Source organism: Falco rusticolus, chromosome 6, assembly GCF_015220075.1.
Source record: "Falco rusticolus isolate bFalRus1 chromosome 6, bFalRus1.pri, whole genome shotgun sequence".
Taxonomy (NCBI): domain Eukaryota; kingdom Metazoa; phylum Chordata; class Aves; order Falconiformes; family Falconidae; genus Falco; species Falco rusticolus.
The window spans coordinates 24,940,319-25,084,497 of record NC_051192.1 but is presented as its reverse complement, the minus strand read 5'-3'; the positions used below and the strand labels follow the sequence as shown (position 1 = coordinate 25,084,497).

Below are 144,179 nucleotides of genomic sequence, written 5' to 3'. Positions count from 1 at the left end.
TTGCCTTTCAAGTATAGAATGATTTTCTCCAAGGTGGAAGTGTCCACTGCTCTCAAGTGTGGCATTCCACTCTGATAAGCTTCAGTTTATCAGTAAACTGCTAATCATAATTTTAGTACATATAAACACATCTTAAAAAAAACAATTGGAAAAGCTCCCTACTTCTACATTTAAAACAAATTTAAAGTGGATGCTCAACCTTAAGTGCACTTTGCCTTTAAAAGATTTCTGCAATCTTTCCAACTATGTTTATACAAAGAAAATATTCATACATACCTCAGATGCAACAGTGAAATGAATATAACACATTCCACATGTTCTAAGAAATAGAAAAACTTGCATTTCTGAAGAAAGAGTATGTGACTTTTCCAGTGTGAGACTTCTGAGGCCTGTGCACTCACTTGAATGGATCTCCCAGTAAGGAACATCCTTTATACACAGGATTCACATCCAATTCACTGTCAAGCATCAAAACATTCACTGATGCTTATAGATTTTGTAAAAAAAGTCACTTTTTCCCCCCCAGATAAGATATCTCAATCAGGTTGAAGCAATTTTGTTCTCTGAAATAAAAGTTTGAGACTTAATGAATATTACTAAATGAAGATTTTTTAACCACATAATGCATTTTAGATAAAGGTTATATATAACACAAAATAAATGAACTCTTCTTGTAATTCGTAACTCTAATAATGCATGATTTCATATCCTTTAGCACATAAAAGATTAGAATAGCTTTAAAATTAGAGCAGTCAAACTTTTAGCACAGCATGACATGAAGATAAGGAGTATTCAGTCACTGAAAACATCTTTCCTTCATCACCGTCTTTCTCATCCTTAAGGAATTTTTAAATTGCAATTGAGCAATTCTTAACTACTGGACAAAAATAACTTCTATTAGCTGGAAAACATTTTAAGATCTTTCAACTTTAGCGTATAGAGATAGACTGTCATGTGAGGGCATGCCTTATCATTCCCATGAATTGAAGTCTGACAAAGGTTAGTAATTCTGACATTTGGAGAGATGATTAAACCCCCTAAATGATTGAAAGCTATGCATAACCCTCAAGATTAAATGAAGATTAAATGTTCATCTATTATGGATGTATGCAATATATATGATTTCAACAGTTAGCTGGCAGCAATCATTCATTCTCATTTTTCATTAAACCTTTAGAAAGTAGCATCTCCCAAAGTTAATACTGGCATCTCCAAATAAGGATTGTATTGAAATTCATATAATTTGGTTGTAATCGAGGGTGTGTGTTTGTTTGTTTTTTTCCAAAATTCCTAACATTGCATCGTTATACTGAAAACACTCAGAAAAACAACTGATTAGTCCCCTTTCAGATAATGAAAAACCTTTGAAAGTGTTTTAATATGATTTGAGTCTCTAGTGAACAGCAGGAAAAATACGCTCTTTTCAGCAAAGTTTTTAAAACTGGTTTTTCAATTTGCAAAGAGCTTCACTGTGTACGTGTCAATACAGAAGACCTTTTCTGCCAAAACGTATCATTTTATCTAAAGGCAAGTCTTGGAATATGCTACTTAGCAAGTTTTTTAATCAGATGATATATAATGAATGATTGCAGCTAATGATATTTTATGCTTTTGTTGGTTCTGCAGCAGCCGGTATTACTGTTTTTTGTAATTTCACATTTCTTAGCAACAAAAAAGTTTAACTTCTGTTGTTGGAAGCTACGCTAGAATTATTTCACAGTCTGCTCAATTTGTCTGCTTTTACATCTGACAATCCACCATAAGCAATTGAGAAACATTTTCTGCACAAGCTACATTAAGCCTCATGGCAATTATTGTTATCTTGGCTGATCCATTCAAAACCGTTTCTCCACTTAATCCAAAACCCTAAAGCTCTTTCTTTTCAGGGTGCATACCTTGCCTTGTGAAAGATGTGTTACTGCTATAGTCATGGTCAGAATCCAGGTACAGATGGAACAGGATCGATTAAAGTTACATGGACTCAATGTTAGCTTCTAATCACTCAGATTATTCCCACTCTCTGCTGGGTCAGTACACCCCTGGATACTGTCCTAGACCTACAGGCAGTACTGAGCCTATTATAAAAGTGTGTGATCACCATTTTTAGATACTAAAATTTTGCGTATCAGATGATCCTAACTGCAGTTCTTCTGGAGTCACCACCTCTAGTCTGGGCACATATTTAAAATGTATCTTTTTACATTTTGGTGATAGTTCAGTTTGCAAAGAAATTCATGATTTGTTGGGTTTAAAGGTACCATATGGATGTAATGCCTGAAATCAGAAGCGGGTTTGGGAAATAAGAGAGATTTCAGCAGAGGCGGCTGAGGTTCAGCATCTGAGAAATCCTTCTGGAAGAATGAATACGTACCACTTTTCACAGCACTTGTGAGACCTTTGTTTTGCTCTGGACAGATTCAGTAATTTTCAGGCTATAGTGTCAGTTTAGTGTCCGAACCAGTGCCTCAGACCTGAAGCCCTGCCTGTTATTTCTGTTTCAGGCAGGGTAGCACAAATACCCAGCACCTGGGAGACTCATTTGCTACATCCACCCTGCACCGGCTGTGGCTGCAGACACGTGTTCGGTCTTCTCGCTGCCCTTCCAGTCACATGGAGGGCAGAGGAGCCTTCCCAACCTGGGTGGAAGCAGGCACAGCACGGCAAACCCAGCCCCGTGCACGGGTGCCCTATGCACATGCTGTGCCTGCCTGCGGCAGTTAAATAAATGGATGCTCTTTATTTCCTGGCCTTGGCTGAATGGAAGACACATCCTGCAGTTAGCTGTTATTTGTATTTCCTTGCAGCACTAGTAGTCGGCATTATGCACGTCAGCCACTGTGATGTATAAGTATTATAAAAGCTGGACATTGCGAGAAACAGGACATTTGAGCTCTTGGACAGGTGAAATATTTGATGCTGCGGATGAGGTGCAAACCCCTGTAATACAAATTAAGTGGCTGTTTTTACTGGGGCAATGAAGTGCAACCATTTGTTATTTATTTCATAATTCATCTTGTATTTTATATTCCAAAGTTAGCAGATTACTTCAAATAACCACAATGATTTTGCCAGAAGGAAATCTACTCTCTGAGCTGGCTGGCTCTCCAGACAAATGCTGTACAACTGAATTCTCCATTCATGAACTGAAGGTTTTCTTCTGCAGCTGTAAGCACTAGAAATGGTGATTGGGATCTGTGGGAGAGCCTGCATGACCCCAGCAAGGTCTGTAGCTCAGTGGCCGAGGAGTTGGGAAGCTCATGACTGAGCTGGCTTTACATGGGAGATAGCTCCCTGCATGCTGCACACCCGCCACTCAACACCATGGGCTGGTGGACAGCAAGCTGTCCATGAGCCAGCAGTGTGTCCTGGTGGCCAAGAAGGCCAATGGGATCATCCTGGGGTGCATGGGAGAAGCATGGCCAGCACGTCGAGGGAGCACCCTCTGCTCTGTCCTGGTGAGGCCACACCTGGAGCGCTGTGTCCAGTTCGGGGCTCCCCAGTTCAAGAGAGGCAGGGAACTGCTGGAGAGGGTCCAGCAAAGGGCTACGAAGTTGGTGAGGGGACTGGAACATCTCCCTTATGAGGAAAGGCTGGAAGAGCTGGGGCTGTTTAGCCTGGAGAAGAGAAGACTCAGAGGGGATCTCATCAGTGTCTACAAATATCTGAAGGGTAAGTGCCAAGAGGACAGGGCCAGGCTCTTTTCAGTGGTGCCCAGGGACAGGACAAGGGGCAATGGGCACAAGCTGCAACTCAGGAAGATCCATCTCAGTGTGAGTAAAAACGTCTTTACCCTGAGGGCGACAGAGCCCTGGGACAGGCTGCCCAGAGAGGCTGTGGAGTCTCCTCTGGAGACATTCAAAACCCACCTGGACGTGATGCTGTGCAACCTGCTTTGGGAGAACCTGCTTTAGCAGGGAGTTCACGAGATGATCTCCAAAAGTCCCTTCCAACCCCAGCCATTCATTCTGTGATTCTGTGACAAGCACTGCATCTCTTGGTTTTTTATCACCCTGACACACACTCACAGCCCTAGGCCAAACATTTCTTAGAGGGGTTTTGAAAGATGTGACCAGACAGACCTCAGTTCTCAGACAGTTTGGGAGTGTGATTGTGAGGCTGAACGGAAACCTGGCACCCTGCTTTTAGTCTGGCAGAAGCTGAGCAGCATCACTAACCTTCTGCTCAAGTCTTCAGGTGAACACTTCCACTCTCTCCAGGCAAAACATTTTAAGTAGATGGCGGGTGAATTTCAAGTTTTACTCACACCTGAGAAGCTAATAATAAAACAGTGGGGTTTAGTTTTCATTTCTGTTTTAAGTGAAACTTTAAGGACCAGATAATTTTTAAGCTGTGACAAACAAAGAGCTAGAAGGCAGAATAAAATTCTGGTACAAATTTTGGCAGCTGATAGTTTTCAGAAATATGGCAGCCATCTGCAATATTTCCATCTAGTATGGGCCTAAGGGAGTTAATACACCTAACTTCTTTCACCATGACTGGGATATCCAGACATCCAAAAGATGATCAAATGTCATCATGCTGATCACTTTTTTTTTTTCCTATAGCAAATTGTTCTTCCTAATGAAGAGCATGACTTGTTGATTAAATTGCTATTTATTTCAATGTATTCCTGGGAAATCAAGCCTCTAGTCTGTAACAGTGACAGGTCACTGAAGGTGGCTTTTATGTACTTAAGCACTTCACACCTTCTAGGTCAGGTGGTCTTGACATGTGTCCTTGTGGAAAAGCTTCTGTAGGACATTTTACTTCACTCCTTAGACAGTGGCATTAAATTTGATGGCAAAACTGCTTCCACCCTCTTTATATCAGTAACTACATAAAGGTTAGAACACATGGTTTGAATTTGGCCTTTAGTGGTTTTATTTGGTGGGGGGGGAAAAAACTGTTGAGCGCTAACCTTGAATTAGAAGCCGACCTTCAAATTAGTCATCCTCTTTCTTGTAAATGCATTTTGTAGAGTATAAACATGAACCATCTATTTATGTAATGTTAGTGACAGCCAAATGATTTCTTAGGAGCATTATGGCTGGAAATCCCAAACACTCCTTCCTTGCTGGTTTATAACTCCTGAGAATAATCATTCCACCAAGTAACTGCAAACAGAAGAGACTGACCATTTTCCAACCAAATTTATCATTTCTCTAGTATTTCACTAAGAAACCCTCCTACAATTGCTGTATAATAATTATAAGCTACTGTTAAATGAAATGCAGGTCACCTCCCAGGGTGCACGCAGAAAGCTCTGACTGCTGCTGGTGGTGCAGCCTGCTCCTGTACCTCAGTGGCTTTATCCACAGTGCTACAGGAGATGCCATGGAAAGGCAAAGAGCAGCCTGAGTTCAGCTTGGCACCGGGGAGCTGGGGTGTCGACAGACTGCCGGTAATGGCCCTGAGGGATGTCAGTCAACAGCAACCCCATGGTACACCTAGGTTTCTCCACCTCTCCAGTTCCTGGTCTGCCAGGAGGCTGAGGGCAGTGAAGACCAAAGGATTTCACTCCTGAAACTGAGATCCTCCTTCAACCAAGGCAGCCTCCAGCAGGTCTGCAGCCCACCTCTGCTTTCCCGGCTGGAGCAGCACAGGAAGGCAGCAGAGCAGGCTGGTGCGCCCTGCATGCGTGCTGCTGCCTCTGGTGCACCTAAGCAAACGCCAAGTCCTAGCCGAGCTCATTGCAATGCCTTAAAGGTTTTTTGCTTTTTTTTCTCACATCCAGGGAAAATGAAAGCCATGGAGTGCCACCAGGCTTCTGAAGTGCCTGTGTTTCTTTGGCTGTGAGCTTTGTTATTTTTAAGAATAAAATGCAATAAAACGGACATGTTAAGTATGATGAAAAACAAATCTGAAAAAGATACAAAGCATTTGTGTGCAATATTCTGCAGGCTACAGGGGCATTTAACAGGTTTTCGGAGGCATAAAAGTAATTTGGTGCCTTTTAGTTTATTTTTGCCCATTTTAAAGGGAAAGTATTTTGTGGATGACAGCTTTTTTGTTTTTATTGTTGAATAAACAGCAGAACATCCTTTCATTTTTTTGAAACTGTATTTTCAGAAGGTAATTTTTTTTATTACTGCAATAGGAGTACATACCATAGCATAGCACTTCTACCTTGCTCCACATTTATTGGCATGCCTGCTGTAATATGCCATAATAAGTCTCTAAATTAAGATGGTATTTTTCATGCTTTCGGCAACAGCAGCAAAGTACTCTGCTCTTTGCTGTGTGTTGTTATTATTAGCTCCCCCATGATCGAATTCCAGCCTCGGGCACTGGTTGTGTGATGGGACCAAGCTCTGATGGCAGGTTTCAGCCCTTGTTTTGTCTGGTTGCATTTGCCCTACCTAATTCACGATAGGAAACACAAAGACTGGGCTGAACCGAAGGGAAGTGCACAGCCATTTTAGTTATTTTTAAATTATGGCTTATGACTTGTCCCCAAACTAGAGTAAAGTGGGTTCTTTTTAACACAAAGCAGGGGGGAAAGTTTTACTCCTGGCAGAGGTTTATCAGCCCCAGCACCATCTTCAGTAGGTGGGAATAAGAAACAAAGCATCTGAAGGCTTCTTAGATAACCAGCAACAGCCCACTTCCCACTGCCCAGTGATGTTTTGCTCACCGGCATCCTCCATGGGGTACCACTGAGCCATTTGTGCTGGAAGGCATGTGGGGGGCAGTCTGCAGTGGGCACAGACCATGTTTCTTGGCTCTTCAGTGTGCCACACACTCAGTTCAGAGCGACCCTGCTGCCACCTTGGGCAGTGTGGAGCTTTCCCAAAGGTTTGTCACAAATCCTGTCACTCACCCGCTAATAAAATGAAGCAATCATCCTCACCTCCCACTAGGGGAGGGTCTTGGTGGGTCCCAGATGAGGATGTGATCCATTCCTCCTGACAAATGGCCAGAGACCTCCAGCAATGTCCATGTAATGACTCATAGGGAGAGGGCAGGGGCATAAACTCCTGTGGGTGTATCTCCTGCCTCATCAGCAAGGCTGGAGCTGACAAAGCTTGTCCTTTCTCAGGTCTCCTTCCTCTGGTGGTCTCCACTGTGCAGCAGAAAGACTGTCCTATAAATAAACCAGCTCCTTCCAGGACCAGAAGCCAGACCAAGGAGCCACATGCATTCACTATGCTCATTCATATTAATTTTGCTCATTTTACTTGTGGTCTGATATGAAAGTAGTGTTGTTTCACAGGTGGAAAAGGCAATTCCTCCATCTCATTTTAGGATGACTTTCTGGGAATGCAGTACTGTGAGGCTGAGGCACGTGTCCTTCTGAGGTAGGAGAAGATTTCTGAACTTCACCGAAGCCAGCAGAAGTTCCCTGGTCACCTTCTGAAATCCCTGGCCTTGGGCTTGGACACAGTTGGGAAATAAAGTATTGCTGCCTATTTTTCTTCAGCATGCTGTTCTTGGGCTGTGCAAGGAGGCTTGCTGGTTGCGTTTCCCTCTTCTGCTAAAAGAGCTCCTTCTCCAAAGGAAAAGAGTTGAATGGAAATTTTAGTGTGATTAAAACACAGTCCTTTTGGAAAAAAACTTTTGACTGGCCTATCAGGATGTCGTGGTTTCACCCTGACTGGTGACTAAGCCCCACGCAGCCACTCACTCACTCCCCCCACAGTGGGGTGGGAGAGCAGATTGGAAGAGTGAAAGTGAGAAAACTCATGGGTTGAGATAGACAGTTTAATAGGGAAAGCAAAATCTATGTGTAAGCAAAGCAAACCAAGGAATCCATTTACCACTTCCCATGGGCAGGCAGGCGTGCAGCCATCTCCGGGAAAGCCGGGCTCCATTGCACATAACAGTTACTTGGGAAGACAAACGCCATCACTCCAAACATCCCCCCCTTCCTTCTTCTTCCCCCAGCTTTATATACTAAGAACAATGTTCTATGGTGTGGAATATCCCTTAGGCTAGCTCGGGTCCGCTGTCCTGGCTGTGTCCCCTCCCAGTTCCCCGTGTCCCTCCAGCCCTCTCGCTGGCAGGGCCTGCGAAACCAAAAAGCCCTTGGCTTGGTATAAACATCACCCAGCAACAGCCAAACCCATCGGTGTGCTGTCACCATTGTTCTCATGCCAAATCCAAAGCACAGCACTGCCCCAGCTAGTAAGAAGAAAATCAACTCTGTCCCAGCTGAAACCAGGACACAAGAACATTTCTGTTTCAAGATAAATTACAGGTCCCAGAGAAAGAACTTTGCTAGGTAGTTAATGACATAAACAACAGGAAAAGTTCTTGTCCTTTGTCTGGCTTGCTTTGTGTCCAAAATTTGTGTCCAAAAAGTGATCTGCTGGCTCTGCAGGTCTTTCCAGTGGTAAGATCTCTTGCACCAGCTATGTTTTTATGTAGGAGCGAAAAAAGGAGCCTTGGCAAGAACGCCTCAATGTCTCTTACCAGCACCATCATTCATAGAACATTTTGATAGTGGATCAGGTTTTTTAAGCTAAGAAAGTGAGACATCTTCTTTGTGGCCCACATGATGAGCAGGAGCATGGCACATAGGGGATCAGGTGAGCTGGAGCATCTGCTGCCATGTTTCTCTCTCCAGCTTTGGAGGGCAATGGTTCCTCCCAGAGATCTCCACAGCCAGCACACAGCTGCCACCGGGCTGCCTTTTGCTTGTCTTTTGCTCTTTTAGGTTACAGAGCTTCAAATTATCTTCCAGCTTTGTGGTGGGCAACACCGATGGCAACTTATGCTCCTGTTGTTTCTAGAAACCTCCAATTGGGTTCATCCTGGTGCAGTTTAACATGCCTACTGCCTGCCAAATATTTTTTTTTCATCCTAAAAGCCTTTTTGTTGCTAGGTGGAAATTTTTCTGCCTTTCAGGTATAAAGTGACTAATGGGATACATTTCATAATACATCAGCAAGCATAGCACTTGTTATTGTCATACTTCAGTGCCCTTAAAATATTACCAACCTGCACTGGAAGGATGGAGTAGTATGTAAATTGTACATAATGAAGAAAGTAGGGGGGATTCTTTGTTCTTTGATAACCATATTCTATACGGTTAAGAAGGTTTATTGGATTAGGGAGGTGAGGTTAAAAAATGTTGGGCTCTTTTTTTAACCATTGTTTTTCAGGAGATGAACAAATGTCCAAAAGCAGACATCAGGTGTCAGGACTGAGGTGGAATTTAGTTGCTGTAAACCTCATCCTGCTTCAATGCAGATCTCTCACACTTCCGTGTTCACAGGTTGGGAATACATTGTCTCCCATCCTGGCTGGATAGCTGCTAGGATTTCACCTCCTGCTGCTGCCTCCTCTGGTTCTGTATTAATAGACAAGACAAAACATCAACCCATAGGAAAGCAAACGAATGGAGAAGAAGTCATGTAGACAAAAAGGGGGAGTGGACACTGACATCAGACAACATCTTGGGATAGCATCAAGTGTACATCAAGGCAAATGGTGATGATGCCATTTAAATCAATAAAGCTAATTGCAGTTTTTATCCTTTAAGGTTATGATAACAAGTCTCGGTGCTACTGACAGCCACTCTTGGTCACTAGAGTCACCAACTCACAGGTGGGACAGTTCTAGTTCTTGAAAACCCACAGCAGTCGTGCTGAGAGAAACAGGCTTGGAAGATTCACCTGTGGGTTAACAAACTATTTCCACCTGTGCAGGTTCATGGATTCTAGAATAAATAGAACTTACACCCTTCTTGGCTACTTTGGGGACTGTATGTGAGCTGTGGCCCTAAGGTACTGCAAAAACTCTGTACTGGAGGGCCCATCATGGCTCGTACTGCCATGCTTCACCCAAATTCTGTATTTTAAATGCTCCATTGATTGATAATTTCAAGCCACGTACGTGAGAAACTTGTATTATAGAGATCTGTCTGTAAAAGTACATTTAAAACACCAGTGTATTTAAGTTGGACACAGTGTGATGGGTTTTGGTAATAAAGACACAAGGTTTTTGTTAGTATGTTGAAGCTGTTACAGAATATAGCTGGGTTATAACATGATCAGAGATACCTTGCTGGTTCTGTTATGCCTTTTTACACAGTATTTGTAAGTGAATTAGCAAAATGGTTTGTGAAGATTCCTCTTGAGCATTTTTTTCATTCTTTTAAAGATATCAACAGGACTTTTTGTAGTTGTTAATCATTCCCTAGCCTTCCAGTTGAAGGTATCAGATTTATTTATTGTAATTGATAGTAATGAAGAGATAAATGAACTCTGCCCCAGTTTTTATTTTAAAAAATTAATTAAAAAGGTTTCAAATACTGAAGAACTCTAGATTCAAGTAAGACTAGAAAGGATATACTAAGAATCGTGAAGTAAGAAAATTTGATTTTAGCATCATGGAATAATTTGGGCTGGAAGGGACCTGCTCGGATCTGGACCAGCTGCTACACTAGTTCATGCTCCTCAGTGCCTTGTTCAAACGAAGTTTTAATTTCTGCAAAAATTGAAGATTTTGGTTTAATGCATTCTCTTACTCAAATAACTTGCAGAGAAATAATTCACTCCTGATACTTAAAACTGGGGTTGCCTGACAGTGTAGGAATGTTTTTTTAATGGCAAATTTTTGCTTTCTTTTGAAATTCCTCAACACATCTGAATAGCAAAAAGAAATAAAAATTCACCATTTATACTCCTGTGGAAATAAAAGCATAGAAAAAGTCAAATATCGACATTATTTTTAACAGACAAAAATGAAGTTATGATTACACTCTTAGCTGTGGAAAATACATTTCTAGGTATGAATTTGGATATATGAAAAAAAGCTTCTATGCCAGTCATTGCAAAAACTCAGACAAAAGCCCTTAAAATGTATTAAATGTACTGAGTACTTTCACAGCTTTTTAATTTTTAACCTTACACGTCCTTGTTAAAATGGAATGCTTATGAATGGACTCATTATGACTCAAACCTGCAGCAGGAAGAGGAGAACTACACAAAAGAAAAGTTTCTTTTCTATATATATTTTTAAAATATGCAAACCTATTTTAAAAAAAATTGGAAATTATTATTGAAATTTTGAGGGTTTTTATAAGACACCAACCATCTCAGACCACTCTTAAATGCTATTTCAAACAAAAGTACCTAGATTCGATTTTACCAGCCCTCTTGTTTGTTTTTATTCAAGTTCTACAACTGTTAATATATTTTTTTTTCTTTTTTAACAAGAACATTTGCATTTTAGCTGAGTGTCCAGCTTCATCTGCAACACTCCAACACACCATATCAATGAAGTGATATTTAACAGCCAGCTTGCACATTCTGGTCAAGGTCGCAGTGGTCTGCAGGCATAGAAGTCTTATCCAATATTGTGGTCTTAAAACTCTCACTCTCACATTCTTCCTTCCACTTTCCTTCCCACCCTTGGCCATTATAACTCTCACCTTTTATGCCACAGAAAATGTAAAGTAATGTAAGGGAGAGATTGCATTTTTGTCTGTACCAGGTTGTCTTGCCCACACACATTTGGAAGGGTGAATAAGTAGAAAATGTTTCAACTGCCCAGGCTTCCCATCACATTTACATTTATAGTATTGCTAAAAAGGCAGCTAATTTGTCTTTAATCTCGGAAAAACAAAAGTATGCAGCTTGAACCACCTTTCCCAACAACTTTTCTAAACAATTCACCTCTTACAAACCCATCCTGCCCAAGAAATACAGAGGAATAAGTGGGTCTTGAACTGGAGACCAGTTCAAAACATTTTGAAGGCTGGAAAGAGAGAATACAAGGCACGGGACCAGGGCCATCCCACGTGAGAGCTGAAGCTCAGTGCTGGGCCAAATCCACAGCTGCTACGAGTTGTCCCGGTTCCACTGACTGTTTAAGCATGGCAGTCTCTACAGACTGAGAGTGCCAGTCATCAGCAGTCTAGTTTGGGGGCTGCTAACCAAAATGCAGGCTCTGGACCAGATCTTTCCAACGAATTCAGATGCACAGCTCGCCGTATGGTCGGAAAGGTCTGCATGCCCACCTCTGGTGGCAGAAGCAACAAAATAGGTTGTGTGTGTCTGTGTCTGTGTCTGTGTGCATTGCATAATTCAAAATCCAAATTTAATCCAAAACATTTGGATGGTGGCTTGCCCCACACTTGCTTGGTGGAGCTGGAGAGGCATGCCAAGAACAGCACCAACAGCTGGGGAGCCCGGGACAGTCCGACTCCCAGGCTGGAGGCCCTGCACCTGCACAGAAGCACAATCCAGAGACTGTGCAAGTAAAAAGGATCCTGTTTTTTAAATCAGCTCTGGAGGCAGCTGAGGTTTGCCTCAGTGAAGGCAAAGAAGGAGGTAGTTTTCAGTCCATGTTCCAGGCCACCCCTCCTACCAGCGCTCTGCAGGTCATTCATTTCTTGCAGCATTTTATTCCAGTGGCCACTGGGAAGCATTTGGCAAGTCATTGCTGTTTTACCGGTGGGAGCTCAGCTTAACCACACCTGACAGCAGTGAGGCAGGGACTCGGAGTGTTTTAATGTACAACTGTTACTGTTCATTCGCCTTTCAGCACTGCTTGCGACCCAAGATTTCATTTTAGCTGGTATAACACACTTGCATCGTTAACAACAATTACCAGTCACTGTTCCATTTGTATTTCTCTTGCTAATTAGATCCACTCTGACAATCTGTATGGCCCATAAACCTAACCCCAAAAGGAGTATCTTCCCACAGTGAACAGAATGCAATATGAATAATCAGTTTAATAATTGTATTTGACTTAGCTTCTCAACACCAACATGTTTATCAAAGGCTGCCAGGGTTCCCTGGTGGGAAAGTCCCACTCTCCTCCTGGCTGCTCTCGCGAGAGGGGCCGGAGCCCTCTTGGCTGCTTTGCCAAACCTGCAAATGCCGTGTGGGTCTTACACAAGCTTTAAGAGCTTCCACTTTTAATTCTTGCGGTTTCGCACGGGCATCCAGCTCTTCTCTTTCTTATTTACTCTCCTCTCACGCTATGCCTTTCCCTCTCACCCCTCTCTTTAGACAGGCATCAGTGATGGAGACAATACTAGCTCCTAGAGAAGCTAAAGAAATTCAGAAAAGCAACCACACAGTGCCCATAAATAAAGTGTCTCCGTAAAGGGCACGTCCCTGCAGCCCAGTTTGACAGCCCCGAGCACCTCTGCTTCCCTTGCTGGCCTGAGTATTTGGGCAACAAACCTGGGCTGGAGGCCATTCTTAGCAACTTTCTGGGCCTTATCTGCCCCCAGCAACACCCTCTCTCCAACAGTGTCTCCAACGAAGGTGGGGTGGCAGTGTGGCTCCCAGACCCAGGCTGCTCCATGTCTGACCAGCTTGAGGCACAGCCAGAGGGTCAGGCGCTGTTCATACCTGTTTGTTCAGGCTTTGTCTGGGCCCCCTCTACAAATTCCCTTCTCCACAACAAATGCAAAAAAACTTCTGGTAATTGGTAGGCAGGGCAATATGTAATTAATTGCTCTGGCTGTGAAACACATAGACAGGCAGTTGCTTTTATTATTTTTCAGTTGCTTTTCCCAGATTTGAGGAAAAATATTAAATTGCACATGACTGCAACTGCTCCTCACGGCATGCCATCGTTGCAGTTGGATCTCTGACGCTATGGCACAGCCTGAGCCTAGCTGCAGCACGAGGTGCTGGTGGAAGGGCTGGTAACCCCCAGGACAGAGGGCAAAACATTGCACCGGGGCTTCATTTGGCACCCAAGCACTAGGAGACACCACAGAGCTGGTCCAGCCTGGCCTTTCCTCCCTCCTCTACCCTACCCCTGCCTATGCCGCTTGCCCCAGGGGTTGCTTTTGCCCCTAATCCAAAGAAAATAAATGTGACCATGCTAGCAGCTGGCAGCAATGTGGACTGGCTTTAGGCTAGAGCTGCCCTGTGTAGGCAGCATTTGGATACTTGAGCCCATGACTGCAGGAGGGGGTCTGCTCTATCAAATTCCATCCCCATCACTGCTTGCATGTGCTGCAGGACCTTCCTGTGGTCTCCCGGGAGAGAGGGTCTCCAGTCCCCAGGTCCCCCTTGCAGCCTTTCTCTGTAGCTGTTGTGCTGTTAATGCACCTTTCCCAAGAGGAGGGACAGAAAGCGAGTTGATCTGGGCTGTGTATGTTGGCACTTATATTTCCTCATCTCAACTGGAAATAGATGCAACATTAAGGATCAAGCTGGCAGCACACAACTCTTCTGTGACTAGCTAATGCTGATTTTTCTTTTTCCTCGGTTATTTTCCTAACTGATTCACTCTCTCTTAATAGCAAAAGCCACCTCTGACACTGGTTTTCACCTGCACGACTCTCTGTCTTTTACTTGAATGTCATCCTCCTTTTATTACAGCTGTACTCAAGGTGCCCTGCTCGTCCTGCCTGGCCTGCAAACCACCTCTGTGCCAGCAATGCGTCACGGCTTTGTGCAGCACATTTCATCAGCACAATGCTTGCATGGGCCAGGAGCGTGCTATTAATGCAAACATTAAAACAAAATTAGTCCCCAAACTCCCATCTCAAGAACTCTCCCAGCTCCTCCTGGCCAGAGATCTCCACCCTCAGCACTCAGTATCTCCTCTTCCTACCAACGATGCAATTCCTCTGCTAATCTATTTTGTCTCCAACAACATCGGTTGTTTCACACTCGACATCATAGCAAATACATTAAAGTAGTCTAGATAAAGGAAATCTGGCAGATATCACCTGTCTGGAAAAATAATTGTTTTATCAAAGAGAATCATCGAGGTAGTCTGGCGGGATGTACCTTTAGTTGCATTTCATACCATTTTTGATGTGCCTTTGCATTTTTAATTAACCTTCAAGGCATGTTCCAAAGCCCCGCATACCAGTGAGGTCAGAGTTACAAGGACGATGGTTGGCTGGATTATTTTTTAACCCTGCACAACCAAACACATTGTAATGGATATTCCACAGCCACAGGGTCCCTCACTGACTTGACAGATGTGTAAGAACAGTTGCTGTTAGTGCCATCTCACATCTTGGTCTTTCCAGAATGCCTGGACAGGCATGACCTGCCCCCGCAAGAGGAATGCAGCCTGCTTTTTGGAGCACAGTTGCGATTCCATTTCCATATCCCTGTTCCCATTAACCAGCCTGCTTTTGCCCCTAGGATTTGTCTTCCTTAAATGAGAACAGAGGTAAAATACTCCTTTGATTTTAGGCCATGCCTAGATCATCTTTAATCTCATTTACTGCACAGCAGCTTGACTCTGCTTTTCTTCCTCTCCTGCATTGAGTTTTGAAGACGTTTTACCCAGTTTTTCTGGAATACTTTGCAAGTTTCTGCTCAGGCTTCCTTTTGACAATTATACTGATGTTTCTTGACCTCTGAATGACCGGGTCCTCTTTCTGCAGCCTGTGAACCCTTGCAACTTCCTAACAGCCTTCCTGAGGCTCCCCAGGACTAACCAGAGAACTGAGTGCCACCAACACGTGGAGCAAGCAGGCAGGCTGCGGGATCCCTCACCTCCATTCCTGTGCCTCCCCAGCATTCAAGCCTCCACCTTCTCCACTTGAGCCAGCTTTGCTGAGGAATATCACCCTGCTTACATCAGTTTGCCCGTTGGCAAACCGAGCCTCAGAAGCATACACATTTGTGTTTATTCCCCTGTTTGCTTCAAACAGTGAAGCTACTCAGTTCAAAGCTCTGCTTTGTGACTACATCCCTAGTAACTTAATTGCACATCAAAACATCAGCTTGTATGAGTTCACTGATGAAGACATTTGTTGGTTGTCAAATCCAAGAATATCTGGGCCCTACCATCGCTAGCTCGAAGTATCGTCGAGTAATGCAGTCCCCTCAGATTGCCAGAGCACTGAACGAAGACATGTATAATTTCCAAAAGAGTTTTTATCTCAGCCAAAAACATGAGCAGCAGCTAAAGGAACAAAGACAAAGCATATTTCTGACTCCACAGCTTCGCTCCTGCTGAGTGTCAGAGACCATATGTGACCATCAGAAGTACAAAAGCTTCTCAGCAAAATGTTGCCAGAAACTTTTATGCTGGCAAGTGCATGGTTATAAGCCTGAGGTGTTCTAAGGTACAGTGGAAAATGCTCCTCGCTACCTGGAGGACAGAAGCAGGCAAAGTCCAAATGATGTCAGAGAAGATTCTCCTCAACTGATCTCTCCAGTGCAGATGAAGTGCATGTTGCACCCTCTGCACAAAGGACTATCTGGCCTTGCCTGCATGAGGCTGGGATCAGTGTCAGGAGTGATTCTCTCAAGACCTGCTGTTCATTTAATCTAACCTTGTCAATTACCTCTGCCCTCCAAATCCTGCTGGATGTGTCAGCTTAACAGCTGAAGAAAAATCATTTCTCCTCCCAAGAGCAGACACACTGCAACTGTTGTCAAGAAGGAGAATTTCTAGATTCTTGTTTTCTATTTGGTTACACTTCTGAAAATATTTTTGACAGTGACAGCAGTTCTTTGGTGCCTGAGATGGGAAGCTGGGCCATTAGGATGGCTGCTGATGGTTTGGGTCACCAACAGCTCAGCAGACCATTCCTGCTCAGTTTGAAGGGGATGCACAAAAATCCCCTACGGGTAGCTCCCTGCCTGGCACAGCATTTTCCAGGCCAAGGAGAGTGAGAGAAAGAGTTTGGCCATAGAAAGAAAAGGTTTTCAGGCAAAACCACAAGCAGTGTTGTTTTCAGACAGAGTGGTGGGTAGCCCCAGGCTGCCCAGGCCAAGGGATTTGGTGGCAGAAGGACAGGCAGGAGCCAAACATCCTTGTCTCTTCAAAGCAGGTGGTTTTTTTCTTCTCATTCAGCCACTGCCCTGCTATTTTGAGACCAAGCCACGTGCCAGAGGACTGGATCACGACTTCAGCCCAAAGGAGCCACAGATACCCCCTGAAAATGTATGAGGACTGAAGAAGCTGTGAAGCCAGTTCATGCACCATGCAGCACGCCCTTTAGGATGCTACAGGACAGCAGTCAAATAAAGTGTGTAAGAGGTCACTGTTGTGCTGAATCCTGGCCTTAGCAGGGCCAGCTCCACGTCTCGTTCTGCGCTCAGCAGCCAGATGTGAAACAGCAATTACATTGCAAAATGTCGTGGGACTACTGGTGAGCAAGGAACATGTCAATATTGTCTTCTGGTTGCATCGAGTCATGATGATTTTGCTTGACTGCATGCGTGGATGAAACAACGAGAACACAAACAGACGGGGCCGGAGCTTGCCCGTGCACTACTTTTATCTTCCTGCATTTCCAATGCACCCATCACAGCAGCGTCTAGGTGATAAGTCCATCTCTTTACAAAACAGGAAGACCGTGGGCTGGCTGGCTTCTTTGATGAGCTATAAATTACATGGGCTTTACCTGGCTGCCAGCCTGCGCTGTATGCTAGGTAAGGCAGGCACTAATGGAGGGTGCTGGGGTGGCCAGCGATAGGATAATTACTGTTATTGCATTAGGAGAGAACAGCTGAGACTTAAGAGCTAGAGGGAAAAAGAGTCCCAGGAAGTGGAGCACCGAAGGCATTGCTAGCTGCACGCACACAAAGGCGACCGACCTATAAATAATCCGACCTCTTTGTTCCAGTAAAATGGCACAAGAATTAAGACCCCAGTTCAGGAAGGAACTTGAAATGCATGACTAAACTCCTCGGCATAGCTGAGCAGACCTATTGACACCTCCGGGGCCCAAAGGCATTTCTGCTTTGTGAGCCTTTGTGCTCACCTGGGAGAGTGGCTGCTGGAGGTGTCCCACTGGCAGAGCTGCTCACCAGGGGCTGTGGGCTGCGTGTGTGTCAGGTTAATTACTGCAGGTAAATGAGCGAAAGCACCCTGCGAAATTTTGAGTGGGACTTGTCAAGAATACCTAGAGTTCAGTGAAGTACTCTAAGTTACAGAAAAGTTAAAGAAAGAAACCTCTGTTAACCTGTTACCTGATAGCAGTCAGCAACTTGAAAACAAAAAGCTGACGTGTAAAACAAAAGTATTAGGTACGGTGTTAGAACATAAGCCTAACAAATGTAGCCCAGAAATTTCCCAGTAAAACAAACTCAAAACAAAATAGGGAAAAAAAAAAAAAAAAGACGTAAGCCAGCAGCAGGGCAGGTCATCTCCAGGTTATCATCACCCTGCATGTATACCATCTCACCTTTTGGGAGAAAATCCACCCAAAAATGTGCTTGTTCAAATGAAAAGGGTTGTCATCAGGCTCTGAAGGTCCTTGGCAGCCTCGATAAAGTAGAACTAGAGCCACCTGTGAAAAAAACATAAAGGCTCTGACGGTTGCCTGAGGTGGGGAGTAGCACCATTTATAAATATTTTTTTCCCTAGCTGTTGATCAGAGACTTATAAAAATTATATCTGAAAATTATTTGCAATTATAAATAGATCATAAACTCTTCCTAGCGCTTCCTATTTATCTTTGCAGTAGAGAGAGTAAATAACAATTCTCCTCATGCAGGAGGTGATGAGCAAACCTGGAGAGAGTGCCTGACCGACCCAGCACCAGCCAGCCCACCACCAGCCCCTGGCCCTCCATGACTGAGTTCCACAGAAGGTACGTGTGTCCCAGGGAAGACATATACCAGGTGGGTTTAAGAGCCATTTTGTTGCTGTGGGGATGAGTAACAGGATTTGGTAAGCATCTTTGAGCCCAGTGGGGTGTCAGGCTTGGTTCTGTGCCACTGGGTTAGCAGCTGGCTGGAAAAGCAATAATCCAGCAGCTTTTTCTGAGGTGAGGGGGAAACAAGAGGATGCCAAGTGGTCTGCCAGAAAGTTTGCAGTGGCCGTTTGGGCAACTGCAGGAGGTCCAGCCACTCTCATTTGTGCTGTGACCACCTGGAAAGCAAGGAGCATTCAGGCGTGTACCCATCCCTTTTGCCTGCACTGTTTTCCAATGTACCCAGGGACACTGAGTGTGAATAAAGAGACACATTCTGCTCATATAACTACTTATCCTAACCCACAGCACCTTTCCACCTCACCCGCCTTCCCCATGCCTCGCACGTATACATAGCCCCTACAGCAAGCACTTTAAAAAGACTGGAATCGTAACCCAAGTTTGCATTATAATTCTTCCTATGCAGCTTAGTTGTTAGTTACCACGGAGCAATTAAGAACTAACAGGTCTAGCAGACACAGCCGGTGTTTTCTGGTTGCTTTTTCCAAGCTCCCAGAACCATTTTGGCTGATCCCCTGGGTGGCGCTCAGCCTTGTCACAGAGTATTATACGGCAGAAACTCTGCAGCCCAATATTCTGCAGTCACAAATTGCATGTGTCCTGTGTTTATACTGTTTCATGCTGGAAGCCATGATGTTAAAAGCTGTTTCTCATGCTCCTCCTGTGTACATCGCCCTAGCGTCCCAAAGAGCCGCCAGGCTGCAGAAGAAGCCAAGAGGCAAAGTCCATCTTTTTGTTCTGGGGTAGTGCAGTGCCTGGCACGGCTACTCCTGTCCCTTACTCAGGGCACAACCATCTTTGAAATAAATAAAATTGAGGAGAACATCTTCGGGCTCGTATTTGGTGCCTGTATTCTAATGCTGCTTGACATTATATAAACCATATGGATTGGTACGGTAGTTATTTTGACTCATCTGTTTAACAATAATTTAATTTTAATCAATATTTGTTTAACTTACCAGCTAGACAAAAGCTCCCTAATTTCTTCATCTGATTTAAATGATGTTCCCTGACAGAATGAAGCTAGACTGGGTAAGACAGTACAAGCTGTACTGGTCTACAGTCTGCGTCTCTTTTGACAAGTCCTGTGACTGTCGTAGAGCCAAGACACATCTTACACCTCACAGACAAACTGGGACCGTGTGTGGCTGTATATCCTGGGACAAGAAGCCAAGGAACACACCAAAACAATGTGTTGACACAATAATTAGCATATTGATTCTCAACCCAAATTACCTCTTCATACATTGTGAAACACTTGAGAGTTTCAGAGGACTTCAGAGGAGCCTGCAGTTTCTTACAGGCACCACAACAATTAAACACGTCTGCAGTTGTATTATTAAAATACATTTCTGGGTGAAGGCTCATAGAGACATGAACATTGTGCAGATAAAAATGTATGGGATACATCTACCTGATATTCTGCTCCCCACCCCCACAGCCCCCCCCCAAAAAAAAAACCAACCAAAAAAACCGCAAACCCACCATGCACCACAAATTACATTCCTGAAGGACCTTTCAGGCTATGGGTACTTTAGGCCTTCCTAGATGAACTTTTTGCTTTTTCTTTGAAGGAAATGGTCTGTACCTTGTATCACCTCAGCCTCACGTCAAGGCAGAGAACTGGCTGCAAGCTGAAGGATTGAATCCCAAAGTTTAATCTTAGCCCAGTACTCAACTTGTCTGGAAAGAAAAGTTCGTTTTAGCAAAACCTAAAATAGACTGGCTTTCAGAGGAACTAATTTTTCAAGCTCAGTCACAACAAGTGCAGGGGAAAAAATGAACCGTTACATTTACATACAGTGGAGTCACACAGAAACTCTGATCCCGAAGTCAACATGTGGAAAAGCTTAAGTGAAGCAACGCTGTAACTTGCTGCCCAGATTAGTTCATACCCAGCTCTCACTGCCAACATTTAAAAAGTCTTTGTGAAATGCTAAAGTGTAAAGGGTAGCGCTGGCTCTCAAGTCCAAAGTCAACTGATACTAGGAAAGGGTGCAATAATTTTATGACCATTAACAACATGAACAACCCTGTGAGCCAAGACAAAAAATTGCCAGCCCTTGTGCCACAGAAAGCCCCAGAATCACCCCTGTAAGGAGAAAAAGTCCCCCTCCCTCCACAAACATACTGCTGGGTTGTAAAAATTAGCTACCTAGCTAAACTGCAGGCTGAGGCAAATCTCTTCCAGAGACAAATCTGACACCTTGGTTTAAATGTAGATACATCACAGCAAGGTGGTGAGTCCTACAAAAGAGAGCCTCTTCATCACACTGAAGTATTAGGAACAAGTCACCATCCTCTAATGGAAGCCCCTGAGATCCACCAAGAAGACCAGAGCTCATACAGGATGCCTTTTCCCTTTCCTCCAGCAATGCTCTTTGTATCCTCTTCACCTAGATGTTGCCAAATGCTAGTCTTAATGGAAAACACCAGCTTGCAAGCATATTCAGGTAAGTCTTTGGAGTGGTGGGGGTGGTGGAGTTGGAAAAGGTCATGAAAAGTCGCAGACCCCCTCTGAAGAGCTCAAGGGAATAGGAGACCAATGAAGAAATTCCATCTTCTTCGACGGCAGTCAGGTCAGTTTAGGATTTGTTCAAGCTTGGTTTTCTACAGAAACAAGTCATACAAGGTGAGACACTCCCTGTACAGAAGTGCTTGAAATCGCTGGCTGATTTTGGTCAAGCACAGCAGGACATGAGGATCTGTGTGATCACCCCGTTCCCATGAGTTTTCATGCAAACGTTACCCTTTCCTGTACAGGGAACACGTATGTTGTACAGGGAGGCATGACCAGAGGGTCAGGGGTCCCGGCAGGGGACATGGAACAGCATATAGGTATTTGTTCCCCACAGCTGAGGAGCAACTGATTACAACCTGAATGATGGGCTACACCTGCTCTGAGACCAAATCCTGGCCCCTGAGCAGGCACAACCAGAAATGAGGGGAGGTCCCAGCCCCGGGGCGGGGGGGTGAGTGGCACCATTTGAAATGGCTTTCACTCTGGTCTAAGTGCAATTCAGCTCCTCCACTCTGAGTCCTGGCTGTCGGTGCGAGCTGCCAGCCTTGAAAGCTGCCCATAATGGCAGGCTTTCTGAGGGAAGGGGAAGGGACTGGATAAAAAGGCACCTTGGGTCTTCGAAACACAGCAAAGGTGTCCAGCTTGGTTCAATAGCCTTTTACGGACCCAATAAAAGGTTAATCAAATCATCCTCAATGAAAGCAAGTTTGGCATCCCTGTCCCTGGGTTAGTAGTAACGCAGAATCCTCACAGAGTTTCTTACAATTGATGCTATTATTCAGGAAAGGCCTTGAGTACAGTCCTACAGGGGGGTCCTAAAAAACCCACCCCAAACCCAAAAGGCTGCATGGGCAGAACAGTGATAGACATTTGCATTTTTCCTGCCTGTGAACGTAATTCCTGCAGTCAGCACTTTATCAGAACTAATTTAATTCACTTTCTCATTTAAACTACAGGCAAGTGAGTTCAAGTAGGTTGCCTTAACATAAAGGACGTCTTTTAACCCAACTTTTGCTCCTGTTCACCCCACCCCCACCCAATGTTATTAAATGGCTTGAAACATGACACAAAAAATACATGCCTTATCGTATCTGTTGGCTTCTCTCACTACAGCAGCCCTTATCAAAATTCAGCAGCCCTATTAATGCAGTCCCCTGCAACCAGCAAGAAAAAGTAGTACTCCACAGGCCTCTGATCCATCCCTTCCCAATGCCATAGGCCATTTCTAGATGCTGAATAAAGTGCAGGAGCTCTTTTTACACCAGCAGTTTGCTCTGTTACATCTGGTCCGCATGCCTGTGGTCCATAGCTCTCACAGCTCACCCTGTGGCAGAGCCCTGGGCTGCTGATCTAGCACCAAGCTGCCCCTCCTTGGGATGCAGCTGCTGGTTGCCCTGTCGCTGTCACACCGGGTACCTTCCTATGGTGCAGCTGGGAGAGCCCTGCGCTCATGCCCTGTGTCTAGCATTTCAGTTTAGGGGAAGGTTTATCTGCATAAACACTCCTAAATACAAACTGCTCTGAAGAGATAGCATAGACTTGCCTTAATCCTATACTGTATTCTCCAGAAAGGTGGTGGAATAAAGTGCCAGCAAACCAGTTCTCGTGAGCTGCCAGAATTTTTGTAGAAAACAACTGCAAAGACACAAACCTACAGAGGCTACTGCAAGGAGCAGGGCTTCAGGAGTCAAACTACGCAGGAACCGGGAGCTGGACATCCCCACTGGGCACTAAATTTGACTTACAAACAAGAGAAACTGAGACCCCAGCAGCTCTATCTCCACTCTTTTTGGTAGAGTTGTTTGCCGTGTTTCAGTCCTCATTGCATATATTGACAATCCCTTTACTAACTGCTTTCTTTGGGTTATTTTCAGTTCGTGGGTTGCTATACTTCATTTAAGATTCCCAAGAAATTACAAAATAATGTAAACAAATGTTTTCAAAACTTTTTGCATCTCCCCTTGTTCCCTCTTGAGGAACAGAGGAGGATGGGACCCGAACATCGTGGAGATGCTGTACTTGGTCTTAGCCAACAGACTGAGAAACAGGGTGGGTAAAAACAGACAGAGGGAGGAAATTGCAAAAGCACCAGTGAAATCTTTACCCATGATATTTTGGGTTAGTTGGGCAGGCAAGGTTGGCAGAAGGTGATGGGGATGACTTCTCCACTTTTACTCCACATGAAGGCAGGCTTGCAAGGAGGAAGTCTGTGCTCTGCAAATGCCTCTTGGGAAGAGTTTACTCTGGGTGAGAGAGGTTATGGGTGGGTTTGGGGGCACCCACAGCACCTCTGCAAAGCCAGGGCACCTTTGGCATTTTTGCAAATGTCAGAGTACCCCCAGCACCTCTGCAATGTCAGGATACCCAGGGCACCTCTGCAATGCTGGGGTACCCACAGCACCTCTGCAATGTCAGGGTGCCCAGCTGAGCTCAGGAGCAAGCAAGCCCAGGGAGGCCCCACCACTGGTCTATGCCTGGGGGACTCCAGACCAGGCAAGTTAGAATCAGTTGCATACATATAGTAAGGGAGTTAAAATCATAGAATGGGTTGGGTTGGAAGGTACCTTGAAGATCGCCTGGCTCAACCCCCCTGCCATGGGCAGGGACACCCTCCACCAGACCAGGTTGCTCACAGCCCCATCCAGCCCGGCCCTGAACACTTCCAGGGATGGGGCATCCACAGCTTCTCTGGGAAACTTGTTCCAGTGTCTCACCACATTCACAGAAAGAATTTATTCCTAATATCTGGTCTGAATTGAAACAATTTGATGAGTATTTTCATCTAAGAGGCTACAAGCTCCAAGACTTCCCCGCCCGCCCCCCTCCCCTTCGTCTTTAATTAGATAGACCACCTATGTCCTGATGCATTCCAGCCTGCTAGTAAAACTTTGGGGATGCACTCTGCTGGGTCCTTGCTACAGCCAGAGGTAAGGAAGGAGAGCGCCCTTTCAGCTGGAGAAGGCCCTGCCATCAAGTCATACAGCAGGAGAGAAGCTAAAATGCAACGCAGCAGCCACAAAGTTTCACCATGCAGGGTCCCTTTTAGCACGCCTGAGCAAGTCCTTTGTCATGGGTCACAGCCACAGAGCAAATAATCTAGTTTCTTCTAGCAAGCATGGGCTGCCAGTGACAAAGAATTATCTTTTCCACTATCGTAATGGCGTACAATTAACAGTATTTAAATAGATTTTTTCAGCCTGGAAAATGCAGTAGTTTTACTCTGTTTGTAATAAAGCAAAAAAGTAGCAAACAGCAACACGTGATTTTGCTTTACAGATAATACAGTTCAGCAGAAAAATTGATTTTATTCTAGAGGTAGCTTAAACACATTCACTGATTTTGTTTAATATGAGCTAAAAAGTCCCAAAACGTGAAATGTCACAGCCCTCTCCTCCCAGCTAGAATCTACTCTTTTGTGATCTCTCAACTTAGAAAGTTAGTTAGCCCTGCTGCAGTTCCTCTGGTTCCTCCGTCTCAGATCCAACCATCAGGTGCCAGCCTGCTTCTGCAGCCCCGCCAGTCACAGCCTGTGGGGGACCAGAGGCAGGCAAGGGGGTGTTAGCAGGGTCCCTAGGGGCCGGGTTTTTCCCCTAAGGCTTCACGGCCCTCTTGCAGGGCTGACAGGTCAGGTAGGGAAACAGAATCTCCACGTACAACATCTGTCGCAAGACAGAAACTGCAAGCCATGGTTGCTAGCTGTGAAAAATTGTCCAGGGAGAAGGTTTCCCTCTTACAAAAACATACCTCCTGATCATCCTGTGGAAATCGTCCTTGCCCTTGCTAGTGCTGCCACCCCTCAGCTTTTCAGCTCAACCTTTGACTTTCTTAAAAACTTTTAGGAATGCCTCCACACCAGGCTGCCAAGCAGTGTCAGCCTTGCTGCCTTTCCTAAAATGTGCAGTTTCAATTAAAGGAAAAGAAACCCCAAAACCCTACCCTAGCTTCACAGTATCGATGCAAATGGTTTAGGCTTTACTGGGGCTTATCAGACATAAGTTTTGCACTCACACTGTTGGATTATTGTTCTTTAATGTACTGTTTGGAGATGTTGACATATAAAATCATAAAATGTTAGCAGATCTTCCTCGTAAGTATTTAATCCTCATGCACAGAAAAGCAGAGAAGTTCATACTTCCCTGTTTCATTTCTCTATTCCAACATCATTCTCCAATGCCTGCAGAATTATTACAGATAAGAAAGAATCATTCCACAGTTAAATAAAAGTACATATGCTTTTTGTAGGAAAGGTGGAAAAAGAGGCATTTTCATATTGCCTTTAAGAACTTCCACCGGTGCAGGAATGGGTTAAATTTGGACCAGTGAGCTAGAGCTCAAAAACGGGTATTGCCAAATCTGTTCCCTTCTTCTAGACTCTAGTTTGCATCAAGTTGAACATGAAAGCAATTTCTTAATATTAAACCCCCCACCTGGCACAACTGCAATTTGAAAGGTGTAAATTGCTAAACAAGTTTGTGGGGAGACACTTATTTAGCTATTAATGTAGGTAATCACAGGTTCTCAGTGCCCTCTATGTGAAACTGTTCTGTTTCTTACCATCTGTTCACATGGTCATCGTCAGGGCAGTTAGAGGTGATAAAGAAAACTGGAAAAGAAAACTTCGCAAAACTTTCAGCTCAGATGTATACAAGCCACCATGTCTGCCACATAAGCATCCCGTCCACAAAAATACACCCTTGCTTGTGGTGAATATAATTTTCCTGGGGAAAAGGAACAAACCCCTCTAGCCAGCCACCTTACTAGGATTTTATCGTTGTTTTCAAGGGGTGATTTAGCCGTGACTGGGGAGCAGGCTCTTCAGGAGCCACGCACACATCATGGATTGCACAATGCACATAAAGCATGATAATGTCATTACCACACCTCTGTTTTTTTTAAATATACTTCCTTCTGGTTTTAGGTTGGGTCCAGTTATTCATGGGGAGCACCCAGCTCTGCACAAAGAATCCTTCTCCAAAGCATGCAGCCAGCAAGGAAGGCCAAGTTTTATTCAGGGATTTCCCACCAGATCTTCAGATCAGATCTCTTATTTTCTCAGCAAAATGTGGCACATCTTCTTTGCATGTTCTACTGTGGAGGAATGGCCTTCATTAAACCGGTGAAGGTAAGCCACCTCCACAAATGCCACTACACCAAGACATAGCAGCATAAAAATCGAAGTTTAAATGTACCATGAAACAAATAATCCCGATTAATCCCAGCAGCCCCTGACAGTCCCTTACGGCACAGGGTGGCAGGGACCACCCATCTCCTGTGGTCACTGACCATCCCAACAGCCTGGGGACTGGCCCTGAGGCCAGGTATGGCACCTTGTCATCAGCAGGGCGCAAGGGATGGGGTGCAGGGTCTGCGGTCCCATGGCATGCCAGGAGTCCTCAACAACCCACCAGTCCAGCCAGGCAGAAGTCAAACAAGAGGGAAGCTCGAGGCAGCCCTCTGCGCCATGCTTGTTTGCTCTCGTTTTCCTCAGAGCCCCTGCGCTGCTCACCCTACAAACCACCAGTGCAAATACAAGGGAGCAAGAGACTAATTTATCGCTATTTGGAAGAAACCGCTCTAGTTTCACTTATAGGTCAGGGCAATGGTAGACAAAAAGGCAACAACGACAAGGAGAGACCCTGGCAGGTTTTTCTCCAAGCCGGTGCTCTGGGCAGGGCAGGCAGATAGGATCTGCAGCACCCTAAATCAACCCGGGGCAAAGGGAGAAGAGAAAGGGATTGTGAAATGAACTGTAAAATAAACGTCTAATGTAAACATCAAACACACATTGGTTTGTTTTTTCTGTCTGGGAGCCCAAGTCTGGTACAAGTTACTGTCTGGCTACACTGGGACCCTGTTGGGGGTGGGGTGAGGTTACTGCTGGCCCCATTGCACGTGAGGAGGCATCGGCTGCTCTTCCTTGCCAGCAGGAGAGGAGGCTGATCCCACCATGAGCATCCCTGCTGTCTCCTGGCAAAGCCCATCATGCACTGTCTCAGGTGCCTAAGCGTCGCCCACAGTTGCCGGTACAGGCTTGTCTGGCTCCTCCTCACCCAGGGGGACGTCCTCCCAGACACCAGCCTTGGTAAGCTGGCAGCAGCAACAGGGACGCCCCAAACAGCTTCAGGCTGCCTCTTTCTCCAGGGCCTGGGTTTTCTGATAAGCAAGTGCTCACCCAAAGCTGCCTCTCCTTGCCGTGCCTCCTGCATCCCTGCCCGTGCCAGCCCTGTTGCTCACAGTCAGTGGGGCTTTGCTGCTTGCACCTTCTTCTGGTCCAGCTCGTTGTCCCTGCTGGGATGCCCAACACATGTCCTCAGCAGGGGAAGGTGGCCACCTCTGAAACAAACCTTACCTGCCTTCTCACCTGAATTTATACATCTGGTCCTTCAGATTTGCAGGCATCCACCCACGGGAGGGGTTGAGAGATGCTGGAGCATGTTGGTGCCCCATGAGGAGCACTTTCTGCACTGGTTTTCATCAGGAAAAGGAAACCTATGGGGCAGGGCATCTTCTCAGAGCTTTGAGTCTCACCAGGAACAAGACAGAGCTACTTCTGTTTGTAGCAAGATAACACCTGGAGAACAAATTGGGACAACATGCAGCTTCTCTGGAGGCAAAGGGAGAAGCTAAAGAGCAGACAGAAACCAAACACCAGACTTCTAGCAGGCGGTTGCACTACATCAATACCTCTCCAGGGTCTGGGGCACCTCCTGGCTCACGTGTCAACACACGAGACAGCATTACTCAATACCTGTTACATTCAAACAGGGAGAAAAGATAACAATTTTCTACTGTACATAAAGACCTGTGCCTCAGGTAGGAAAGGGCAAAAGGCTCTGTACTTTTTGGTTTGGTTTGGTTTGGTTTTAAAGTTGTGTTAATCTCTTTAAGGCAAGTCACAGGAGCATGAGGTTAGAAGGGACCTCAGGAGATCATCCTCCTGCTCTGAAGCAGGGCCAAGGAAAATCTGGGCAAACATTTTGCTCCCAAAAACACCCTTAATGAAGAAAAGTCCACACCTCTAGGAAATACATCAATTACCCTGGTAGCTAAGAGAACATAACGTACATTTGCTGCAGATGAAACACAGCTATGTCCTCTCCTTAGTGGGCAAGAAGGGTTTTATTTTTAGTAGCCTTCTATGTAAAGGGCAGTTTGTGTCCCTTTTCAACCTATTTTAACAAATAAAATTAGCCTTCTCCCATAGGTCCCCATTTTCACTGACTCTGCTCATTCTTGTCGCTCTTCTTCAGGCTGGCTCCAGCACCCCAGCGCTGCCGCAGGAGCTCCAACAGCTTCCAGCTCATCACTGCCCACAGCACCTTTGTTCCAGTGCTGATGCTTGTGCCTCACTTGGTGTACACATAGCTGGTCTCTCCTTCCTCAGCATAGTGCCGCGTACCCTCGCCTACTGAATTTCATCTGGTCGACTTTCCCTCCCAGGTCCTTGTGGTGGCACATGGTGGCACTCCTCGTTCTGCACAAGGGCTTTGCTGAGGGCGTGGGGCATGTGCTCTTCAGCTGCTGGGCTGGCTAACACACCAGCAGTCACAGGCTGCTGCCAGCTTTTGGGTTTCCAGGGCCCCATGGCCATGGGCATCCAGCCAAGGCTGGGTGGGGCAGGCAGCATGGGGACCAGGGGGACAAGCGTGGCAGATTAGGCTGACACGAGGAGGATGGGACAGTTGGGAGGGGAGATAGCATGCAGGTCCTGCTTTAGAAATGCTTGTGACAGCTGCTGTTAAAAGTGTCTTGATGGAAAAACAGTTTCTATCTCCAAATTCCTCTTCTGTGGCCACCGCCTGTGGTTCTGCCAGGAGGAGGCTGGAGGGGCTGAAAATTGCCACTCAGCCAAAAAGTCTGTGGGACACAGCAGAGAAATCCCCAGGGGGAAGGACTGTTAGCTGATCACCATTTCCCAACAGGAGAGTCTGCATCCCGTAATGCCCGACCAAATAGGGCAGAGGGGATGCCACTGAAGATACTGATTTTTACTGGGGGAAGTCATCTGCCTCCCCTACTCACTTCCACTTTCACCTGTGCCTACAGTTTTATCGTACTTGGAGCCTTGTACATTATGTGAAGAAGCTGAGCATGTGCAGTACTTTCACTGGGAGCTGTGCTCTGAGCAAGGCTCAGCACACACACAGGGTGCGTGGGGTTACAGGCCATCGTCTGCAGATGACTGTCCCACCTGCGGGGCACGAGGGTCCCCAGGGTTTGTTTCAGGTACTGTTACCGGCCGTTGCAGTGCCTGTGCTGAACACGGACGTGTGCGGTGAGATGTAGGGCTCTGCACACTTTCTCTGGTGTGGCACAGACCCATGCTTGGACACACAAAATTTGAGCATAAACTGCTTAAACACAAACAAGGTACTTCAGAAGTTGTAATTACGATTTCAGGTAAGAGGGGGCAGAGGAATGAAATTCCGCTGTATCCATTTCTGAATACATCTCCTTTGTTCAGACCCTTATTACTATCTTACATTCCAGGTGCCAAATTCAACCCACCTTTAACATTTCCAGTACATCTTCATCCTGAGACTCCCGGCACATGGGTGATGTCTGAGGTGAGGTCAGACCAAAAAGAAATGTGTGTGGGCTCTCTGTGTGTCTAAAGATAGGTTAGGCAAGTCATCTTTTCATGGTCTTTCCTCAACCATGAGATCATCCAATCTGCCCATATGATAAATTTGACCTTTAAGTTAGTCCTGAAATGCTGAACATACATGCTACAGAGGACTATCAATTATAGTGTAAAAGAAACCAATACGCCTTTTGTTAGTTTATGGATGAGGCAATCAGGACAGAATGTTCAAATGCTGTTAACCGTCAAGAGGAAAAGTTAGCAGATTCTTGACACACTGAAATAAAGAGAATCAGAATTTTTCAATTTTATTTTGCAGATTACGGCCCAGGGAAGTATTACAGACACAAGTGCCAGTGCTGCCAGAGGGCAGGCACCATGGCCAACTCCGTAGGTGATTGTTCTAGGCTGCACCTAGGCCATATGAAGCTACTTCACAATATCCATTTCTCACAGAAAGCCTTAGCAGAGCATGAACAGAGACACTTAAAAACAGTAAGGCATTAATTTCCCCCCCCATTCATTTAGCTGTAGCGGTTTGTTCTCAAGTGGTGTGCCCGTGCCCCTTTGAGCAGCCATACCTGGTAAGAGGCGCACAAACCATTTGTACTTACTCTCAGGTCTGCATGTCCTGACCTTAGCAGATCCTTGAATACAGCCACCAGTTTACATTGGCTGCAAACTTGCTATTCCGCGTGAAGCAATGTTCCAGGTTTAGCCTGTGTTAGGAAAAGGTGGCTGACACAGCTAGACCAGCAAACCGTGTCTTCAGACTCAGATGTAGCTTGAAGCAGAAAAAAAAAAAAAGTGCTTCTTGCCGGTATAGCTGGAGTGGAGTAAGTTGTACTGGCAATGAGCCCTTGCCAGATAACTGTGTTACCTGGGCTTCTTGCTTGTATAAAAACATCATTAAAAATTATTGTATCCACAACCAACATTACTGACCCCACAAACGTTACAATACCTGGCCTTAGAAAAACAGAGAATGTAAGAAAAGACAGAGAAAGGAGAAAAAAAAAGACAAATACTTCTTTTCAAAGAAAGGCTCATGGGGATCAGAAGTTCTGAAGACCGCTGCTGACAGCAGTGGGAAGCACCTGGGACTTCAGGCGTGGATCGAGGAACAACTGAAGGGCATGAAGGAATGACTCAGGTGCCCCCATGGTACCATTCGAAGGGTGGCATTTTATTAGGCCTTTTTCATGTGCTGCCTTATTTGCCATTCCTGTATGCTCACATCTCCTGATGTTTTCTCTGCACACGCAGAGAAGCCTGCTCAGATGCATGGCCTGCGAGACAGGTGAGGTGGGAGCCACCCCCCCTGCTAACAGCAACATCATGTCATTGTCCCTAAGGCCCCTTCTCAAGAAGGGAACAAAGCTTTGGTGAGGTAAGGTGAAGAGATCGTGGAAAAGCAAAGATATTCAGGCAGGAGCTTGAAGAGGCTGGAAATGCAGCAACAGAACCTCAGCCAAGTCCCCCAAGTCCCAGCAATGATTCAGGACACTTTCTGCAGATGACTTGTGACCTTGATGCCCTCTAGTGAAAAACAGAGCGAAAGGGGCTCACCCTGAAGTGCCAGTTATGGATGAGATAAAGGGAAACAAGGCTTTGCATTTGTATTACTCCAGGGTAGCTTCCCACATAACCCCTCTTACTCTGTGGTAAGCTCGTTAGCACTGACCCTTCGGTGACAAGAAGGCAGCCCACCTTACCCAGACTGCGGAGCAAACACAACCTGACTGCAAAGCGAAGACCCCCTGTACATCCACACCTGACCTTCCCCTGTGCTACCTTCTCCTTCCAGTTGTGGCCCTAGAGGCAGAAGCGTCAGAGCAGACACCTGAAGGCAGCTGCCTTCCCCAGGAAGAGCCTTTGGTATCTCCTAGCTCTGAAAGCCATTATAATTTTATAATCACTCAGACACAGTAGAGTTTTGACTTAAATTGTGGCTTTACCATAGGAGTCTGCTAGGCCAAGTGACAGCACACAGCAAAAACTTCTGTATAAATGAGACAGCCTTGCCATGAAGTTTGCTTAACAGACACACGCTGAGGTTGATAATATAGTTTGATATTGCACATATGACTCCCAAGAGAAGTGTGAATGACAATGGGTTTCACTAATGAGGAAAAGGACTAAGTTTGGGCATTTTTTTACGTATTTTATAAATTGCTTTTTAAGCACAGACTTTTCTCCAGGGCATTCATCCATGAACTAGTTAATGACGTACAAGCCTGGATAGCCTTAAGTAAGAGGAGCTTGTAGAGATTTAAAATAAAGTGCTGGTATGGTAAAACTGCTGGTAAAATAATGATTTTTTTTACTGAAACATCAAATGCAGCATGAGAGGCTGCCCAGACACCGGGCCCATCGTTCACAGCAGCAGTTTGGAAAGGCTGGACCTTGCCCTCCTGGAGGGGAAGGCAGCATCCTCTGCCGCCCCCCGGGAGGACCTCCAAGGTGGCTGTGTCAGCACATAGTTTTCCTCCATCTTTTGCTTTGGAGGCTGGAGGTAGAATACACCCGTATTTCTTAATTAGCACTTTCTAACTGATGCTGTTCTTTCCCAAGGTGGTTACAAACAGAAGAAGGATCCATTGTCCATGCAGCGGCCGGAGCTTCAGGGAGAGGTCCCACGCAACATGTGAATACCAGAGCAGGGTGTTGGCATCTGCCATGCTTTGCTCCCACTGACGTTCTCCCCCTTCTTCTGCCTTGGCTGCACCAGCCATGGGGTCTTACAGGGCCTACTGTGGCCCCCAGGGTGTGAAACAGAGCCAAAGCTCGACACCCTTGTGGTGTCACACACCACGGGTGCTGGCAGCAGCCTCGATGCCCGTCAGGGTGCGCAAAGCAGCGTGGCATGCACAGCCAGTTGGCACTGCCACGACACTAATCCCAGGGAAAGGCAGCACTTGGGAATTGCCTTGTGCTTTGAATTTCAGCAAAACCAAAGTTTTCAGGTATCACCTAAGAAGAGTGAAAATTGAGGAGGGGGAATCCTGATCAGCATTATATTTGACTTGGAATTTGGGAAGATTTTTATGGGATGCCATGTATCTTTACTGTTTTCTCCCCATTTCACCACATCATTCATAGGATATAGATATCTTTAAACCTGCAGGGCATAATGTAGCATTAAAAGAATGTTATAACAGTCACCCTCATTTAGGCCAATTGTTCCTACTGAATAAAGACATTTTATCTTGTTTTCTAGATTAAATTGGTTCCTTGGTATGTCATCAAAGCATCAAACAATAAAAGCAGGAGATGCTTTGTTCTAGTAAGTAAATGTTGTGGCACATGCAAAACTACTGGCGTCATTAGTATGAAAAGAAAATCCAAGTGCAAAAAAAATAAATTCCAAACTGGAGTTTCTGAATTTTGTCAGACAATTCTGAAGTTTTCTAAAAATTTCAACAGCAGTAAAAAAACAAACCCCAAAACCCGCTTTTTTTTGTTCTAATGGAATTTTCTGTGCTTTGTGTTTTAAAAGTATTTTCATTAAAAAAAATCCACAGGCAGTCAGTGGGAAAAAAGTTCTGTGGGCTGGGCTGGGCAAACAAGCGATGAGACACTGCCGAAGTCACTGGCAGTGGGATGAATCTGTGCACCAGCAAGAGCATTTATCTGCTCCATCTGGCTTGGGCTCCACTTCACCCAAGAAGTCCTTTTGAACAGGGAGATAGCAGTCACAATGACTCCACCAGAAAAAGAGGTAGCCTCCCAGATTTGCTTATCTCAGTCTTCATGAAAGCACCCCTAACGTCCTTGGCAGCAGTAGCCAGAGAAGAGCTGTAAAATACTGTTTTCCCTGATCTGGTCAAACTTGCAACTCAGCATATGTGGTGCGGAGCTCCCAAAATAGCTCCGGGTTACCTCACCAGTCTCGGCAGCAGCTCGAAAAGCCTTTTGTCTTCTGGGACAACTTGGAGAAGTTTAAAATGTTTGGACTTATTCTGAAAGTACTCTGAAAGATAAGAATGATCTGTTCCAAGGCCGGGTGAACTGAAGGTCACAGCTAAGGCATTGCACAACACAACCAACTAAGTTCAGCACAAAACTCACACAGGATTTGATCAGCTCGTCATCGCTGGGGCTGCCCCTGCCTAAATTCAGGTCAAAGCTGAGGCCCTTCCACCTGGCACCTCCCGGGGCCAAACACTCCCATTGTTTGTCCTAAATGCCAGTGGGGCACTGCCAACGAGGTGGAGGACAGGGGTCCTTCCCGGCCAGAGCACTGCTGGAGAAGGCTTCAGAAAAGTCCAGCAGAACAGCTGCATTTCCGAGGTAATGGTGTAATTGCTGGAGGACAAGCACACTCTCACTCCAGGAAGGCTAACCCAGACTTCATCCTGGTTTTACCAGGCTGGTTTTACCAAGCTTTCTTTACCAGAAAGAAAGGCTACTTTCTGACTGGGTCTCGTAATATTTCAGGCTGTCTCTAGTTAGAACAAAGCCTGAATAACTCTTGCTATGTTAAGCAAGGGATATCCCCAAACAGCTCTCGATACTGCACTACTTCAGTACAATGCTCCCATGGCTTTGCACGGCTGACATGGTGGTCATCACCCCGGAGTCACGGGACACCCCTCCCCGCTGCACGAAAAGGCTCCTCTTTCTTGAAAATATTTGCTCTTGAAAAATGACTCCAAAAAAACATAAACATCTGTGGCTTCCTGTCAGTGTGGGAGCAGAGTTTTTTGTCGACGTGTCTCATGTTTCTGAGCACGCTCTCCTGCGCCTTAGCCAGAGCGCTCGGTGTAACTTTCTGCTGAGTCAGGTTGCTGGTTTTCTTATCCCAAATCCCAAACGGGCGATTTCAAGTACTCCAGGCATTTTTCAAAGGCAGTTTGAAACCCAGCCAAGCCCACGGGGAGGGGGTGTAACTCTTCTCCCGACTGATTTGCAGTTGGGCTGGATGTCTCCCAGCATGGGTGAGCTGGGCTGCAGCTGCAGGGTGCAGCCGCCATCCCCGGGGACAGCCCTCCTGCCCCCCAAAATCAAGTGAATTTTTGTGATTGTTAGCAGCAGTAAATGAACCCATTGGGGGTCATTTGACCACCAAAACTATGCTGGCTTGGTTGAAATGCAGAGCCCCATATACGTATGCATTTACAGACTCCAGCAGACATAGGGGCAGGCCGCCTCCCCAGCCCCGGACCCCCCACCAGCCACTTTCACCCACTGCTTGGAAGTCACCCCTTGTCCAGGTCCTGCATTTAGATGTCTGTCCATGACACAATAAAACAGAGCAAAGGCAAATGTGCAATGTAGAGATCCATTATGCTTTATTTACATGCGTCACCATCTCTTTTACAAACTAGATTACAATTTAAAATGGAATACACAAGGCAATATCTACTAACACCAAGTGGAGTAAGCACTGCGTCTCTACTTTGTTTGGAAAGGGGCAGGTTTTGCTCCAAAACAAACTTCCTTCCAACCTCTGTGTAGTAAGGTAGTATATTCCTCCAGGGCAGCATCTTTTTTCTTTTTTCTTTAATATAAAATTCTCAGTAAGACTGCAACATGAGAGTGTCTGCTTTCAAATGAAAGTACAAGATAGCCCAAATGAAAAGTATAAACTGTTCAGCTCTTCGGTATGTAAAGACGGCCATGCGCGATAAGGCTGTGGATTTAATATTCTTCCAATTTACATGGCTTGAAACAAAAACAGATAAAACAGCTTTACAGATACTGTATACATATTTTTTCCAATCATGCAACTTTTTTTAAAAAAAAGTTAAACATGTGAAGCCAAATGTACAATCCATTTTTTCCAACCCATAGTAACGAAATGTATCTGGTCCCCCTTCGCATCTCTTGGCAATTCCAAAGGTGTATCGTGTACTAGAAACACTTGCAGGACACCAATTGCCAAGCAATGACATAATTCTAGAGAAATACATGACCTGAAAGGTCACTTTTTGAAGCGGTGGCACAACAATTTCTGGAGTTAAGCGGTGGTCAACTATCCAATTATCCTCAGAGAAAATTATTTTACAAAATCATTAAATCAAGCCCCAAACCTGTGACTACGATCAGCATAAATGTCACCTCTTTAGATCTTTTGGTTAGACCAGGTGTCTGAACGATAACTATGTAATTGTTTTGGACTTTTATCTGTTTTACAAGGTTTCAGAAGGAAACGTGTTCAAAGATTCAAAGATTTCCAAAAGGTAGGTTCCCAAAATTAGCCATTCAAGTCTGTATTCTGACACCTAAATAAGTGGCCCTTTGAATTCAGAGAGATTTATCTAGCACCTCTGGAGAGGAGGGCATTTGCTGGGCACCTCAGCAGGCATAGAGGGTGGTGACTTTCCCCTGGGCCTGGGGGGACCTGGCACCCCTCCTTCCTTTGAGGAGTGACGAGGGCAGAGCAGCTCACCCCTGTGAGCATGCTGGAGTCCCTGGCGCTTGGTGCCTGACACCAGGCGTGTCCATTAGAAAATTCTGGCCCCAAAAATGAGCAAAAGAAACCAAATCAAACCGAAGAGGTTGGCCAAGTCCACCTCTCTTCAGCAAGCGCTGGGATGTTCTCCGAAGCAGGGGCCCAAGGTGTCCCAGCCATGCCAATGGAAATACTTTCTTTGACATTGCTGGGAGGCAAATTAAGCCTTTCAGTCACTAATGCTTTTAAAAAAAAAACAAAACCACCACAACTTCTCTGCCATTGATGGGCTGTCTCTAAAATAAGTGGGGTTTTCTCCATTTTTTTGAACAGAGCGGACCATAGTTTTCTCTCTCATTCCTGCCAGTGGGAGCTAGCTTCGTCGAACTCAAGGGGGCCAGGCTGCCAGAGCAGAGCAGAAGGCGCCCCCATTTAGTTTAAGCTAACGGGCCTTCCCTTGCTTTTGACAAGAACTGCATCTGTACCAAGAAAAAAAAAATAATGATGGATTGTGGTCACCTTGGCCATACCATCAAGTCACGTCTTACTGGTGCTGTCAGTGACCTGGTCGGTGGTCTTTGGGCAGGCACCCCGGGCCTCACTGGAGGCTGACCCGTGCAGGGGCCAAATGCTGCATGCTAGCATGGGGAGCCACCGAGTGGGCTCTGCTGGCAGCCAAAACCACGGGACAGGGGCACAAGCCTAGCTGCAGGGCAGCAGCCACAGGGGAGCCTCGGGGAAAGGAGCACCAGAGTGAAGTCCTCCAGCGTACGCTCACACGTTTCAGGGTGTACCAGGAAGCTGAGAGCTAATGCTACACGTTTGGAGAAGGCTGGTGATAAATCTCTCAAAGAATTTGGGCAGAAGATGCCTGCAACTGGACTCTGATAAGCAAAGTGACTTCTAGCCCAGGTGACCACTGTGCCGCATGAGCCTCCCGGGTAGCTGGCTGCTGACACAGATGAACAATGAGCATCAGCTAACTCCAATAAATGTAATAAACTAGTCTCCACGCTGACAAATAGACCACCTCGGTGTAAAACCAAAAGAGAATTCTTTTTCAAAGGTGAATGATAAACCTTTGGCTGCTTGGAAGAGTTGATATGCTACAAGGCTACGATAACCACAACTGCACAGAGTCTACACAGTCATAACTGCAGGAAGAAACCAAGAGGTGCATCTTTACGAGAGCACAGCGTAGGGGCTACGATACAAAACCAAAACTTCCATCACACTAGGAGCTGTTGTTTCACCAATATCACCTCGGGGACCTGGAAAGTAAGGAAAGTAAGGCGGGAGGAAGGGCCCATGAATGCTTGCATGTTTGCGCACGTGTATGTGCACACCTGTGTGTATGCATGACTGTGTATGTGCGGTGGCAGTGGCGAGCGGGAGTCACTCCACATTGCATGGGACACGGGTTGGTGGGAACTCATGCACTGAGGCTTTGGGTTAAAATGCTAGTTTGTTTTCCTAACATCCATGCATAATGATCCATTTCTGTACATAATAAAATATATTTATATATTTATATGCATAACGCTTTTATGCAAAGAAAAAAAACTTCATATATCGCTTTGGAGAATTATGTATACACTGTCCTATTCAGAACTTCTTCATACCAAGTTCCTATGTACCATTGGTGTTTTCCCCTCTTTTTTTGTATCCCTCCCCCACAAGATACTACTAAAAAGTAATCAAACTTTCCAGATTATAGAGGATCTATACAGCACCATACCTTTTATTCATTATTATTATTAGTTATTATTCATCTTACAAAAGAAAATCTTAGAAGCAAAATATATAAAATTGCCTTGTCTTTCAGTGTCATTTATCCTGTTACAACCTATGCTCATATCAAAAGCCATTTGTATGATACTGCCACCTCGCCATTCCCTCTCTTGCTTCTTCTGCCACAACAGATCATACATAATGAGCAGGAAAAAATAATCAAGGATATGTCCAAAACGGAGTAAAAGAAAAAAAAAACCCAAAAGGATCACCAATGCAGCAACACACCCTGCAATGACCTGTGCCTCAACTCCCAGTATTGCCACTGCAAGTCACCTGCTGATGCCCAGCCTCTACGCTCAGGTTTTCCGCCAAGTGGCATATTTCCCTTAATTTTTGCTTTTTCAAACGCATCCTTACAGGTGGCTATATTCAACTTGTCTGGCAGCTCAGCTTACAACTCCTTACCAGCTTGCTGTGGCAGCAGGGGCAGCTTTGCTAACGTACGGCAGGAGGGGAGCCTGCTCTGGTGGGCAGCAAATGGGCTCCTGCCCCGTGCATATGTGGGCAATGGCACCTGCTGTCAGTCCGTCCTCACGAGTCAAGAGGCAAACTCAAAGGCTTCCCTTGATTTGCAATCAACCCTGGTTTGATGCTTATGGAAAACAGGGGTGTACCATTAGATTTAAGGAAATAATAAGAAAGAAACAAACCAACCAACCCAACAAACGAACAGACCACACACATCACCTCTCTCTGGAATTCAGCTGGTTGATCCGTATAGCAAATGCTGTATATTCAGAAAACCCTGACGTCTGAGCAGTGCTGGGTTATGATCATTTCCTTGCGTGTGCACAGTACTTCAGATTCCCAAGGGAGAGAAAGCAAAAATGGTCAAAAATCTAAGGAAATCAAACTGGAGGTTTTAGGGGGAGAGGGTGGGCAGACAAGGAAAACCTCCAAAAAGAAAAGCCAACTTAAAACATCCCTTAAACCATTAATATATCGAAACACCACATACTCATTGACAAGTAACTACTGTAAAAGGCTACACAGTGTGTTCTCAACAGGATGGTGCTGAACATTGTCTCCACAGCAGGTGCTTGGCCATCCCAGAAAAGGAAGATTTTGCATACTTCAGAATGAGTTCAATTCCCAAAAAAAAAGAGAAAAAAAAAAAGAAAAAAAAGAAAAAAAAAAGGAGGATCTTCACTCTGGTAAGGGGCCTATTAGCAGTCTGCTTCATTAGGAAAATAATGCAGGGTTCACAAAGGTCATAAGCTGTAAACAGTATCACTGTCCACTTGCTGACAGCAGATTTGGCAAAGGGTTCTCTCTCTACATCTCGTGTCAGTTTGAGGGCCTAGAGAGGAAGAAGAAAAAGAAAAGACAGTGAGACTGCTGCATGTAGGAAAAAAACACAACAAAAAAGACAACCAAGCAAACCTTCAAACCCAGCAACAGCTTACACTGACATGCAATTTTGATTTGTTCACACCCAGAAGCTTCAAACTTAGAGCAAGGAGTAAGTTGCACTACAACTCTGCCTGAAAATGCTTCTCCCTTGCTAAGGTCCGAGTGTGATGCTTTGCTGGTATAGCTGCTCCCAAGGAGGAAGGAAAAAAGCCCTCCCAAAACCAGCCAAGTCTGATTTACAGAAACCCACTGCATCATCTTAACAAGTTAAGTGTCTTTCCAGGTGAAGCATAAAAGGATCCTCCAGCTTTTCTCCATTCTTTCTCAGCATCACCAAAAGGCTGGATATATCTTCCATCAGCATTTGACACAGACCACTGCCCTTCAAGGACAGCCGGAGGAGGCTGCTCAAGAGAAGGAGCCACCAATTTCGGTTCGGAATTCGGAGTTCCCCATTTTCCTGCTCGTATTACACAATGCCAACAGGCAGGGTCCACCTGGCTTTAAAAACGGGGTGAGGGTCCAGCTTATTCTGTAGCCATGAAACTTCTCTGCAGAAGGAAAGACGCTGGAAAGACACCTTATGCAGCTTGGAGACGACTATGAAGGAACACAGTAAGTAGGTAAAACACTGAAAACAGATGAACATTTCAACCAAGGGGGCCAAGGGGACAGGCTTAAGCCACTTAGTGGCTTAAAGATACAGGCAGGCACTAAGTAGGGTTTTGGAAAGTATGTACATTTAAACGTTCCCATGAAATCCCTTCACATCTTCGGAAAGCCCACTTGGTAGCCGTCCAAGCTGCTGGGCATGTAACTTCTAGCTCTGAAATGGCTTCTGGAACCAGGGTTTAGTCCCCTCCCCCGCTTACAACCTGTTGAGGATTTTCCCTGAGATGAAGCATTGGTGATTTTTTTTATACACTGCAAGAATAAGGGGACACTTGCTGAAACCAAAAAGTCATTTGAGTTGATTACAGGAACATCTTTACTCTCAGAAGAACCTGGTATCAGACACCCTTATGAAAAATGGTGGATTCAGGAGGACTACTGGATTAACCTGGACCAGCATCGCCTGCAAGGCAGATCACTCAAAGGCTGTCACGAGATGACTCTCTATCACTGCCCCTCTCCTTTCTAAGGTGCCAGGCACTGATCCTATGACAACATTTTATTAAAATGACCTATTCTGATAATGCTAAATGATTGATGGAAATTTAATCATTTTGTCTCATGGTTATTAGAGCAACAGCGTGACAGCTGCTCCCTGCACCATTAGGGGAGAACTTCATTCAGCACAGCTTAGGGAGCAGACAGATTGCACGATTCACCCAAACAAAATTTGGCTTTAGCCTTAATTATGTGGAGGGGTTTGGGGTAGACTGTTTTGTGAATAAAGGGATTTCCGACTGGATCAACATATTGATTTCTCCATTTTCAAAGGGCAAATTAACGCTAGCCGTTTGTTAATGTGACTGCCTGGCAACGACTCCATTTGATAAGTGTGTCCTGATGGCTGTAACAAGGTCAGCACGAGATACCCAGACAGGCCTCATGGCCCCCAGTAAAACCTGGGGGTTTCTATGCGTAGTGGCTTCTATACAGCTCAAACGAGTCCATGCCCTTTCTCTACTTCTCCTCAAAGCCTTAACAACAGGGGGGCTGGAAATGGGTGACTTCCTAAAGGACAACCTCATCAAAAGGCAAGACTTGGGTCCCACACGCCGCAGCCTGGTAAGCTGGCTCGCTGTCATGCAGCCACCAGTTACACTGGGCGTGGGCTTAACTTCAGCATGTGTGAGAAGTCTTGCTGACTTTGAATGGAGCTATTAATTAAAAGTAAACAAGTACAGAAACTCCTCATGAAGCCCCAGAGTAGTGTTTATTTAATGTTTAAATTAAAAATATATGTAAAATATTATACTATGAAACAAAGTGATGAGAGAAAGAAACAGAGGATGGATGATGATGATCATCATCACCTGTGGAAGTGGCACCACCCGATATTTTTTCCTGAGGACACCCGTCCTTCATACAGTGCCACTGTTTATGAGACAGATGCACAGCTGAGAAGAAATTTGTTCATAGCAGAACCAGATCACAGTCCATTTTCACAGCTCTATTTACATGGACTTTGCAAACAGATTAAAAAAGAAAAGAAGTAGTTCAAAGTCTTAACCTGCCCGCCTTCAAATTACCCCATTAAAGTCCATAATAGACCCACACACTCTCACTTTCTGTCTCACCACAAAAAACCTGTTAACCCTGAGTTGGCAGCCTGCTGCTTCAGAGCAATGAAAACTGTATCGGGCAGGGAAGCAAGCACTCCAGTTACATCTCCATTTACTAGTGGTCCTCAACCACAACTCCCCAGTGTTCCTCTCTCCCTGCCCCCAAATATCTCCAGCTGCATCTTGAGCCACCACAAGGTTTCCTCCCATTCCTGACAGCCACAGGAAAAGCTCATCCTCTGGAGTGTCACCCTGAGTTTGCAGAGGCAGATGGTGTTTCCCCTCTCGTGAGCTGGGACGATGCTGTCCTTAAGGACAGCACACAGCTCTCTAGGTAAATTACTCCAGTCCCCACTTGATCCTTTTTCCTGGCCTTTGCTATTGGGTCCTGTTTGGGGGGACAAGAGCAGCTGAAGTATGAGCACAGGGAGTGATGACTATATAGAACAGAGGTCAACAAGGGATACGTGAAAGGTAAAGTGTATCAGGGCTAGTGGGTTAGAGTAGTGTTTGCCAACTTGCCACAGCAAAGGCACGGAGCTCCCTTTTACATGTGGCATGGTGTCTTCTTGTTTCTTAGGCTGGGGGGGGGGCAGGGGGTGGAGGACACTACTGGAAAACATCATCTGCCCGTACTTCTTAAGCCACTCTCTGGGAAATTCAGTTCTCCCTTGAAAAGCTCCTCTGCCAAACCTGATGATTATTTTCAACCATCAGGGAATGGAAAGAGAGGAGGAATCTTAGAATTCCTTCCTAAGTTTCTTAAGAATTCCTTAAGACTTTCTTCTGAAGAAAGTAAAGGCTTTCTTTTGGAGGGTGATCTTCGCAACTGCATTGACACCTGGGCTCTGTCAGGCACGCACACACGCACACACACACTGGAAGCAGAGGCAATGCCACTATGGCTGCTCTGGACATTAGAAGAGTCCATAGTATTATATCAAGCTATAGCTTATGTAAGCATATATGCATGTGGTTGGTGGAAAAAATTACTTTAAAAGAGAAACAGAAAAAGCGTTAAGTGAGGGATGAGGTCAAACTCCTGCTTTGTCACATCCCACAGACATTTTGAACTCTGGATGCTTAACCTGTTTATCCTATTTGGTGGAAGAGTGTGAAACAAAAAGCAAGTAATTCTCTATTTTCTAATTCTTCAGCTTGTAATTATGTGGGAGATGCCCCTTTCTTCTGTCCTTTCCTCTGCCCTCCCATCCTCTACCCTGCTACTGACCAGTTAGAAATGCTACTCTTGCTTTTACTCTGTGGCCGAGCTGTTGGTTGTGATTTCCCTCCAGCCACAACATTTTCTCACCTCTGTCTCACATCATTTCACCACTTAACCAGATGGCCATCTCCCAAGCTCCACACCAGCTCATGCACTGTCAGAGCAGCTCTGAAGGATCATCTGCTGTCTGTTGCTTTCTCCCTTGAATTCCCAACGGTGCCAATTACGTAGCGCAGGAAATTTCTTCAGAATAGAAAGGTGACGCATTGATGCTCCCCAGAGTGAGGCACAAGCAACGTGCACTGGTGGTCCGTTTATCAGGATGCTACCATTAACAATCAGCACATGTATTTTTCTGTTAACAGAAAAGTTATGTGCTCCTTTACATAATTATGGTATGAGAAACTGCACTACCAACACACAGCTCCTCTGTACAGCAGCCTACCAAGGACCTCCTGATCTGGCTGGAAGGTTTGTTGTGTGGATCGCATCCTGAAAAATAGCACCACTGAGATGTTTGTAAAACAAGTGTTTTCCCTGTTACCACTCCGTTAACAACTCCCCAGGGACAGGAAATCTCAGTAACTACTTTTGCTGCCCAGAGACTTGGGATGCAAACATTTTGAAGGAAATGTGTGTCCCTTAGTGGCAGATGTGCATTTGTTCTGGTGCTTCTGCCCCTTGATATGTACCGTACAGTTTCCAGCAGTACAGTTTCTACTCCAAAACGGGTGTAGGCTCAAAAAGCAAGACTTGATTACATGTGGTTACAAGTTAATATTCTGCCCTAGGTTTCACAGCTCAAGACTAAAGAATACACAGTGTTTGTTTAGCAACAAGAAGGAAGGTAGCTACTGTGGGCAATCCTTCTACAATGACAAAACTGCAGCATGAGGGTTTTTTGTTCAAGCAGAATAAAATTAGGAAACCTAACGCCATGGCAGGTATGGCACAGCGACACGCTGCAGGCTTAGTGTATGCTGCACTAGGATGGCTCTGTGCTGAGAGACAATGCTGAGGTCTGGGTGCAAAGCCCCAGGGGGAGAAAAGAGTTAGCAGCTTTCATGTGCTTTCTTTCCTGAACTTTCAGGCGCATTGCAACTTCGCATTTTCTCTTTAAGTTTTACTCATAAAAATAGATCTTTTCAGCTCAGACTCTGGGGCAGAGAGTGAGGGAGAAGGACAGAAAGAGGAAAAACACTGGCACAGAACTAAGACTTATGGGAGCCTAAAAAGTTGCTGTGCTGGTACTCGCACAGGCACGTAAAGCACAGAAGTGTCTCTTTTCCTTTTATTGCTGCTCTTCCACTCCAAGAAACACTGCAAACCATAGCAGACAACCAAGTATTTTGGAAGTAAACATAACTAAAGACAGCAGAACATTCTCTAACCCTGTATCAGCTCCGTGGGACAAAAGGCTTGCCCTGAACAGTGGTGAGGTACCACAACTACTGGTATGTGTGTTATTCTGACATCCTACTTGTCTACAGATTCATAGAAAAGTCCAGGCTTGAAGAGACTCAGCATCATCTGGTACAACCTTCTGTTGAAGACAGGGCCCTAGGTTCAGTTTTTCAGCACCCTGTCAAGCCAAGTCTGGAATATTTCCAGCAAAGGAGAGTCCACCACTCCTCTGGGCAGTTCATTTTAACCTCAAAGGTGGGTGGTATGGTCAGGTCCCTCCTACCCATTTTACAGATGAAAAGGAGACACCCAGAGAGAATTGGTCCACCCATGCCCACACACTTAAAAGAAAAAGTAGATCATGGTTTTCCTAATACCAAACAACCAAATTCACAGGAAATTTTGCGCTTGCTTACAAGAGGAGCAGGTGCATGCAGACTTCGCTACATATGTCACTGTGTTGCTGCCCATACAAGATGACCACATGTTGACACACTTGTTTTTACACCTACAGACATGTCAGTGTGCAGTTATGCTGGCTTTCCAGCACAAGCACTGCCGATACCCAATTGCTGTTGAGATCCATCACATCTGGTTGGGTTCAATCCTCTGCCCTGGCCAACAGAGAAGAGTTTAGAGGCAGGACATCATCTCTCTACAAGGTCTTCAGGTTTTTCACTTGACAAGCTTACGGTAAATTTTATCCTCTGCCTTTTGTTCAGGGACCTGACGAGTGGAGTGGAAAACCTGCTAGTTATGGGTGACACTGCCACTGATTCGAGAGACATCAGCATGGGTGTTCAACAAAGCACCTTTTAGGTAGGATGCTGCTGGACTAGAGGAAGAAGGCCAAAAATCCTTGCAAAATACATCTTCTGTTAGGGGTAAAGTACACCAGCTGGAAAAACGGTGCCTTCTTTAGGCACCAGGGAGCACTGGTAACGAGACCTATACTGTGGGTCACGAAAGGATGGATAACTACTACACCTGTGCAGGCCCAGAGAAGGATTTTGCTTGCACTTTTGAATCTGAAGAGTAAGAGTCACTTTTTAGAGTAAAAGGTACCTGCATGACTGGAAACACCCTGAATTATGGCTTTATAGTGCTATGGAAACACACTATATACTCTTCATTCCGAATGTCCTCATCGACAGTTTCTTTTCCTCTGCCAGGTACCCAGCCTATTTTAAAAACATCCTCCCTGCTATGCTGTCTTCTCATTTTCCTCTGCAGTAAGTTGAAAATGACAGGCCAATGATGCTCACACAGGTCTCAACAAAACGATTTCCACCACGTTGACATAAGGCAGGACATCCTCTATCATGACTTATAAAAGGCAGAATAGGCAAGAGAGGGAAGGTCCTTCCTCAAAACCAGATTTTCTCTACATTTGTATGAAATAAATTACCTATGAAAGCCAGGATAAGCAGGCAGTACAAGGGAAAAACAATGGGCAAGATATTCAACTCAGCTGCGAAAGTGCATAAACGCAAGCCATTCTCCACAGCATCAGCTGGGAAAACTGGCTTTTTTTCCTGGAGTAATAGCAAACAACCACAGCTACACAGCAGCCTCTGTAAGCTGAGCTGCGTCTCCGTCCGATTACTGCTCAGCAGATGTCCGCTCCGCCAGACTCCAACAACTGCCACCCCGTGTGGTAATCTGAGTGGAAAAGCTGATTAAATAGCCCCTGTAAACCAGACCAGAGCGGAGCGTTCCCACCACCCAGCCACAGGTACCCGATTTAATGGGGTCACGGTGTCCCCACGTGCTGTGTGGGACTCCATCAGGGACAGTGCTGATGAGAGCAGCCTACTGGAGGCCCTCCACCGGCAGCCTGGGGTGGCATTGCATGAGCATTCTTCCTTCATCCTCCCTCCCCAGGCCAGGAGAGAAAGGCTGACTGTTTACGTACGGTACTGCTCAAATATGTGCACTCCTGCTGCCTGAGCTCTACCTGTGCTCTTTGGCTATCATCAACGCAAGACTTAAACCTCTGCAGCTGTCAGTTCATCACCTTGACTGAGTACTGAATTGCTATGAAAAAAGATCTTGACCTTTCCTCAGTTGCATGACGCTGTATTTCTAAAAAGGATCTCTTATTACACACTTCTTCAAGTCTGGCTCAAAAGAAGGAAAGAAAAAAAAAAAAACCACCTGTAAGCATCCCAGCTATCAGGCAACAGCAAGGCTGGGGACCAGCACTGATCTGCAGCTCTAAACAGTCATTATGGCTCAGTCACATGAAAAAAGACAGTTTGTGAAGACTCATTCTGTAATAAAACCTGCATGCTGCTGATCCAGGGAGGAAAGCACTGGGGAGACCAGTTGATGCGGGCTGTTCTAAAAATACCAGTTTGTGCTGTCATCTGGTGAGAGTATGTCATCCTGTAATCTTGGCATCTGCAGGGACAGCAAGTTTCTGCCTAATTATTGCTGCTGAATCACATGACAAAGTACGAGGTACTAAAAAATATATCTATATAAAACACCAACAGAAGAACACCCAAACCACAGGATCAGACGACTGTGCCGGCTTCATGCTGTATGTTTGCAATACAAGCCTGCGGAGGCAATCCTGGTTTTTACAGATCTTTTTCCTCCCTTAGTAAAACCCCAAAACATAAAACCAGATTTTAAAAAAACCACCAAAGCCAAAAAGCCCTACCCCCAGAAGGAGTGAGCAATTCATTGTGTTTGTGTGTCAGCTCCTGCTGCCTTCACACGGCATAAGCCACAGCATTACTGCAAGTGTAGGGCTGGCCTGTGCGCAGTGAGCTGTGAGGGGCACAGCGGCCAGCGGCACGCACAGCGGGTAGCCCCACAGCGGTTTCCCCAGCTGTCCCCTCTCCTCCTCCCCAGTGGCCACAAGTGCTGAGTCTGCTCCCATGCTGCTGGTGTGGGCCAGGGGAGCGAGAAGCCTGCTTGGGGCAGGCCCTCCTTGGAGTTAATGGGATCCCTGTTCCCAGCAAAATACACTTTCTATACACATATTTTTGTTCAAAGACTAAACTTGGCGCGCGTGATGTTCAGCTAGTCACAAAACCACCTTTCAAAACTTGGGCTGGCTGAAACAACACTTAAACGTTAGAAGCATACCACCGCCTTAACCACTAACCTGTTAGAATTTGCTGCTCCTGAATTTCCTTTAGATTTTTGCACGGCAGCTAGCCCCACTTTGGCTCCATGTAAGAAACCTGCCAGCCCCACCTCTAAGGCCTCATTTTTGAAAACAAGAGAGGAGGAATCACAGCTATGGTCCTGAAGCAGTCAGCACCCTCAGGCAAGGGGTCCACCAATTCTGGTTTCCACATTTCAGCTGTCATGAGCAGAAGAGAAGATTTCTGGTAAAGAACAAGTGTCATCTTTCTCGTGGCATATTGTCCAGAGCTCTCCGACTTGAAACTCCATCCAAATGCAGATCTTTTGCTACCTACTTCAGCTTTTAAGATAGCGTTGTAGTGAATAGTAAGTCATCCTCAGACCTATGCATTTGTCTTTGGCATGCATTTCACCCAGAAACAGGTTGAAAGCCAATTAACAAATCAGCAAGTAGTCCAAACTGATACAGACTAATGAAATACCAAGATGCATTTTATGTTTCTTAGGATTTTGCTTTATCAGAGATGTTAATCATCATATTCTGCAAACGTTCCATGACGTTGCTATTAGTGGTTTGTGCACTCCACTGCTACAGTAAAATGATGGGGGACATAGATGATGCTAGGGCAAAATGAATGACTTTAACTGATCAAGTATTTTACTTGCAATTTTTGAACAAGTCAACTGACTCCAGCACAGCTCTGTTACAGAGCCCAGAGGAATCCTGCTGAACAGCACACTGAAATCACTCTCGGAAGTGCAGCTAGGTGAGTTTTTCAGACGGTGAAACCAGCTCAAGAAGTTCCTGGCCTGCTCGCACTGAGCCATCCTCCATCCCTTGCCCAAGCCCTGCCAGCATCGCTGTCTGTGCAGTGCCATCATAAACTGGATCACTGAAACAATCCAGGTAAAAACAACTTCTTGAATGGGTTTTGATGCCACAGGAAATGTTTGACCAAGCAGTAGCTGATCACTGGCTCTGACCTTCCAGACAGCAGCAAACGTCCCAAATAGTCACCACCTGACAGTCTGTGTGGGACTACTCTTTGGCAAACACCAAGTCCCTTGGAACTTGCCTGCTGAGAAGGACCACGGAGAAAAGAGCAGAGTTGTGGGAACCCCAGGCTGAGAGAGGACCCATTAAGTTCAAAATAAAAGCTATTCTAGAGACAGGTGGGGACACAGTGACATTTTTATTTACTGATAAACAAGTTGAAAAAAAGTGGTGATTATCTGAGTGGGTGGAGGGCATATCCAGTGCTCTTGGGAAGCAGGCAGAGATAGAGGAGCAGAGGCCCCAGCCAGCTTAAGAGGCAAAAATTATGGCTGAGTGAATAAACATTGATTTTCTCCTTTTCTTCCTGTAAGAGAAAAAAACCAAAACAAACCCAAATCCATTTACAAGCCTCAATAAGAGCCCTCTGAAAGGCTGGGCATGGCCAGCCTCATGGGCATAGGGTCAGCCCAGTGGGACCAGGCATGGCTTTCCCCAGGGACCGTGCACAGGCTTGTGTGCAACAAACGTGCCCAGCCACTAAACCGGCAACGGTCATGTCTCCTGCATGGGTTTTTTACTTCCCCTATGAAGAAACTGTAGTTGATTTTCTTCCAAAGTAAACCCCACTTCTGTACCTACAGTATGTATAAACTAAATACCTATATATTTGGTTTCTTTCTTTTCTTCCCGAAAACTGACTCCAACATTTCTCTTATTTTTCATAGAAAACACAGCACTCACTATTCCCAGGTATGCCAATAATCCATTGTAACTGCTTCTGCCTGCCTGCAAAACACACCTGGCCGCCCTTGTGAAATGGATTTAGCATGAGCAAGCGCCAGGCTGTTTTGCTGAAAGCGTTCCCCAGTCTTTAAGCCTGTAAAGATTCATTATTGGGGTCATGAACATTGCTGAGAGAAGATTTTAGTTCAGGGGCCCCTACTGCTACAGGGAAGCAGAGAAGTAACGTAGAAAGCAATTCAGAACAACCACAACCGATGTCACGGGAGGAGCCCCTATCAAAATATGAGATGCTCATAGGGAGACAAACTCTCAAACAGAGCTGCCTAACAGCTGAGGAAGGGTGCATGATGAACCAGCTCAGCAGAAATCATCTGCACTTGCACCTGATACCAGAGGCACCTCACAGCAGCCAGTCCACTTGTCAGAGAAAGGGAAAGAGGCTTCCACAGATGAATGGACAGTAATCTGCCAAGGAGAGCTGTCTTGTCAATAAATCTGTCCTCTGCAACGAGACTCTGTTCGCACAGATATGTCGGTTCCTTTATTCAGAGGGAGCAGCCTGAAGAAGATCACGGTGGCTGTGTTTTCTGTGAATGGCAAAGGCCAGGGTGAAACGGCAGCAGCAAGCATCGGTGCGGAGGTGGCGTGGTGTGCCTCCTCCGTGCTGCCTAGGCAGGTCTCCCCACAGGCGGCTTCTACACATGCACAGCAACCAAAGCTATGAAAGCAGGAGGCTGCCCTATTTGCCTGTGTCAAGCAAAGCTGTCAATAACATCTGGGTTTTAGGCCCCATTTGGCAGACCGTACTGTTGGATGTTTCACAGCAATAAAAGTTCCTACAGCCTGCTTTTTTACCTTGTGCAAAAAGTATTTTTAAATCCAAACAGCTCATGCACCTGGAGGAAGAGAGAACTGGTCAGCAAGTGCGACCTTCTGCAAATTTTTGCTTCCTGGTTCTTGAGTCAATTCTTTTTTTTCCCCCTTTCCCTCCTTAAATTCTCCAGCACTGGGACTGAAGGAAAACCAGAATCCAGCTGTGGTCCCTGGCCTTGCCAAGCTGCCATCTCATGCAGGGTCAGAAGGACATGGTGTCTTCTGCAGCCCATCTCCTGGCTGTGTACTGCAATACTCTTGCTTTCAGTAAGAAGACGTGAAAGAACCAGAGGAAGTCCTCCCACCAACAAAGGACTGTGCAAACCAACTGCTCCATTGGAGCGAGGCAGCTTTGCAGAAAGACTGAAAAGAGGACTCCTGTGCCGTCTTGTTTTCCCTCAGAGACAACAGATCACAGCCCACATCTCCTGTGGCACTCCATACACACAGGAAGACATTCAGGAGGTTCACCACTGCTGCTCACCTACCGCAAAGCTTCCCCTTGAATATCTTTCTGTGAAACAGAGAATGAAAATGCAATTAAAGATGAAAGGGGCAAATTATGCACGATAAAGTCAAATGACACCAACTCCCTTCCTTCCATCCTTCATCTAGAGAATAAGAAAGTTGGAAGTAAGCGGCAAACTGAATGAATGCCTCGTTTAACCTTACCACTGGGATAGTCTACATACTATTCTGAAGTTAACAGAACACTTTCAATAATTTATAGGTATCCTTTTATCCTACTATATTTTGAAATCTACTCCCTTATACTAATAAATAAACAAAGGAGAAAGAGCACTTTGTGTGGCACCTACCCTATGAGTCAGTGAATATGTATGTGTGAGCAGGCAGCGGTATGGGCAGGAGCCTGCAGAATGGCAAAAGGATGACAGAAACAATGTTTACAAGTTCAAATGCCCCCAGCTGTGGAAAAGAAGCAATGGAAAAAACCACATCAATCTGAAAAAAATTAATCTGAAGAGGCTAACATTTGAAAAGCACCTATGTGAGAACCCAGACCTACAGATAATCTCTTGGCGGAATTCAAAAGAAAATGATACCCACTGCAGTCCTAAAGGGGACCAATAATTTTTGAATATTTAAAACATTAAATCCAGAACATTCCTGGGACCAGGATCCCACCTTTGCTATTTCAGTATATAATTCCTCCATTTGCTGCATTTTTTTTTCAAAAAAATACAACTAAAAAAAAAACCCAAACAACTTTGCTAGCATTGCTGTACCACAGCAGCAGTACAACTCTAATTCAGTCCAGATCTGTCCCACACACTGATCCTCAGTGCATGCACTGATCTTGCAAAGATGCTCCTCCTCCTGTGCCACTGATAGCAAAGCCTCTTGCCTACGTAACAGCTCGGCTACACACGGCATCAGCTGCAGAGAAGAATCATCTGTTGCAACTTCAAAGAAGACAAGTTGAAGCTCTGTGATTCCTAAAACCCACAAGTATTCCACCTTGCTTTGCCTGATTTGTCATTAACATTTCTCATGCCTAAATTAAGAAGGACGCACAGCATCAGATGCATGCTGACAGTGGTGCAGCCAAACAGCTTTTATAGCTTACCCTTATTTCCCTCCACACCTCCAAAAGTTTCTTGGTTGTGCCTGTTGCATACCGACACAGCAAGCCATCACAAGCCAAACTGATATTATTAGTGTGCACTAACTATTACGGGTTTGGTGCAAACTCCAATAAAACTAAGGAATCAGGTTTTTTTACCACATCTATGGGGCACTGACCTGTTTGCCCATTTTCCCTGTTCCCAAAGATCCTTCAGCCTGGTACCCAACTCTGTGATGAAGCCTGTTTAGCACCAGTGAAGTTCCCCACATTCAGACTGACAACGTTCTGAGCTGAGATGAGGGAATCAAAGTTAAAATCCAGCCCATCTGCATCCATGAGTTCACTGCGGATAATGGACTCCATGTCACACTCCAGGCTCCCATTGAAAATATCCAGGTCCAAGTCACTTGGGAATTTCTCGTGTCCCATGACTGGGAGGTTCACACTAGAGGAGTAAGAAGAGGAGCCTGAGAGCGGGTCAGAAAGTGTTTGCATAGACTGACTGACAGGTGACTGCTGATGTTTGGTGGATCCCAAGCTGCTTGAGTCACTCAAGCCTATGTTACTGATGGAACTGGACAAGGCACGGCTGCCACTAAGAGAGGAGTTGTGGGACTGGTGCTGGTGATGGGGCAGGCTCTGACTGACCAGACCGCCCTGGCTGGACTGTGCTGCAAACGACATCATGGGGTCATTGCGGAGCATTATATTCCTGCGGGAATTCTGGGCGGACACAGCTGTGCTGGCTTGTGACATGAGTGGGTCAGACTGTGTCATCATGACATCGCTGTGACTAAGTGCATCAGAGGCGAGGAGATCCTGCAGCGTCTGGTTGTTGTAATGAGAAATGGAAGAGAAGGTGGCTTGCTTGTTCTCCTGAATGGTCTGCATGGGTGACTGGCGGAGGGAATTCAGGGACGATGGCCCGAACACGGCGTTGTTGAAACTACTTGACGGAGAACCCAGCCCTGAACCTTTGGAACCATAAGGAAAACTGGAGCTTCTCTGCATCATCCCTCCTGTGGGTGACTGCTGGGAGGGAGGGAGTGTTATATTGTCTAAGAGATCATCCATGAGGTTATCTGTCAGTCCATCGTTCAAATTCATTGTCCCGGCCATATCAGTCAACCTAGGCAACTCCACAGTACATGGTTTGTTTACCGATGGGGACAAGCTCGATGGACTACTGTAAAGCATGGGAGAAAGCGGAGCATCGTCATCTTGAACATCATCTAGTTCAGTGCTTGCCAAAATCGGTGACAAGCGGCCACTGATCGTACTGGCGTTTGAATTTGTACGGGAGCGAAAATCCGTCCATGCATCCAGCTCGTCGCTGCTGCGGGAGGTGGGACTCCCTGGCCACTTGGAGAGCTGAGAAGGGCTGTCCTCGCTCGTCTCCTGGGCAGTCTGCAGGGCTGCCTTTTTCTTAGCTGCCCGCCCTCTGCTCTTTGTGTACTTGTTGCTGTTGTCCATCGACACAGCACGTCTCCGGGGTGCCTTGCCACCTTTTCCACCATCTGGATTTATCATCCACCAAGAGCTTTTCCCGGTACCTTCATTCTGCACCCTGACAAATCGGCTGTGGAGTGACAAGTTGTGCCGGATCGAATTCTGCAAGAAAGGAACAAAACAGAACATAAAGACCAGCACCCCACTTCTTTTACTACTCAAATCTCAACCATTAAACCAATATCACATGAAAACAGCAACATGAATAAAAGCATTGGGCCCTCCTGGACTTCACCACAGGTTTCTCAGGTGATGGATACAGGAGGGCTGGAGTGTGACTGCAGTGTGCCAGCGTGCTGCTGTACACCAAGCCTTGTGCTTGCCTAGCTGTGCATTCCTGGTGCCCATCTCCACACCCTCAAAAGCTGCATCCTAAGGAAAGGAGTGTGACACAGCTCCAAGGAGCTAGACGTTTCCTCCTTACTTTTGACTCAGGACAAACCACTATACTATCAGCAATCTTGCCATCAGTTTCTTGAAATAAAAACTGCAAAGACACTGCAAAAATCTGACCGGTGCAGTAGTCACACTCATTGCAGCCTCTGCAAATGTCCTTTTTAATTCTTCATGGCCATGTGTGTTGTGTATTTGTTACAATAATTCTTGAGAAAGCTGCAAGCGCTGTTGCTCCTCTCCCACAGGCACTCTGTGAATGACTAAGCTGTACTTTCTCTCTCAATTAGAAGCACCAGAATAACGCCCGTACTGCAGCAGCTGGCCAGCTGTCCCCTCACTATAGTATCCTCACACTCTTCAAAACATGATGTGACACACTACACGACAATATCCCTGTCCCTTTAAATGGCTAGACACGGCGTTGTGTAAAGCTGCTGTACACAGCTGGACACCCCATGCTGTACAGGGTGCCAAGAAATACAGTGCTTTCAGGGGAGCCCATGTACTGTCTGCTCTTGCACGTTACCCAATTGCACTGCTCAGCAACATCTACCATCCAAAACCCACGCTGGCTCAAACCAATGATAACGACCTCAGAATGAGAAAGAGGCTGAGAAAACCAGCCCATGGCACCCCTAATGAAATGACTCCAGATTTAAACCAAAACAATGGAGATGAAAACCCCATTACACTCATTCTGCTGATCTTGGGCTTAAAATACACCTCAAAGAAAGGACAAGCAAGTAGTATTTGTTAGTGAGAATGCTTCCAGGTTTGCTTTTGGGTTAGCTTTTTTTTAATATGTGCAAGCCAAAAGATTTTTGGAGTCATCCCATACTCATGTGAAAAAAACCAGTTGTGCTATTCCTCCACATTAAAGATGATCAAGTTTTAAAAGTTGCAGGAGTTCTTTTTTCTTAAATTTTGACAATGACTAGGTATATCTATAAAGAGGATAAAATCACATTTGTTCTACCAGCATGCTTTAAAAACACAAGTCAACAGGACCATAGCATAATCAAACTATTTAGGATAAGTGCCCTTCATTTACAAAACACTGAAGAAATTCCAGATTTAAATGGGCAAAGAATGAATCAATCAACAAATCATTCACAAGCATCTCACACTTGCATCCTTAGGATAAATGGATGCTTGACATAAATGAACTGGAGACACATTTGATGTATAAAGAAATAGAGCCCAGCTTTTTTCAAACCATTCTTTTCAATACAAAATGCCTTTTTTTCCCTCTTGTTAAGTGTTGTGGGTTTTGTCAGATTGTGAAATGGAAAACATGCCTGAAGTTCTTCTCACACGCAGACAGCAGACATGGTTTGATTATCACTTAATGAAAAGAGAAATCATATGGACCTCAGTTCAAAATAGCAACTATTATGTTTTAAACAATTTGCTAAAACAGCAGACCAGACTTCGCAGACGTACTCAAGAGAAGTATGGGTCAGTGCCTCAGCTACAAACTTGTCCATTTCTAAGGGATTATCATGCCATCAAAATATGGTGGATTGAGTTGCAGCATAACAGTTCTTCAGTCTAAGGAAGAAGGAGCTTTTTATTATTTAACGGATGATGTTTTAAATATATTTTGATTCTGACAACAATCTGTTGCTAACTTCTAGTAACTAGGTGCCACTGCCTACTTCCTCAGGTTTTTCCCAACTGGCTGGAGAACTGCTATTTTTTAAAAAATAACATTTGTTGATATTCCAGTTTGTACTGCATCAATGCAGGTAGTTCCCACATTCATCCTCTGTGACTTTCGGGGAAAACCACTTGTCCACGAGGCCAGTCAGCCTCACCTCCCTCTCTGGAAAGGTGATGGAACAGCTCATCCTGGAGGTCATCTCTAAGCACACGGACAAAAAGAAGGTTATCAGGAGTAGTCAACATGGATTCAACAAATGGCAAATCATGTCTGACCGACCTGATAGCCTTCTATGACAGAATGACTGGTGGGTAGATGAGGAAAGAGCCACGGATGTTTTCTACCTAGACTTCAGCAAGGCTTCTGACAGTGTCTCCTACAACATCCTCACAGCCAAGCTCAGGCAGTGTGGGTTAGACGGGTGGACAGTGAGGTGGGCTGAGAACTGGCTGAATGGCAGAGCTCAGAGGGTTCTGATCAGCAGCACAGCCTGGCTGGAGGCCTGTAGCCAACGGTGTGCCCCAGGGTCAGTACTGGGTCCAGTCCTGCTCAACTGACTCATCAGTGACCTGGATGAAGGGACAGAGTGTGCCCTCAGCAAGGTCACTGGTGATACAGAACTAGAAGTGGCTGACACCCCAGAAGGCAGCACTGCCATCCAGCCAGACCTGGCCAGGCTGGAGAGCTGGGCAGAGAGGAACCCAATGAAGTTCAACCAAGGCATGTGTAGGGTCCTGCACCTGGGGAGGAATAACCCCACACACCAGTACAGGCTGGGGCTGACCTGCTGGAAGGCAGCTTTGTGGAGAAGGACCTGGGAGTTCTGGTGGACAGCAAGCTGCCCATGAGCCAGCAGTGTGTCCTGGTGGCCGAGAAGGCCAATGGGATCCTGGGGGGCATTAGGAGGAGCATGGCCAGCAGGTCGAGGGAGGTGATCCTGCCCCTCTGCTCTGCCCTGGTGAAGCTGCATCTGAAGAACTGTGTCCAGTTCAGGGCTCCCCAGTTCAAGAGAGGCAGGGAACTGCTGGAGAGGGTCCAGCAAAGGGCTATGAAGATGGTGAGGGGACTGGAACATCTCCCTTATGAGGAAAGGCTGAGAGAGCTGGGGCTGTTTAGCCTGGAGAAGAGAAGACTCAGAGGGGATCTCATCAGTGTCTACAAATATCTGAAGGGTAAGTGCCAAGAGGACAGGGCCAGGCTCTTTTCAGTGGTGCCCAGGGACAGGACAAGGGGCAATGGGCACACGCTGCAACTCAGGAGGTTCCATCTCAGTGTGAGTAAAAACGTCTTTACCCTGAGGGCGACAGAGCCCTGGGACAGGCTGCCCAGGGAGGCTGTGGAGTCTCCTTCTCTGGAGACATTCAAAACCGGCCTGGCCATGATCCCGTGCAACCTGCGCTGGGAGAACCTGCTTTAGCAGGGGGCTGGACAAGATGATCTCCAGAGGTCCCTTCCAGCCCTGACTGTTCTGTGATTCTGTGAGAACATCTGCATGGGGATGCCTCCTCACAGAGACAGTGGCAAGACAAGGACAACCAGAGCCAGACCACCACACCAAGCCAGGCTACCAGAGCAATACGAACCATGCTGTTCCTCACCTAAAAATGCTGGGTATAGCAAAACACAGCACTTATGTGTGATCCTTGCTAATGAAAAAAATCTTAGAAGAAACACCCGGGGTAGCATACACAGTGTGCCACATAGCTTCAAATATAAAAACATTCAGCCAAAGTGCCAGCAGCTAACAGTTTTCAACCTGTAATATTCTCATAAAATGGCTTATTTCTGCTGGTGGTAGCTGTCACATGAAACTATTTGGCCTAAACCCATGACAAATCCTAAACAGTAAAATTGTGAGCCTAAGGCGTCTTTCAGGATGAGGGTTCCAGCATGTGTGGATATGTATGTGCACATGTGTAATTTTCGTCTTATTATATCTTTTTGCTCAGTGTTGGTATTACACAAATAGTAAAAGAATGTAATAATACTTTTACATTGAAAATTGGTGGTTATAAAAAATCCAAGCAGTTTGTTTTCCTTTACATTAAGCAATACGCCACTTATACTCCAGCTTCTGTTTCTCTTTACTTCTCTTCCGTAGGAAGATTGTTTTCTTAAGCATAATTATGGGCCAATTTAGTTTTGCACACCCCATCCCCACCCTCTGTTCAAACACACTGCCTTAAAACCCACTTCTTTCACGTAACCTCCCCCGCTAACCTCTTCAGCAACAATATCTGAGTTTCTTGGTTTCTCCTTGCATTGGATGCTCTGCCAAATCAAACTTCACGTGCAACTTTTGCTACAGATGTCACCAGGACTGACAACTCATATCAGTAAAGGCTGTTGAGCTGTGCAATCTGGATGGAAATAACTGTATTTTCTACCTGTTTTTTGAGCGTCAAAGAATGTTCCAATCTGCTTAAAATACAGGAAAATACCATGGGACAATCTTTGCTCACAACCACATGCATTAGTAATACATGTCCATGCGACAAACTGTGAAGAAGATGGGGAAGCAAAGGAAGTTTATCATTTGAACCTGCTGCTGATCAGATTAATGGGGATTTGTCTTTGCCTTATGTGAGAGACAGATTAGGTCATGACGATGGAAATGTAACACATTTTTCCATGCCAAAATGCAACGAGAAACTTTAAAAGATCTATAAAGGAACGTCCATCATCTGTCCTGGAGACCATATGTAGATGGGACAGATGCAAGCCAGGCCGTAGACATCTTGGAAGGAGCTCAGATACCACCAATGGGTACAACATATGGATTGTACAAGAGCAGAGTAGAAAAGAAATATGACGAGCTCCTCCCTCTATTAGCATTACTATTTATACCAGACTTGAAGAATGCTGTGTGCTTTGCTAAGAGCAGAAGACTGAGGTTCCTGCAGATAAGATCAAGAGAAGGGTATCCCATACAGCCTTGAGGCCAGCCCAGCTGGGTCCTGGTCCCCCAGGGAAGCTGTCCTGCAGGGAAGAATGACCAGCCCTGGAGACAAGGAAGACGCAGGGCAGAGGAACAGACAAGGCAGGGTGTGAGCAGAGGCTGGTGCAGGTCCACAGGCAAGCAGCACTGCTACCCCACCTTGGCTTAGGCTGACAGCATCAGGAGAAGGGATGCAGCTGGGTGCCCACTAGTAGCCAGGGCAGCAACACAAGGGGTGACAGCACTTTCCCCAGACTCAGGGCCATGCTCTCAGATTTTATAGATGTCAATCCACTGCACCGCATTTTGATCAGTTAATACTCCTTGAGGGAACCAGCCACAATTTGCTCACAAAAAAAAATAATAAAAAAAAATAGAAATCAGCTACCATGTCCTAATTACAAGTGTCTCGATATTTTGATAAGATTGCAAATGGGTTAGCTCCCAGAGAGGACACTCCAACACATCCAAAGTGCCACATACCTCATTTGACAGGAACAACTGAGTCTCCCAAGGAGGCTGGGACTGCACATTATTTCAATACTCAGCTCTGGTCAGGCAACAGCAGCAAATGCTTGAGCCTTTAAAACGGAGAAAAAATTCCCTCCCTGTGCCTGTTTTGCCCTCTTCCAAGCCATGTTTACCTTGTGGAGCCCGTCCCTTAACTCAGACACCAGCTGCAAGTGCTTCTACTGCAGTACAGAGTCTTTTTTGTCTGGAAGCAACATGTGGTATCAATTTATCATCCTCAACAACGCAACAAGGAATCCACTCACTTTAAAAATAAAAAGAGAGTTGTGTAACTTAACTCTTAAAAGCCCCCGCTTCAAAAAAAAAAAAAAAAGAAAAAAAGAAAAAAAAGCTTAAAGATTACCAAGATGAGGTGCAGCTGGTGGCTGCTGAGTCCAAGTTACACACTGGTCTGTTTTTATTTCAGTGTTTTGTAGTGAGTAGCTAATTCAGATACAGGCTCCAAAACTGTAAAGTTACAGCTACAAATCAAAAGCAGTTGTTTATTTTAACAAGTGGGATACTAGGACGTGATGGGAGAAAAACAAATGCTATCTGCAGACCCATAAATGCCGCTAATGCTCACTTGGGAGAATTAAGCTTTATTTTATACTGTATTAACATATTTAATGTTCTAACTTCACCATATGATGTTGCCTGGTAGCCACACAGTAGAGAAAGGCATCAGATCTAATATCACAGAAAAGAAGCCATGAAAAGAACTTCAGTTTATCAACCTCCAGCTGACCAGAGGGAGCCCCGCTTCTCTGTGGCTCTGCTTGCTCACTTGAATTTCAGTTTCCAGCCTATGTCACCTTGCTCAAAATGTTGTAGCACAAATTTCCAACGAACACCCCTACAGATGGCCTCCTCCAAAAATTATATCTTTAGGAAAAGCAAAGCAAAACAAACTACTTTCTTTGCATTCAGCTGTTGCTGAAACAGCAGGCAGTAAATAATACAACATGTTTTGCTCACCTGTCCAGGCCAGTGTCTGTGCCTTCTCCTGAAGTAACTCAAAATTTACTTCAACTACCAGTTTCACATTTTGTTTGCTTTAAAGTCCCCAATGAGGTTTAATTGCAAGTAAACAAGAAAACAGATACAGTGACTCCAAATTTAAAAATAATTGAAGTTGCCAATTTTGTACATGTATGTAGGGATTTCTGGTGAAAGGGATGTGTGAGTCTAGCCAAGGAGATCTTTAGGTAGTACCAATCTGTTGGTCATTTTCTGCCTAGCTCTGCAAGGCTGCAGTGCAGATCTTCTCAAGGAACTTTGAAATCCTCAACCCAAAGAGGTCTCAGACTTTCCTTCTCTTTCACACGAGTTTTTGCAAACCAGAAATATACATATAATCCAATAAAGCAGCGAGGGTGCTCAGGGGATGCAGAAAAAGCAAGAAATAAAACATAAGGAAAGTCCTCCTGCAATATCTATGCAACCATGTTATACCAATACATATTCTTCTATGCAAACAAATATTATGTATTCTGGATAGTTGTGTTTTCCCTAAATTATGGAAGTTGCAGGGGGAAAAAAAAGCATTAAACAAATTACACACAGAAAAATAAAACTTTCCTGACACCCAAATATTTTCAATGCTTCAGTGATGTTTGGTATCATCTGTAAGTTCCTAAGGCAGCTCCTGCAAATCCCACCAGATGTTCAGCAGAAGCAGGCAGTGGGAACTCACCAGAGCCCCACAGGGTACATCCCTTTGCACCTGGCTGGGAAAGCCCACTGTCCTCACAGCCCTGGTAAGGATCAGTGGGATGACACAGGCTCAGCCCTACTCAAGCATGCCCTTCTGAGGAAAAGGTTAAAAAACCACCCCAGATATTTGGGGGAAGTAAGTCAGTTCAGCATCTGAAGGGTGGCTCTGTGGATTCCCCTCCTCATCCTCTCTTCAAAGGAGTATTTCTGACCTTGGTGGTAGGGGAAGGCTAGACAAGGCCCCTACTGTAATTAGCTCTCTGCCTGTGTCTCTGCCCGTTGTCCCCCACGACTAGGAAGAGTAGAAAGCCTTGAGGGGATATTAAAGCTCCTGGGGAGAACATTAAGTCCGGCAAAGATTTATCCTCTGAAATGTGCTGGCTTAGATAGGAGAGCACTATGTGGATCTGCCTCCATCCCACATGCAGGGCGCCGCGCTGTGCCAAATTACGACAGGAGAAGGTGATTAGCACAGGGAAAACAAACCCTCCCTAACGATGAGTGCCTCGCTCCCTGCCGCCCCAGCTGCTCCTTGCCACAAGGGCAGGCGGCGAGTGACGTACCCGCCAAGGAGGTTTATGCCCTCCCTTTCAAAGAGAAAAGCACCTCAACACATGGAGCTATGGGAACCAAATCACAGTTTAATCAAAAGTTTTTCGTAAAGAAAATATATTAATTCTAGCTAAACCAACTGCTGCCTCACTCCAGTGATACTGCGAATCACTATGCTGACGTAAATAAAACTTAGCTGAATATATACACTGCCTGGAAATTGTCTCAGAGCATCACACTTCCAGTTAGCAGAAAAATATCCAGTTATTTTACAGTCAGATGTCCTCTGACCACAGGAGGACTCTAATAAATAACATTTGTTTTGCTGTGAGCAGAGCATGCCAATTGTCATTTATTTTTTTTCCACTGGGTGTTGAGAGACGGGAAGCAGAGAGCGAGGAAAATGCTGATACTTTTAACTAATGCAGCTGCGGAGAAAGAGTAAGTTTGGGCTCTCCAGCAACTCCTCCTGGCATCAGGAGCCATGTACTCCAGCACCCTTTGCTATAGAAAGCCCCTCTAAAACCCAAAGCATTAGCCTCTGCATGCTATGCCAACACTTTTCCATGTTTAAATGGGATTTGGGAATCAGGAGGCAGGCACCATCATCAGGAGGTTGCTAAAGGCACCTTGTCAAGAGCTCCCTTTTTCACACCCTTCCATGCATTTCATATTACAGCTGCCCAAAATTCAAGAACACAATTAATTTCAATCAAAGGATTTAACTTAATTATGAGTAGGAATTGACTTTAAGGCATTGCTCTTGCAAAGTGCCAAATTGTGAAAAATCCCAAGGCACCCCAGTGCAGGCTTCACTGGGACACATACACAGTCAGCACGAAAACAGGTGTTACCCCTTGCTGAACTTAAACCCAAGGAGTTGCATACAAAACAGCTGCAATGGACACACAAGGCTGGGTCTTTGCAGAGCCAGATCAAAACAATTCCAATTTCTGTTCAGGAGTGGTATCACCAGCAGATAACATCTTTATTTTTCTTACTTTTTTCTTAATGGCAAGCTCCAGCATTTAGAGTGTTTCCACCGCAGGAACTTTGGAAATGACACCACACTGTATTTGTGGAGCCCCTTCAGAACAGCACCACTGCATTTCTCCTCCTCTGTGCCACAGAGCCCCAAGAGAAGTGCAGGCACACACAACTAATCAACCCAAATATTATATGTACAGTAACTCCCATAAAAATAGCTACCACTGTCTGCACAGCCCCAATCCACCAGCCGCTGAAGCTACTGGAAGAGTCCTCACAAACCTCAGTGGTTACCCAATTAGACCTCAATGAAAACAATGCAATTTTACTGCGAGGCAGACTTTCACCCTGAAGGCTTTGGGTTTGTTTTGCTAGAAAGAAGAACTAGAAGAAAAAAAAAATATTCCCTCTGTTTTTAATTTCTTACACGCAAAGATCCCAGCACAATCCTCACGCAGCATTGTGGAAACCAGAGTGCTCAATTCTATTTTCGCTCATTCTCAGCATATGGCCGTTACTATACATCAACTATTTAGAAGCACGTATGGGCGTTCTTTCATACCTTTATAAATAAATGTCAGTGATGCTACTGCTTATAATAATTCACTAAAAATAGAAGCTTCCCATGGAAGATCACAAAAGCCTCTCATTGCTGAATCACCTATTATAAATCTTTATTTTTTGAAAAAATTTTGTGGTCATGTGTTGATTTTCTTAACGTGGCAAGTAAAGAGTAAAATCCGTGTGCATTGAAGAAAGCCTTCCAGGGCTCCTGCCTCACTGAAATGCAAGGCTGCCTTACATGTGGCTCCACAAAGTGCTAGCTCTGAAATGGCAGATTGTTAAATACCCGGGCCGGATTAATCGGAAGTGTTGAGCTACGCACATTAAATTGCAAATCTGGTGACAGTTACAGCTGACATGTGACTGATGAGAGGAACAGATCCGATACACTGTCGCCTGACCGAGTTTGATCAGGCCTGAGCAAGCCCTCCAAAAGCCGGCACAGGCACCCCAGACCTTCTCGCGAGAAAGCCTTCAAGCAACCTCCAGAACAGCCCCTGACATTTTTGCTGTGCAGATTAATCTGAAACAGGATCCCTCTCTGTGCTATTTTAAGCTCATTATTAGTTTATTATTGAACCAGAAGATACTATATGATTTTTTTTTTTAAAGTAAGTTTTAAAATATGATGCGCTTCAGTCAGCAGCTGAGCTGGCAAAGGGAACGGTTCTACTCCACTGACCCCAGCACCCCTGGGGGAAGCTGGGGATGCACGTAAGCAAGACTCCCGGTGGGTCTGATCTGCTGGCTTTTAGGGGCAAAAAAACCCTGGGAGCCTCAAGGGAAGGGCAGCTGATGTGGGAACACACAACTGTGACTCCAGACACTCACCAAGTTACTGCAGTGCCAGTGTGGACAGGGCGTGAATTAGGAAACAAGGGATGAGCAAACTGAGCAACTTGAAAAACAGGTTGTCTCCTCCTTCACGGCTCAGGACGGGGTAGCTATGGCACTACCAATAAATACCTGTGCACTCGTCAAAACGTAATGGCAGCTGTAAAATATTAATGTCTTTTGAAAGTATAAAGTGATCAGTTTTCCTTTTGATGTATTCTGATGGGCATTCTGCTTTTGTCCTGAAAATAACATGTGGGTCCTCTCTAGTCTCTCGGTTTCTTTATGGTTTCCTACATTTTCCCTCTGCGCTGGGGAACATATTTCAAACACTGCATTTAGGAAATATTTGAAAAATTGTACAGACTTGCTTTCTGTATACACGAACCAAGCCCATGCTGTGCCAGATGACATGGGTGGATAAAGGCATCCATCTCCTCACCATTTTTACACAAGCAGTAATGAGGTGGGTTTGCCGCAGGAGCCTTTCCCCAGCCCACTCCTGAATCCGACTTCCACGGGCGCATTGCATCGGGACACCCAGCCCCAAAACCAGCCCTGCCCACAAACTCACTGCTCAGGCACGTGGCTTGAAGTTTCCACACTGCGATGCCCTGGCTGTAACCTCCCAGTTGACAGCATTTCATTATTTTTTTCCTATGATGAAAAGCTTTTTTACAGCCTTAAAATTTAACTCTCCCCACCCAACCCGGGCAGCTCCAAGTAAGACCCTGACATCCGAGCTAGTGACACCAGCCCCCCTTTGGCAGTCACAGAGAGAAACAGGCACCTTCAGCAAACGAGCCTACCGGGCTAGCCCGTCTTCCCAATCTCCTCTGCAAGCACCTGACCCTCTCCACTGGTGGAGGTAGACCTCACCCTTGGCACAGGGAGGCTTTGGGGCCACAGCTGCCTTGGGACATCACTCCCGGCACCTCCCAGAGCATGGTAGCTTCAGAGAGCTTGCCCTCACTCTGACCAGACTCTCCCTCTACCCCTCTAGATCCATCTCAGCCTCACCTAACCCCACTTACAAACTGTTTTAGTTTTCATTGAACTTCACCTCACCTCAGTCAGATGACTTGCATGTTACTGGTTTTACTGGATTTTTTCAAACTTTATTTTCTGTTCACTGCAGGGGTAAAACATACCTGAGGAGCTGACAAAAGGGAAGATGACACCTATTATGCTACCAATGAATCAGCTCTCTGCTACAGCAAGCAGGACATTCCAGTTTCACATGCAACTGGTAGTAGTACCATCCCAGAAACCCCACAGCCCAGGTAAATGCACAGGTATGAAAGTCACCTTTTTTTTTTTTAAGTCATTTACCTAATCTGAGAAACTGAGATCACCGTCATTGATACAATCACAATCACAAGCGCTGAATGTTGAGCCTAACGCTAGGCTGTCTCACCACACTTCGGCACTTCACTGTCCTTTGTTAGTGCCCCACCCGAACACCGGAGCCCTTTCATGTTCCCAGTTTGAACCCGTACACATGAGTAATCCCCCCTGAAGTCAACACCCGAGTCACGGTGGGGCCCTTGTATCGCTCAGTACATAGACTGGGATGTTTCTCAGAGGCAGCTGCAGAGCCACAGGGTGATGGGTTGCAGGACCTTGACTGTGCCAACAGCCAAAGTTGTCACCAGGTACTAGGACAAAAATTACCTCCCCTGTAGGTTGCAGTCTGGTTGAGCTCCTGTTGTGGGAAGGACCGCACAAGTAAAAGAAACCTGCATCTGGAAGTTTAGAGCCTCAAAGGGTAGACAAAAAGCATTAATTCCATAAAGATGCTGCAGAACATAAAATCGAGAAGCTTGCTTTGGTTTCATTTGCTAGCGCAAACCATCCTTGACTTACAAGCCCTTCAGGACAAGCATCAAGGCAACCTCTCTGTACCCTGAGGTGGTGTCACTTCACAGACACCATCCCTCGCTCTGGAAAATTGTATTGACTTGCTGAATCAAAATCTATGCATCTTGGGGTTGCAGTAGCTGTACGGACTCTGAGATGGCCCCACAATCCCTCCAGATAGGTGCTCTCTCACAGCGCCAGACAGGGGGATGAATTTCTGCCTCTCAGAGAAACTGGTCCCAGACCCCAGGCGGGCTGGGTGCACCCACAGCACATCCTGCTTTTAGGGGGAAAATGTTGAGTTATGTTAGTGGAACTACACTGCCTGAAAGAAGTCTTTTTTCAACACCTACGTGTTCAAGACACGGCAAATTTTAAAGGACAATACTAAGGATGATGATGCCTCTGTACATCATCTTTTTTTAATGACACTGTCCACAGTATTCATAGCTCAAGAATGCAAGGCCTCCTAAGTATGCCAGGTATCATTTTCATAACAAAGGTACTCAAGAAACAAGCACCTTCAAGTTGCAGCTGAACAGATGAGGGCAGAAAGGGTAAGCATTGGCAAATGCTTATGAGGATATTTTCCCTCCTTCTGGGAAAGGGAACGGACCCGCTGCAAAGCACCTTGAATGACATGTATATGCATACATATGATTTTGTAATACAAACTGATATGCAAAATATAAAACAGGCTAACACAAACTAGCTTTATGCTTTTTTTCCCCTTCTTCTTTTTTCCTGTGATTAAACTTTAGAGGAGATGGGATACCTAGAAAAATAGAAATGAACCAGGTCACTTTTTGGTTAAGATCAGCAAAGTGGGGAATGAAAAAAATAAGGCAATGGAAGGGTCCACACTTGTCCCTAGTCAGACTTTTCTGGGAGCTGGTGGAAGCTCGTTCTGTTCATAGGATCTGACCATGTGCCCTGTTGCAAAGTGAGATTCTCACCTGTAAAGGCTTCTGCATATATATAAATGCATACCCTGTGAGCTGCTTTGTGGACTTGAACAGGAATGCCCTTAACGTGTAGATATAAACCAGTCTTTGCCAAGCTCTGCCTTGTTGACAGGGATAAACGAGAAGACACACAGAAGTTTCCAATTTTGTTCACAGGCAAGTTTCAAAGCTTGCAAAAGTTAATGAAAACCTTCTAGTAGTTTTGTATCAGGCTCTTTTTGAGGTGAAAATGCACCATATTAATTATCTTCAGCAGAAATGGGTTCCTGGTGCCATCCAATCACAGCTATAACCCCAGCAGCCCTTCTGAAGTGGAGTGACAGCTGAGTCACTAATGTTAAAACAGGGATGAGAAAAGGAAAATGAAAAAGAAACTAGGCTACTTCCCCTGAGGACCTAAATACAGTATTTAATGGCATCTTTTTATAAGGTTAACAAATCAAATGCTTCAGCTATGAATCGTTGCCATCATCATAACTACAACAGGATGACCCTGGACAACCTATCTCCGCCTAGGTTTTTTCCTCCTGTGACACATGAATGAGGAGGAAGAGGCTGGGATGCAGCCCAGCCTTTCACCATAGTCTGGCCTTTTGGGGAGACAGGTAGCGATAGCCACAGAAAGACCGGACAGGACAAGCAGCAATGCTGTCAACAGAGGGGGAAGACAGTGGGAGGGAGCAGATGGGTACTTGTCTCTTCCTGCATCTGCAGCAGCTGCCATCTTCGTCAGCTGTTGCCCCCGTGGCACCCTGCCTGCACGGGCAGGAGCAGGCAGCACTTGGGTTCCTCTTGTTTAACTCACAGCGAAGAGTCGTCCCCCCACCCCACCACCCTTAAAAGAGTGTGTCAAAAGCAATTAAAGTCAGGACAGTGACAAACCTTAAAGCTATATGCATAGAAGGGCATCTTGTTTCCAATGCTGCAGAAGCACTGGGCACTTTGGACTCCACGTCAGTCATAACTTGCACTTCAGTAAGTTGCATTTTAGTGAAGTAGCTTAATAATACAGGCATAGGCCAGAAAATACCTGTCCAGCAGAACAGTAAGGACTGAAGCTGCTTTTCCAGGAAACTGACTACAGCTACCTGACAGGTCTTCTGTACTAGGAGACCTTAAATGTATTCATAAGGCATTATAGCACAACAGAGTGAAATTTTTGCTCACTTTCCCTTCCCTCCTGTTGCTCCAGTGCCACACTTGCAAGGAACGGCCCTGGCTGAGGGCTGCACTGGGCAGCTCCAGGCCCCAACAAATGGTTGCTGCTGCAAGAACCAACAACATATTCATAAATGCAGTGGAAGTACAGGATGGTTCAAAATGCTGGTTCCTGTTTTGATAGCCACGCCAAACATGGGAGCGCACAAGATGCCAGTGTGCAGGGAACCAGGCCACCTGGACCAATAATTCCTGTAAAGATCACATGTGCTTCGACTACCCTCCCTCCTTGGGGCTGATGCCAGGGAGTGCACACTGGACACCAGCGGCACTGCATTTATATGTTCTTTTTAGGGAGCTGCTTTCTCTGAATTCCAGAATTTGGCCTAATTCAGCCCTGCTTGCCAAACAAGCAAAATTTCTATTTAATTAATCCCACGCATGTCTTCAGCAGCCTCTCTGTTCAGTTGGCTTAAAGCACCCCATCCATGCCTTATCTCAAACTCTGGCCATGTTATTATGATTACTTTAAGCATAATCCAAGCATGATGCCAAATTGCGAGTAATCACTGTTCGTGCAAGAAGTCTGGCTGACCTCTCCAAGACTTCATGGGAGAAAAAGTTTGCAGGATTAACACCAAAGCCTGGAGACAGGATCATCTCTTCCCTTTGCCCACCAACCCCCTTGGCTCTAGCACCCAGTACACGTGATCCTCTTTGCTACTTTGACACAGTCCTTAAGTAAGGCTTTAGACCTGAATGAAGAAAAGCAGAATGAGCAAGCTCTGTGATCCAGGGGTATTTAAAAGGGGAAAAAAAGGACAACTGTTCGGCAGAATCTGCCAGGAAGAGGAGAAGGAGTCAGTCTGTGCGCCAAGAGGCAAGAGTCCATAGTCTTTGAATTTCAAAGGCTTTCAGGAAAGATGACCTCAAGATACTTTCACAAGCTACTTTGAACAAGTCATGGTTTCATACTCTGCTGGTTTTTTCCTCCTCTCCTTTTTTCCACCTAGAGAACTTTGGTTTTTTCACTTGGGTGAAAAGCAAAAACTTTAAGAACTTTAAATAACTTTACTCCACAATTTATAGGCACTTACATGTCAGTTAGCTCTGGACTGCTGCTATATATTGGGATGGTGCACATGCTTAGAAAAGAGTCCCTGGGAATTATAGTTTCAACTCTATCCCATCACTCTGGTACGCCAGCCAGTGAACACAGAGCGCTTTCTTCTGCTGTGCCTCTTCTCTGTCCCTCGCTCCCTCCCCAGAACTAGGACATTGCCGGAAGGGGGTACAATGCTGTTTGCAACCATGTGTGTTTGAAATAAAAAATAAAGTCCTGTACAAAACCAGGATCGTATCTCAGGCTGCCTGCGATCCAGCACCCTTATGCTGCCCAAAATCACAAAGACGGAGCTTGCACATTTAGATAACTGTAGCAAAATGAAGACAAAAATTGTAAGCAATCCCTTTTAAATGCAGACAGGGCAGGGAGCAGCTGCCAAGACACGCTGGCACTAACCAGGCCCTTATGAACGTTTGACTTGTTTCACTCCCAGGTTCCCACCCTGAGTCCTGGGCGGGTGGAAGTCATCTGGGGACACAAGCGGGCACGGGGGAGCCCAGCACCTGCAGCTCCCCTCCCGCTGGGGAAGGGGCCAGCTGGCAGAGCCAGAGGAGGGCACAACGTTCAGTGACTCCAGGCAAACAACCCAGCCAATGCAGGGGGAGTACAGCCAGGCCTGTCTGCTTGGTCCCAGGCACAGATCGAGAGGTCAACGTGATGCTGGCCGTGTTGGAGAGGTCTCTGCAAACCCAGGGCTCTGCCTTGCAGAGGAGCTGTGCCAGCAGGGAGGAAGTAACAGTGCCAGTCCCTAACCCCTGCAAGTATTAATAGTCATCACATGCTTGTCAGGAGGGGTATCTACCCTTTCGTGAGTACACACTGCCGGTAAGAAGTCTTATCAACAGCGGATCTGGGACACCCCAACAGCGTATTTTGCTAGGAGACCATGGGGAAAAAAAATAAATCCATAACGCTAGTCTTGTTGACAACTGGCCCCTGCGATGTGCCAAACGTCATCTGCTGGGTACTGAAGCCCCCGTTCATGCTGACTCTCACTGGAGAAAAGCAACCTGCTACATCACCTACCTACTAGTTCACTATCAAAGAACTTCTAGAGCCCCATGTATCAAATGACAACAAGCCCTGCTGTTTTGGTGAGGTTTTTTGATATTTTGGAAGTACCCAAAGAAAAGCTGGGGGGAAAGTCTCACCATCAGCCATGCTGCTGAGAAGAGGAAATTAACAGACTGGGAAAAGTCATGGTGCCATGCCATTGTCCTGATGGGTGGATTTTGGGATATCACCACACACTTTGCAGCGAAGTCTCCACCCCAAAGTCCAAGCACTGCAATAGAGGCTCTTCATGGGCTAAACCACAGTCCTCCATACTGGCAGTGGTTTTGAGAAATGGTCATTTTCAGGAACAGGAAAAATTTCAAGCACCTTACAGAACATAAGCTATGTTCCCCCATGGCTATGCCAACAAGGAAGGGTAAAATGAAAAGCCTGGGATAGACGTCAGCAGCCTTCAGGGGCCTGACAAGCACTGGAAAGGAGGGCTTTCCAGCACCAAGAAAAGGCCGGGAGTATCACCTTCCCCTGGGTACATAGCAACAGTTGCTAGTTTTGGCAGGCAGTGAGATGCAGCACAAGAGGTGAGGGTGACATCATTTGATTATCACCTTGGATTCAATTGGATTCCAATAAGAAATTATTTTTAGAATTGCTACAGACAAAAGCCTTGAAAACTAATTTATTACAGATTTTGGTAGAGGAGGCTGGGGACTCTATTACTAGCAGACAAAGCCTTAACAAGGCCCAAGTATTTGGAAACCGAAACCACAGCAGAAATAACATGTACATATTAGCAGTGAAGGTAATTAACCTTCTAAAAAACACACTTAAAGGCGGGGTGGATTCTCCATTTTTTAAGGTTTTGCATTTAAGGTGAGATATTCTTCCAAAGGTGAGACGCAGCTGAAACTGAATTTGGCATTTGCTGTTGAAAGAACTAATGGGAGTCTAAAACATTTATTCAGAAGGCCCGCCCTCAAAACCTCAAAGTTTGCCTGCTGCCTATACTTGGGAAGTTCAGTTCCACTTTGCTAATATAGGCATTTGCAGTTACAAAGAAAGTTAAGAATTACTAGAGGGTATCATGGCATGTGATGTAAATACTCCAGGGAAAGCAGTACAAGGGGGGGGGGGGGGGGGGGAAGTCCTCCAAAATGTTAAGTCAGAGGTCCATTGGTTTTGCCCTGGACACAAGAAATTAGTAACATCATGTCTGGTTACTCCATGCCACTGAGAGCTTGAAAGTAATTGATCTTGCCTCCAATTCCAAGTTAGCTGTGGTGTTTGTTTAGGAGGAGAGGTTCACATGACAGGCTGGAGCTTCTGAAGGAGACTTTGCTGAAGCAGTAGCAGCTCTCTGGAAATAAATAACTGCAGGGATTCCCAGGCAGCCGCAGTTTGTCAGCTGCTTGGCAGTCCACAGCACTTCTTCATTATGTTTATGCAACTACAGGTATTAGTATTTACAGCAAATGGCTTCTTTTTACATCCCTTACTTTGAATATTTGATACCCTTTATGAATTTTAATGGACTGTTGCACTGTCTTGTGTTTTTTAGCTTGTCATTTAATATGCTTGTACAGTGACAGACTAATGAACTACTGAGTGATGTGAGGAACCGTGTGGTATGTCACAACAACTTGTTTTATAAAATAACAGGGCAAACTCTACTTTTACAGAAAGGACAGATTCTCTGCTCTGCTTGCCCAAAATGACAGCAAGAAAAAAATGTTTTGAGCAAGAAAGAAGGAAGGAAAAAGAAAAGCAAGACAGAAACAAAACTGCACTGTCAGGTTTTCATTTTGTTAACAGCCCTTGTAATCCAACCCAGCAACGCTACCCAGCGAGGGGCCCTGGACTATCACATCGTCCCCAGTGCAAAACTTCTGACTGACGTAAGCAATTGACTTGTCTGCTAATTTGATTTCTACAACTCACTGCGTCGGGACGTGACTGATAAGAGCTGACTAGCAATTCCCACAGATAGGGATTTTGCAGAGCCTTGCATGCCATACAGTGTGGCCAACTCCACCCATTTCTTTCTGCACATGCCACTGTCACCCGCAAATCTGAGGCAGACACACAGGACTCTCTATCAGCAGGACCATATGTGTCTGCAGAGATAGCAAACGCCAGAGACTGCCATCATCTAGCCAAATAAACAACTTCACATACAAGAAATGACGTGTGGCAGGAGAGATCCAGGAAAGGACATGGTTTAAGCCTCCTAAATTCAGAGGTTGGTGCTACAAGTAATGCCTCTAGCAGATGCAGGAGGCAACCCAATAGCAACACAGGTTCCTATTACACAGAAGTCAAAGTCAAGAGGGACAAACCATACCCAGAGCAGAGGAGATGGACTTTTCAAAACTGATGCATCTAAACTGAAGATTTTTACATGTGTGAAAGGCTCGGATAAATACTTGGCTAGAAGGGAAACGGATGGCAAAAGGCAGGCCAGCAAGTAATATGAGTAATCTGAAAATATTGGTGGGGTAGGTGGGCAATAAATTCCAAACCATCTGGCCTGCGGAGATTTATGAGAGGCTGTCTGACAGTGAGGCCAAAAAACTCCTTTTACTGGAGTGGGACAGATGAGGAAGCACAAGGGGAAAGACTGAGACTCTTGTTTACTAGAAAAGTAGGTTTTTAAAACCCTCAGAGAAGGCAGGACAGCCTGAAAAGGAGACAGCTCAAAAAGCTCAGGCCTCCTGGAGCTACACACCTTGAGCTGCAGGCTGTGCGGGCACCTGTGGCCATAACTGCCTCCTGCACAGGATGCGGCACTGCTGCTGGAGGGCTGGGAGGTCCTGACCTCACCTGCCCAAGTCCCATCACAGCCACCTCCTCAAGGGCCAGCAAGGATTCACTGCTTCCCCTGGGGTGTGCAGGGGTCAGTGCACAGAGCGGCAAGCAGCGATGGACACGCTCCCTGGCACAGCTGCATCCCTTCTCCCTCTCCAGGAGTGCCCACTGGGGCTCAGGGACTGCAGCTCTGCAGAGCGACACTCGGGGACCCCCAGGGCCTGCTGGCCACTGGCACCACCAGCCCCAAAAAACAGCTTTCTCAAATCAAAATGATCTTTAGTACTAACAGAAGGTAGGCAGCATAATGTTTTCTAAAATCAATACAGAAGAGGACATATGTCTCTCCCAGCTCAGTCCGTGCCACCACATGTTTCGGGAGCTACTGGGAAGCTCTGATTCCTGCAAATGTGCAGGCAGGTGTCTGCTCCCAGTGAGTGGCTCCCAAACAACTGCCTCCTTTCTGCCTGGAGAGGTTTTTTTAACTGTTTACAGTTCCTTTGATCTGCTTCTTCTTAACATTGGCAAAACAGACTGGAGCTGAGGAGGCAGGATCTGCCCAGTTAATAGCTTCGGCGCTGTATCTTAATCCCCCCTGAGGCATCTTCCCAGAGTCGTTTTACCAGCAGCCACTGTCTTGCCTGCCTGGTTGTTTTTAAAACTACTTTGATATTAAACCAACCCCACAGAGCCCTACAGTAAACATCCCAATACTGGGCCGTACACCCTCTCCATCCCCAGCAGAAGATGCACAGCACACTGTGGACAGAGGGAGAGGAAGGGCAGGACAAGACCTGCTGCCCACCTTTAGGCATCTTGGATGTCTAAGCTGGGAGTTGAGGCTCCTGAGGCATCCTGAGACCTGAGGCTTGTTGCAGAGCACACGAGATCAAAACTGCCCCACCACTGATGTGAGGCACAGAGGCACCTGAAGTTAGACTGTGACGATTTTCTTCTCTTTCCCTGAAGTTATTTTTTCGTTTAGCTTCTCCCTTTTCATCACTAAGATTGCAGGCTCTGTGCAAGCTGTTCTCACCCTTGCATGCCCACAGAAATAAACCAAAGGATAAGATGAAAAAGCAGAAATTTGTCTCAAGACCATGGTGTTTCTATTGAAGTGACCAGAGGCACAACACTCATGCCCCAAAGAATGGGGAAGGCAGGCAAGCAGGGAGGTATGGAAGGGGAATTAGTACTCGCGACACCCACAATAATTCATCTGAACCAACAGAGAGGGGCTACAGACTTTCTTCTTGCCCTTCTCAAGTAAACACGGTGTAACAAATAGTGAAAGTTTCTCTACCAATAAAACAGACAAAGCATTTAACAGCTGAAATTTTAGCCTCAGAGAGTAAACTATTTGATCCTTCATTTTTCTGTCTCTTTCACTTCGGAACAGATCACCAGCTCCTCACCCTGGTGCTTCCACAACAATTTAACAGGCAAAGAATGACAAGGTAACGAACTGATAAAGCTCAATTCAAAGGAGAAATCTCGCTGCCCTTCTTCAGAGCAGAAATTTTGCTATTTAGCTCCCTCCAAGAAAATCTGGCATAAACAAATACAGTGCTTTTCCTACCCTCTTCATTAAAGACAAAAACCACCACCACCACGTGATACAGCCTCAAGGCCACAGCCTTCTAGAAAGAAAGGCCAAGTGAAACAGTTGTTCTGAAAGAGCTCACCCAACTGCAGAAACAGGGTCATGCTGAGCAACAAGCAGCCAGATGAGTGCCTTAAATCACACATGACAGATGCTTCTCTTGTCCTCTGCGAAGCTAACACAAGGAAGCGCAACCGCTGCAGCCAGCAAAGGAGAGTGGGGAGGTGGTGAGGAAATACAGGGGCGCTGCCAGTTTTTGTGCTGACTGTACTTCTGCCTGACAGCTCCTCAAAAGGGCAAGACAGCCTGGCCACCAGCAATGGCCAGGTGATGGGTCAGGCAAACAAAAGCCCTGTATCTCCATTTTGCAGAGGTGGAGGCATGATCAGGTAGCAGAGCAGGCAGGAAGCAATGCATCAACTGGAAAACTACCATGAATGAAAACCCAAGCATTACCACAAAAACACAAAAACCCAGGGGGGGGAAAAGAGGTTTCTGTGAAAATACTGTAATAGTTACCTTTATGTGGATGACTCTTCACACTCACCTAGACTGAGTCACTCTGTGAACTGCCTCGTGGTCCATCTGTCTGCCAGCTTCTGGCTAAACTTGAACATCCTGTGACTGAAATGAATGCATCAAAGGCTAAAGCCCCACAAGCTAACAAAGTTTTCTTTGTCAAGCACTTCCAGATGCACCAGCATTCCCTTACACTAGCTCTTACATATCCTCTGGGTCGTTTCTGACTTTCAGAGGCTGTAAAAACCTGGTAGACTCGGACTTTGCACCTCACCCTGCTTTCAGAGACCTCAATTCATCGGCGACATCCCCCCCGCAGCCTGCTCAAACCCAGCATTGCACCACTGCCATCTTCAGAATGCACAGGGCCAAAAACTTCTGCTCACCGCAGCTTGCTCTCTCACTGTTTCAAGTGCTTTCACTGCAGATCTTACCCAAGCACAGCTGACAAAACCTGTGCTCTTCACTTGCAGAGCATCAGTACAACATGCCCCATGTCTGCTACTCCCTCGCTGATCTCCACTCCCCCAGTATCACCCTCAGGTCAGAGATGCTGCACCATTGCCTGCTTCCCGCACTGCAGGGAGACCTCCTCCATGCACTGGTTAGCACTTGTCTTCAGGTGCAATTTAGCCAGGGCCAAGTTTCAAGAGGCTTGCAATATTTCATACGAGATACTAGAGGCGGGGAAAAAAGTGTAGTTTTGGTTGTGGATCTGTTTTCAATTTTTCGTTGCTCTGGATATAAAATTTTGCTGCTACCTATGTAAACAAGTTTCAAATACTGCAGGACACAAATGCTGTAAGACAAACATGGGCACAGAAACCACTCCAACACCATCTCTTACAGAAAACGAGTGGATTCTGCACTTCCACCATTTGCCTTTCAACCTACTTGCAACTATAGTGGAAGGGAAAAAAAAGAAGTATTACATTCCCAATTTTCCTCCCCAAATCAGGAACACAGTCTTATCTCTTAGGGGATAATACAAACTTAATAATTTTTCCTGCTCTCACTAAAACCATTTTAAAACCAGTACTCAGGAACAAAACAAACATCCCAGCTAATGTAATGTGTATTACTCAGTGATGATAAACACTATACACCCACCTAGACTTTTCACTTGATGTGGTTGGAAACTGCTATGTAAGGTGGAAATGTAAGGTAGGCTGCTTTTATTTTTGGCATTTAAGTGTTTAGGCTTCCTGCAGTAGTACATTTACTCTGGCTCCTCATGCTTCTTATAGCCAGAGTATAAGGTATTTTGTGGCTATTTTTTGAGGGAAAGAAGGGGGTATCACCCCTCTGTGTCTCCAACTCCACCACACTGCCAGGCTGCAAGAAGGGAGCGCGCTGCGAGGGGACCTCCATTTCCTCACCCACCAGTGCAGAGCTCGGCAAGGTAAAGCTCTGTCTAGCCAACAAAGCTCTTTACCACGAATATCCTCATTAAACACAGCCTTATCAGAGACCAGTTTCTACAGTCTGAAGCAGGCAGGAATTAACTCTGTCAATATTTAAAATTTCAAGCCAGGATTAGAGCCCGGACCCAAGGGGACACAAGCAGGCATGTGAGCCACAACACAGGCACCCGACTGTGCTCATGCTGTGCTGGGGACTACCTGAGCGGCCAGGGCTCAGGCCCTGTACCCACCGCCTCGGCAGTACCCCAGCCCCCCAGAGGGCTCGCTCCCCCAGGCTGCCACAGCAGGAGGAGGGGGATGCCTCTCTCATGGGATGCTGGGGAAAGGGTGTGTCAATGCTTGCATGAGTCAGGCTGGGGAAAGACTCCAGGTCCAGCAGCACCAGCTGTGTGCAGAGGGCAGGGAAAGCCAGCCTGCAGGGGGGCAGACAGCACCCCACTAGCGTAGCCCAGGACTATTGAGATGGGAGGCTCACCAGTGCTTCCCAAAAGAGTGCCACCAGCCAGCATGGTGCACGGCCAGGATATAAACTCATTTGGTACACTCCTTCGGCAGCCTCTGGCTCTAATCCCCACCCACAGGATCAGGCTAAGTCTCCTGTCCACAAGATGAAGCCATCTATCCCTGACACAGCCCTCAGGGCAGGGCTGGCAGGACCAATGCCACCTGCCTTCCCTCCAGGGTGAGCCTCCACTGGCACGGCACAGCTGCTCGCCCAGCCTGGAGAAGGTGCGAGCTTCACCCCACCACCCCGTGAGTCAAGGTCTTAATGGAGACCTTGTTCCTCCTGCTACATATTGAAAGCTGGCAATGCTATTGATGGAGAGTCCATGAAACGTGTTTGTAATACTGCACTAACAAGGCAGCAGTGAGGCTACTGTGCCCTGTCATTAGTGATCCTGGTGAAGAGCCTTCATGCTGCCCTTTCCCATAGAAAGAAATCTCTGCAATGAAATAAATGTTGCTGTACTGTTTTTGTCAGACTTACCAAACTTGGCACAGAGTGCTCAGGTGTAGGTGCTGGCCTTGTGCCAGAAAAGTCAGACTGGTTAAGTAGTGAAAATAAACAGTATGTTTCAGGAAACACTGCAGCCTGCATGCTTTTTTTTCCTCTCAGATAATCCACTGTCCCAACCCCATATGCTGCTCCTTACATTTAGTGCAACAGGGGATGCTTGCAGTGACTGGCATTGCAAAATAATAATTCACATCATGACATTAATCTTAATACTCATGATTGTAATAAGGGCTATTCCAGGCCTGTAACACACTCTGTAGTACTGCATTGCCCTCTCAACTGAAAAATGGAAGCACCTTTCCTGGGACTCACAATATTGCTGCTAGCTCCTTTCTACTAAAGACATACAGAATTGGCGGAAAAAACCATATATAAATAGGTAGAATGACACGAAAATCAGATGTTATGCCCACTAGCCTTTTATATTTTGCCACTGGCATTGTTAAGAGAGTCCAACAAAGAACTGGACAAAAGGCTAGAAAAGTTGGTAGGAATAAAGGAGAAGAGAGCTAGTTTTGATCTTACCTTCAATTGTACTATATCAAGCCTCTTAGCTGAACCTTTTGAGCTTTGGCTCAAAACCCAGAACATGTATTATTTGTTGTGTATTAATCTACATATCGAAATCATCCATGCTAATGATTGCTTAAGGCTTCACTGCAAGTTCCTCTGTATTTCTTACTCCCGAGAATACCTGTGCATCTTCCAGTAAAGCAGAAGTACATTTCAATGCATGCCTAAACTACAGTAATTTTTAAACCCTTCCCCTTTCTCTGAGCTTGCTTTACAACAGGTACTAAATGGTTAAGGTCATTACTAGGTCCAATGCCCAACATGGGGAAAATACTTCCATTGCTTTTGGCATAAAGTGCAAAAAGTTGCCCTTCTGCTTGACTAAAAACCTGAAAAAACCCAAACAACGTATACAGCATACATTGTTCAAGAAGTGAGCATAGACAAACTTGAAATCAGAGTAATTTTGTAGGTGTGTGGAAGCAAAGCGGCAGAATCTACTGCTCCCACCCCAGCACCCAGGCAGCAGGTGCACAAACAGCCGCACAGCACCGATTAGGATCCTGACCATTAACCTCTGTGTCAGTGCTGGGAAATCCAAACTTGCACCTCAGAAAATAAGTAGCTATTTTAAAAAAGCAACGGTACAGTCCTGGTCTCTCCTGCGGCTCTAACAGGAGCTCTGTCTCATGCTGGCGGGAGCTTGGCAAGTGGAGCAAGAGCAGAACATGCCCTGTGATGTGGAGGACTCTTGTAAATGCCTGGGTGTTAAACCCAGTTGCAGACAGCAAAACAGAAACCCAATTATACCACATGCACAATTTTAAATTATTAAGTGTTTTAGCTTAGTCTGGTTCAAACATAACAGCATTTAGGGAAAATTAAGCTTTTATGGTGTTTATGCTATATCAAGGACTGGCTATGGCTACTATAAAGAGACAGGAAAAGATTTGAGATAAAAAGCGCAGACAGCACTATGCAAGATGTTTTTGGTTTCCTTCAAAGTGGTTCCCTGTTTAAAAACAAGCTTTGGTGTGAGCTTTTGAAACCTACTAACTATGCATAACCTGCTGTTACCTGTGTGATGGTATTTCTCCAGCACTTGCAAACTCCTCAAGAATCTAACAGTCCATGCTCCCCCTATAAATACAATAACCAGAGTGTTAACTTTGTTAATCAAAACAAAAAGTAACTGAGAAACTGCACTTTGGTGTTGCGGGAGACAACCAGGGAAGAGGCGTGAGGTTCAGAAAGAGATCCCAAGAACAGTCATCAGACACAGAGCATAAGTATGACCCAGCTTTAAAAGCCCCCATATGCAAACCCCTGTATGCAAGCCTCTCTCCCCCAGCTCTGATGAACACTACCCACACTAGAAGCTAGCCTGGTACAGCAGCCCAGTGGATATCTGGTCCACCATCACTGAATTTAACAAAAGAAGGGACCCGGCAGGGCAGCAGAAAGTGCCAGTTATTTGCCTTGCTCCCTACAGGGGAAATACGTGACTAAAGGAAAGATGTAATGAAGTTGCTACTAGCCCCAGAATTTAAGGTTTCATTTTATTTAGCTTGCTCACTAAGAGCTTTAACAAGACAAGGCCTTCACCCCCTAAAAGTGCGCACTCCCTTCTTTAAAGACTTACTCATTCTTTTCCAAACAAAATGAAGAAGCTTTCAGCGAGCCAAAACCTGCGGGGAGAATTTCAGTCACCAGAGGCAGTAGTAGGTGCCTTGATGCCTACTCAAGTCAGCAGAAATCAGGTGCCTAACCCATCTGCACCTCCAAAACCCCCTAAGTAACAGCTTAATGCAAGAAAAGGGAGAAGCAAATGGGGTTTGTCTATAGGCTGCTTCTCAAACAAAGAATACAAATTGCATGTGACAGGCTGCTGCGCAAGTTTGACTATATGAGTCTACATGCAAGTGGAAGAGCTAATGGAGAAGTATGCTGACTTCAGAAAGGCATATTGCTGCCAGTCATTTCTAATAATAATAGAAGAAAAAAAAAAAAAAAAGGCGTCCCAGAGATCCTGTAGGCCCCATTATGCAAGACCCCTTGGCTTGAGCAACCTCCAATTTGGAATTAGCATGTACCACTGCCTGCCCCCGACCTCAGACCCCATGGGCCATACAGCTCAAACATAAGGGCTAGCCTTGCCAGGCGCAGTGTACCAACGAGATGCCTGTCCTACTGTCCTAAGAGCTAACGCCAGAAACCCCCAAACCTTCCTGTTTCTCTTTAAAGGCATTCATCTTCATGTCCCAATGCATCTGTTTGCAGCAGCATCTGCTGCTACAGCTGTGAAACACGTAGCTGCCAAGCAGGGCGAAAGCCACGCTTTGAGGAACATGTCCTTAGAGATAATGCTGCCTCAAGCGGGTCTCTTCTCGCACTGCCCAAGCCTGTCCCTGCGCCGGCCCCAGGATATTTTGGAGCTGCTTAGATGGTTTCACGAGTCGGTAACCAGCCCAACGTAAAAATACCCGTGATTTTCTCCTGGTGTATCCTTTTCCACCTTTAGCAGTTCCCCCATCTACAGAGCTGCCTGCCTACACACATCTCCACCACCACAATGCAAGTACAGGCTCATGTTGGGTGGCAATGGTCCAAACAGGGCTCCCACAGTCCTCTTTTCTTTTTTTTTTTTTCTTCTTCCTGACAGAGTTTGTCCAGATCAGCTCTCTGAACTGGCCTGCTGAACAGCAGAAGTACTGACATTGGTGGAGAAAGGGAGGAAATTGTAAACCATGGGGGACACAGGGAGAGGAGGGAGGACACAGATCAACCAAAGACCTTCTTAGGGTCAGCTTACACTGCCATGGAGAATGTGGCTGTCAGAAGCTGTGCTCCTCTCTGTGCCCTGAGATGCAGCTAGCCTCAGCGAGCAGCCTTGGCTTCAGATGAAATCAACCAAGCACCCCAAATTCAAGGGTTTTTTTAAGAAGTTTTCGTTCACCTTTCAAAAGTGGAGAAAGAGCAAAACACAAAATTTGGATCCAAATCTTCCTAGGTAGGATGACTGGACTAAGGCAGGGGGCCAGGTCTGGCACCTATTTAATTAAAAATCTCACCCGGACCCTATTAGCTTCCAAAAGGCTCTGCTGCTATTAACTTCATAGCACTGCAACTGAGCCATCCTCCCCCCTCCTTATCTTCTGCAGCTCTCCCTGGGTGATAAATACTAAAGTCTGTAAACACGCTGGCATTTTTATAGGGGGGGGTAGTTCACAAAAATATTCAAAGTGATACCAGTATTTGGCAATACCAGAGAAAGCATATGCAGAGGACTGTTCTCACACTGAGCGTCTGGGGAGAAATCCAGCAAGGTGTTGGTGTGCTGATGTGAAATCAGTTCATAAGAGCCAGCACCTCCCTCAGTTGTTAGCATTTAAAAGAGGTCAAGGCTTTCAGAGGGACCCCAGACAATTAGATGCTCCAGACTCACTTGAATTTCAATTAGATTCGTGCACTTACTTCTTTCAGGTTCTTCTAAAATCAAACCTGTTGCTTAGACCTATAATCATACTTAAGTTTTGAAGCACCTTTCTCCCTTTGTGCCTATGCAAGTCTTTATTGGGGAAAATCTTTTGTGTGATTAACTTCAAACATACTTAAGTATTTCCTGAAGTAAACACAACTTAAGTACATTTAGATTTAAGCAGGTGCTTGCCTGCTTTTCTGAAGAAAGATTAACTTAATTACATGTCTACCTATTTTTTCTAAACAGCGGCCTTTCACACATCTACTATTACCTTTTGCACATTGTTTTGTTTTTTTTAAACAAGACGTTCACACCACACTGGAGAGTTTATAAACTCAGTTATTTTTAGATCCCTGTAATACTCTCAGACTGGGATACGTGAGTACAGAATATACTTATTGTGAATGTATTAATTTTCATCTGAAGAAAACCATTTACACATACCCAGTTTCACTACGAATTTAAGCAGTATATGATTAGCACTAGTTGTTGGATGTGCCATATTACTGTGTAATATGCTGATCTTCTAAAACCTTGAGTTGTAATGTCTAATAATCTGTCCCTAAACAGCAGTCTAAACTCAGCTTCTCCACATATTTTGTTTTACCACATTTGACTTGTTAATAACCTTCCCAAAAGCTGCACTCAAAGGGCAGTAAAATGTAAAGATCCATGTTAAGATAGGCATGTTTGGATTCATCTCGTTAGAAAACACTAATGCTAACTTTCATATTCTAAGTAATGCTTAGATGAAACAAGGTACTAAAGTACTTCCCAATGAAATGTGGGGAAGTCCTGGGCAGTGCCTTATGTAAGATTTAAAAACCCAGAAAATGCACAAGCACAGCAGACACTGAATGACCACCCTATCTATATCTAACTTCTAGTCTGAAGAACTTGCACCTTGGATCTTTTACAAGCACGGAGCTTGGCCAGAGCACTGCTGGGAGAACCAGGGCAGGGCTGAGGCAGTGACACCAGCTGAGGTCAGCTTGCCTGCTAACACACTCCATTAACATTTCAGCTGCACCAGAGTGAGGTTTTATGCAGAAAGTGAAGTGACTCTGCCCTTTTGCACATCTGCGACGCAATGCACTATTAAGCAAAATTAACTGATTATGTAGCAAACACGGCAAAATGAAGCACTGACTCCTCTGACGGTGCTATCTCCTTTTTAATGAGGCACAGAACAATCTGTTACCAGGGCTAGGGCTGCAGACAGTGTTTATGGTAATGGGTCCCAGTTCATCTATTTTTTTATAGTTGAGTACGTACCTCAGATACCAGAGGTATTATGCATTAACTGCTGAGCCTACAGGGGCACAATATCTGGCCATGTCACCGGATATTTCTACAAAGGACCTCCAACAGTTTAACACATTTAATGACATCTATTCTAGTCCTCCCAATCTGTTCCAGAGGTCTCTGCCTTGTCTTATAAACACTCAGTCCAATGCATTCACACCTGTATGGTTCATCCTCCTCTGTTACCCTGAACCTTCCCTGCCTCCGATATGTTGCACTAGCCATGATCAACTTACCAGGCTTTTGTAAGCCAAGGAGTGGCTGAAGAACATTGCTAGGAAACCCTACAGGCAACTGCAGAATCAGCTAAACTGTGCACAAAATAGGTCACTTCTGCATTATCAAATGTATTTAGTGCAATTACAATCACAGAGAGCTATTTTGAACTAAAAAAACCATGGTAAGGAACAGCAAAGGGAAAGCCAGCAACAGCAAATGTGAAGTCCTATTCCTTCACAAAAGAATGCCATCCACAGGTCACCCTGTCTGGAAAAAGAGTAAGCTTTAAAATGGACATGGCTTTTATCACATATTTAAAAGCTGCAAGAGGACATATGTAGGTTTTCTAATACTGTGATGAACATCAGAAGCAAGAGCATGGAATAAAGCATTGAAAATCTGTGACAGCAGCCTCTAGAAAGGAACCAGATGGGAGCTGCTACCCATGCAAGAACTGGGTGGGAAGCCTGTCCTTCCCAGGAACCCCACTGTCTTTCCACAAAACCTCCTCATCCCTTGCAACTTCTCTCAGAAGAGCACATTGGATGGGGGAAGAATGTGCTTTGCAGGTCTTTTAGCCTGTAAGACAGAGTAAGAAACAGTTTTCAATTCCCAGTTCTTCAGGGGGCATGCATCTTTGAAAGACGGTCTCAGGAGTCCTCTCCCTAGTGACCATCGACATCAACCCTCCTGCCTGAACATCCTGCTTAGAATTCACACCCAGCTAACTCTAACAAATTACTCTTGCTGAAGCGAGGGTCTTCCTCCAAGGAGCCAGAAAGTCTTGTATTAAACATATCCTGATGTGACTCTTGCATTAACAACGATTGGCACAGAATGTGAAGGTGACAAGTGCGTTAGTGAGCACCCCTTCCTGCACAAAGCAGTGCACAGACTGCACTTCTTTCCTTAGCAGACAGAATATGTTGTAATCCACTACAGGCTTGAGTGTTTCATTATGTGAAAACATAAACGCAACTTAACACCTTTAAAAGTAGTAAGAGCCCACCTTGGAAGCTGGGATTCAAACCACTCTAAGACAACCAAGTGAAGGTGTGCCATGGTAAGTACAACTCTTACTGTGTAGCAGGCAGAGGGACAGGAAAGCATCGTGAGTTATCGAGTATTTCATGTCAATCAAATTTTTTCATGTCAATTATCAAATTATTTCATGTCAATCAAAATCATTCTCTAATCTACTCTTAAGACGCTCTCCAAAGGGGTCATAAGCACTGCTGAGAACAAGACTCCTCAGTTTCTTTTGCAACATGGTTTCTTGTGCAAGGTGAATGTCTTCGTCACCTAAACAAATGGGGTTTGTAAATAAAAACATATGTGAAAATAAAACTATTCTGACTTCTTGTTTTAGTACTTGGCTAGAGAAATACAGGTCAAAAGATCACATACAGGAGAGCACTGATGCAGAAAGGGACTGTGACAACACACAAAACCATAATGAGACTAGTTCTCCCATCTCCTCCTAATCCCTCTGAGAATGCAGGATATTTACTTTTACCATCACCATCGTTCAGCTTCCCAGCCTGAGTGCCAGTTACAGTAGTACAGTATGTACTGTTGAGAGTTGCTGAGTCAAAGAAAAAATAGCTCAAGTAATTAGAAAACAAACAAACAAAAATAGATTTTTTCTTTCTCTCCCTCTCCTCCTTCTCAAATAAAGCAACATCACAGACTGTGAATCACACCACGGCGATCACATGCCCTTATCAGAAGCCTCGTACTTGCTATTTCTTTTGCTGTGCATGTAGGCAAGAGAAAAACATTTCACTGAGAGTCATCACAAAGTACCTGCTGAGTCAATCATTCATCTTCGCAATGCAGGGGATCTCAAGACGTAGATTGCTGTTTACGGACTGCAGATTTTTGGAGGAGGGAATATTAACTAGGAAGAGGTCACACCATATGTTTGATCCTAATATCTGTGGACTTGGGAGCAGCATGGTTTTGTGTGACTTGTTCAGTTTTAAAATGTACCTGCCAACACTGAAAGTAATTTTATTTATACAAGAAAATCAAGAAATGTAATATGCTCTGTTATATACACACTCTTTCTCTCTTTGTGCCTCCGTTTGGACCATATATATTGCTAATACATAAACTGGACCCCTAAAAGCTTCTCTTGACCGAAACTAAAAAATTAACAATGCATAAGCATCCCAAGCAGTAGGTGAACAACAGTCACCATTTAAATAACACCAGAAAAACTGGAATCAATTTACAGTAAGTTTTCCAAACCAGCATTTAACACAGCTACGAAACCTCTAAGCGACATGAGGATGCTTGCTTCCAGGTAAAGATATGCTACGGCTTCGTTGAAAGGCATGGGCAGAATGGAAAATGTACTCACTTCAGCCAACTGCTGCCAGTGTATTTCTCTCTAAAGAAAGCAAATGGCTGAATAATCAACTGCAAATGACTTCTGGGTCACAGAAGGAGGCGGAGAGGTTGAAACCTTGAACTACTGCTGCTGATGTGTAGTATCTTTATCTCCCTGCTCCCTATGGTGTGTAGGTGCTGGTTATCTCAAAGAATGAATGACCTGCCTGCAATGAATTATGCCTGCTTATCTTCCAGATGGGGTATACACTAAGTCATTAAGTCATCTAAGAGCATAACCCCAAGGGAATTACTAAATGAATGCGAAATCCTGTCCCGCTCTTAGCCTTTGTGTCAGATATCTGCATGCTTGTGATGCAGGAGGCGGGGGGAGTGAGAAGGGGGCTTGAACATCTCTCACCTGTTGGCATGGCTACCTGTTTTCTGCTAGTGCAACTTTTTCTGCTTCTGACATTGCCAAGTTAGGTGATGAGAGAGTAATAACTGCAGCCACTTCCTTCAGAGGAAGGGAAAATGCAGCCCCCTCTGACCACCAAGATTTCCAAACCACAAACATACCAGCTGAAACAAGCGGCCAACGTGAGCCTAGCAGAGAGCTCACGGCTATCGTATTTGTGTTGGGATATAATGGGTTTTGTCCAGATGAAAGGGTGCACTTCTTCTGAAGAGCAGCACATTTTTTTTAATTAAAAGAAATTGATTTAATGACAGGATTTACAATAGGGTATCTGACAAGCCCACTGACCTTCACACATACATACAAATGACGGAGGCTTGAAGCATTCAGAGAAGCAGATTCTTGTTGAAACAATAACTGTTAAATATTGAGATCACCAACTCCTGCAGAAACCAAGGATCCCCAACCCCCCCCACCCCCCCACCCCCCCCCTTAACAAAGCATATCAAAGGAGGCTTAGGGTAAAGACTGATTGGCACAGCAAGCCTTTCAAGATAACACTTCATGAAGTCTGGGGGATAAATAACATCTTTAAGTAGAGAAAGAGCATGTCTGGCAAAGGGTCACCCATGCTTCATCACAGCCTGGCAAAGCTCTAGCTCACCATTTGCCTGGGATGCTCTGTTTACTGGCTCTACTCCCATTACTCCTCGTACTAAGTTGTGTAGTAGTTAAGTAAGTAATCCCAGCACCCACAAAAAAAAGCAGCTCAACGGCATCCTTAATGAGAAGGGATCACACTAGCACCTCCAGACAGTGCAAAACTGTTTGGCGCCCAGTCTTTAAAGCTGTTTTCAAGGGGCTGTTGCTCAGGTTTGGTTTCAGTTTCCCATTATCTGCAGCCAGGGTGATGAACACCCTTGGAGATGTTTCCTTGGAAATGGTGGTGCAGCAGCCACTGCGCTCCACCCTGGCTGAACAGCAACTGAACCTGAGCTTTACTGGGAAGGAAAATAAACAGGATCCTCTGGGAAAGAACAAGCCCCTCTGAATGGAAATCTGTGCCTTTACAAAAAGGCACCAACAATCTCTAACCTTCTGCCTGGTGATACCTACACCATACACAACGAAACAATGCTCAGCATCATTTCAGCATCCCCTCCTAAATTCAGAACGATAGAATAAAAAATAATAATAATTTTTAAAAAGCTCACTTTTCTTCTTGACTTACAGGCTTCGCTAAATGAACACCCCTCCCAGCCTGGTCACCCTGATAGGTTTCCCTGAATGTTACCAGATAAAAAATAAAACCTAATCCTTGCTTAAATGTTCCTGGAACGGGGCCAGGATATTTATATCTTTCCAGGGCAAAACTCAAACTAGGCCTTGCGCGGTCACTTGTGCCAAGAAAAGTCTTGCTAGGACATGGAAAGAGGAAATTGCTCCCGTTTCCATGTGGACATCAGAAAACTTTGTCTGGAAACAGAAGATGCCACACAGGCGGTCAGAAAGCAACCAGATTTCCTTTAGAAAGCTCCACACCCCACACTTTTCAAAACTTCTTGAAGGATGGTTCAGACTTGCTCGTCTCCATGTTTTATTTTGCCTTTTTTTAATCAAGACCTTCTATGTGAATAAAAACCGTTAAGTAATCCGTGTTTCTTTTTCAAACAGTACTTCACACCCAGGGATGTACTGGGCACCTCCAGAAGCGTGATTTTAATCTTATCTTCCTATGCATAGTGTTTTATATAAGAACTTAATTTTTGTCCTCTTATATAAAACACCTATTTTTTCACACTGTGCCTCCAGCCACCACCATAAATGAAGAGTTAAACTGCATGATGATGAAAAGATTTCATTAATAGACTAGCTTCTAAGCTTGCGAGCAGTCTGCTAAAGGAAAAATGAAAGCAACAGATTTTCAGTTTTAGTAGACAAGGACAGCAAGGGCTCCCTTGTTAGCTTCTATTTATGGTCCCACAGCATATGACCTGAATCTCTTCTATACTCATCCCCCTCTACAGAGCCTATAGCTTAGATTATTCACTTCTTAATGAAAACACCACCTGCCAGATGGACAAGAGAATAATTACATTACACTTAAATTAATAAAATACATACGAGTCCTGTTTGCTGGGCACAGAGCAGTGCTTTACATCTGGATCTGTGTACAGTAGAAAGACTCTCAGAAATGGGATTTTCCTTGCTGTATTCTGTGGTAATGAAGATCAAGATCTGATTCATGCAATTGCCTGATGCAAATCTACTTGATGTGGGAAGGGTAGCTCTTGCAGTAATAAACTGCCTTTCCCTATCATCTGAGTTCGCTGGGTTTTGTAGGCCAGGGTTCAACTATTGCATCTGCAACTTGCTGCCATTCCCACCTGAAACACCAAGCAGAAGGAGACACCACCAGGAGCTACACAGAAGAACCGAGCTCTAATGGGAGTCAGAGACAGGGACCTTATCTGAACTTGACAAAAAAGCTTTGGATGTAATTTTAGGGGTGAGCAAACGTTCAAGCCAGTTATGCCCCCATATCCCTAATACTATCCACAGCATCATCCAACAGTATATCCTACCCTGGCAGTGTGTCTCAGGGAGCATTTCCACTTCTCTGCTAAAAGCCTCATTATTCATATTTCTGGGAACCAGGGGTAGAGAATTAGAAAACAAAATGCCTGAATGGGTGATGTAGCACATAATAGTTTCATCATTAAAAAGATGGCCACGGGATGAGTCACTTACTGTACGGCCACAGCTGCATCTGCATTGAACTGAGGAGTGCATAAAATTGATTTCTCCTCCCCAGGAACGTCCTGAACCTTTATGGCTTTTATCCAGGAGGGCGAGAAGTCCAGCAGGCACTTTCTGCTGGTTGAATCCATTTCTCTCTTCCCTCAAGAGAGGCTGTATCTTTAACAAAAAAGGCTACACTTTTAAAGTTTAACCTCCAGAAATTCTGCTAACATAGAAATTTCAGTTATACCATTTCCTTCTGTCTGTCCTGCTACTCTGAACAGAAGCACTTCTCTGGGGCCAGTGAGAGTTTTCCAACCTATTCCTACTTTCTTGGCTCTTGTTCCTTAGATGAAGCAGAACTGTAAAAGACCCTTTGGGGACTTGTCAATTCATGTTTGCAGACATTTGAGGAAACTACTGGTTGCTTTGGCTGAAAACTTACATTCTGCCATTCCATTCACTGGTACCAGAAACGTATGACATTTGCATCTCCTGGATGGCAGCTGTCCTTGCAGGGGGAAAGAACTGGAGCACAGCCTTTAGTTTACACATGGTTCATTTCCTCTGCTACTGGGAAGAACAGTGAAGTTTCTCCTTAAAAGGACTATCATGATTTGGGGAAGTAAAGAAGATGGAAGAAGCCCAGAGCTAACACTAAGCAATGCTGCAAAAGCCTTGCACACAAGCCATCCTGTCTTTCTGGCTGACGACTAAACACATATTTCCTTGAGGGAAGAAAACATCTCCATCAGTTTGCCTGAGACCCGAACGTCAGTCCTAGCCAGACAGCAGTCCTAGTTTCACCAGGAGCCAGACTCCAGCCTTGGATGGTTTCCATCAGGATCCCATTAAGCCTGTGCATGTGCAGCTCTCAGAATTTGCAAAAGCCACGTGTGTATTCAAGAGCAGATCTGGATGTTGTGTTTGTTTCTGGCTTCTTAATGGTTCTCATGTCCCTTAAATAACAGTCTGTTTTCTGGAAATTCAGTAATTTCTTAAACATGTTCACAAGTTTATCCCTCTCATCTGGCAAAGAACATTGAAGCTATCAAATGTCTGTAGCTTTTGTTTTTACTTCTGAAGACAAAAGACTGTTTCTCTGAAGGAAGAACATTGGTTAGGCTGCATACTTCGGTGCTCAGGAATCTTTTTCCTTTACCATACCAATGCCTGCAGAGGTCCTGCTACATATAGCTCCTGGTTTGTCTCCTAGGTTCTACCAAATCAGTTTAAGCTGATGTGAGGTGTCACAGAAGTAGATTAACGCCTGTGTCACAAAACCAAAAATCATCTCAGAACATGGAAATATGCAAACAAGAAAAAACTGCACAGGGTACGGTTCATGGTTCAGGTAGCCCGCGTTACAGATCATCCACGATCCCAAGCAAATCCCAGTGTTCTTGGCAAAAGCAGGGTATAGATCTAAATTCCCGAATGCAGCAATGTTTACTGCACTAGCTCAGTGATTCACTAAGTACAGGATGTGCCCAATTATTCTGTGTATTTTTCCAATCCTATTTCATAAACTTCAGTTGCACAAGTACAGCAATACATTCTTTCTTGCCTGTCCATTAAAATTCATTTTAAGAAAGGCCATCCGACTCAAACAATAAAATCACCAACTGGCTATATGCGTGGGTTTTTTAGTTGTGTTGTTGTAACCATGGAATCAAAAACCTCAGTGGTTAAGTGCATATATTCTGTGATACAATCACTTTCTTTTTTGTCTCAACCTGCTGAGAAAAGTTTTGCTTTTAACTTAGGATGCTGGGTTTGTTCCAAATGCAAAAATTAAAAACAGCAGTTCTGAGGGACACAGATATCTAAGCCAACAACATTTGGCTGCCTAACATAAAAATTAGCAGAATTGTTATTACTAAAAACAAACCATTAGATCCTTCCAAGATAAATAAAAACTTAGAATTCTGACTATCCGTTCACAAACAAAGCTTCTCATTTAGTTTGTTTGAACACCACACCATGGATAAAATAGATATTACTTCAATTTCTGTAACTCTAAAGCTAATTTCACTACCTGAACCAAGATGGCTGGAAACTGAAGCTTCAACTCTTTTTCCTTCTAAGATGAGTTACTATATGTAAACATATTTCAATTGCTTTTGAAATATTATCAAAGTGATACCCTGACAAGCAAGTGATGGCTGACAGCAAGTGATACCCTGACAAGCATGTCCTATACTCAGGGCTATACATTCAAGATTATTTTATGAATGAAGTGTGGGGTTTGTTGCAAAAGCAGCAAAGATGACAACGTGCAAGATGAATGCAGTGCAAGATCCCCATCTCCCACCACAACACACACATAATGTTTACAAGACCCCCAGCCAGCTAGGAAGCATTCAGCTGTGATGAAGCAGGTTTCACCTGGAGAAGTCACGTCACCCTGCTTGAAGCAGATGCGGCACTCTGAGGTGCAGCGGCTTCCCAGCAGCCACACAGCACCCATCGGTGCCAGAAATGCAAGGGAAACCCAGACTTCCTAAACCCTCGGCTAGGATCACCCTGGCTGCGTCCAAACCAGTTGGTGGTCTGGAGCAGTTTTGAAGCAACCCCCCTGGCTGTTCCTTCCCATTGCAAGCTGGCTTCATTCACAGGGTGGCTCTCCTGGGCCCAAACTAGATTCTTTCAGAGAAAGCTAAAGGAGTAATTCAGGTTCACGGATGCACCAAATGCTCTCCCATCTTTTAATGGAGACTGAAGAATCTGAAACAAGTGGTTGCTTGGAGAGATTGAACCTACATATGCAGTGGGGACATTTGGTCCAAAGGACCTGACTAGATCTAGTCTAGAATAAAATGCTAATTTTGAGTATAGTGTAGATACAGGAACCTCTGCTCTGCTGCTTTGATCTACTCACCCTCTCCCACTGTGCCAAACAGCATGATAAAGCCCCCATCCTTCTAGCACAGACAGCTGCCAAGCCAGCCAGTTTGCTATGTGTGCAGGACAGACGCCTACCATATTTTTTCCTGGACAGCCACATACTGCACTAACAAATAATTTTATGCACTAACTCTGATGAAGAAGGTACAACCTTCAAATTCCAGATGACAAACTTGCAAGGCAGATCAGACTCCTGGTTTAATAGCGTTGACAGTGCAGGGAGGATTTTATCCCCTGGTCCAGCTCATATGTGTTCTTTTTTGACAGTACCTGCACATTTGTTGAACCCCATCATAGCAAGTACTCTGGGAGCAGTTCCCTCCTACAGACCTGCAGCATCTACACCACCCCACAAGGCCGAGTGACACCTGAAAGGGAACTGCCATCATTTAACGAGACCCATTAATTAGACCACCCGCTCTCTCCACTGTGGCTCAGAAGGTGAAGACCAAGCTGCTTTGAGACACCAGGATCTGACAAAACAATGCATTCTAAGCCAGGCTGGCTAGTTTGAAGCAAGCCCCCTACTCCTTCTCTCAGCAGAGGTTTACCTCCAGCAGCTGCCCAGCGCTTCAAGGAAATTATTGTCACCTCTTCACTTGCTGTGTGCAGCCCACAGTCACTTGTCAGGCTTTGCAACCTCACTTGTAAAGAGACATGAGAGTAAGACAGACCAAATTAAAACCCTAAGCCCATTAATCACACCCTCATGACTTCAGATAATGCAACATGCAACATGCACCATATGCTTATGGGTCTTGCCTTTGGCCATAATCTAGATTATGGAATAAACTAGGAACAGGGCTGTGGTGAAAAAAAGTAATGACACAAGTGAGGAGGGACAGGCCAGGGTCATGTGAATTCACTCCCTCGACAAAAGGCAGTTATGCAAAGAGTTCATACCTGAACTCAAATGGCTCAATTAACATTCCTGAAATGAAACTCATCAATTCTCCATATAAAATGAGGCCAAAACTGATGGCACATGCCCACTCTTTGACATGCTCAACACCTGAAGTGGAGTTCAAATGGATCATTGCTGCTTTGCAAAGTTCTCTGTGAAGAACTGCCAAAGGAGCAAAATTATGTGAAATACCACTTTATCATTCCTACGGTGAAAGCAATGTGCAATCACAGAAATGGCACCAGAAGAATGCAGCTGAAGTAGTTCCTCTGACCTGCTGCAAGGCACTGAGAAAGCTCTTCAGCCTCACTGGCAAATTGCAGGGAGCTCAGCAGCACAGTCATTTCATGCCTGCATCCGCAGACAATGTTGCATGGTATTTTAAGATCTGCATTAATAGAAAACCTTTAAATAAAAAAAATCAAATGAAAATTGGACATACTCAAATTACATTTCCATGCTATGTTAAATATGAATTCTGTTCCGTATAACTGCAGAATATTACACATTGGGAAAAAAAACTAATTTTGAGGGGGAAATGAGCCATGTGGAGATTTAAAAAGATTTAAACTCAAACGCATCAGAAAATGAGTAATCCTGTTAGACCAATTGTTTAAAGTCAATGTTTTTCCAAAAAACATGCTGTATTTCCAACAAATTCTGATCTGATAAAGAAATTTTGGACAAATTGATACAGTATACACAGCTACATGGTTCTTTCTGATCCTAAAATCTGTCTGTGCTAACACTAAACTAGAAAACAGCTAGCCTGTTTCCACCACCCTTGCACCAATAGAGTGCTTTCTTAGGGATTTTCATGAACATGAGTTGCTAAAGGAGCTTGTTACCTCCCACAGCAGTGGCCATGGAAGACCCATCCTCCAACGAAACACCAGTGGGCCCTCTTAGTGTCAGGGCAATGCTTCGGGCTGCCCATTGAGGCAGGTCTAGGACAGACCAGTGTCTGAAGAGAGATCTATTTCTAAGTTGGTTTCAATCGCTTCTGTGACTTTCAATCCTATTACTCAGTAGGAGAAACATCAAAAGATAGATATGCACTTGAAGAAATTGCAAAATTTGTTCCACTTACATGTGGAAACAAATCTGCCACAGACCCAGATCACGCTGGAGCCCCTGACAATGGACACGAATGGAGGGTGAGGCAGAGGAGAGGAAGAGCCGACCCCAAATATGCATTTTTTCTGGATGTGTCCCCGCAGCTCCCTCAACTGATTCACAGACATCTATTCCCCAGTCTCTGCAGAACAGGGAGAGGACAAGTCCCAGAGGGAAGCTATCCCTGTGATCCTTTAACATTTAACATGTTTTCTCAACAGCCTTTGTCTCTACATATAAAGCACCTGAATTTTTATTCTATATCCCAGAATCTTTTTTTGCCTGCAGACAGTGGAAGATTGTTTCTAGATGATAAAACCGCGTTAATTCCTGCAACTCCACCTGGCAGAAACAGAAACAGCAGGACACTTCAAACAATGTGGTTTGCATGGAAGTCATTTACCTTACAGGGGGGTTTAATGCACACAATAGAAAATGTCTTTTTATCTTCGTCAAAGACCTGCTATCAGCAAAAAATCCCATTAGCTTAATAAAATAGAAAATGGCGGGAAAAGAGAGAGGGAGAGAATGGGACTGGGGGAGTGGGCATGGGACAGGAAATGCCCAGAACCACTTGTGTATTTACAGTCCCATTCAGCCCACCTGAAAGATCTTGTTTATAGCCAGGTAGAAAGCAGAGAGTGATGCTAGGATTGGGAGTCTTTTCCTGACCTAAAGAAACCAGATTTAGACACCTGTGGTAGCTAAGTGGTACCAAAGTGCCATAATGGGAAAGACCCGCTGGGAGTAGAGCAAAGTTTCCTCGAGAACATGATTCAACCCAGCTGAGATGCGAGCTGTGACGTGGAGGACACTCCCTCACCCAGAGAGGTGAGGCACACACAGCCCTTGCTGGGTGCCCACATGTCAGGGGATGCAGCAGCACCTGGAGGAGCTGATGCGGCAGAAGACAGCTCCGGGTAACACCGCTTCCCCTGAAAGAGGCCTGCAGTGCAGAGGACGTAGTAAGGAAAACTGCAGAGGCGACTGTTTTGCCTGAGCTCATTCAGTTAGAGTAATCTTACATAACATGAGTGACAATAGTAGGTAATAAACAAATGCATAAATATCCAACCCTCAGCCTCCTGAGCTCCTTTGATCCCAGCGAGCCACACCACCAAACCCCTGCAATGCTGCAAACCTTGCCAGGAGGCTGGGGGAAGACACCAAAAACACACCACCAAGCATACCATGCTATACCTCAGTGAAAACTGATCTGTGCTCTGCTGCTTCTGCTGAAAAGCAAGCCACAGAGTGGGGGAAAGGAGACTCGCCCTCCAGAGCCGGGGCTCTGCCTGGGGACAAACTCCGGCCAGCCAGCATTCCCATCCCACGCACATCCCGGCTGCCACCGCACGGCGTGGGCGGGCGTCCCGCCTGCCCAGCCGGCATGGACAAGCCACATTCTCTTGTGTTTCGGGCAGAGAGGACTCAAAGGCTAAATATCCTTCTTGGACAGGGACTACAGGCCCAAACCATGATTTTTATTAGCAATTCTTCTGCAGACTGATGCTTTCTCTAAACATGTCAACGTGCACCATTAGAAGCATATGATGCTTCTACCCCTCCCCAGCCAGTCTTGTTAATAAAACACAAAGGCGTCCTCTTAAGCGACCTTCCTCATGTAACTCACCCTCAAGCCAACAGTAGCCAACCACTAAAAATAGTTAAGAGTAAAAGCTGCTCCATGAAGGTCCTAAAGACGACAGCAGCACTGCGTGCCTCGAAGGAATCATTTGTCCGTAACATCTGAGGCATTCAGACAGAGATGGACAGAGAGACGCCTGGCTTAATGCTCCTTCCCCTCTCCCCTCCCCTCCTTCTTGGAAAGGGTATTGTGGCTGAACACTTTGCTCCAAGTACCCGTAACTGTCCCTGGCTTTAAATGCCTCTTTCCTCCAGGAATCATTTCAATGTAGGCCACTCTATTTATGCTGCTCCTCTGTAATCGGGGGGTGGAAGAGTATCGCTTGCAAGATACGCCTGCATGGTTCACAACCCATCTCCAGGCAGTGCCAACAATAGGACTGCTTACGGCTAATCCATTTACTCGGCTTACCTGTTACACTCCCATCCCCTTAATAAGCACCACACAGCAGCTTCACCGAACTTGGAAACTGCTAAGTGACCCGTAGTAACCTCCCCTCTGCCACGTACTTGGAAAGCTGTGGATTTGGATTAAGACAGAAGCAAACCAAAATTGTCATGGAGCTTCCAGTGGCCTGCCGGTAAGAGAAGACATCCATGTCTTTCCCTGCATGGAGACAGCACCGTAATCGTCAGTGGATACAAGCACCTCCCTCTCCATAGCTAACCTTCAAGGAACAGAAGCCACTCATGACACAAACAGCAGGTCCCTCTTCAATGTCTGAAAAAAAAAACGTTTTTCTGCACTCTGTCTCCTCTGTCTTTTTTTACACTCTCATGCAGGCAGAAAATGTTACCAACATGGTGCTGACCTTGCTGGTGAAGGGGCATGCAGCCTCCTACAAGTCGCTTTGCTATGCCAGAGCTCACCATTCCCCTTCTCTTCAAAAGCTTCAGCACTTGCCTCCTCATGCAAGCTGCAATGCAAGGTAACTGGCAAACAAAAAGCAGCAGAAAATGGAGGCTGGACCTTCAGTGGTTTTAGAAAAGCTGCAGCTCCTGCATCTACAAAAGCCTAAATTCTTCATCACATGCACAGCAGAGTAGGCACATGGATCAAGACTACAGAAAAAGGAACAGAAGACCCACATTATTTCCACTTAAATCAAAACAAAACACTTAGCATACCTGGGTAAGTAAAGAAATCTACCTTTCCCTACAAAGAGGGAAGCAGGGATTTCAGAACTCTGACACGAGAAATATATTCAATCACAATGCCAAGCGAACAAAAATCCACAAAGCAAATTTAATTTAAAAAGGAAAAAAAAAACCAACCCCCAAACCTGATAGTGTCTAAAAAAATAAAAGTAAAAGAAAATTTCTAATAGAAATTAACTTTCACGTAGACTTCAGTTACAAAGACTGATACTACCAGTGGAGCTGTGGAGCAAGAAAAGAGACTCAGATACTACGAAGCACCTTTGCAAACACTTTCCAGGAGGTAAAGGAAGTAGGGGAGAGAGCGGAAAAGGCAGAGGACAGTTCCTGTTCCCAATCCCGTGGAGTACAGTTGAATGCCAAGCTACAAAGAAAGTCCCTGAAGAGGGAGGTACACAAGGAAGGTTCTGCTCCCCCAAACTACAGATCAACGTGGGAAAAGGTCTCCTCCTACCACCTGCTTTGGCCATCTGAAAGTCAGGTGTCCATACAAAGCCAGGGGTCATGACTGCCCGGTCAGGTAACAGTAAGACAGGTATGAAGAATCACCCTGTCTCTCCTTCCACTGACTACAGAGGGACCGCTGACGATGGATTTAGACTTGTTGTTCACCCTGTGACTGCTAAAGGTAGGGGAAAGAGGAAAACAGACTTGACCTCAATATGTCTGTGTGACAACAGGATGCTCCAAGCCTCATAGTTAAATCTGAAGATTTAGGTAGTGTGTGTCCTAACGAACGTCAAATGTAGAGTTTTGAAATGTCTCTGTTCAGTAATGTATCTATCCCTAATGTCTCTTGTTCAGTAACATGCTCAGCCCTGTAAGCCCTTCCTGAACATTATTAGAGCACTTAATTTATTCATAGGAATTGTTATAATTCAAGATAAAGAAGTGACCAATTGTATCGAGTCTTGCAGTTGATGGTTGGTTTATCCAACAGTAAATACAACCTTTGATTTAATTTCTACTTGTGATATAGGACCATCATGATAAATTCCCCCACCTTCAGTGGGACCAGTGGTCCCCCTAGCCCAGTAACCACAAGTGGTCCACAGCATGCGTCTGAGGAAGAGGCCAAGTGAAGGGAGGGCACAGAGTGATGATCCCTCCTGCTGCCATCATCTCAAGAGACACCAGAGAGCAGAGGTGAGATTTTCCTGTTACGACAAGCCTACCCACCAAGCCCACCCCATTAACCTCTGCCTACTGAATTCTACTACCTGTATAAAATAGTATTTGTTCCTTTATGTCTCATGTAAACAAAAATCTTTGAAGAAAATAAGTCACAATTAGGGAAAAGAAATAATATGTAGATAAGAGCTAATTTTCCCGCCAACACTGCAGAAATGCTCTGTAGCAGACACTAACATGTGGAGTAGCAGCACTGCAGGCTATTGAGCAGAAGGAAGGCACATTCGTACCTTTCGCTCCACAATCAAACCAAATTGAAAGATCTTGAATCCCTAGCTGTGAGAAGCAATTTTTTCATTGTCTGATGTATACAACACTTGTCACTACAGAGTGCAGCTTGACTGGCCTTCACTATACATAATTATTATTTCCTAGACCTACAATTTATGTTGAACCATCAATCTCCAGATAACTATTCCAAGTCAGCGAAGGGATGGGGGAAAGGAGTTAGAATGTTTTAAAACACGACATACTTGCCTCACATCACATCACCTGGCACACCTGTCTGGCATATAGCCCTACTGATTCTTGTGGCAGCTAAAAATAGCAGTTTCTCAGTCACCCAATGCACAAATAGTCACCTCTGTACCTATCAAACACAAATTACACTACACAGTGCCTACTGATGGCTGTGGAAGTAGTACCTGGTGGAACAATAAATTTAGAGAATTCCATTATTTCAAAAAGCTTAGAATGTCCATAACAACAGAGGGGGGGGAACAAACAAACATAATGAGCAGTACTTACATAAGTGATATTAAGAAGAGTAAACAACTGCCAGAGTAAAGCCCTTAAAGACACACCTTTCAGGGAGGGCAAGAGAAGTCCAACTGATTCAGGTTAGCTAAGAGAAGACCAAGAGATGACTCGGTCATGTGTACCTTCACTAAGCAAAGATATCTGACAGCAAACATCAGCTGAAGTTAGCACACAAAAACAAATACAAAAAAATACCTCAGTGGCTTGACAAATTCAGAGTGGAAAAGCAGTACCAAACTTCCTATAAAAAAAGGGTAATTAACCACTGGAAAAACATCCAACAGCTTTAGCACCTCACATCTTTAAATCAGGACTGGATGACTTTAAAGCACCCTCAAGCTCAGCCAGAATTTATGTGATTGATGCAGGAAATATTAGATGAAATTTGATGTCTTGTATGTCATACAGATGACAGACAATGAGCAGAATGGGTCCCTCCAGCTTTAAAATCTTTTAATTCTACTCTGTATGTGCTAGGAACTCAATTACATTTTGTAGCTACCAAAATCTATACAAATATTATCACATTGCTAGGAAAGACAAGCTGAAGAAGAAACAGTTTATAAGTAACAAAGCATCGCAAAATGAGGCTTCTTAGTGCACCTTAAGAAAAGTGCACTAATTAATTAAAAAAAAACCAACAAAACCCGACACTTTATAAAAGTCATCCAGACCTAAGGTAATTTCTCTTCGTATTACCCCTGTGTTAACCCACAGATTTTTTAATAATATTTCTTGGTTAACAACTAGTAAATTATAACAAAATGAGTTCACCTATTTTCTGCACATGACTGGGAAAAAAAGTGAATAAAGGGAGGAGAATTCTCTTTTCAAATCCAGCACCTGGCCTTGGTTGATAAGAAGTGCTCTCTTTATAGATGCTTTATTACAGAATGGAGAAAAAAAATCTTAGAGAATAAAATACCTCGAGTTGGAATATCATTTTCCATTATTAGCACTAGCAGAAATTAGCACTTAAATGTCTTTCTCATGAGGATGCATCCTACCTTGTGCCTGGCATGGATGAGGGACTCGTAGTGCTAGGTGCTAGATGAACGCAGTGTACCAACAGATGCTCGCTGTCTCAAACAGCTTGTTTGGAGCAAGCTGTCTCTTTTCCACATCTTGAGCAAATGCAGGTAGGTGAGAGAAACATACTTTCCAGAAACCACAGCGGCATCCTGCATCACTCCATCATCTCTTCCTTCCCCTTTGTGCCACCACCTACAATCCTCTCTTGCTAAGGTTGAACAGTAAGTACGTACTTAACTTGTGAGTTGATTAATCAAGGCTGCTGCTATGTGAAATGAAGAAGATAGGGCTCCATCGTATTTCTACATTAACGTCACTTCACTTAATCTGATCTCTTTATTATACTCAATCATTAGGCACAGTTTTCAAATTTGCAGCTTATTATTAATAGAAAGAATTTTTTGCTGAATTTTTTCCCCCCTAACAAAACAGAAAAAAAGGACTAGTCTGTTTGTTGAGAACAGCCTTTTCCTTAGTAATAAAAAGGATCATATGACAACAATTTTGCAGTGTATCGTGCAAGCTCTGCTGGAGTCAATCCAATTTCTATACAAGTGCTGCCATTTGGACAACAAAGCCGCCTTATTGAAACGGGCAGGCTTCATCTTAATTCTGGCACTACTGAATGGAGAGTGCACACTAGCCAGGGAACAATGAACCAAGAAAAGAGTTACAAATCTCTCGTGACAACTGCACGCCAAGGAAGAGAAGATGCATTATGATAGCGTTGTTTGCTCTGCTCCTTCCCAAGACCACTTTCAAACAAACATGGCTTTTTTGCACCCAAACCTGAAAGCTCTTTCCAGATTTTGCATGTGTATCTATCTTCCAACCCCCATCACCCATCCAGTGAGGCCCCCATCACAGCTCTGCTCCTTGGACAAAGGTGGGAAAAAAAGAGGCTCCCACCTTCGCACTCCCTTCCCCCTCCTCCCATCCTTACTCATTACCTCTATTATTTAGAGCCTCCTCTGCTATTTTCATGTTTAAGGCACATATAACCGGACTACTGTATTGTTCTGGGGAAAAAATATTTGCCTTTTATCTGATTTACATTACTTACTTGTCAGTGAAATTTAACTTCTGAATTCCTGAGATTTCCTGACATTCAGCTTAGTGCAAGAATGCCTGCCTTGACCTTGGCTCCTGCAAGGAATGGAGGGAGCTTGGCTCACACTGGTCCCCAGCTTATCTGGGGACAGAAGCTGAAACTCCCCTCAATGCATTTTGATGCACCATTACATATGGCTGTAGAAATATATGCTAAATATATGCCAAAGTATATAGGTGATCAGATATATTGTTCAATAGTGTACATTAAATCAGTTACAGAACAGGTTAGAAAATGTCTCCTGCCTAGTGTTTCCTTCCAACATGTATTTTTAAATGGGAGCAGAAGCAACCAGTATAACTCCACAAAGGGAAAAAACGCAGAATTTCAAGGTTGCAGAAGATCACCTGCACACCTCTTATTCAGCCAGCAATTCTCACGTGTCTGCGTGTGACGTTACCAAAGGTAATACACCCTCCTAGACAGAAAGGGTTGGTGACTCCAAGTCTGTCTTGCTTGCAGCAAAGCTTTCCCACTTTGCTTTACTTTGCACAGGAGAGAGATTCAGACTGCCTACATGGGAAGAAAACAAATCTCTTCTTGCAATTCAAGATAGTTTTACCGGTGTTTGCACTAGTTCTAGAAAACAGCAATGTGTATTTATCCCAACCAAGGATGATTACAGCTCTTCAGGCTGCTTGCTTTTTGGTAGGGTAAATGCAAGGACACATATACACCCATAGAAACATGCATACACATAGGAAGACAGGACAAAACCTTGTGAAACCTGAGAAACAGGCCAGCTCAGTCCATGAGCTTCAACGTAATGAGTTTCTTAAAACCTTTCAGGTATTTACTCTGGCAAATACAACCTGATAATACAGGTATTTATAATATAAATCAAATACAGGTACATGCATGTTTTTTGTGGGTTGTTTTGTTCGGTTTTTTAATTAAAGCAATTACAATCTTTTCAATATTTGAATATAAAGCTTTGCTTGGTAATTCTGGTAAGACATTCAGGAAAATACTAGCTTCAAAGACTCCTAGAGAGAAACACCAACTCATCACAAAATGCTAGGCATTTACAAAGAGATTTTTCAAGGACAGCAGCAAAAGCTTTTTCTTCGTATCCCAGTAAAAGTCAACAAGAGTTGAGAGACCAGCTCTTCTTGTACACCTGAAAGTCTCCTCATTACTGTTAAAATGGCAACACTGGAAAGCATAGAATAGAATCACAAAATACCTCAAGTTGGAAGGACCTATAAGGACCAGAGTCCAACTCGCTGCTCCTCGCAGGACTACCTAAAACCTACGACTAAGAGTAGTGAATTACTTTATATTAAAAGGCATTTAAATTGAAGCCATTTCTGTCACACCTGGTTTCAGAAACCTGCTAATTCTAGCACTGATTTATATGAAACATCCCTTGGAAAGGGAGGATGGAGGGTCAAAAGCAAGACCGGTACCCTGCACATGCCCACACATACGAACGGTATTTTCTTTTCCTTATTAATAAATAGCTTTGAATTCTCACTCAGCAAAAAGGAATTAATTTTATCTTCAGTGGATTGCAGTATCTTGGCAGCAAACGCAGAACACAAGTTTAATCTTTCTAGACCAAGTCCTCCAGCTTGGTTAATGTCAATGAAAATATGTGATGGGAGTTTTTCTCTCTGTGAATAATTGCATGGGAGGGTGATGAAGTAAGTCACAGACCTAACGAGCAGATTTGCCCAGCTCAGCCATTTTGCTCTCCAGCAAGGGTGCACAGTTTTTGTTATCTTTGACGAAATGGGATTGCTGCTGAAGTTTCTTCTGAGACTAAGAACCTGGATCCACAGCCTACAACTGCTGCTCATTTGCCTCTAGTCTGAATTACTGAAACACGGGGAAAAAATTAAAAGCCCTGGAAGCCGGGAAATTTTGCAAACATCAGAAAAAGGTAAAAAAGTAAAAAGTCCAGTCACTCAAAATAGTCAAGAGAAGCTCTTGGAGACAGTCCTCCAGTACCACTACAGCAATGGGCACAGCAAGACAACAGCAGACTTGGGCTGTGCCTAACAGGTCCTCCCACCAAAAATAAATTAGAATATACTATGTAAAAGGTAGCATAAGGCAGTAATCACCAATCTACTAATAAAGGTAAAGGTTGACTATGTTCAAAAAGCTGCTAGACGAGCTACATGAAGATCTCAACTGTCCACTGAACACTGCTTGAAGACTACAGCTAAAGCCGACTCACATATATCAGTCAAGAGTTCACCTTTCTGTCCATCACAGCTGGGGTTCACAGTGCTTAGAAACCCATAAATACGGGTACAACACACTGCAAGGGGCATGCACATCAAAAAGACAGTTCAGGTGTCCAGCAGCTGGCAAGGATCCTGAAACACCTGCAGAACCCTGCCTTTGACTCCCAGAAAGTGCATCAGTACCAAGATGATTTGGATCCAAAGACTGCTCTGGGAAAAGTCTCCAAGGAGCATTCATCTCAACAGTGTCAACCTTGTTAGAGAAAAAACAATTATCCAAAGAGTCCATCACAAGTTCTAACTAGGAAAAGTTGCTGATGAGAGAAGATACTAGATCCTTCAATCTTAGAAGCAAACAAAAAAAGTACTTTTGGTAAGAAATATCTACTAACTTGCTACCTAAACCTTTCCACCAAAGCTCTGAGAAAGGCAACCGAGTGGTGAACACAAGTCTCCTTCATTGTTCTTCAACACATTTAAATCCATAGGTAAACACTGATAAAATATACCAGATCTTGGACTCAGTTCTACCCTGTTGCTTGTAAATATAAGAAAATAAAGAACATCTTGCAAATTTATCGTACAAGTGCCTAGAGAAGAGGGTTCAGGGTACAAGGTTACAACTGCCACCCATCTTTCAAGCAAAGAAAGATGGAAGGCAACTGCTATGGAGTCAGCCCTGTTGTTCTTCATTCAGGTGCCAGTGATTGAGAAATGCAATGCAATTCAAAAAAACAAAGAGAGTTTGTATACTCTATCTGATTATCAGGTGTCTTTAAGATTACACTTAAATAATTAGATTACCAATGCAAAAGGAAAGAAACACAGCTTTGGCGTAGGGGCTTTTTTTGGTGATCTTTTTTGTTAAAGTATCGTGGAAAGCACAGATAAACTTCCAGCACGGTAATACTGGAAATCTTCACCTGACTCAGGAATTTCAGAACGGAAAAGGAAAGCAAGAAAGAAAGAAAAAAGGCTGTAAATAAGGAGACATTTGTAAGTGCCCAGTCTGTTCAAGGGAACTTTTAAAATTCAAGAACCAGCTCTCTTAAATCTTCTGCATTTGACTTTACTTCCAGCATTATAAATTCTGCCCAACCAAGGGGAAATGAACATAGATTTAGAAAGAAGTGCTGGGGAAATAAGATGAGCTTCTTTATGCTTCCCAAGTGAGACAAGGTCACTCTCTAAAACAATGTGAAATATGGTATTAATTTCAGTCGGTTTGTCATAACACGCTGAAGTTCTGAGCTACTTTCCAGTAACATGCCAAGCCAGACTGAAAACAATAATAATAAAAATCCAACTCCCAAATTCTTCTTGAGCACAGAGGCTCCGGACACAGAGAGGCAGGCAGCAGAGCCTTTTGACACCAAATGAGCCAAGTTTTGTGCTGCCTTAATGCAACAGTCATATACATCCACATCCTCTCATCTTGTCCCCTCCTGTGTCAACAAAAGGATGCTTCTAGGAAAGTGCCCAACTTCTTGGACAGAACTTGTTTAAGCACAGCCTAAACCCTCTCCCCACACACAGCCACGCTGACTCTGAAGGAGCAACTGTCATACTAAAACAAGAGTCTGCAAAATGATGCCTAAACGTAGCAACTGAATATGTATCTATTTCTCAATATGTTCTTTTATTGTCTGGGAAAGTTGTTCACACTGTTCCTTAGGAGTCTGTGGAAAAACAGGACTGTAGTCCAAAATTAATGTCACATTATGACATTAACTCAATTTTCATTCCCTCCTTTCTGAGTCAAAAGGCACAGAAGAACATCCTGCATTAAACCAAAAACATATAAAGTATTAGGTCCTTGTAAGACTTCTCTGACATAATCCTACATTTGTATTTGGATAAAATCAAAATGACAAGTATGCAATTACAAATTAATTTTCCCTTTTCCCTGCTTGGAATCCAAGTTAACTCCTGTTGGGCAGCAAACTATGACCACCATGTGTAAAAGGCTAATGAAACAACCCCCTACAAAAATAATCACCGGAGACAAAGAAAAGGGAGAGGTTACTGGAGGGCAAATAAACTTAGCCGCTGAGAAGTACCTAAAATAAGCAAGGGATTTATAAAACTGTTCTCAAGCCTGTTCCATTAAATCTGAATTCTGAAATTACTTCTGAGGAGAAACCATTTCACCTAGCATATTATGCACTGATAAAATCTTCATTCTGGCATGGAGAAGCAGCTCCCGACCAAAATGGTGATCCAATGATAACAGCAACCTACTAATATTTGCTATAGGAAAATGATACACAAAACAATTGGCTCATTGTATGTTTGCCCTGAATACACTTAATTGTGTACAACAGAACAAATTTTTTAAGATATTGGAAAGGCAGCATTCGTGTTTTTGAGTTGCCTGCCTGAATTCTGCAATGAATGGAGCTTTTTGGTCACTTGGCTCTGGTTGACCTCTGCCTGAGGGAGTACAGCTGCAAATCATACCCTGCAAGACTGTGTCAGCATCCTCCATCTTCAAACGGCCTGGTAGGATCATCCCATACCTGGCAACGCTTGCAAGATCACGTAGGCAGCTGCCTCTGAACCTTTAGGATTTAAATTTTGCTGGCCCAGCACGCAAGGAAGTCAGAAAACCTCCCAAAACATGCGGCCTCTGAGCAAAACTGCTTGCACAATGTGGAAGAGGCCGGGAGGTGAGAGGAATGACTTCGGATTTTGCTTCTCTTGCAGAATACTGAATGATCTTAATTGCTTCATGTATTAGATAATAATGAAGGATCTGAGTTGACTCTATGTGGAAGTACAGCACTAATTTAAAACAAAGTCTCAGGCTGAAAAGAATAAACACAAATCCCTCAATAAAGTACTGACTGGAGGTGGCAAAGGTGGGAAGACTGAACAACTGTGTCCCAGCACCGTTAAGAAATATTTATTCCTAAAGAAGTTTTTTTTTCCCCAGGTGGCTGGGAAAAAAAGAGGCAGAAGGTTCCTAAAAGACAACCTGTCTTTGATCCTCTTAATACACTAGATTAAAAACAATTTCATTTATTTTTGCCAGAGGTCTTGGGAGCATCTATATCTTGGCTAGCTTTAAAATACTTAAAAAACAATTCAGTCCCATCTCTTGCTATTTATTGCTTTAAATGACAGCATTACGTATGAGAGGCTAGCTCCTGCAGCCAAAAAGGTATTTAAACACAGACATGCTATCTTATTGAAGTATCACATAAATTTACAATCTTCCCTTTATGGCTTTCCAGTCCCTGACTCTGACACCTCCCACTAGAACAGGGAAATCCTGAGGAAGACGGGAAGTCCTCACCACCAGGTCTCCCAAAAGACTTCAGAAGTCCTGGTGGACACAGTACTCACACCCTAAGCATCCACCCCAACTCCAGCGTACCAACACCAATGTATTTTACACACGAGGGCCAGGCTGTCCTGGCAGCTCGGGGGGGACACCTTCGCCCACAACAAGGAAAGAGATAGCAACCACTAATTATCATTTTGCCATCATAAACTTTCTGGTGTTGATTTGGCCAATTTTCACATTAATTCATGCTGTTTTAATCAGGGAAGGGCTCAAGTTCACCGAGGCAAGCAATAAGGGCTGGGTGAAATATTTCCTTGGCTTCGGCTGATAATGTGTAAAGCCAACATCTGGAGAAGAAGCCTGGCCTCGCAAGAAACTGCATGGTGAACATGCCAGCCCAAGATGCCTCTGTCCTCATGCCCCAAAGGCTGGTCATCACCAACCCCTTTACAATCCATCACACCCTGTAGTGACAGCCAGACCCGCAGCCTTAGCAGGCGCTCCCCTAACCTTGCTGACTGAAGTGATGGTGGCCAAAATACGCATCAGACAGGGCTAGCCAGGAGGCAGCCAGCAAGGGAAGGAAGCTCCTATGGAACTGTTAAAGCGGGTGGGTATTTCATATACCACCAGGATGGAGCAGGACATACACGAGTGAGCATGCGCTGGCCTTTTGCACACCCCTGTCTGTATCTGTAACAGCATGCGGGGAAGTACAGACCCTTTTCCTCTGGTTGCCCCTAGCAGAAGTGGGGAGAGCCCAGCAAAGGGAATGGAAAGCTGTCAGCATCACAGCTAAAGCTGCTCTGCCGGGCTTGCAAGCGTCCTGCCCCACAGCCCCTGGCAGCAAGAATATCCCCCAGGTACAACAGCTGCTCCAGAACAGGAGAGAAGTCTCTTATCTGGCACAGCATCACCTCGGCAGAAGAGCCTGTGAGAGGCACGAAATAAAAACAGGGTGGTAACCTTAAATTGCCGGGATCTTTCTGGCTTTGCGAAGCCCTTTCAGAGCCATAAGGCAAGGCAAGGCTGCTGCCCCAAGGGACCTGGAATCACATTTGGACTGATAAGCACACAAGCACACACACACACAAACGGGTGCAGAGCTAGAAAAGCCAGGGGCGAAGGGGAATCACGTTTAAAGATTAAAAACAACAGCTAAAAAACTTTCTTTCCTCCTCACAAAATCATTAGAGGGTTTTGAGTCCCTTCAGTCATGGCATTTTCACACAGGCTTTGTTCTGGTAAACAAATTGCTTTTAATAAACTTTGTTAGCCCTCCCAAGCTATTTGTTAAATGCAGGGTAATTGCAGAATGCAGAGGTGACAGTTTTACCAAGAACCTTTTTCCTCTAGAAAGCTCATTCACTTGCTGCTGAAAAACAATTTGCACTTCAGACCAAGACCACCATTAAAAAACCACTTCTCTCTTCTGGGAGAAAAAGAACACAAGCTCCAAACTGCCTCTTTTAGAGCTAAATTTCAAACATACTAAATACTAAAACTCAGTAACACCCAAGGAGGTTTATCTTCATCATCAAGAAAACCGAGGCTGCCTTTTCTAACCAAACCAAGCCAGATTCAGCCTGCGTGGCACCAGCCCAGCCCCTTCACCTCCTGACAGATGGAAAAACTTTAGTCCTCAGGTGTGGCATCACCCCCTCCTGCAACCTATGGAGGGCATGGGGGGGGCTCACACCCTCTCAAAGCTCTCAAAAATATTCTGAATAGCTGTTTCAGCTGTTTCTCCCATTACACTTACTGAAAAGAAGGGGAAAAAAAACCATCTTGCCCCTCTGCAGCTCAGTCTTGCTGAGCTGCACAAACTTCAGGCATACAGCAAGACGAGCTGGGAAGGCACCAGATTAAGAAAAGCTGCATGTGGGACAGCCCGTTGCTGTACTGACCCCTGTTCATGTCCCAGCATCTGAGCAGGGCTCAGATCATCTGGCCAGTGTAGAGTGGGGGGAGCAGCCAGCAAAAACCTGCAGACGAGTAACCCATGCAGCCCAAACCCACGTTTCTTCAGAGATACAAATGAAAGTTCACATTCACCAAACTACGAAGTGTTACACCAGTGGCAAAGGCTGGTTCCACACAGCAGATCATAAATCTTCAGCTTTTTGGAAGACCTCAGGCACCAGGGGAAATGCTTGGGTTGGGTTTGCTTTTGTCAGAAACCACACACGGAGCACAGTGATGAAACCAGTGATGGGGAAAGGCCTTTTATTTTCCCAGCATCAGATCAAAATCCCACCTGGGTCAGCTTCTGCTTGCTGCCTGATAGCTGTTTAAAAGCCTCCATAAAATGAGTTGGCTGTTTTAATCCAGTTTCAAGTGGATTGTGCTTATATCCCAAGGTGGTAAAAGCTTTAGCAGTCAAGTGGACAGCCACATACCCTCCACATAAAGCTCAGTACAACCAGTACTAACCAGCAGCAGCCAAGCAGGAGAGAAGCTAAGGACAGAGAGTAGGCTGGAAATCCAGTTACCCACTCCATTCCTAGAAATGATTCAGCTAGATTGAACTTACAGCAAATGGGCAGAAGCACAACAAGTAGCTTGTCTTTGCTCCCAATGTTTTATGAATAAGTATTTCAGCTCCTGAACCCTTGATCTTTCTTCCCATAAAATGCTATTGCAAAAGCCCACTCATATTTTCCACACACGTGGAAAACTATTTGCTACCCATTCAATTCCTTAAACAAACACACGCACTTACTCACCAACTTTCTCCCTCACCCCCTTTGCAATTTTTTCTTTTAAAAAATGCTTAAGTTTCTTCTTTTGGGGTCTTTCATTTCAGTACTACAGCATTCTTTCTGCCTGTGTCATCACTAACTTTCAGAGGGTAGCAGACAACTTCAGCATGACACAGTAAACCATTAAAATGAATACTAGGATTTCTGCTTTCTGTTTACAATCTTAACAGAGCACGGCATTTTCCTGTGAGATTATCACTCTTGCAGAGCAGCTGACAAGTGACTGAGAAATTACTAAATGCCTCGTCTGCATTGTAACAAAGTGAATTTAAAAAAAAATCTTAAACCCCTTAAAGCACAGCAAACAGGAGGGGCAAAGAGAGTGTTTTGGAAATTGTACATGTGCAGTAACTATGTCTTACTTCCAAAAACATGCTTCCAGCTGTTATGTATAAATATTGGCTTGACAATGAAGCCCCAGACAAAGTGCCAGCACTAGTCGAAGCGGTCGGCTGGCCGGGTGCTGCTCAACTGACACCATGTACATGTCGTGCTGTCACAGAGTGTGCTGGTCCCTCCCGTCCTGGTGTGTCACTGGTATTGCATCACTGCCAGTGAAATAACGCAGCTGCCTCACCGCTTTTTTTTTAAGTGACAGCAAATTTCAATGCAATAAATCTCCGAGCTATGCCCAGCTCTATCACCCACGCAGGCCAGCTTCATTGCAGTACCCTGCTTTTTAGGACCCTTCTTTTTCCCCCGCAGTGGCCTCCTTTGGGCAAAATAACCCTCTCGCCACCTGAAAGATGTCATGATTAAGCTTAAGGATTGGCAGCCATGTTATTGCCTGTCGTTATCCCTTTAGGCCTCTGAGATTACTGCTTTCACTGATCATTATCGAGCTCTCCCAGGACACATTAAACGGCCTCTCCAATGGCCCCTGCAACCCACCGCAAACCCTGAATGCTGCTAAAAGGCCCCCAGCAGCTGCTGACAAAAATCCCAGCAGCAAAACACACAAAACTTTTCTGGGCACTAGCAGAGAGGCAGCCATAGGTGTGGTAAGTACCGCTCACCAGGCATCGCAGCAGGCAGATGGCCACAGCCAGGCTGCCCACGCAGCTTTCAAAGAGCATCTCGGTGCCGCGACCACAAGGCAGAAAAGTTCACTCTTACAGCTTTATCCACTGTTTACCTGCGGCAAACCTCTCAAGTGCCACTCTTCATAATGGCACAGCTATCCGTGACCACTGCTTGTCATTTTAGACACTAGCATCCGTCAAAACATCTTACTGTATGGTTCAACCACACTTTTACAAAAAACACTGCAGTTTCCTGGGAAAAAAAAAAAGAAAAAAAAAGAAGAAGAAAAAAAAAAGGTAAGCTAAAAATCCGTTTCTTCCATGTTTTGACAGCGCAGGAAAAGCCCACTTTTGGGCAAGCTTTCAAGAGCGTTTCCCAAATGATGGACACACAGAAACCACTGCTGATCTCTTCAGAGCACCCTCTTTTAATTATTTGCCAATAGACAATTAAATGCCTTAGCGTAAGGTTCAGCATAGACTGCAGCTGCAAACACTCCAGCTGAAACCTGCATGCTACATACTTGTTCAACCAGATTTATGTTACTATCTTTTCCCCTTCCCTCCGTTGTGGCAAGAGTAACAATTTAATTAGGCAGAGAAAGAAAAAAAAAATTAAAACCCCCGTATTATTTATAACTATAGCGCAAGGTATTATTTTTAGCCGAAGAACTCTTAAGAAAGAAACAGCACCCAGACCGATTTCCATGTACAACTTCCTGATTTTGTGATTCATAGCCAAATTTCGGGGGCAAGTTTAATTTAGGTTTTGATCCTTTTGACCTTGGCGCATTAGTAAGAGCTCTGGTTTTAGTGCCTGCGGCTTCACTGCTTCCGAGCTCTATAGATCTAAAACTCAACAGGTCCATCGGCTGCAAACCCAGCAACACTTCAGAAAAGGCAGCCTTCAGAGAAATAAAGCTGTCAGCCTCCTGCAGTTCTCAGGGAAATTTGAGAGGCGGGGGAGCATCCACCCTGGCACAATACCACACGGATAGGAGCAGGACGTATCCCATTACGGGAACTGCATGTTCGCAAATACGCGCTGGAGTCACAGGCTGTTCTGTGCCGCGTGGCGGAGATAACACTGACAGGCTTCACGCTGCAAAATCCACCCTCCCCAGCAACTTTTCTTTTTCTTTTTTTTTTTTTTAACCTAAACTATATTTGACTTCACTGTCAAGTATTTCAGCACAGCTGCCATTCTCAGGTTCTCCTAAAATACACACAGTAGGTACTGTACCATTGCACACATAAACATCTACCTTCCTACCACAGCTATTTATGATTAAAATAATTTTTCTCCATTTCTGATTTCATTTCCTCTCTCTAGGCCCTGTTCTACATTGCACAGGAGGTGCTTTCAAGACTATGCCCAGAACCAACATCTAGCATGAAATAAGGAAATAAATTGTTAGCCTAGTTAGAAGTGTAGAATTTAATGTCCAGTTTCCCTTGTGGGTGACCTATAAACAGGACTCAATCTCTGATGCCTCACAGTTTAGGGAAAAGCAAGGACTGAAAGCCAGCCATGGGCTAGGGGTGTGGTGGTGCAGGGGAGCTGCCTGTCATCTGCTGTCCCCTCAGATACCAGCAGTGTTGGTTCCACTCTCTGCTGGGTGTGCTACATGTCTTACTGAGGCTTGCGCAGGACAAGTCCTCTCTAAAGATCTGACCCAGCTGCAGCTACAATGGTCAAAAACTGTGCAGCTGCACAACAACTACACTTAGTGGTGGAACTTACTCTGTCTAAAAATAAACTCCTTGGGTGAAGAAGAGCACACACGCTTTTTGGCCACACTGGAAGCAGATAAAGTGATAGTATGCAATTTAACAGGCTCCTCCGCTCTTCTGGGACGCTTCACAGTTCAGGGGTTCTCCACTGATGTAATGCATGACAAGGAGCCCATGGCTCTTCTGTGTCTGGAAGATGGCTCCTCTGCATTGAAACCCTCAGCATCACCTCCTAAACACGCCCCTTGGCAAAGGACCTTCCTCAAGAAACACATCTTGTTTCCATCCATAGGTGCACCAGGCAAGTGTGGAGGTAAAAGTATTAACACCGCAGTTACAGAGCTGAGAGGGTCATACACAGGAGGACGCCTCCATCTCCTTGGCCACACCAAGTTTTTAGCTGGGGTCCGAGCAGCAGCTCTGCCAGCTGCACTCAGCCAGCAAGTGGCGAGGATGTTCAAAAAGATGTTCCCAGCACCTGGTCCTTATCCAAAACCTCCCTCAGAGGTATCCGTTCCACTCAAGAGGATCTTACTCTCAGCGCATGTATTCTTCCATAATCGGATATGTTCAAGCCCAAAGCTTCTTTTCCTCCCAAAGCTTTTGCACGATTTGTAACTTCAGCATTGACGTTAGCTCTGACACTTCTGGAGGGGCTAAGGAAAACCCCTCTCAACCCTCAAAAACGTTACTCTGGGCATAAGTTGAGCAGCCTCATGCTTCATCCATGACCATCCTGCCTACTCAGCCAGCTATTAACAAATAATTAACCCACACTCAGGCAAAAGCTCCTTTCTGCCTGATGGGATGGGGCCTCAAGTTTTCAGTGTGAAGTTCCTTTGTACTGAACCCAGTATGTCCTAGAAATCTTTCTGTGGGCAGCTGTACTCTGTATGAACAGTGATATAAACAACAGAGATTACATCTTTTGCTGTTAAAGGACAACAAATACAACTTGTTACAAACCATTTTGAGGTAATATGGGATTTGGGGTAAGCGACGCTGAACCTAGACTCCGTGACCCTGTGGCACACGTCCAAGTGCAGCAAGAGAACTCCCACCACAGGGCACTGAATACAAATTCCTCAGTTCCTGAAGCTGAACCACAACCCACTCCCGCAGGTCCCAGCCATGGGCACAGGCACTAGCCCCTCAAAGCTATGTTTCAGCAGCACTGCACTCCGCTTTGCCTCCTGTGCAGGGTCACTTCCACTCATTTACCAGCGCTTAAAATCAGCTGCACGACTGAAATCACACCAGGAGGCAAGCAGCAGCTCCATTTGGTTTTGGGGCAACACAGAATACGGGAAGTGGCTAGCACTGGTTCGTGTAATATTGGTCTTTCTCAGATGCTAAGAGAAGTTGTCTACTGCTATGATTCTTGCCGCTGCCGCTAATTCACAACTGCAGAAAAATGTTATTTGCCTGGCCCTTCCTCAAACACGGTCTAACCAAGGGCCTTGTCCCACTGGAGTGGAGATGGTGCAAATTCACAGTCCCAAGTGGCGCATTCCCCTCCAACAACCACAGGACAGCTACCTTAATCCTGGGGTTGAGCCCAACCAAGCAGCTGGTACCTCCATAAATACACAGACTCTGAACCTGTTGCTTCCTTACACAATTTAGTAGTTTTCCTAAACAGCTGTTGTTTCACAAGAGCCTTAGTCTTCCTTCTCCTTCAGTTCCCCTTTATTTATAATTAAGGAATTTGCATGTGGACTTCATAGAAATGCACACTTCCAGGATGGAGAAGTGAAATTTGTGATCAGATGCTCTCAATACCCTTATATGTCAGTAAATCAGGGGGCAGGGGTTAAAAGAAAAATACCGCGTCACTACTTGTCCATGCTGCCTGTTCTCCCTGCTCCAAAGCCCACTGCTGGAGATGTGAGGCTGGTGCTCCTCCTGGGCCAAGGAGAGCAGGTGCCCAAGGCAGAGCAGGGCACTCTTCTGACACCTGTCCATTTAATACAACTGCTGGATTTGTAGACTGAGGAAATCCCCATCCTTTGCCCTGCCCTGCCCTCAAGATCAGACTGACAGGGAGGGCTGTTGGAAGATTTTTTTTATCCTGACTTCTTGCATGGGATCCTCTGGACTTCTCAATTAACAGACACTGCACTGCAATGCCCTCAGTTTTCACTGGTCTTTGCCCACAGTACAAGTTCTACCGTTAACTACAGGGCTTTAGTTTGTCATAAGGTAATGGAAAAGTGTTTTGTCCAACACAGCGTGTAGACCAGATCTCTGAGACTCTTTGGAACAAGATGCTCATTGGCATGAGTGATTGGTCTTGACCCACCAACTTCTGGTCCATTAAAAACTCTTTCTTTGTTTTGAGGAAGGTGTACATATACTCCAAAAATAAACTTACCAACATGTCAGAACCAAAGGCACATGGTATTGTTTTAATTTTTTCTACCTACTTTTCAAAAGTCTTTACTGAAAGAAGCGGTTTATAGCTTGGACACTTGCATCAAACAAAATTCTGCTTGATAGCCTTATCTCAACCCACAGCATGTTATCTAAAAGGCTGTTACCTCTCCTACCTCCTTTCCTCACTGGAAAACATGGAATACAAACAAAAACCGCAAAGGGCACATGGAAAAGCCTCAACGCAGTACAGACAGGGGAGATTTTCTGATTTTACCTTCCATCTCTTCAATTCCATGGTTTTCTCAGACACTAGATAATATGTACAGGTTCTTGTATCTTCATAGGTTGCCAACTTTAACTGGTGTAGGCTTCAATACATGATGCGCAGCATGGAAAACAAAAGTTATTTCAACTCCTCCACCCTCCACAAACGCATAGGAAAATCTCAGCCGGCAGCCACCATGCTGCAGTACTGACACTGTTTCTAAAACCTACAAACCAGCCCCCAGAATCTATTGCTGCACACACTTACCTGCGCTTTAAATACATACACTTGAATTTTTTTGAATGTGCAGAAAGCACTCAATGTAAAAAGAAAACAGTTTTAACATGACACAGAGCTGCACGATAATGCTCCCTCTGCGTTACGTAGCTGAAGCTTCAGCCAACAGCGCCAGCTACATGACAGAAATACTCCATCAAACCAGTGCTATGGCTCTGCAAAACTGTAAATGATTACAGAATAATGCCCTGCAATCAAAGAACAAAATGTGTGCTGCAGATTAATCACTTTCCAAGATGGGAAAGGAAAGATAGGCTTGAGAGATAAATCTGGCTGGGGTGTTTATGCAAGCATATCATGCTCCTTAGTACTGAATGTCCCAGAACTTACAGAGGAAGTAAACAATGTGCTGGGGGGGTGTGCGGGGGGTGTGCGAGGGGTGTGCATGTGCATGTGCCCGCGTTCACAACCTGAAATAGGACAGCTTGTGAAAAACGCCCAACTTCCAGTTATGAAACACTAGCTTCAGAAGTCACCCAAGTGCCAGCTATATTGCTACTGCACAGGAAAAACTAAAACAAGGACCCATCTAGATACAGCTGACACTACTCTTCAGCATTTCAAACTTTCCTATAAAACTCCATGAGGATACCCACGGACTCCGGAGCCCTGTCCCCCATGTCGCCTCAGCGGCTGTAGCAGACAGGACAGGGCATCAGAAGGCAGGGACTACAAGCTCTGCTGCTTGGGATTTACTTCTGGAGGCATGCTCCAGCAACCTACATTTTCAGTGTCCCTCTAGCATATAATCACACTGCTTTTGGCTGCTCAAGCAATGCCAGCTTTCATGCATTCCTTGTTTTTGTGTAAACATATTTGCATTTGTAACTCCTAACTGGCTTAACACTGCACAGGCATTTTGAGGAAAACCCTACCAGCACTTGAATTAAATGCAATGCTTTGACAGTCAATTACGAACACAGTGAACAATGGACCGCCTAAACTAGAGGGGGCTGCATTCCCACAGAGAGCTCCCGGTGACTCCAGTAACCGTGCAAGCAAGCGCTAACCTACATGGGGCTTCACTGAGTGGGCCGGCAAAAACACTGCGCTGCACTGGCATGGAACTGGAAAGTAACAGAGGGAGGCAGCCCTAAGCCTGACCCCAATCTCACAGAGCAAAACCATGTGGCTCAAAGCTTGCACTGGTGAAGTAGGGTCACGGCACGCTCCTTTGTCACCTGCGAAGAGGCACATTCACAGTCTGTTGGGTCATAAATTGAAAGCGCCTGAGCACGTTGTGCCACGACTGCTCCATGCCACCTGACTGCAACAGGTGCAGGAAAGGCCAGCGACCGGGATTTAGACCAGCGGCTGCAGTAATAACTGAGAGTTTCGTTGGAAAGCCCTGTTGCAAAAGCTCAGCAGCAGCCTACATCTCAGCAGCCTGAGATACAAAAGTGCCGAGTCCTCTTATCATGATTCAACACGTGACAAAAAAGTTACATGATCTCCCTGCAGAGAGTTTCAGTTGTCAGTGACAACTCTGGAGGAGGTCGGGGCACCACACCGCAATTCCTCACCTGAGGATGACAATTCTAGACCAAACATGTATTTCCACACAGGAGCTGGTAAAGAATACCCAAAATCGCAAGTGAGATACAGTGTCAGGGTATGAGCTGCAACAGTGCTGCACAGAGGGGAAACACAGAAACCAACTATTTACGGTCCCTCCTCCCTGCAAATATCTGGCTCTGTATTAAAACCAATTAACAATAATCTACTAATAACAAGACTGTGATGTAGCTGCGAGATTCCCCTGAAGCAAAATCCTGCCAATGCTAGTAATTGATTCAGCAACATGCACCAGCTCAATGGCACAGGCGTCTCCAGTTCTTGGAAACATTACATCCAGTCTAATTCCCCCCCCAAGGTCACCACGACCATCAGAAAATCCCTATACATCATGACCCAGAGTGCTGTGACTAAACAGCTGCTATCAATAGCCTGGGAAACTGAAGTGCAGTACCTGCAAGGCATCAGCCACCACCAGTGAACCCCTCAGCCTGACCGAGCTGCTGAAATGGCTTGGGAAGCAGTGGCAGAGAATAAACCGCAGATTTCTCTTGCGGGAGAGGAAGCAGGGCACGCTACATTTGCCTTTGTGCTGTTCGTTGCAATGCATGTTTGCACGCACTTAATTGTGACGGAAAGAGGACAGGCCACCCTGTTACCTGATTAAAGTTCTGAACTTTATCACAACGGAACAAGGGACTCATAAACTGCAGGCTCCACACATAAGCTCTTTAAAAGGTCAATATAAGGTTACTCACACCATTAAATGGCTTGATCTAGCACAAAGTCCATTGGAAGCTGCCTACTGACCATGACAGAAGCTAAGTTGCACCCAGTGAAAGCAGCAAAGGTGTCCACCCTGCCACACTCCAAGGCATCACCTTGCAGTTTTAAGCAACAATTTAGTATGAGTTTCTCAGTCTAATTCTGATAACAAAAAACTAATTCTGATAACAAAAACCCTAATTCTGATAACAAAAAAACGGTGATCAGCTTCCTACCTAGATGTGGAGGCATTTACCAGAATCATTAAAGACCAGGCATGAAGTCAGCAAGAAGAGACAAGAAAACCATGGAGCTCTGTATGGAAGAAGCTTTTTGTATTTTCTAGTCTAAATACACCAAGTCACAGGGCACCTACTAGAGGATGCAGGGTATGGTGTGACTACAGACTGTATACTTTCATGTCTTATATATTACTGGTAAGGAACTGGTATGTCTCCTCTATTCTCATTGATAGAGGAAGAAAAAGGAACAGCCTCTCACCATGGAAATAAGAGCAATTACTACACAACACATATATATACACATACAGATATATATATGTATGTACATATAAATAACATTTAATATTTTAGGGACAGGTCAGTAGCCCTATGAACTGTATAATCTCAGACTCTGTTTGCTGTCTATTTCAGGCCACATGAAAACAGAGATGGAAGTCTCTCTGAAATCGGATCCTGCATCTCTTACACGAATGAGCAACCCCTCTGCACATAGTATCTCAGCAGAGGGAATAGGACTACCCAAATGACTAAGGATTTGCACACTGACAGCACCAGGACTGCTCACCTAAGGGTGGATTAGTTAAGAAAACCAGTGTTGTAAATTATAGGTGGTGCTGTGAGCCCCACCTACACATTGCATTGTCCAACACTTCCTCCTATAAAACCCTGTTCCCTGTTGCTAACAGCTTTGCAAACCTGACCTGAAACTGGGATTAGAGAAAAGATAAATCTTGCCTGGGATAGGCAAGACATGGGAAATTGGGAATCCTGGGGCAGCAGAGAAATATGGAACAAGGAGCTGGACAAAAAACCAGGCAAGCTGGACAAGCAGAGCAGATATGAAAACCTGGGGAGGTGGGCAGGGAGGTGGGAGATCACAGGAAAAGGAAGAAGGGACGCATGGAGCAGGACTGGGAATCGAAGGGAAGGAGGCTGGGATGGGAGACTACAGAAGGTGAGGAGCTTTGGGAGGAGAGAAAAGGATGCAGAGCTGGGACAGTGCTCACCGGGGAAGCCCATGGATACTGGGGAGGCAAACAGCACAGGTGAGCACATCGGGAAGGGCCTAATTCTTTACTCAGAGCTGGGCGCAACAAACATGGCACAGGGCCCACCCAGAGATCACAGGAGATGAGCTGAAACCCTGAATACCCCTTGAAGCATCCAGCCCAACAGGGAGACTTGGGGTGCTTAGGAGTCTATGAGCTCATTACTAACCACAGTATCATAGCCAGCATCAGAAGTAATTTCAAGAGTTAGAGGCAACTTTACTTCTGACATTGTGTACTTCCTGAGCACTTGGCTTTGATACCGAAACATTTTTTTGGTGTAGATTTTCATATAAATGAAGTACACTTTTACTTCGTACTTCTGTTCAGCGCTTACTGAACAGTAAGAACTATCCACAGAGATACTCCAGTGATCTGCAGTTAATGGTCAAGACATGTGAAATACAACTTTCCTACTCCATGTCTGCTCCTGGAAAATGGGAAGCCATCATTGGCATTGCTCAAACCAACCTGCTGCATTGTGGCTTCTAGGGAGAAAGCTGCTGGCCCTGCAAGCCCATAACCACCTGGGAGAATCAGTGGTTTAATGCCTGGTACAGTTCCTGCAGAAAATAAGGAAACTATCATTTCTCAGCCCAGTTTCCTGCAGAAAATGAGGAAAATATCATCTCTCAGCCCATGCAGAGCTTTTTTCTAAAACAACAACAAAAAAAACCAACAAAAAACAACCAACAACCATCCAACAAAAATGTCAAACCAGAAACCAGGCACTCAAGACTGGATAAATTTAGTAAGATGTCATATTCAACTACAATTGAAGGAAATCCATACTTAATTTCTCAAAAAACTGCTATCATACTGTTCCAGCAAACTCCTTCCTTCAGACTGAGGGGACACCAAATCCACACTATTTCTCAATTTACTACTTTTTTCCTTTTTTTTTTCCTCAATTATAGAGAACATTGTCATTCCACATGCTTAATACAAGCCTGAATAAAAAATTACACGAGAAGCTTTTGCCAGGGTTAGGTCCTGACACAGCTGTTGAAAAAACCCAAAATGGACATTTTATCCTGCCCAAATCAGCGTTCTTTTCACTATTTATACTCCTGGATCCAGCAGCTGCAAGTGACGCTACAGGTCATGTTGTCCTAAATGGACAAAGAATCTGAGGATCCTCTCAAGTTTTGGAGACTTGTTTGTACTTCAGTTCTCCCTCTCAATACTTTGCGGTGCTGCTGCACCAATGCCAATTTGCTGCAAGTTTAAGTAGGGTATCAACCTCTGGTCAGAACAGATTTTTCAGCTAAGATTTTCCATCCCTAAAAAAAGGAAAAAGATTATTTTTCCTGCTTCCATTTTTCAGCACCATAGGATCAACACTGGCTGCTCAGTTGATAATACCCCTCTTTATTTGAAGTTATTTTTCTCCTTTCACCACCCACATTCATCTGGGACTTATTCAGTATTATTCTGCCTGACACCAGTCCAAAACAGCAAACAATTTCTGTAACGGCACAATAAGCAGAGAGGATGCTAACGGAGGTGCTTCAGAGTCCCCTCATGTAACATCCAGTTATGCACTGAAAATAAAGTCAAAAAACTTGTAAGGAGGTTAGATACAGCTGTGCCTTTAATGGAACAACTTATCTGGTATTGGGACCAGCATTTTACAAGCAGGGTAACATTTCGGCTGTACTTTGGCCTTCTGTCACCAGGGAGAGGTGGAGATTTATGCCCTTTCTCCTTCTAAATTAGACTCCTTCAGTGCTCTATTTTATATTCCTCCTGACAGGTCCCTATTCTGTATTTTAAAAAACCTGCTGTCGCTGTGTTGCATAGGAAAAAACCTTTCCAGCCGAAACTCCTGCCACCCAGTCAAGCAGCAAGAGGTAACTCTGTGGTTAAAGCTGTGAGGATAAAATACTTTGCCCAGCAACATACTCATTTCCAGCAGGGTTTGATAAAATTATAATTCACTGTCCAGAAAAAGACTAAAACATTAAACATATTATACTGAGAAAGTCAAAATAGGTCATTCAATCAGTGTTATTCCCCCTTCATTTCACACATAATACAAAGCAGTTAAGTAGTTTCTCTTGCAATTAGTATCATCTTTGTCTCCTTGGTGTCTAAAATACACTGGAGATATGGAGCTGCTCTGACTGTACAGAAGCCCAAGCCCGGCTCCACACCATCGCCAACTTCTTAGTAAATACACAGAGGTGAAATACTATCTTCAATGATTTCAACCATGATAGCTTTCTTCAGTCTTTCCAATTCCCTGGTCTATCGCCTCAAATGGTAGACCTTTTCCCGCTGATTAAAGAGGAGTACAGCTGTGCTCCCCAAGCATCTCCAACTGCTAATGCATGTTCCACTCCATCCTCTGACAAGGAGGACTTATTACCTGGCAGAGCCCTGAAGAAGGTGGGCTAGAAACAGCCTCCTGGGGAACGGCAGGGATTTAGAGATCTTTCCTGGATGTGAGAAGTCTGACATATGCTTCAAATGCATTTTAATTTAGAAAAATGTTGGAAAGATTTTATTTATGTTTCTAATTAGGTAAACAGTATGCTTCTTCCACCTGCTCCAAGCTACCCCACTAGGCCCAGTAGACATCAGATGTCTATGAACATACATCAGGTTGATTTACTCCCTACTGCTAGTTCACAGAACCCTTCCTCCTCACAACCCATATGCCACTACGTTACAGCCTACACACTTTCCCTCTTTTTTGTATGTAAAATGGCCTCACTACTGATTTTCAAATATCTTCTTAAGCACACAACTCCCTTCCCCAGAGCTTTATAAAAACCAGCTCCTCATAAAACATTTCTATCCTGCTCCAAGTGTGCAAACCTTCTAGTACATTTTAATGAGAAGTATTTTTGCCATGCATGAGCCAGGGTGTAAGAGCAATAGGGCAAAAAACAAATCTCAACATGCTATGGGAAGTGAAAATCACACTGTCAACTTCATGATGAAAATACTACTATTAGGTTCAGAGCTTTTGGCTGCAGCACAAATGAGGCTGGAAACCTCTGGCTCAATCCATGCAGAGCTCTGCCATGACTTCTATTTGCAAATTGAAGATTTTAGATGCGGCCCACTTATCTGCGCCACATACATGGCTCGGGCTACGCAAAAGCAAAAGCTGCTTGAACAAGATTCACAAGATTTACCTCCTCAGTGGCAGCATCATTCTTGGTGCCAATACTGTTCTACAAAGGAATCGTAGGACCAGCAGCCTCCCATTGTAGGTCTTGATGAATACTTAAAGAAGTACCCTTTGCTCTGAAAACTGACATCTCAGACAAATGGTTTTGAGTTCCCACGCACAGCGAAACTTCTAAACACAATAGATCGTGTTGCACAAAACGAGGGACAGCAGCTCAAAGTGTCTCAGCTTACAAGCATCTCAGGACACGAATTGAACTGGCATCACCTTCTCCTATGAGTTCCTGGAAAAAAACATTCTCTGAAAATTAGTTAAGGTCCAGAGCAGTTTTGCAGAACAAACAGTAGTTACAGGCTTTCAGGAAACCAACTCACTGCTCTCAGCACAAAACCGATCAGCTAAAAACGTGATAATGTGGGAGCCTGTAAGAGTCTCACAGAAAGATATTCTTTGTTGAGCACTGTTCTCACTTATCAGATGCCAAATTATATGTACTAAGCATATCTAGAATTTTATATATGAAACTGATAAATCCTCCATGAAGTACTAGCAAATATATTTACATGAGATAGGGGTTCACAGCCTAACTTCACAAATACCCTCAAAGTCAGAAACCCTTGATTTGGATTAAGTCTCACATTTAAAGGTATGTTTACACTCCAAATTTTGTGTGAGAAAGTGGGGCTAACTGTGGTCGTAACATGTCTTCAGAGAGCTGAAATAGCTGCTTGAAGAGCTAACATGGGGAGAAAAAAAATCCAATACAGCAGGTTTTAAGAGCACTGACACATAAGTGGAGTATATATCAAGATAATTCAGTTCACATTCCAGATAAAACAAATATGGCTCTAGAAGTCGTGTCCTAAAATGATTTCTTTAGATTAATACATTTATTCTTCTGCATCTTATTTTTGAAAAAGTATAGAAACCCACATGGTGCAGCATGAGAAACACTGAGTTACAAGGGCAAATCATCTACAGTGTCAGAGGTGCTGGCTGTCTAGACTAGAAGAGTAGTTTGTATTACAATATTATTAGGCAATTAGTACGTTTTTAAACAAAGCTTTGTTTACTTAAGTGCAAGACTATTGCTAACACTTCCTGGCCATGCTCAGTCCTCACAGGGGGTCCAGGCTCAGTGGCAATCAGGATTTTAAGCAGGGCAGGCTTGCGTCTTACAGTAATGCAAATGCATGCTGCCGTGGCACTGTTGGAGAGTCCCACTGCTGCTTTAACATGGCCTTTAGCAGGGACAAGAGCCAGACCCTGCTCTCTTTACTTCATTCTACCCATGGTAGTTGCCTCATCATAAACTAGGCTGCACCCATTCAAACTAGTTTTCATTCCCACCGCGAAGTGAGCATTCAGAGCAGCCAGGGAGGCAGTGTGAAGCCCAAGCGGACGTGTGCTGATGTGTTTGAGTGCTCCTCTATCTGTCCTCCTCAGCCTTCCACGTTATCTGCTGCCTCCCACTCCTCTGGTGTGGGGATAAGCAGATGTTACCTCCCTGTTCAAGCGCTGGCAAGCAGCCCAGACCTGCCATTTTCTGCTCACGTGACTCAGGAGCCAGCAAACCTACCGAAAACTTTTTCCTAGGACTGCGTCCCACCCACTGATCACAATCCCCGGCGTGCCCGTGTCCCCCGCTGCTCCCTAGGGAAAGCCGAAGGTCTTGAAAAGCCAGTGACGGGCGGGCAGGCTGGCCTGAAGGCGCCGCAAGGCTGAGGGCTAGGTTGCCAGCAACCTCCAGGCAGACCCGCAGCAAACACAAGGCACGAAGGCAGCCGCAGAGGTAGGTGTCAATGTAGAAAAACGACACCTTTGGCAGCACTCCTGCCTCCTGCCCTCATTCTGGAGCTCTCAACAGGATTTTGGCTCTCAACAGGATTTGCCCTTCACCTCAGCACGGGCAATGGGTGACAGGACACAGAAGTGGCATGATCCACTGACTCACCCCGTGGAAATGCACCTGACTGCCAGCAGCACTCGGGTGTACAGCAGCCAGAGGTTGCACCGGCAGAGCCCCACACCCACTGCCAGCAGCCTCCTGCCCCCTAAAACCGGCAGGCAGCACTCTCTGGGAGACCTGGAGGCACAAGCTGCAAAGGCCCTGATGACAAGCTCCAGGTGCTGCACACCGTCCTCCTCGTTTCAAAAAGACCTTCCTCCAGCTCTCTGGCAGTGACCCACAGGCTGCCCTCTGACTTCCTGTCCCAGCACGCACCTCCCTCGCACGTCCCTTTTACATGCAGCAAGTGGTAACTTCACCAGAAGAGGAAAAATAATAAAGAAAAGCAAAGTAATAACTTGCAAAGAAACATATTCAAGAGAGAACCCATCATTTCATAATTCAGCTCTTAACTACATAGCAGGTTGCAATCAAACAAGTGATCCCTTCAGTTCATTAGCACAAGTCTGTTGTAAGCACTAATTTTCACAAGGCATTTCTTTACCAGTACAAATTCCCAGAAAGGCATTTTTTTGTCACTGAAATCTCACAAAGGTGTTTTGTATCAGCAGTATTTAAACAGCCTTCAGGTACCAGCATACAGATAAAGCAAATCGCCCCAATAAGCAAAGTCCGGGGGGGGGGGGGGGGGGGGGGGGCGGGGAGAGGGGACGGACGGAGGGGACAGACGACATGACGACACACAACAGTTATTAACAAGATACCAATGCTGTTAACTCCTGACCTGCCTCAAACTGGCAGTTTGCAAACAGTGTTGTGAGCATACCAGTCCTTGAGTAAATGTGCAACGGTGGGTGGCGCAGGGAAAGGGCGCTGGCTTTGCAGGCTGGCTCCTCCTGGACCAGGCAGCTAGGCGCAGCATCAAGAGGAACCACTCCGGCAAAAAGCAATGGCGACACAGCAACACTCTTCTCCAGCCCCACTGAAAGGCAGCTCCCTTGCAATTTCACCGCAGGGATGAGGCAGAGCACTAACACAATCACTTGCTTGTTTCCAACCCCTTGCCTGCCCTGAAATCGTTCTTCATCAGTCCTGTAGCCTAATCACCTCTACACTGCATCCCCAACTGAAATGCCATACTCTGCAACATGCCCTGCACAGTTACAAGCCAGCCCTCCATTTCCCACAGAGGCACCCCATGCATCATGCAAACCTCCAGGCTCGTGTTACAAAGGGAAGGATGGTGAAAGAGAAGTAGGACAACGTCCCTAGAGTCTCCCAAGACAGGAACGAGAAATTGGGGGATGGGGAATTGAGGAATGAAGTTTATAAAAAAAAATATATATATTGGTATTTGAAAATTGAATGAGTGCTGTCTGCTTGTTACTCCCTTCATATCACAGGTTTTCAGACCAATGACCTGTGACAACCCTTGCCCAACACAGGGCCCAGGAGGTAACTTAAAATAACATAGCTGAAGAATACAGCAAGAGACAACCTGTTGCTGGAGACCGTGCTCCACTCAGCAGTGGTCTATTCTCAATAGCTCCAGCAGCCTCAAGGTCCATCATCCTCAGCCATGCAGAGCTGAAGGTGCCCCCACACACACACACCCCCCGCAGGGCACTACAGTGTGCCCAGCAACTCCTACGCACACCTTGCACACCTGAGCTCTTCCTACTCCTCCACCCCAAACAGGGGCTGGGGCCACATCACCACAGACCTCCAGATCTCCCTGCAGTTCCTGGCAAGCTGAGAACTATGGCTCTCTCTCCAGCTGCCTCAATCAGAGGAGCAAGAGCTGTACCCACCATTAGTAAAAACCACTTGGAAACATGCTGGTTAGCTTGGGAAAGCCAAGCTGATGTCAAGTAAGTGTCAAATACACATTGGTAAGGAGTTGGTGCCTGTCAGCAGTGCAATCGTATCCCACACACACAACTGGAACATCAGGAAACTGGTATAGCCGTGCAGAGAAGCACAGGGTACCCCATCCTGACTCTGAAGCAAGTTAGAACAAAACATCTCACTCTGATGGAAAATCCCCTTCTGTAGACAAGCCACTTTTTAATAATAAGTGCTAAATGGACTATTCAAGCAGGTAATTAATGTTAATTAACATATGTCAGGCCATAAATTGGCTAAATACACCTCATTTTCCAAGCTTAGTGTGTGGCAATGCTCAGGGAATTGTGACAGAAAAGAACAATCTAAGTTTGTAGAAGCATAAAAAAAGAGCAAATAAAAGGTTAAGCATAATCTTCACTTAACTCATGCTGTGCTGAGCCAGCACTACCGAAAACTGAATGACTGTGCACATTACTTGAACACTTTATTTTGCTCCTGAACCACTATACTACACACATATTGTCAGCCCCAAGAAAAGCCACATCAAAAAAACCCTGCAGCTCCCCGAGCACTGTGTTATCAGCCAGGCCTTCACTGGGATACTCACTACGTGCTACAGGACCTGGATGTCCCTCCTGCCCTGGGACCAGGCGAGGCTGTGGCCCCTTTCCAGTGCCAACCGAGGAACCACAGTTTTTTGTGGCAAGGGGAATGAAGCACTGGTGGGAGGATGCTCAGAGCTTGCCCTCCTCCAGAGAGTCTGCCTCAAAACATGAAGGGCCTCGTGCCTTTAAAAGACACTAACACTACCATTTTGTAACTTTGCCCTTGGGCACATTTTCTGTGACACAGATAGTAGTAAGGCTTTTAAAAAAGTAGGAGAGAAACAAGAACACACGAAGATTTTAATCTAAGTAACAACTTGCATTAGGAAATACTTTCAGTTTCTCCCTTGGCAAGCCGCCACTATGCCAAGACCCACTGTAATTGCATTGCAAATAAGAAACAATCCTCACAAAAGATTTTCCATACTTCCACGCAAAATAGCTGGCTGCCAAAATCTTGCAGGGCACCTTCAGGAGGCTGTCACCTAGAGAAATGCTTTGGCTGTTTATCCTGATTTCCCTTATCTCCAAGGCAATCCCTCCTGCCTCCCTTTGAACCCAGCACACCCACCATAATTTTCTGGGGTGATTTCATGTTTCTTCTCCCCCATCCACCCCACACAAACTGGCTGAAAACAGGCCAGCTGCTGCAGGGGGGTGTGGGGGAGCTGTGCCCGCCCCAGCACTGCCTGCCTTCTGCAAGGGACGCCACTGACTCCAGGTTTCTACTTTGTCCACCTCAGCACAAAGAGCTTTCATGAAACCACCGGGCTAACCCTAATCACTCGCCTTTCTAAATGCACCAGCACGTGCCCAGCCTCCCCTAATCTCCCAGGATTAGAGCAAAGTGGTGTAGCACCACCAAAATGACCCGAATACAAAATGGCCTCACGTGTAAGACACCACTCTATTTACCAGGACAAAACCAAGCTGATGCAGGACATCCCGGGGCCAGAGCACCAGGATGCTTCTCTCCCCTAGCCTGATAAGTCTCAGACATCAGACAGTGCTTGTTCAAGCCAACACAATACAGCAGACATAAAAGCCACTGAGGTGATTTAATTTTTGTTAGCATTAACCATGTACTTCCAAATACACAGCTAAGTGTAGGAGCCAAACTCCAACTCTCAAGCTTCCTATTTTAAATATGCTCAAATATTGACACTAATAACCTAATACGCACAACATCAATGCTGCGTGACTGTTTTAGGTAACCTTCTGTCTCCAAAGAACTGAAGAACATTGCTTCCAGTATTTATCGTGCAGGTCTACCTGACAGCAGTACTATCTGGCATTATTCACTGGACGTTTCCCATTCACAACAGAAGTTAAGTTTAGCAGAGCCTGTGACTCTTTGCAGCTAATGACGTTCACCAAAGCGGTGTGTTTTTATCTTCATTTCACAAGTCCTTCAGTGGAGGTGCTCCTCACTGTCACACTGTGAATCAATGTCAAGGATTCTGGGAGAGCTACTCGGTGTTTCTCTCTTTCCCCTAATAGCTGTCACCTGTCTGCATGAGCTGGGGAAAAGTGAGATCTTTGATGTATGTTACAGATAGAAAATAGTAACAGGCACTAATATCTACATATGGTTTCTACTGGAAAGTTTAAGAAGTCATTTGTTACTTTGATACTAAAGTATACTCCTCTTTGATGCAAGAAGCTTGTTATCTAGCAGTTTCAACTTCGGGGGTGAAACCACACGTCTCTCTACCTTGCTCAGAACAAAATTCAATTACAAATGTTACTGAGTATTTTGTTAAAGCAGAACACAGTAAGGCTTTGATCAGGTAAGATGCTTAAGCAGTAAGTTTAAGCACACAAGTAATCCCAGTGAAGTCCCAAGGATCCATTCACGTGCTTAAACTGCTTCGGTAGATCAAAACTTAAAATAATCAGGCTACAGTTTGTAACCCAAACGCTTCTGTACAGTTGAACAAGGCAGCTCAAAATTCGGAGAAAAAAAAAAAGAAAACAAGACTATAACATAAAGCTAGAAAAAATAATCATGCTAGCAATTAACTGGGAAACACAGTCTTTAAAAAAAAAAAAAAAGGCAGAGAAAAAATGAAACTGATACAAACTCCAGTTTTACGCTGCCACTCCTGATAAAGACAGTGTGCCACTCCAAGGAAGGAGAAATAAGAGTGGTGTTTCTTCCTTCCCACAACCTTTGCAAGATGATGATTAAAAAAGTCCAACGCATCTTGCCTATTAGCATCTGGCTAACAGATTCAGACATCTGTCTAGATTGCCGGCAAATTTCTCAAATCTTTTCAAGTCTCAATAATTAGAGAAGAGACTCATGTGTTTGCTACGCTGAAGGGACTGCAGCCCTTCTTCACATATACCAATAAAACATGGTAAGGAATGTTTAAATGTCCATGTACAAAGATTACAAAAATCACCTCTTCAAAGTAAATATCCCAGCAGCTAGTATTTATCTTTCATGGGGAAGATGAATGCAACAGGTGTAAAACAAATAGGCTTCTGATATAAAAAACAAATCAAAGCAAATCAGCTGCATTTAAACTTGGGAATTGCTGGTATCCGTGTATAAAGATTCATAGTTCTTTCCATACCACTCAACAAAGAGGAAAATAGTCCCCCTAGTGTACTCTTCATGTAGAAAAGACTGTTTCACAAAATAGCATTGCAAGAAATTACAAAATAACATTATAGGAAGAGATATGGAAGTACTTAAGCTATAGTGAAACCAGGCACCTCTACTATATACACAGACACAAAGGTGGTTCAGTTTTCTATTTCAAGATTACTGAAGTGAGTAACTGCATCCCAAATATTTGGGGGCAAAAACTTGGGGTTTAAGTCAGCACACTAGTTTTGTGACTGCAGGATATTGACAGGGTAATGGGTACCTGAATCTGGAAAGACAGGTTGATCTGGTCATCAAGGAGCTCTATGGAAGTACCTGGCACAGTGCATTTCACAAGGGTGAAACCAGCCCACCCACAGGCCTTTCCCCCTGCTCCGGTAATGATAAATACGAATACTGACTCTCCATAAGTATTCAAGACAATAAGCGGATACTGAAGCATGCACCTAAACCCCTCCCGGTGATATGGAAGTGTACAGGATTGTAGCAAACCAAGCTGCTCGTGGCACACAGCAGTGTCCGCAGTGTGCTGGCTCTGCAGCCATGTACCGTACACTACTGCCCTAGTTAGCTGTCAGGCAGTATTAGGTTAGCTAACATCCCACCGGGGCCAGGGGGAGGGGGAAGCAAAGAAGATTGTTGAGGGGGTGTATTGGGCAAACCTTATCGGAATTAGCGGAAACGTTAATATATGCCTTCCTAACCACATCTGAAATACTCACTTCTGCTTTAATGCCCTAGGCAAAAAAAAAAAAAAAAAAAAGTGATAGTTGTAACTTTAATTTATAGCTCTTAAAATAATTGTTTTGAGGAGTATAATCCCAGCTATGTTTACGGATTATGGTATTCAGCACGTCTCAGTGGAAACGGTATTAATATTTTCATATATAATAATACATAAGATAATAAAACCAAGTTCTCTTCTTCTCTTTGTTTAAAATGACAATTTTCCCACTCAGTGCCAGAGCAGAATAACGTCAAATGGGCTTCCTATCTTTGAAGATTAACTTAGCTGTGTAAAAAATATTCTAAATTAAGATAAAAGCCTCCTGATACAGAACTATCTTCTGTGCATTTAAAATCTCGGTGTAACTAGCAATCTGAAAAAGTCTGATGTGAAAAGCTGCCATTAGTTCCTGAAGAGTTGTATTCATTACCTGTGAGGGAAACAAAGATGATAATAACATATAATGTGGTTTAGCATTGGGAGACTAAGATGGAGTCTCTATTTAAGTGTGTTGCCTCTGCACAAACTAATTTACGTTCCAGCCAAGAAACTGAAGTAGTCCTCTTCTGAACATATATACATATATTAAAAGAAACTCTAGTCCTGTTAAGGAATTAAATTTTGCAGTTTTCGATGCCTGGTAAATTATTAGCTCCTGACCTCTCCTTTCCCCCTTTCAGTATGCCCCTACCACCCACGCACAACTGCACCCACCATTAATGCGATCGAACTCCTTACCCTAACTTCCAGAGACAGCTCACAGTCATTAAAGCAGCAGAATTTTCTGCTACCAATGTGCTTGCATCTCCTGAGAAAGGTCATCTTAAAGGCTTGTGAGAAACTTCTGAACTAAATTATATCGGAGGAATCTCAAGGGATCCAAGTTTTTAACATTTTAATTAGCTCCAAGTACCAGTTAATGCTGTTCAGCAAAGGAATCAATATCAAATTAACAGTAAAAATTGTCAGAAAAATTGTGACTGTATTAAGCATACTAATCAATGTAAGCACTTCACATTATGGCCCAGATCCTGCTTCAGCTGAAGCAAATAGGAGTTTTGCCACCAAATTCAGCCGAAACAGTATCAGCCCCATTGTTTGACAAGTCTTCATTGGAATCGGGTATAGAGAATTTACTGAAAATTCAACATATCAGATGAAAAGGCTAGATTTGTCATAGCAGCTGACATCTAAAGCCACTGCTTCTGCATGAAACCAAACAACTTCTAAGACACGGGCTGTCATCGGAAGATGTAACCCTTCATCACACTCTTGTGTCACACTTGTAAAGTCAGATCAAAATTCAGCATCCAATACAGACGCAAAAACTGTTAAAAGGATCTGGGTTTTTTAAAAGCCTTGTCTGGAATTAGCTGTGCCACCGATAAACTTTGTGTTCGTATTTTCCCCAGCCTGAGACAAGTCAGTGAAATGCTTCCTCACAGTGCTCCATTTGGAAGGTAAAAATCATACAGCTGTACTTCAATTCCTAGCAGCAGGTCCTACTCAGGCACCAAATGTGAAACAGGGCTGCTAACAAGAAAACTGCCAGAAATGTTTCATCCATACAGTATTTCTGACCAATTTGTGTACTTCAGGTTTTCCCCTGATCCAAAGCTAGAGAGATTCAAAGAGGAAATTTAATTTCTCTGTAACACAATAAAACTTCCCAGCAAATTCGCCTTCAGCCATCCCTTCAAAAACTCAGTCTTGAACGCTGCCAGTATCAGCCCCCGGCAGCAACTGAACCATACCAGGATTTCCCTCTGCAAACAGTATCGACATCCCGCAGCACCTGCATTTCTGTATAGCTGCAAGTACGTGACATTTCGGCATCTGACAGACACTAATAATAGACATGGAAAACGAGGAGAAAAAAATCAGTTCTGGAAATCGCTTCAGATGTGCTTTACGTGCAGCACCGGCTCCTGGTAGGCCTTTATTAGACTCTTGTCTTTGAGAGTAAAACCCTGCCTGCCTGCAACGTGCTTTTGCACGCACTGAGTAAACAAACCACAAAAACAGATTATTTTTTTTTCTCACTTATTAACACGGTAGTAATCTTAGCTGCTAACTGTCACAATGCAGGACAGAAAACGCTGGACTATAAGGGATTTATCAGTAGACGGTGCCCTCGTACACTGGCACCGCAGGAATCGCAAACCAAGCATTCCCGTGGCTGAGCAGCCAATAACTCCACGCTTTGATTAACTTCATGAAGAAATGTCAAGACCCAAATTTCCCTCTATTGCCTTTGAGGAACGTGTGGGGAAACCACTGGGGTTTTTCTTGACAAAAATAACAGTGTCATTCTGTATTTGAGCTTTGAGACTCAGACTGACCCTGCATAAAAGCAAATCTGCTTATTCCCAGCACGAGTCACACCAAAGATACCTAAAACTTGAAAAAGAAAACCAAAGCAAAAAAACCACACGCACACCGTTAAAAATATTTTTCCTTTTTTCTCCTCCTTCCCTTTTCCCCTCCCTGCTTATGTGCTTCTACACCGCAGAAGCCTGCTCCGCTCCAGCATCTCCCCTGCTCCCAGAGTTACGAGCCCTCACCGCTTCCACACAGCAACAGGAACGAGACAAAACTTTTCGTACCCCCTCCCTTAAATTTAGGAAAAAAAAAAAAAAAAAAAAAGGATAGAGAAAGGTAAGGCGACAGCGCGTCCCCCAGCACGGCCATCAGCAGCGCCCGGCCGGCTGCCGTCGGGGAACGCCGCCGGCACCCCCCTCCGCGGCCGCATCCCCCGCGGGCAGCCCGCCCGTCGGGGCGGCGCGGTGGGTCCGCCACGGCCCTGGGACCCCGCCTCACCTTCCAGCCGGCCGAGCTGTTGCTGTCGCCCTTGTCCTTGAAGTAGGGCACGCAGCGGACCATCCAGTCGTAGATCTGGGAAAGGGTGAGGCGCTTCTCCGGGGAGCTCTCGATGGCGCGGGTGATCAGGTCGGCGTAGGAGAGGTTGCCCCACGCGTTGCGCCGCGACGAGCACTTCCTCGGCGCCGCCGCCGGGCCCCCGCTCAGCCCCCCGCCGCCTGCCGCCGCGGCTCCCCCCGGCGACAGGCTCGGCCCCTCCGGGCCGCCGCCGGGCAGCGGGGCCAGCAGCCGCGCCGCCTCCTCCGGGACGGCGGTGGCCGCCGCCGCCGCTTCTCCGCCCGCGGGGACCGCGCTGCCGACGGCCATGGCCGAGCTGCCCCCCTCCTCCTCGTCGTCCTCCTCCTCGGGGATCATGGAGGCGGCGTCGGCGGGCGGCTCGCCGGCAGGCTTGGCTGGGCTGGCCTGCAGCTCAGGCCTCTGCAGGGGCCAGGTGCAGGAGCGGGGGCGGCTCTGCGGCTCGAACTCGGGGTCCAGCTCCACGTCCAGGGGAGAGAGCGGCGCGGGGGGCGACGCCTCTGCCATCTTGGCCTCCCCCGCGGGCGGCTGCGGTGGCGGGGCGCTGCGACGGGGCGGGCGGCCGCCGACCCCGCTCCTCCTCCGCCGCCTCCTCCTCGGTGCCGACGGGAGCCTAGCAAGCGGGGGGCCGCCGGGCGGGCATGCCGCTCTCCGCTAAGGGCTGGCAGGCTCTCCGCTGCACCCCGAGCCCCGCTCCCCGCGGGCGATGCGCACGCCGGAGCCGGGGGGAAGGGGAGGGAGGGGAAGGAAAAAAAAAAAAAAAAATCAGATTAGGAGCCGGAGCGGCGGTGCAGGGCGGGCAGCGCGGGGCCGGGCGGTGCCGGAGGTGCCCGCGGCGCTGCCCTCCGCGCCGGCGGAGCAGCGGCCGCTCCTGCGGTGCGTGTGTGCGTTTGTTTATGTTTCACTCCATGCGGATGCAGAAGTAGCTCCAGCGGGAACCGCGCTGTATCCAGCCCGGAGAGGACACCCCCCCGCCCCCCGCCCCCGGCGCCTCCGAGCTCGCTCCTCGTCGCTTCCGCAGATATCTTCCCTTTTTGGGGGGTGGGGGTGGGGGTGGTCCTTTGCACCCTCCCTCGGCAGGAGGGCAGGGAGAGGGGTCTTTCAGATTACGCCGAAGACTTTTTCCTTCTTCAAAACGCCCTAAAGGGAGCCGAAGTCTTAGCGTACATCCAACTGCATATTAGCGTAAGCCTGTCACTTTGTGGTGCCCCCCAAGCCACACGCAACCAACCCCCCAAAATCTCACAGCCGACGGAGCAGGGGGCGGGAAAAAGCCACCCCGGGGGCTGGTCGATTTAAAAAAATAATAAATCCTTCTTCTCGCAGGGAAAAAGCAAACACAACGGGAACAAATCAAATCGCCAGTCTTCCAACAGGTCCAGAAGCTTTAAGCCCTCCCTAGGGCTGCCAAAGAGAATAGGTTTTGTTCCAGCATCAACACCACATTCATAACCTCCTTGCTCCTGCTGCTGCCATCTTGACAGTTTTTCCCCCCCTTCACTCAAGTCATTTAAAAAGCGCAGGCAGAAGAGGCAGGGAGAGCCACTTCGGGAGGGGAGGGAGGCGGGGGGTGGGGGGGAGAATCAACAGCCACCTCCACACCGGCAGAAATCGAGATCCGAATTCACGGGAAGAAGAAGCAGCGCTGCTGCATGTTTCCTGCTTCTCCTGCTCCTGCGCCTTCAGCTCCGAGGCGCCTTCCCTTTAAAGGCGAAGGAGGGGAAAGCGGCACACCGCCCGCTCCCTCTGCGAGCAGCCGGCGAGAGGCAAGCGATCCGCCCGCGCCGAGCCAGCCAGCCGCCGCCGCAGCCCGCCCGAGCAGCCTGTCACCCTGCTCGCCGCCGACTTCCACATCCCTCCTCCTAACAACCACCGGCAGCAACACAAAGTTATAGACACACGCAGGGAGCCTCAACCTAACCGCACGGCACCGCACGGCCCGCCCACGGGCGGAGGGCGGGCGGTGCCGCGCAGGGGCCGCCCCGACGGGGCGGGAGCGACGGGCCAGGGGGAGCCGCCGGGCCTGGGCGAGCGGGAGAGGGTGCCGGGACCCGGCGGGGACAGCGCCTGCCCGCCCGCCCTCCCCGCGGCTGCGGAGCGGCATCTCCGAGGCGCCGCGGCCGTGTCTCAGCCGCCGCCCGGGTCTTGACCGCGCCGCCCGGGCCGCGGGAAGGCGGCGGCGGGAAGGCTCGAGTCTCTCGGAGCACACGGTAACTCCTCCCAGGGCTGCATTCGCCCTGGCTCTCCGCGCTTGCTAGAAATGAAGCGGCAAAACCAGCCGCAACCGCCTGGCTTGTCCCTACCGCTGACCTGCGCCCTGCCCGCCTGGCCAGGAAGGGGCACAGCTGCAGCACTCCCTGCCTGCGCTTCGCCATGGAGCCAGCTCGGGCTGCCAGGCACGGCGGCGTAGCGCGCTGCTGCTCTTCTGTCTTGTTTCCGCTGCTCATAAATCAGTGGTGCGGGAGTTATTCTGGTAAACTTTAAATCTGGAGCCCAATTGAAAACTTTAATTCCACCAGTGTGTGATACAGGGCGTGTTCAGTTCAGACATGTCCACACGTGAATATAATCCTGCTGTACTTCCTCCTCGGAGGCCATGCCCTAGCAGAAAGCCCTCCAAAATAGTTCACTTGAAGACGTAGTTAATTATGGGTTGAATAAAGAGGTGACCCACAAAGCCAAGGAACATAAAGCTATTAATATAGATGCAGTTACAAATGCATTACAATAGCAACGTGTATGTATCAGTTCTCACCTAGTTTTGTATCGGACTGAACTATGGACTAGATTTGGTACAACAGTAGTAGTGTCTCTGATGCCAGATATAGACAGCAGCATGTGCAGAGAAGTAGGTGTGCTGCTGAAGCATTGCTGCATAGAATTAGCAGGCAAATTAAATTATCCTTGATTTATTTAGCATTATAGACAAGCAATGAGGTTTGAAAACCATTCAGTTTGGTTAGAAAACAGCGAGGCCCTGATCCCACATGCCTTACACGTCCTTCTAAGTGAGGCCTAAGGCACTCAGGGTCTAGTTAGGTTTCGAATTCAAGGGGCACTCAAGTTAGGAATAGTTTGGCATGGTGTTGTTACAAGGGACAGCATTTCAGCATGCATACAATTAATCCTCAGTTATCTAAATATAGTAGGAGACACTGAATTAATCAGAATGAATGCAGGTTCAAGTAATGGAAATAGTTTTCCCTGCAGCTCCATTTTGGGTCATGACATTGCATGCCCTGCCATTGCTTTTGTTGTAACGTGGCTCCTTACGGGAATGCAAGGCAGCTCAAAAAGACACTGGCTACTCTGCAATTGGGATACTGGCATTCATGTGTATGATTTAGTAGTTGGTAGGGGAGGAGAACGGCAGCAGAGTTGAAGAGCCAGGAACCAAGATCAGACAAGGTCGTGCACGATGAGAAGATGCTTAGTCCAACACTGCGTCTCTGAGGAGCCTCTACTTGTGGCTTTCAGCAGTCAGCCAGAGAAAGCTGGCTGGCAAAGCTGTGACTGACACTCGGCCCCTTCCCAAAACCTGCTAGTGTTTGGGGCTGATTTTGACGGATGCAGAAACCTCCCCACGGAGTGCTTCCTCAGGTCCTGAAGTTCCAGGCAAGTGTAGCACTTTGACCTTGGGCTGGATGACGAGATGCAAATCTAGTCCTAAATTATATTATCATCTTCATTTATTTATTTAATTGGCATTGCATTGCTCTACAGGCATTGCCATTAGGTCTCATTGTACGGGGTGCAGGCCCTGCACGTGGTAAGAAATGCTCCACTCCCTGGCAGAATTGCAGGCCGAGTAAGGCAGGCCAGGGCGGGAGAAAGGAAATAAGTAAGTAGTAACCCTATTAAAGAGATGATGGACTGAGGCATCGAGCAATTACATGACTGTGCTGAGGTCATACAGGAAGCCCATGCAGAACTGAGAAATAAAACTGGAGTTCCTGAGTGCCAGCCCTGGGCCTTTGCTGTAAGATTATCTGCCCTCTTGAGAATTCACTGGTGTATCAGCCATACAGCTTTGATCACATAAGTGATGGTACCAGTTCTTCACAGCTCCACACAGCACGTGTGTGCCCATGATACTGCATTTTGAGGCGGAATTAAAACCACAGTATAATTGTCCCTACACATTTTACTTACCAAATGTGCACGAGCAAAACAGACAGAGAGAGAAGCCCTTCTTATTGCTGTTGCATGGCTGGGCCCACTGAAATACGTATCAAAAGTGATCAAAATTGAATCTAAAGCCTGCACGATTTCCAGTCTCTTCCTTTAAGTACTTTAATGCCTCAAGGGTGGGATTTTGAAAGAGGTTCCGTTTATGGGAGTTTTATCGCTGACTTCGACAGGAATAAAGTTAGGCCAGCCCTGAGGCCATTTGAAAGCCTCCTTCACTTATTGTGCCTACTTAGACTGCAAGTGTTTCAGGGCAGTGCTGCATCTTCCTCTGCATCCCTTTTCATCTGCTATCCCTACTCCAGTTCATATTGAGAACATGTGTACCTATCACGGAACCTGATTATATGCATTTGGTGGGGTCACCATTACTTTGCAGCCTGGAGCCATCTCTGTGGGTGATCTCAGCTGTGCATGGACCATGAGACCCATGAGACATGGGGCCTGTGGCATACTGCTTCAGGGGGGGGTAACGTTCCTATGACGGCACTCTGGGTGGGAATCCTCATAAGTGATTTTTGTGTTGAGATTAACTCTTCTAAGCTTCTGCGTTCAACTACAGGCTGTCATCAGCTCAGTTTTCATTCTCATTCTTCCATTTCGTCAATTCAGAGCCAGCTTCCCATAAGAGTGTACCAGTTCACAGTGGTAACCCAGATGTGATTGCTCCTTCATTCTGCCATAACCCACATTCTCCTGAGCTGATAGCTAGAGAAGTGCAGGTCACATTTCTGGCATTACCTCTCTTACACAAATATCTTGCAGAAGCATGGTTGGAGCTAAAGTTACATGGGGGGTGGGGGACCTGGAACTTCTCACCATTACACCATTATAGAAATCTACTGTAAAGTGTACTGCCCCTCAATAAAACAATGTTATATTGCAGTTACATTAAACAACAGCTGCATTGTCTACATGGACTTCACACAAGTATATGACGGGTTGTTTGGTAAGCCACCTGCAGCCTGGTCTCAAGAGAAGTTTGTGACCACTGCGATAACCCTGTCTACCCCTCCCATTTATCCTGTGAGAGAGCGGCTCCCTCTGTGTATTTTTTTTTGTTCTTCCCACAGTTCCCTACTATGTCCTTTAAATGCAGACTGGGCAAAGGGCAGTGGGTTTTGTGGCTGATACAGAGTAACTTGTGTGCTGATTAGAAAGAAATGTCATCTATAAACCAGCCAACTTCATACTTTGAGACTTTAACCTTTCTGCTCAATTTGGCTAAAACTGGCTAATGGGTTCCACAGTTATTGGCTGTCTGGCAGATAGACACAGAGCAAGGGTCCAGATCATGCCATGGAGACATGAAGGGTTAGCCAAAGACAACTAGAGAGATATGACTATAAAATTTTCCTCAAAGTGATGAACAACAATTTAAAGATCAATTGAAGTTGGACTTCAGCCTGTAAACTGGCTGACTGACCGCTCTAACAGAGGGGAGTGGAAGGAGAAGCACAGTAGCAGAAGGAAATAGTGACATTACTACTGTGGAGAAAAGAACTTTTTCCTCAAATGATCTTGACAATTTGGGGACCGAACTCTGAGGCTGGAAGCATTCAGCTCTGCCTACACCTAAACTTGACAACCCACTGCTGAAGAATTCTTGACCCATTTTTGCACTGCATGGAGAACAGTGACTGCAGTCATCCTCATTAAAAAACAGGATCACCTTTCTGGAAGAAGCAATATTTACAATGAAACCTCAAAAAAACCCCCACAACTGTTTGAAAAAGGAGCTGCGAAGCTGAGGAAGTAGGAAAATTCAATGCTATAGCTTCAAAATTTGCTATTAAAGCAGCCTCATGTCCGTTGAAGTTGCATTGTCAAGGCCCACCAAAAAGCTGCACTTTGTAGGCCAGGAAAGATTCTCAAGGTTCTCATGGACAGAAGTAGGTTTCTAATAGTGTTTCATACGCTTAGTAACAGCCACCAACGGCAGTGCATAGTGGTGTTGCCAGCTCTCAGCTTTATTTATGAGTCCTGCAATACTGGTGTTTTCTTGAAATCCCTGTTATTAAAGTCCCATTAAAGAAGCATCTCAGCTTCCATTTTAAAACAATAGCCAAGTTCCTGATGTGCCATGGATGTGACCCAAGTGTACTTTCAGGACCAGGAAGAAAGCAGAAAAAAAACCCCAATCCTAATTGCATATTTTAAAACCTTTTAAAAACTGATTTTTAAGCTGGTATAACACCACTCAAAAGCTTGCATCATCATTTTTGAATACTTGGGGAGTACATGCATTAACTGAGTTTATATCATTAGGGTGAGATGAGTCCAATTGCCAAAATCCAACAAGAAGCTCCACCTTTTTTTTTTTTTTTTTTACATTCAGCTTAGATGATATGAAAGGATTTAACGTTCACAACCGCAGTTTCTGTTAATGATTCAAGGAGGTATTTAGTCACCTCCCTTCGCCTCCTGCCCGAGTCCCTGCACGGACCTCTCCAGTACCTGTGCAGCTAGCCAGCCAGCTAGCCAGCCAGCTAGCCAGCCAGCTAGCCAGCCAGCTAGCTCTCCCACTTGGCTCCAGCTGCTCCGAGCGGCCAAACGCCGCTCTGCCCCGCCAGTAACTCGTTGTGCAACCCGGCCATGTCACTTAATCCGTCTCGGTTACCCCATACGGGCTTAATTATACCTACTTATCGCTTAATTACTCCATTATTATAATTTTACACCTTCCTTCGCCCACATACGGGGGGGGAGGGGGCGGGCAGCGGCCCTGCCCGAGGAGCCGCGGCGGGGTTACCTCAGCAGGGCGTTTAATCGGCTGCCGGGCACCCGCCGGGATGGGCCGGCCCTGAGGCGCTGCACGCCGCGAGCCCAACGGCCGGCAGCTACTCTGCGCCGCTGGGACGCGGCGCCTGCTGCTCGGGGAGCCGCCTGGCGAGCCGGGTTCACCGACAGCCTCCGCCCCGGCGGCGGCAGGGTGAGGGGAGCCCCGGGCCAGGCGGCGGCCACCAGCACCGCCGAGTCCTACGGCGGCGGCAGCTGCTCGCCCGTTCCCGCCCCGCCCCCTCGCAACCGCCCCGCCCCCTCGCGGCCGCCCCGCCCTCTCGCCCCGCCCCGCCCACACCAAGCTAGGCTGCGCCGTGCAAACAGATGATGTCATGCTCTAGAGCCGCGCGTGACCACCGGGGCCCGCCCTCGTCTCCCATTGGCCGGCTCGCGTCGCCCGTCAGGGCAGCGGCGCTTTCCATTGGTGAGCGCCTCCACCCTGCCACCGCCCCTTGGAAAATAATAAACAATCGAGTAGAATGCGGTGCGGGGAGGGGTGGTGGCGGGTGTCCTGGGTTCCGGCCGGCGCGCATGGGCGCTATCACCCCGGCCTTGGGCAGGCTTGGCCGGGGCTGCTCCTGGGAGGCGGCTGCGGGCTGGGGGGGTTCGCTGAGCGCTGGGTCAGGCCTGCTGTGCGGCTGAATGCCGGCCTGGCCTGCGGGGAGCGCCGGTCGCAAGGCCCTGGCTGGCCTGAGGTTGGCGGGGAGGCGGCCGCTGGTGCGCGGTGCGGCTAGGGGGGCTCCGGTGCGGCCCCTGCAAGCCCTGCCCGGGCCCCATCCTCGGGGCTGCCCCTTGGTACAGCGGGGCAGTGTGGGGAGGCTGTGGGCAGGCGTCGGGCTCTGTCTCAGCGGTGCTGGGAGAAAAGCCTCTCCTGAAGGTACTGTGGCACTCGCGTTAAAAGCTGCCTTCAGCCAGAAGCTGCAGCTGCACCGAGGGCCATGCAAAGCAGCCTGAGGGTTTCCCCATCCCCCTTGCCCCTAAGCTAAGCTGAAGCCCACCTCTGGGGGGGGACCGGCAGCCCTGTGTGGGGCAGTGGGGTCTGTATGTGGCCTGAGGAAAGGTGGCTGGGTGGGTGCCCAGCAGCGGGGCCCAGTGTGTGTAAGTGCCTGGGGGCAGGGCACCGGCAGGGAGGCTGGGGCCTCTGGAGCTGTGGCTTGCTGGCTGTCTTCGTGGGACTAAAAATGCCCCTGAGCTGGCTGTCCTGTCCACATGCTGCTGTGCACAGGGGTGTAGCCTCGATCCTGTGGTGTTACGTACCGTAGCCCTGAAATGACCGCCTTTCACAGTCCTGCTTCCCTCTACCTGCAAGTATAAGGTGTAAGGCTCACAGAGCAGAGGCTTTATTCAGGGATCAGGTGAAGAGAATGAGGGCTGCAGGAAAGGACCTCCCTTTGCTGAGGCTCACAGCCTGGCCTCTCCTGAGAGCAGGTGCCTACATAGAGCCCATTTCAATTCCTTCAAAGAATTGTTTTCTCCTGTATGAGGCCCCTGAAGGAAGAAGTCAGTGCCTGCCTCCCCCCGCACTGTTCTGTATCTCCAGTGATCAGAGCACTTGTTTAGGAGCTACAGATGTGGCTCCTGGTTCATTTCCCAGAACTTGGTGTTTTGTCCTCTGTGACAAACTTACCTACACAAAACTTTGAAAAGGGGACTGAAATACAAGGCTCTTCCCCTCCCTTCCCCATAGCAATGTTGTATATTGCCAGGTCATGGCCTCTCCTTGATTGCTCCCGTGAATTCTGAATCCCCACCCTCTTCCCCCAGGCAGCAGTTCGAGTTCAACAGGCTGGCTGAAAGTACAGTGCATGCTAGGCTAGCCCCCTCCCGGCAGGCACTCTTCAGGCTAGCCTACCTCCCGGGTAAGATACTCCTCAGGAAGGTTGGAGGGAGGCACCTGAACCCCATCGGGGGAAAAAGGGAGAAAAGTTGACCTTGGGTCTCCTGGTGTAGGGGGGGGGGGGCACTGCGAGGCAAGCAGGGGGAAGGAAGTTCCCCCCCCCTGGGGAGTTGAGAAACTGTTCAAAGGGTCTGGTGAAGTGTTAAGCAAAAGCAGTCAGCGGCTCAGCACATGGTGGGGAAGTCGATGACAAGCACTTGCAACTGGTTCTCTCCCCCAGCTTGGAGGAACTGGGTTGCAGCTGACTCAGGAGCTGCGTCAAGTCAGAGAAATGGGAAGGGGGTCACGTTTCCTGGGTGCCTGAGACACTGCAGCAAGCGATGGGGTAGCCATGGGCACCTCCTACCTGCTGTCCCACCTTGGAAGAGTGATCGCTGTAGCATGGTGTAAGGAGCTGGAGCCCACTGGTATGTGTTGGTGTGCTCTGAGCAGGCTGCACACCCGGGGCTGTGGGTCTCGTCTTGCATGGAGACGTGTCTGAGCTCTGAATTCCAGCACTGAGCCCAGGGGGAAGAGAGGCATGGCCCAACGTGGGGTGGTTCTGGGTATGTGAAAGGCAGAATGTCCTGTATCTTGGGATGCTGACAACCTAAAAATAGAGCCTCTGGGATTAGGCAGTGGTTGAGCAGGGGCTTTTGGGAGTGCAGTTCTGAACTTTAATTTCAGTTCTGCTCCAGTCCTTCTTCTGGTATTAAAGGCCTTACATTCCTTGCAGCTCATGTGAATGTCACTTAAACATGCCCAGGGCATGCAATTATAGCTAACTACCCTGCAAACTCCTCCTGGCATCTGAAAAGTTGAATTCTTCCATTCGCACGCACCCTCGCCTGCCTTGCAGAATCTTTTCCTTCTGTCTAGCAAACTGCTGCGTTAAAGGTGTGCATCTTAAGTCATTCACTGCTGTTTTACCCATGGAGAGCCAATAACAGTGACAGCGAGACCTGATTTTATTTTTTTAATTATTTTTTGGGGTACTATTTAAGTGAGCACATGTAATTCAATACACACTGAGAACTGATATACTGAAGAGCCTGCTGTTTCTAAATATGGTAGCCACTCTTCATAACAGGCATGTTAAACTTACAATATATTTAGGCAGAGGTGTTATAAGCCTTGTTTTACCAAAATGGATTTTCTTCCTTGGAAATAAATAGGGAAAACTGGGGAGGAACTGTAACTGAGCTCTGACAGATGTTCAAGTACATGAAGCTTAAAGAGGAACGTATGCTATTTAGTTTGCTCACAGAGGCTTTGTGACCTGTCTTCACAGTAATGATGACACAAGCCTTTTTGAATAAAAGGAAGAAATTAACTGCCTTGGCTAATTGTACCCTTGCTAGCTAGCTAACCAAGGACACCATTTGACTGTGAAAATTGTTGGTGCACCCAAATTTCTCAGCTGGGGAGAATATCTGAAATGAGAGTTCCCATATCTGTGGGTTAGAAGTGCTATTTAAAAATCTTCCTAATCAGAAAATGAAACACTATTGCTTTAAAACAGTGGTGCACTGCTTTGAAAAATTAAGACCATATGGAATCATTTATTACTTTTCAGTCTCTGGTGCAATTTTATGTACCCGCTAATGCATAAAGTCTTTCGGAGCAGGAATAAAGCACCACAAAGCATGATTTAGTGCTATAGGGTCACCAAATCTGTTTCAGATTACTGCATGTTTCAATCTGCTGAAAAGAAGGGGATGTCCCTCAACCAATGAAACAATGATGGGGGGGCTGGGGGGAGAAAGCCCGTAAATCTGAAATGCTTTGGGAATATAGTGCACATATCCACAAAAACTTTTAAAGGATTCAGTGGGGATTTAGTCACGTGAGAGATACAGTTATCAAGCAAATCATAGTAAGTAACAGGAAACTTAAAGTCAGTGTTAATAGTACAATACTTGGTTGCAATTTCAGGCGTCTAATGAATCATGTTTTCAAACTGTACAGGCCCACATAAGCATGTGACTGTAAGAGAAAATAAGAGCAAGTAGTCTGGGAGTGCACAAAAGTGCTTTTGTTTATAGTTCTGTGGTCACTGGAAGTGCCTATTCTTGTGCTTATTCACAAACACCTCTGCCTCTTTCTTCCAGAAATCCTATCCAAACTTTTTTGTTCTGACTTTGAGTACTTTGTGCTTCAGTTCTTTTCGTATGATTTCTGCAAGGTTCGGTCTTACAGCCCCCTTCCTCTGGCAAGGGGCTGAGCTGGGTCTGATGCCTTAGTGCTTTTTTTTCTTTTCTCTTTTTTTTTTTTTTTTTCTCTCTGTCTGAGTGACAAGCTGTGGGGCAATCTTTGCGCTCAGGGCCTGGGCATTTTCCTTTCACTGGCTCAGCAGGGACCAACAAGAAGAGGCTGAGTCTGACAAGTTAACCATGCATGGTTCATGCCACCTGGCAATGAGCTCTGCAGGCATGGGAGGCAATCTTTATGCCTTTATCATGAGCCTAAGAGCAGTACAACCGTCTGGCTAGTTGTAATTTAACAGAAAATCCATTTTTCATCTTGCTGTGGTGTTGTGCTTTCTTTTAAATGTCATCTGTAGAGTCTCCCAGTGAGTGAGTGGGAGCTTCAGTTTTGCTTTGTATTTCTTACAGACACTGACAGAAACTTTTTCATATGAACATGGTCCACTGGGTTACTGAAAAAGAGCCAGATTCTTCTTAGAGGCATAAGGAAACTAAAAAGGGTTTGCAGTAGCTTTTATACTTCAATCTAACTATTTTGTCAGTATATATTTCTCATTTATAACCAGTAGATTGACTGGTTCTTTTATTAAGGTTGAAGAGTCATTAAGCAAGTAAATCAATCTTCTGCTTTCCTGTAGCACTGAAGCTTGTTCATCACTGTTGTTCCTTCCATCATTCCTTAAATATTTGATAATCAATAGCAGTAACTTCAAATAAGTTCAGGTCTTTTGTTCAAAATAAATGGAGTATAGATGCTTCATCTGCATCTATACAACACCTTAACATGACCTCTCCTGCCTGCTCAAATTATAGCATCAGAATACAATTCTTCAGGCAAAATGAATGAATACATAATAAGGATTAAAACAAATATCATGAGAATTAATTGCTGTCTTTGATGAACTTTTATCCAGATCCTATCTCTTATCCTTTGGAAAATCTCAAATAAAACACTCTTTAAAGTCCTTTAAAACTTTCCTGAGAGTAGTTGTCAGTTTAGGCATGTATTCCAACTTTATTCCAACTTTAACTGGTATGTATGACTGGTAAGACTATTACTTGCCCATAGATGGCAATAGCATTACACTGCTGAAGTAGCCCCCAGCCTATGAAATAAGGCTGTGATGGTGGTGAATATTAACTTGGGGAATGGAAAGAAAAAATATCTTGCTTTTTTCTTTCTTTTTTTTTTTTCTTTTTTTTTTGGCTGCGGCAGTGGTGATGGGACTGTTCTACTTACAGGAATGTTGGGACTAATCATGTGAGAAAAGATCCTGGAGTGATGAGGCAGCATATTTCCCATGTCTGAGGTCAGGATTTGTTCTGTGAAGCTGACCTTTAAAACAGCCTGAAAATGAGGAACGTGGCACCAGAGAGCAGAGCAGGAAGCATGAAATGATGTAAGATATGTTTCTTCTGCATATGAAATACTTTTTTTTGTAAAGCTCCAGGTTTGTGATTCAGCATTTTCTGCCACTGACATAATATAAGAACGGGAAAAATTCTGTGGAAAAGAAAGTTCCTATTTTTCTAGTCAAAATATTACAAAGTATTAGCCACCAGATAGTTTTGTTCCCTTCTGTTGAGTTGAGGGGGAGATTATCTTTTCCCAAAATCACTCTTCCTACAACCTCCTGATCTGGGAACCCTGGAATTGTAGAAAAAGTGGGGTTTAAGCTTAGCCTGGACACCTCATCTACCTATAATGGGTGTCAAGTGCCACCAGCTTTGTTGGCGTTGGATACCTGGGTGACTGCTGTTTCGACTCTGACAAGCAACAGCAGGACAGACCTGCCATGAGAAAGCTTTGGGGTGCCGGTGGTGGGTGGATGTTTGATGCAGGATGGGCAACTCAAGCACCCCCCAGGGCTAAAGCATCAGCCTGCGTGAGGTTGCCAGCCTGAGTTTGGTCCCAGCTGCATAGTGATGCAAGACCTCATACACAAAACCTGAGCTAATGCAGAAGTGCCTTTACTGCCTTTTCTTCCTGTGTGTCTTGCTGAGATGCACAAGGCTGCATTGAGGGCCTGATGCACCTACCAGAGGTTCTGCTGCAATGGAAATCTTGTCTTTCCAGTGTCAGTGCGAGCTCTTGCACCGCTGGGCAGGAAAAGAATTCCCCACCCTCTTGCCACTTCTCTAATCAGAAGCCCTGCAGACCTATCAGGAAAGAGGGTTCAGAAGAAGAAAGCAAGGGAGTTGCTTCATCCTTTGCCCTCCTTGGAGGCTGATTCTGTGTTAAGATGGTGTCTATTTCTCTTGGTAAAGGGGGCGGCAGCGGGGAGCACTCCCAGGTACTGAAGCTCAGCTGGGTCCACAGCAAGACTGCAAAATGGTCCCTGGCACAGTGTTTGCCCAGGCTGCTAGCACTTTCCTGAACAATTACCAGGCATCGATGTAAAAGGTCTGGCTGCAGCCACTCCAATGGGTAAGAGAGTTTAACAGCCTGGAC

At 45.5% G+C, this 144,179-nt stretch overlaps 1 protein-coding gene and 1 long non-coding RNA gene across 4 annotated transcripts; both read right to left on the bottom strand.

Annotated features, from left to right (window-relative positions):
* Window positions 1–25,141: 25,141 nt before the first annotated feature.
* Window positions 25,142–27,989, bottom strand: LOC119150526. Its single transcript, XR_005105102.1, has 2 exons — window positions 27,493–27,989; window positions 25,142–26,219 (listed from the first exon to the last, which is right to left on the bottom strand). It is a non-coding gene; the product is annotated as an uncharacterized LOC119150526 (long non-coding RNA).
* Window positions 27,990–34,985: 6,996 nt separating this feature from the next.
* On the bottom strand, window positions 34,986–132,596 carry FOXO3 (forkhead box O3). 3 transcript variants are annotated; one of them, XR_005105052.1, is made up of 4 exons: window positions 130,601–132,596; window positions 51,600–53,034; window positions 47,238–50,349; window positions 34,986–39,206 (listed from the first exon to the last, which is right to left on the bottom strand). XR_005105052.1 is itself a non-coding variant. In XM_037392930.1 (3 exons), the coding sequence occupies exons 1-2, from the start codon at window positions 131,180–131,182 to the stop codon at window positions 51,634–51,636; spliced, it is 1,983 nt and encodes a 660-aa protein (XP_037248827.1). In that variant the 5' UTR covers window positions 131,183–132,594; the 3' UTR covers window positions 34,986–39,206; window positions 51,600–51,633. The 3 variants fall into 3 exon arrangements, 1 of the variants encoding a protein (XP_037248827.1); XR_005105051.1 differs by lacking the exon at window positions 47,238–50,349 and adding an exon at window positions 42,803–43,070; XM_037392930.1 differs by lacking the exon at window positions 47,238–50,349 and having other exon boundaries at window positions 130,601–132,594.
* Window positions 132,597–144,179: the final 11,583 nt, after the last annotated feature.

Excerpts from the sequence above, each read along its gene's own strand:
- FOXO3 (XM_037392930.1), bottom strand. The coding sequence starts at position 131,182 with ATGGCAGAGGCGTCGCCCCCCGCGCCGCTCTCTCCCCTGGACGTGGAG. Across the intron at positions 53,035-130,600 it reads ACAGCTCGGCCGGCTGGAAG|AATTCGATCCGGCACAACTT; the intron begins GTGAGGCGGGGT and ends CCTTTCTTGCAG.